General features: G+C 30.8%; 8 protein-coding genes across 8 annotated transcripts; 4 read left to right on the top strand and 4 right to left on the bottom strand.

The window, feature by feature from the left end:
* Nucleotides 1–4408: 4408 nt before the first annotated feature.
* LOC135961048 (larval cuticle protein LCP-17-like) lies at nucleotides 4409–9005 on the top strand. The gene is made up of 2 exons (XM_065512515.1): nucleotides 4409–4465; nucleotides 7978–9005. The coding sequence occupies exons 1-2, from the start codon at nucleotides 4454–4456 to the stop codon at nucleotides 8617–8619; spliced, it is 654 nt and encodes a 217-aa protein (XP_065368587.1). The 5' UTR covers nucleotides 4409–4453; the 3' UTR covers nucleotides 8620–9005.
* Nucleotides 9006–42476: 33471 nt separating this feature from the next.
* On the top strand, nucleotides 42477–51783 carry Cpr47Ea (Cuticular protein 47Ea). The gene is made up of 4 exons (XM_065512199.1): nucleotides 42477–42632; nucleotides 47939–48093; nucleotides 48655–48733; nucleotides 50800–51783. Exons 2-4 carry the CDS (start codon nucleotides 47942–47944, stop codon nucleotides 50956–50958), a joined length of 390 nt encoding a protein of 129 aa, XP_065368271.1. The 5' UTR covers nucleotides 42477–42632; nucleotides 47939–47941; the 3' UTR covers nucleotides 50959–51783.
* Nucleotides 51434–58042, bottom strand: LOC135960806 (uncharacterized). The gene is made up of 2 exons (XM_065512198.1): nucleotides 57896–58042; nucleotides 51434–52895 (listed from the first exon to the last, which is right to left on the bottom strand). Exons 1-2 carry the CDS (start codon nucleotides 57929–57931, stop codon nucleotides 51861–51863), a joined length of 1071 nt encoding a protein of 356 aa, XP_065368270.1. The 5' UTR covers nucleotides 57932–58042; the 3' UTR covers nucleotides 51434–51860.
* A 10220-nt stretch (nucleotides 58043–68262) lies between these two features.
* On the bottom strand, nucleotides 68263–68771 carry LOC135962127 (neuropeptide-like protein 32). The gene has a single exon (XM_065513879.1). It carries the CDS (start codon nucleotides 68681–68683, stop codon nucleotides 68354–68356), a length of 330 nt encoding a protein of 109 aa, XP_065369951.1. The 5' UTR covers nucleotides 68684–68771; the 3' UTR covers nucleotides 68263–68353.
* An 8167-nt stretch (nucleotides 68772–76938) lies between these two features.
* Nucleotides 76939–77775, bottom strand: LOC135961355 (uncharacterized). Its single transcript, XM_065512852.1, has one exon. The coding sequence runs from the start codon at nucleotides 77773–77775 to the stop codon at nucleotides 76939–76941; it is 837 nt and encodes a 278-aa protein (XP_065368924.1).
* A 28361-nt stretch (nucleotides 77776–106136) lies between these two features.
* On the bottom strand, nucleotides 106137–106484 carry LOC135961353 (uncharacterized). Its single transcript, XM_065512849.1, has one exon. The coding sequence runs from the start codon at nucleotides 106482–106484 to the stop codon at nucleotides 106137–106139; it is 348 nt and encodes a 115-aa protein (XP_065368921.1).
* A 20928-nt stretch (nucleotides 106485–127412) lies between these two features.
* On the top strand, nucleotides 127413–127973 carry LOC135962396 (uncharacterized). Its single transcript, XM_065514307.1, has one exon. It carries the CDS (start codon nucleotides 127480–127482, stop codon nucleotides 127882–127884), a length of 405 nt encoding a protein of 134 aa, XP_065370379.1. The 5' UTR covers nucleotides 127413–127479; the 3' UTR covers nucleotides 127885–127973.
* Nucleotides 127974–137777: 9804 nt separating this feature from the next.
* On the top strand, nucleotides 137778–138083 carry LOC135961352 (bacteriocin microcin B17-like). Its single transcript, XM_065512848.1, has one exon. The coding sequence runs from the start codon at nucleotides 137778–137780 to the stop codon at nucleotides 138081–138083; it is 306 nt and encodes a 101-aa protein (XP_065368920.1).
* The last annotated feature ends 6096 nt before the right edge of the window (nucleotides 138084–144179 follow it).

The raw sequence follows: 144179 nt of genomic DNA, 5'->3' as shown, positions 1-144179 counted from the left end.
ATGTTTAAATATAAATATTTTCTGAATTAATTCCTATTCAAAAATTTTACATTTACTTTAACAGCATGAACAAATTTCAACCCTCTAACTTTAAAAAGTTAAAAAAAAGTTGTGGAATAATTTGTTTAGGCCAATAAACCCAAAACAGCTATCAAAAACTAATTTGCAATTTAAGTTTAGGAACCAGGCGCAAAAAGGTTAAGAGTGCCTCAGGGCATTGTTGACGGTTTAGGTGTAAAAAACAATAATTATGATACGATTTTATTGAAAAACTAATGAAAAAGAAAATAGATCGAGCAACTAGAAGTTAGTAAAACACAGATTTAAAAAAAAAAAATCACACACAAAATTTCACGTGCTAAAATTATGAAATCACTCACAAAACAGCTGACAGAAAAAAAACTAAAAGTCAGAATGCATTTCGACCTTCGAGGGAAATGTTAACAAATTAGTAACTGAAGTCACAGTTAAGTTTAAAAAAAAATTATAATAATTCTTTTTGAGATAATTGATGTTTTAGAGGGTTAATGAAATTTCGTTGAAAAAATTGTTTGGGATATTCAGTCAAAACATTTTTATATTTTATATTATACTAGCTGAACCGACAGACGTAGTCCTGACCAAATTAAAAAAAATGCTTATGTTCGATTTGTGAATTTGTGAGAAGCAGTTTGAAATGGGTAAAAATAGATAAAAAGAAAAAAAAAACGTATTGTTGAATGATAATTTTTATTCATATAGGTTCGGGTTATGTCTGATGTACAATGAATCTTATGGTCATAGAATAACATATACATAGAAGCGTTACTGAGACAGAGTCTGTTGTCAAAACCTAAGTCTTGCAACAAGAGAATACATGTAAATCAATGTACATATTTTGGTCTGAAATATGAATAATCACAGATCGAGCTCCTTTTCTTGATTAAACACTTATTGGTCAAGTTATTAGCGAATTTAGATATTTTGAAATGTGTTGGCATCCTCTAAATTAATTTTTTTGTATGACAACGAATGAGTAATTTTATTTGCTATGTAATTTTATTTCAATGGATATTTTCTTGTGATCTCGTTTTCGAATTTTAATTAATAATTTTAGTTTTATATTTTAATAAAGCATTTAATAATAAAGGAATTTCACGTTCAAGCTTGTAAAACACAGGTTTATATTGTAAAATTTTATATTTTTCTTATGAAATATCGACAATCGCTAATAATTTTTCCTTCAGTAAAAACTTAAATTGGATAACTACGAACACTTGAACAAAAAAATTAGCTAAATAGTTGTAGCCGTTTTGCGATTTTAGATAAATCGAAAAAAGTGGGCGTATGATGGGCGTGGTAAATTTTTCATTCCGTAAAAACATATGTCCAACATTTAAAACGTTCTCAACTGATGCAATTACCGAACGACATTTAATTTTTATTTATATAGACTGGTATGTAGCAGGAAGATACGTAATTGACATAGCTAATAAAGGCCAATATTTGGAGTAAATTTAAATTCTAGAAATTTTTTAAAATAAAAGCTAAATTTTGAAAAAATCTCTTCATTATTTAATATTTAATTTAAACAAAATCGCCAAAAAAATAATGTCGCAAACTTGCGCAAACTTTTTTTTAAATTAACGAATTTTTCTATCATAAATATTTAAGATACGTTTTGTTCTTAAAATATTGAAAATAGCTGTGAATCACGTCTTTTAGCCAAAAAAATAAGCAATGTGAAAAAAAAATAATTCAAACCTCTTAAAACCGGAAAAATTAACAAAAGTGATACCTTTAATAAATGGCGCAAACATTTTTTCTTGTTTCTGAATATAGAGATTTCTAATTTTATTAAGATAACATTTTTTTAAGAAAAACTTCTTTAACCTTTAAAAACCTTTTTTTTAGTTTTTTTCTGTTTAATTTTTGAACGAATTGTTCCAACATAAATATTGAAGATATATTTATTAATTATTGATAATAGTAATCGATCATATCTCTCAAATAAAAAAATCGATGTAAAACCATTATTCCTTTAGCCGCAAAAATACCATATAAACTTCTTAAAATGAAAAAAATCAATTAAATGCGTGTTTAATTTTCTTCCCTTTCCTGAAATTATCAGCGTTTATTTTTTTCTTTAAATTAATTTTTTCCATATAAAATTCTTAAAATAAAAGAAACAATAAACACGCATTAATTTGTCTTCAATTTCCGGACTTTGACAGCGCACAGTGGTATGAGAATAAAAAAAGATGGAAATAAATCTGTAACTTCTAAACCCTTACGCCGATTTGAATGAAAGAGGAAGTGTAGTCCAGTTTAAGTTTTGAATTTGGACCTCATTAGCCCACCAGGAGCGGGACCAGGGGTTCCCAAATTAGGACACCTCGGGTATGTTAAATTTTTAAAATGATCCTATTTCTTCGTTTGTGTTCCACTTTAAAAAAAATACACATATAGAATCTCCTCATCGAGCACTACATAAAACCTCGTAATTCCCAAAAAAAATCTTGAAAAATCCCAAAAATGGGATTTTTTCGTTTTGAGGTTATAATATCCATACCAGGGGCGGGGTTATCGGAACCCTTTACAAAATAATTAAGAACTTATTGAGCCATCTAATATAGGTTACTATGTTTTGATATCGAGTATGCGATTTGAGAATTTTTGCCGTAAAGTTGAATTTTACATAAAAAAATTTTACGGTATCAAAAATTATAAATGTTTTTTTCATTTAAAATATTTGGGGTAAAGTTAGCTTTTCAAAAAGTACAAACTCATTATACATCCTCTTAGAAATTTTTTAAATAACTTAAAAGGATTAAAAGTACTTTTTTCCCAAAAAAATTGCGAAAAATCGCCTTTTTTTATTTTTTTAAATTCAAATGCATGTAACTTTGGAATCAGCCATGATTTTTAAACAATTCTTTCTTTATTTCATAAATAGATCTATTGTTAATCCTATAAAAGAAAAATGGATAATATCGGCGAATACTTGGAACCGCGGTCATCAAAAAACTGGAGTAGGGTGGGTAAAAATGTTGAAAATTAAATTTTCAAATGCGAATATCTCCTAAGCTATAAGAGATAATTGATAGCTATAGGATCAATTTAAAAATTTAACATACCCAAGGTGTCCTACTTTGGGAACCTCTGGTCCCGCTCCTGGTGGGTTCATGTGGTCCAAATTCAAAAGTTAAACTCGACTATACTTTCTCTTTGCGCATGCGAAATTTCATTTATTTCCATCTTTTTTTATTCTCATACCACTGTGCAGCGTCTCAAAACTACAAATTTCAACTTAAAGTCTTGAAAATATGATACGTTTTTTTTTCTTTAATTTTTTTTTTGCATTTCTGCTTAAATGCTCCTTAATGTGATGGAGAAAAATTTTAGCCCTTGTGAGCATCGAATGTACATATATATAGTTTTCAAAAACTCTTACATCCATCTATATACCATTGAGGTACTGAGAAATATTTTTGCAATAAAATTTCTTTTTGGCAATACACTGTTAATTATATAAACCAACAAATAAAACACTGACTTTTACATGCAGTTTATTGTATTATCGATCATGCTATCGCAAATAAAACTTTCAATTTATTTATTTTTCACGAAATTTCCGATACAAAAATAATTACGTCAGTTCATGGGAAAATAATTTTAAGAATAAATTTCTATTTAACTCAAAAATAAATTAAACACTAACAGTCACCACTTGAATTAATTGTGTGTAAAAAAAAACACAAATAAATAAATGAATGAATTATTTAAAATAGAAATTCAAATGAAAACCCTGCCTCATCTATTAGTAATAATTTGTTTATTGATAAAAACTAAAAAAAAATTATTAAAATGCAACAACTTAATTAACATAAAGATGATTTTGAAGCACAAAATTAAGAATATGATTTTGTTTAAGTTTCATCTCTTCGGAATAAAAAATTAAGACACACGCGCATGCGCAGCATATTTTGCGGTGTTTGGACGAGTGCTCATGAATAGCTGAGTGTTTTGGTATCAAAAAACACATGTTGTTGTGATAAGAAGCTGCCGTGAGTCACTTGTATGCAAATTAATTTCAAAAAATACTCATTAATAAACAAAGAAAAGATAAAGCAAAAACCATAAAAAACGTTAAACAATTTAAAGATAGCAACAAAATGTACAGAAGAAGAGTGTACGTTTTTTGTTAAGATATTTGAAAAAAAACTTATATATTGTATAATCTGAGGTGTTTGTTGTTGGATATTCTGCGTTTTTTGTTTAATCATACATTTTTATTAAGAATCTATTATTTATTTTGGTTTTTTTCTTTCTTAATTTATTTTAGTAAACGAAAATATTTTGATAATTTGTTGGGTATATTTTTGTCATTTGGTATAAAAATGCTGGAATTCTGGATGTTGATTTAAGTCTAGATACGAAGTTGGTACTGTAAAGAAGATCTAAGTTTGCAAACATGTTCAAATTCGTAAGTTTGGAATAAAATAGATTTAATTTTGTATAGAAATAAATAGTGTTAATAAATTAAACAAATGTTTAAGTGTGAAATTGTGAATAGTGTGTGTTTGGAAGAGTGTTATTGTTTGGCAACATATTTATGTTGCTAAGCTATGGTGTTTAGCAACATGTTGCTTAAGAAAACATACCAATTTATTACATATCTAAAAAATTGTTGGAAAATCAGTGTCAAAATTTTATAAAATAAAGTGGAAGTGGATTTTTTAGTTATTTATGGAAGCTGTGTTAAGATATCATTTAGCCGGACACATGTTGACGAAGTCAATAATTATAATTGAAATATAATTTACAAATCATACTAAACCAAGACGTTTGATTGAAAATAGAATGATCGTTGTCATTAATATTGAATATCTGTTTTTTTTCTCAAAATAAACCAAATTAAATCAAAAAGTTTTAAAATGTTGCCGCCCACTTTGAAAAATTTAACAAAATGTTGCACAGAAACAGAAAATAACACAAAAAATTAAAGGATCGTTCACATTTTTAAAAAATCTATGACGGAAAAGTGAAGACTTAACCCCATATTCACAAACAATTTTTAAATTTAATGTTCATATAAAATTTGATTAATAAACCTTTAAGAAATTTAAAATTGTTTATTAATATGGGGGCGTTATACATTATCCTTACAACAACAACATTGTCCTTACAACAAACGTGTATTTTTTTAATGAAATAATGGAAAGATCACAATAAGAGATTTTCAGTTTTGTGAATTGGCATTGTTTCCTCTCACAAAAGTCTCTTAAGATCTCAAATAAACATTTGCTGAATTTCCAAGTACTTTCAAACTTGCACAGTAGAGCTAGCTAATCGATATATATTATATATATATTGGTTTTATGACTTAGAAATGCTGGATTTCTTCAAATGTTTAGCTTTTATTTTGCAACATTTGTTCAAAATAAGTTTATTCAAAGTATTGGCCATTATTAGCTATGAACTTTTCCCATCTTTCTGGCAACATACGCAAACTTATGCGGCCAAGTGTATGAACTGCGAACCAAAAGAAACGGCTCGTCCTTTAAGAACAAGAACGAATCAAGCCAATTTCGGATACTCTATTCCAAAGTGAAGCGTATTCCAGAGAGAGCGTTCTGCTTCCATCAAATGAAATAGTAGTCGGACGGGCCATGTTCTGGTCTATACAGAGGTTGAGGAAACACTTTCCAATCACTTCATTCTAAATAGTTTTTAACAGTTATTGCAACATGTGCCCGAATGTTGTCATGATAGAATATTACGGCTTCATATCTGGCCTTCATTCTGGGCGCTTTTCGACCTATGCATGCTTCAAATTAATCTGTTGCATTCGGCACAGTTTCCGTGTGATTTTCTATCCAGATTTCAGCAGCTTATAATAGATAGAACCTTTTTGGTCCCACCAAATACAGAATATTACCTTAGCGCCATGGATATTTGACTTTGGTGTCGATTCCGGACTTCACGTACGATTTCTTCCACTTCGGGTTATCATAATGGATCCATTCGATGTAAAATGATATTCTTTTATAGTGGTCAAACATAATTTCGGTCATTCAAGATCTCTCGGCTTTAATTCGTATGGTACCCAATTGAATCCTGCTGCTCGCAAACGTTTTTAAATTGCTGCTCATAATAGATAAGGCCCTTCTGGTTCCACCTTATGCAGATTCGGTGCAAAATGATTTCGTTTTATAGCGTTCAAACATCATTTCGCATATGCAAAATCAAGGTTCCTCGATTTCAATTCGTATTGTGCCCAATTTCCCTGCTTTTGGATGAATTCTGGTGCTCGAAAATGTTTTGAAATTGCTGTTTGAGTAGCTCCCAATGATTTTACAAGCTCTTTTTGAGTTTGACAAAAATTTTAATGAAGTAATGCCTCCAATTTGTGGTCTTCAAACTTTTTTGCTTTTGACTTTTAAAAGCATTTGATAGATAACACGGTGCTACGATCGAAAAAAACTTGGAAAATTACCTAGCGTGGGTTATAGGGCTTGCTGAGTACATTAGAAATTTCAGAAACACCCTCAAATTCATGTTCGTCAACTTATCGATCTGTAACTCACTCAGTGTCTGTCCGACTTTAAATTTTTAAACGGGGTTGGAAAGAAAACTGAATGCGCTTTAAAATTACGTGCATTTTTTGATACATTTGTTAGTTATAAGTATTGTTTTTGATAAGAATATCTTAAAGAAAAACAAAATTTATCAACCTTTTTGCTTAAATTTTTAATTTACAAGGTAAATTTTGAAGAACTTGTTTTTTAATAACTTTTGCAAGTATAAACCGCTTTTAATAAGTAATGTCTCATTTTTGTCTATATAAAATTGACTTTAAACAACTTTGAAAATAAAAATATGTATAGAAAAAAATTAAAATAACTATTGTTGATAGGAATATAGATCTTATACATACATTTTATGAACTTAATTCTTTATCTTACTATAATTGTTTAAAATTTTGAAATCGGTGTAAAAATGTGTGAGTTAGAGGTACTAAAGTACTACGACCTACCCTAAAACCGTTTTTTTCAAAATAACTCAAAATCTTTGAAAACGGTTTTAGTATGTCCTCACCTAGGCCTACAAACTCCATTAGGTTGCTTTTCAAGTTTTGACAAAAAGTGTCATTTTGTAGCAGAGTGTAATTGATCAACCAATGAAATAAGTGATGAATTTTGTGGAAAAATCAATTTTATGAGAAATGTTTAATTTTTTATGTTTCTTTAAAGGCGTTTTTATGATTTAAAATTATGCCAAAAAAGATAAAATTTTTTTTAAATTTTCTTTTCAAGTTTTTTTTAAATTTCTTGTCAAATATTGCTCACAATCCGTAAAAGAAGACATATCGAATGGGTTTTCATGGTTATATGTCATAAATTGCCCAAAAATACATGCAACACATTTTTGGAACCATGTCTTTTTTCAAAATTTCACCGCTAGCAAGAAACGGGTCAAGGAAGGGCAGCTGGAAATTTTTTGCATATGATAAAGGAATAATCAAAGAACTTATTTTGAAAATATGGCAAATATAGAAATTTATTTTTTTTATATTCCATCAAAATAGAGAAATATTGAAAAAATGGATAGTTGGTAAATATCAATTTATTTGAATAAACACAAAGCCGTACAATTTCTGGTTATTCTTTTCTTAATAAATAGATCTATCACCTATTAAAACTTGTGAAATGATTTTAATGAATTTTGTTTAATAAATTTAAACTCACTCATTCCAATGAAACATAAATCTAGCAAATATGTTCTAATAGTTTTGTTTAACTTTCAATATTATTATAAAACTCTTCAATTTCCATTACAAAACACTTTGAGATTTAATTAAAATTAATTACAGTTATCTCCATCCCAAGACTGCATAAATTATTATTTATTTATGCTATATCATGTTCCTAGAAATCCCACAATATAGAACTTAAAATAAATTATTAATTAATTTTTCTCTTTTTTCATTTACAGATCTGTTTATTTGCCCTAATCTCTGCTGCTTTCGCCGCCAGCATTGGCAATGTTGAGAGCACCACAGAGAAACGTGTGGTTGTACCTCTACTCAATTTCGAACGTCAAAACAATCCCGATGGTTCTTTCTCATTCACTTACGAAGGTGGCGATCAATCATTCCGTCAGGAAACTGCCCATGTTGTAGATGCCGGCACTGAAGATGAAGCTTTGGAAGTATCTGGCTCTTACCGTTACATCGATGAAGAAGGTCAAACCGTTGAAGTCCACTATACAGCTGGTAAGAATGGTTTTGTGCCCGTTGGCACCAACATTCTCTCCGAAATTTCTGCCGCCGCTAAAGCTGCTGCTGATTTGCCCCAAAACAGTGAAGAGGAATTAAAACGTAAAGGTCGTTCTAATGCTGTCGAAGAAATTGAAGAGCACAAAGTAGAAGAACACCAGGTCGAAGAACAAAAAGTTGAGGAATCTAAAGTTGAGGAAACTAAAGTAGAGGAAGCTAAAGTAGAAGAAGCTAAAGTTGAAGAAGCTAAAGTTGAAGAAACTAAAGTTGAAGAAACTAAAGTTGAAGAACCTAAAGTTGAAGCCGTAGAAGTGGCCGCCACCGAAGTGCATGAAGAACCTAAACCCGTAACTGCCTAAGTTCTAAGGAAATACAAGACAAAAAGAAATTGTGATATGGCTAAATGATGAATTAACACGATTAGATGATAATTATTACTTATGTATATCTTTTATACGTATGTGCCCTTCCTCCTATCCCCTACCAAAACTATAATATTATTTGAGCATTTCATTATTATAATCTTAAGTCAAGGCAAACAAACTTTGTAAACTAGTTCTTCAAATAACTATCTTCCATTTTACTCAGGGAATGCAGTAGAAAACGAAGATAAATCTTCAACTGATTTTAGGTATTTTTTTTAGTTGTATGAATGTATATAAATTGAATATGTGTGCAATCACTGGTTGTTAATACAATTTAATGAATAAATTTAGTTTTAGTTGAAAAAACAAACATAAAAATATGTATGTACACAAGTTGGTTTTAATGTTTTTTATATGGACAATATTTGATATTGACATTGAAATTTGATTAGCACTTGAACAGTTAATTCAACAAATCATTTAAAGACAAACATTAACAAGATGGGACTTAACTATCGGTATAATGTTGATGGTGTTGAGGTTTTGCGACAAATGGAAAAATTCCGATATAAAACGGCATAAAACGGGTTAAATTTTTAAGGACCTATGAAGGACACATTTGACACATCTTCAATGTTGAAATAATCTCTGTAGTACGTTGTACGTTTGTAAACCTATTGTTGGACTCGTACATAATATTGATTTGGAATTTTTATCGTGTAATTGGAAGTCACTGGGTGTATGACTTAGGATAGGTTTCTAGACAGCCGCAAAGTGAAGGCAGGAAGGAGAGCAGCTCACGTGGGTCCATACAATAGGTCCCCAATTGGTGAAAATAGAAAGATAGAAAAGAGGGACAGATAGAAATGAAAAGAGAATGAGACAGTCAGATGCGATGAAGAGATTGAAAGGTGAAGAGGAAGAGGAAGAAGTTCACAAGAAGAGAAGAAAGAGATTATTAATTACGCACCAGTGAATCTCCGTGGAGACATATCATTCTGGTTATACTTAGTACAAGTGGGTTCACAACCTCATCTTGACTGAGCGAGCTCGGAGTAGAAGTTACTAATGTGAAGCTTGTTTGGATAACGGGATCCCACATAGGAATTTAGAGACTTGTTGCGTCATGTAAAGGTCCGTCCATTATTTCCGTGTTGTGCGGAATTTAGAAACATCAATATTATCCGGAAGATTACGAATCCTACCGTGACCGTATGCAACATGTTTCCACGCCCCAACCGCGTTTAGCCTAAAGGCCGAGGTGAATGCCATTAGTCTGGCCATTGGATTCACAGGGATACACTTCAATATAGTAAAGTGCGACTTTGTGCGGTCGTTCTTAGAGCTCCTGTTATCAGAATTGCCATTCTTCTTAAAAGCCTCTCGAATAGCATACAAATTGAGCCTTTGTCTTTTCCACCAAACAGAGACCCCATATCCTTCTTTCTGAGGAATTTCGGATTCTCAATCCCATCCAGTATGGAGCCTGCTGATGGTATCTACGTCGATAAAATGGTTGGGGTTGGGGTGGTTGGGGGTATATATATTCCTGAATTCGGAATAAGAATATCCTTTAGACTCCCAAATGGATACAGCATCCTTCAGGCCATAAGAAGAGCGGGAAACTGGCTCAGATATAACAGTGTATCTGGTAGAGATATCCGTATATATACTGACAGTAAATCCGCAATTAAATCCCTGGTAAGTGTTTATACAACATGGTCCTGGAATGCCGGACATCCCTTAATGAGATGGAGAGACATTCGACAGTTGTACTCACATGGGTACGTCGACACAGGGATAATAAGGGCAATTGTATTGCTGATTACTTGGCGGGAAGAGGAGCCTTGATGTCGGACGACGAAATAGACTTCCTCTGTGGAATCCCGCTGTCAACATGCAAGGAACTGATACATGCCACATATTTCGAACTTGTCCAAGCAAGGTGGGATAATGAATCCACCTGTGCCACCACGAGGATGATATGGGCTGCTTTGGACTGTAAACGCACATCGTATCTACTTCGGTTACAACGAATACGACTGAACAACATGGTGGCAATTTTCACTGGGCATTGCACTTTCGGTACCCATGCTGCAGGACTTGGGTTACCTTACCACGACTTCTGTAGAAGTTGTCAGAATAAGGAAGAGGAAGCGTCCAACCTACACATCTTCTGTAACTGCCCGGCACTAGGTGATCTAGATGCCAGGCTTTTAGGTGAGCGATTCTTTAGTACCCTCTCCGGGTTATCTGTGAAGGAACTAAGGTGTATAGACACCTTTATCAGGGAAAGCGGATGGTTGATAAGACCGGACATGCAAATTGTTCCTCTTAGGGACCCAGCAACCATCCCATGATGGTCTGCATTATTCGAATTCTATGAATTCTCTACCCCTCTCCTACTTCTTTTCTCTTTTTATCAACACTCTACTCTTGAAAATTTCACTATAACTTAATCTATAGATTTTCCTTTTCTTTAACTTCTATTTCCCTTTTACTTCTTTTTGTTTTAATATTTCTTCTTTAGGTATCACAAAGGGAACGATTGTTGGACCCAAGTGAGCTGTATGAGACGAAGGTTTTGGACGGCTGCCTGAATACTATCCCATACCAATGCCTTAAAAATGCGGAATTTAATAGACAGATTTTGAATGTCCGAAATGCTGTTTGAATGCTACAAAAGAAAACCAGAAACCAAATCATTACTTGCGATGAGCAGAAGAGTAAGACATCGTATGTGAAGTCCAGCCGAATCGACACCAAAGCCAAACGCTACAGTACTTTCTGTATTTGGTGGAATTATGAGGTGCTAAAATCTGACCAGACCATCACAGAGGAATCTGTACCGAATGCAACTGATTCGTTAGCATGGAGCATTGGCCGAAAAACGCCCAGAATATGCGACCAGACATGAAACCATAATAGTCCATCATGATAACGGTTGGCCACATGTTCCAATACCTGTTAAAAATTAATTGGAAGTGGAGCGGTTGGGAAGTTTGGCCTCTCTTTATAGTCCAGACGTGCCCGTCGTATTACTATTTGTTTAGATCGATACTGAACGCTCTCTCTGGGAAGCGCTTCACTTTGGAATAGATTATCTGATTCGTTCTTGGTCTCAAAAGATTAGCAGTTCTTTTGGCTCGGCATCCATATGTTTGAAAAAAAAAAATCGAGGTAGTCGCTACCTAAGCTGGACTATATTGATGCATCAATCATGCTTTTAAGTTATTTGGGTTCTTCGGAAAGTTGATTTGAATAGACAGCCACACTCTATATCGACTCCGCTATCTACAACGATCCTGAATTTATATACTTTATGGGGTCGCAAAAGAAAAATGCTAAAATTAAACCACTCATGGTGAAGTATGTAACAACTGATATTTTTCAAAGACAACCTTCAATTGATTTGACTTATGTTGTTAGCAAAAGTACTCAATTGGCCGTATAATAAATAATACTTGCATATTTATAATAAAACTACTTGTTAAATGCAATTAGGTGTATGAATCGCTTCTAATGGACCAAGGACGTTATTGTTATTGTTGTAACATAATTATAAACCTTGGTTAGTGTGTTGTTGCCTGCTAGTTTTTTGTTCTTACATCAATTAAATCAACTGATATCTCCTTAAAATCTGCCAAGTACAATTTTCCTATTGATATAGATGTTTTTTTATTGATTTCTTGTGCTGCATATATAGTATTTTTGTTGTTTGCTATTGTTGTCTGAATTGGCTAGAAAAAATGCAACATTTCACACTTGAATAGACACATGCATCAATTATTGTTTATGATCATGTTATTAGAATGTCATACAAGTCTCTTACTTGAGTTGCATTCCATCAATAGTTAATGTCATGATATGAACACGTAATTTGATTCCAAGAGTGTGTTCGACAGCAACCATTCATTCATACATCCATCCATCCAAGTAAACAACCATTTATACATCTATCGATCCAATGATCAAGCTTTTAATGCCAACTTCATTCAATCCAATAAAAATAATTCACGCTTTTATTACACAACCACACATAAACATAGTTACACATTAAAATCAATACATATACTTATGGAAATATGTATTAAATTGTTTATATACAATTTGCTTAGATCTTTCAGAATATTGTACATAGAAACACGTATCATCACTTCCATAATCTGTGTTGTTGTTACTAACTACACTCATAAATTGTGGCCATAATTGTATGTCAAATGTGAAAAATTCACTCCACTCTACTCTATTAAATCGTTTTAGACTTGAAATTATTGTAATGTTTACTTACGACAACAAAGCACAACGTCAACTGGAATGAATATTATATCCACCAACCACAATTGAAGAGTCAATAAGTTTAGTCATACTCGTACTTACATTGGCTTTTATTTAGACCCATAGTTCGAACGAACGTCTTTTATGTTAAAGCTCATGTTGGTAACAGCAAATTTTTAATATTGTAAGACATAAATCAAGTTAAAGTAGTTATTTAGATGGTTTTAAATGGTCCCATGGGACTGATTATTGCTGTCATGTTTTGCAGCTGTCAAGTAGTATTTAATTCTAGTTTATGATTCAATGGAGCTCAAATTATATCTAATCGAAGTTGTTGAAAGGTTTTGAAATGCTTGTGATTTTTAAAAAAAATCTAGATTTAGAAAAAATAAAATTTATAATTTTTACCGTAGCCACCCTAGTTTTATTTTAGTGCATAATGGGGTTTAAAATGCGTTTAACAAATAACTTTCTTCAAAAATGCCATAGAACTATATCGTATTCTAAACATCTAATAATTACATCTAACTCGAAATCTCATTCGAATGGGAGTCGTTATTATTCGGAATCTTGAAGGGTTCATATCTGTCATTTATTCTCACTTAGTTATTGAACATTATAGTGTAAAGAACAAAGTTTTTTTTTGCTTTGAAAATATCGAATCTTGTGCCAACAAAGCGTCATATGCGGAAAGTTTTGCTTTATTTCTTTAATTTGAAAAAAGTACCGCTGACGGACACCGATTTGGTGAATTTGTTTCATCGATTTCAATGTATGAGAGATGGTTTGTTCTGTTTAGAAGTGTTGGTTTTGGCATGGAAGATAAAGATCGTCCAGGCCAGCCAAAAGAGTTTGATGACTAAGAATTGGAGACATTACTCCATGAAGATTGTAGTAAAAATCAACAAGAGCTTGCAAAATTATTCGGAGCTACGCAAGCAGCAATTTTCAAAACCAGCAGCAGGATTCATGCAAAAGTAGGTAAATTGGATGCCATACGAATTGAAGAATTGAAAGACGATTTTGCTTGTCCGAAATGATGTTTGAACGCTATAAAAAAATCATGTTTGCACCGAATCATTAGTTAATTGCCATGAAAAAACGTAAGAGATTATACGTGATGCCCGGCCAACCAGCCGTATCGATAAATATACATGGCGCTAAGCATTGTATTATGAGCTGCCTGAAGATCACAGGAAACCTATACCGAATATAAGGGAAATCAATTAATTTCGGGTAGATGACACAATAGTATCAAAAAAAAGTGAAAGCATATGTGACATAAGATCTGAAATTCATGTTAAATAGTTCATTTGTGGAAGCTTGACTATCTATGATCTTTGTGATATCGCTCGCGAATGTTTTCCTGTTTCAGCCACTGCGAAGATTTCAGGCTGAAATAAGCTACATGCATCATTCAACTGGAGCTGTATCTAATACAATGTTTCACAGGTACAATGTTTCCATTCCCTTTATTGGAGCCATACATTATAACTTCCAAATTGCGATTACTGAACTCACAGTTGTCATATGGAGCTATGTTCGTTAAAATCTCCTTATCTCAACAAATTTTAGATGTTTTTATTAGTCAGTGCTAATTAACAATGAGTGTCCTTCTCCACGATTGTCCATTCTGGTAAAGCATAATTTGGGTTCTTAAATTAATATTCCTTTAACATAAAACATAAGCATTTCCAAATTCCTATACATTGCTTTGTACCCTTGATATTCACAATGCGACAACGCTATTCACTCCGTAAATAAGTGATACACTAGCATTCATTATAGGCCACCAAACAAGTGATCCATGTGGCAGGATTGGCCACACTATGACCTTATATAGCAAATAAATCAAGAATGGTTTAAATCCCCAGGTATTCCCGTAGTTTAGGTGCCCATGTTTTTCCGCCTATGCCGGTCCCAAGCCCGGATTAGAAAAAAGGAGTGAATGTGCATGCAATCAACATCATGCTAGTTTCTCCGAATGGTTCATCCTGGGGAAACTTAATTGAGAGAAGCCCTATCAACCAGGAATCTCTCACTACTCCAAATTAAAACAACAATTAAACAAAAAACGCAAAGAATAATAAATTACTATGGCCCGAAAAACACTGACCCGACCTGGCCAATAAATAGGTCTATCGATTACGAAACATGAAACATAAGAAGTATTAATGGTAAGGAAGCTGAGCTCGTCTACGAAATTAAGAAAACTAATGTTAAATCCCTTGCCATAACCGAAACAAAGAAAATTGGGACAAGGATGTGAGATTATTATGAATGGTTCGTCCTACTGTACTCAGGAGTAGCAATGAATGATAGAGTTAGGGATGGGGTTAGATTTTTAATCCATAATGAAATGGAATTAAAATTCAACCATTATGAACGAATTATGTTTTTTAAAATCAAGAGGGAAATAAGTTTCTGAGCATGGTTGTAGCAGATGCACCAACGGAAGATGAAAACTCGGAAGAAAAGGAAATATTCTTTAACACAATCCATAACGTAATAGGAGATATAACAACAGATATTATCTCAAGGGAAGAGTCGGCAACATATGTAAATTTTATAGGCAGATATGTATAAAATTAACTAAATAACAACTATACCTGACTGCCGCAACATTGCTGTATCTTAAAATGTTCCCACATAAAAATATCCACAGATATACAAGAGATGAACCCTCCAGAAACGAAAAGTCTGTAATAGACTCTATTGTCATAAACAGGAAACAACTATCGAGATGCCGGGATGCTAGAGTAAAAAGCGGATCAATAATAGGGCGGTCGTTACCTACAGGAACTACGTATAGTAGTTGAAAAAGTCTTCAAATAAAAAAGATTAAGATATCAAAAGTAAAATACGATGCAGTTCAAGAGCAGTAGCATAAGACAGTGTATGAAAAGAGTAGGGCCAGACCACATATAGTATCCGAAAACGTAGACACCATATGGAAAGAATTTATAAATATAATACTTGATTCTGCGAAAGAAGTATGCAGTGAAGCAAAATGTCAAAGCCACTAGATAGTGGAAATGAAATGAGATGGAAGAACTATTTAAGCGATAAAACTACTGAGAAATACGACTACTACAAAGAACAACGTAGAAAAGTTAAGGAATTATTCCGGTTGTCAAAGCATAGAAGCATAGGAAGAAAATCATAGTGAAAACCAGAAACTTTTCTACAGCACCCTTACAAACCTTAAGAGACCCAAAGACTGTTCGATCAAATTTATCCGAAGCAAAGCAGGAGAACTCTTAAGAGATGATACTAATATAATGGAACGATGCACAGTGGTTTAGAAACTTTTTTTTTGGAAATAATTCGGTATCTTGTGAATTATTGGATATATTGTTACGAAATTTCACTTGGTTTGGGCTGAGGTGTTTTCGAGTTGATTTACGTTTGTTCAGATTCCTAGAGATAATGGGGGCCAGTGCGTAGCCCCCCAAAGTTGGTCACCTCGGGTCTCAAATGTTTTAAAAAAATCGCAAAAAATCCATTTATGATCCGAATTTTAAATATAAATAGCTGAAATTTTTTCTACAAAAAATATGCTTACAAGTGTAGAGATAACTATTAGTTGAAGAGATATTCAGGTTTATTGATTTATTTTTTTTAATTTTGCTTAAGGAGGGTCGAAATTTATTTTTAAAATATCAGTTATATTGATATTCTAAATAAAATAAAACAAACTTGCTAACAGTTATCTGTTCCGTATAAAAAGTTATACGCATCCAAAGTTTTTTTTCCCAAAAACGCCCATATATTTTTTCTTTTGTAGAAAAAAATTTTCTTCCGGACTATATAGAATTTTTATATGATCTGGAAAGACAACTTAATGCAAAAGCGTGTAAAGGAAAATTTGGCTCCGTCAATCGGACATATCACCCCACATACCTATCCAAACATGACCAATTTTTAAAAAAAAATTTCGATTTGAGTAGAAAATTCTAAAAGGGCAAAGCACGGATCCACGAAGGAGCTCCATATTTGCATAACCCCATATGTTTCTTAAACACCTACTAAGTGTTTTTACTATCACACGGTAAATAACGTCACAGTATGCACTTTTCAGTAAAAACTCAGTTTTTGGAACACATTTTCCCCGTTTCAGGAATTTCGTTATTTGAAAATAAAAAAAATTGGTTCCAAATTTTGTTCTGATATCTTTAACTATTAAAATTTTATATTTTTATTCGTGGAAAATCACCATATTGTTTTTTTTTAAGGCAAATGACGTCACAAAATTTTATAAAATGAATTAAATTTTCTATAATATCAATCCTAAAGTCCTAAGGTTTTCAACAATATCAAATACTTGTATAAAAAGCCTTTATTTACTCCTCAGAAGTTCCACAAACCTTGCCCCCTTTGACAAATTTGTACGTTTTTTCATATAATGCGAACAAAATGTTATTAACATATCAAATGTAAATTTTGAATTCAAACGCATACTGACTTAACAGAAATTTTAGTGTAACAGATTTTATTTTTTTTTAGAATCTAACTGCAGCGGGAAAAATATACTCGAGAATACTCACTGACAGACTGAAGAGCAGGATAGCACATAAATTTGAAGTGGATTTAATAGATTTAACATTGAGACAAATTTCGGAAAAACCATTGAATTTAATAGGAAAACCAACTGCTGCTTTATAGACCTGGAGAAAGCTTTCGATACGGAAAAATGGCAACAAAAAAAGGAGGTGCTTTAGAAACGGAATATTGACAACATATTGATGAGACGAATCAAAAGCTTTAACGAAATTATGTAAGACCCAGGAACACCACATACTGGATCTTATGTAAATTTGATGATGATTTCAATCGCGACTTATTATCATGGTTTCTGTTGTCCTTGTATTTATACGGAGGCCTTATCTAGTCATTTTGTTCATAAAAATATTAAGGTTTTGTTGGAAAGATTCCTTGGATTCTGCAACAATGGTTAGGTCATCTGCATATCAATCTGCGTTCCAGCTGTAAATGAATCATTCTTTTTGAATTAATTCTTTCCACAACAAAAAAGAATTGAATGGAATTTGAATCAATTCAAACGAATTATTCAGAAATGAATTTCAATTAATTTCCAATTCAAATGAATTTGTAAAAATGAGTTGCAATTCGTTTTCAATTCAAATGAATCTGTAAAATTAATTGAATTCAAATGAATCTGTTTTCAATTCAAATGAATCTGTAAAATTAATTGCATTCAAATGAATCTGTTTTCAATTCAAATGAATCTGTAAAATTAATTGAATTCAACATAATTCAAATGAAATTGAAATGAATTGCAATTCACTTTGAAAAATTCATTTGAATTAGAAACGAATTGCAATTCATTCTACAAATTCATTTGAATTGGAAATGATTTGCAATTCATTTTTACCAAATTCATTTGAATTGGCTCAAATTTCATTCAATTAATTTTTTTATGTGAATGATTCGCGAGTTAATTCAAAAATTAATGATTCATTTACAGCTGGAACGCAGATTGATATGCAGATGACGTAACCATTGTTGCAGAATCCAAGGAATCTCTCCAACAAAACCCGTATAAATACAAGGACAACAGAAACCATGATAATAAGTCAACGGGTTCACAAATATTACTTCCAAAATCTTGTATCAATGGAGTTGTATCTCCATGCTGTTTTCTGTAAGTAAATACTGAGTCAACATGTAGTGGAGCATTATTTTTTTGGCATTAGATCAGGATACTCCCATACAATGAACATATGCATTCTAATAGGATTTCTAAGTCTGTCTGTCAAATCAAATTATGTATGCAAGTAAACGATTAATCATAGAGTGTAGAGTATTTTATCGTCAGCATTACTCATTGCAAATTTGTTGATTTATATATTTTTTACATGAAGGCCAATCAAATATGACGATGACGATGATGATGGTGGTGGTATGAAAATGATGTTACAAAATGCATTTATTGTGGGAGTACTATTGAGATTTACAACTCATAATAGCCAGTCTGTGTGAATGGTTTGGCAGAGAGAATTATTACATGAAACACACAAACCAAAATAGAAAAGAAGTAAAATATAGCGATCATCATACGGTTAAAAATAATGATCATGTTGTGGTAGTAAATAATAAATTTCAACTGACATTTCCTACATTTATTTAATTCGTTTCCATTTACTATTTCTCTCTCTCTAGGTTTCTGTTTAATTTTTGCAAACATTTCTATGAAGTTGGTCGGTCACCACCAAACACCATTAGACAACATTTTCGTTTTAACTGAAATTTAAAGCAGAAATATTTCAAAAAAAACAAAACCCCCTTACAAACTAGCAAAAGTTTAAAGTTGATATCAAACAAAAGAAGAAATAAAATATAAAAAAAGAATTCACAAATGTAATAAAACAAGACTATGAATCGTAAAGATTCATAAGCACTTTAAATGTAAACCGGCCGGTAAAAAAAATCGTGGTCTTTCTTTTGTATGTTAAATGCTTTAGCAACTTTATTTTGTGGCCAACCTTCTGTGAATTTTGTATTGAATTGAATAATTATTCGAACAATTAAAAACAACTATTAATTAGTAGCAGATCGGAAACTTTTTAGCTAATTAAACATGGAAATTAGTAGTACCTACAATGACATACTATGTATTTTAGTGTATCACAATTTCATTATTGTATTTTGAAAGAAGACGTATATTTAGCTGTTTGTTGAAAGTTAGTTTTTTAAAACATTAATATAAATCTAATTTTCAACTACAAATGCTTATCAAGATCATAAAAAATACTTTTAAAGAGTTACTAATCGGGAATTCCCGAAAATATTTTTTTTATTTTGTCTTAAAAATGCGCGATTTTATAAATTTGTTCAAAGTATTTGCCATTGCAATGGCATATTTTTGAATCTTATTAAGATATTGAATTTTTTTTGTAAGTCCAAAAATTTCAATCCTCTTAAAATTTTGATACAAATTTTAGTTTTAGAAACTCAATAAATATGTAATATGTAATAAAATCTTTATTTATTAAGAGAACTCGATGAAATGTTCAACGTTTTTTAAATTTGTCATTCTAAATAACAAGGTGTAACAAAACTTTTCAAAAGGTCAAATGGAATCCCGCAATTCCTATAAATTGGAGCGAAAAGCCCAAAAACGGTATTTGTTACAATTTCGCCCATAATGTACACATTTCTTCGGGATCAGCTTTCCGTTTTCTGATCCCACTTTTTGGGATTTTAGAACATGTAACCCAAAGTTGAAATTTTGATAAAAAATAGGTCAAATTCCGGAAGGTGTTTTTATACCAAAATTTTCTCTGAAAATATACCTGAAAGAAACACATAAAGTTTTTATATGTCCTTAAAGGAAGTTTATTTTAATAAAAATAAGTAAGAGAGCTATATTCGGCTGTGCCGAATCTTATACAACCTTCACCAAATTATACTTCAAAATACAAATTTTAAATATTTTAGGTAAACAAAATTTTTATTTTTTTTCCACAGTTTTTTATTCAATTTTTGTAAATTTTTTTTTTTTTAATTCTTATTTAAAATTTAAATTTTTTTTTTAAATTTAAAAAAAAAAATTAATTTTTTAATTTTTTTGGTGAAAAAAAATTGGGGTTAAAAAATATTTTTCCGATTTTGACCCATTCTAGGTCCAACTTACTATGGTCTTATATACGTCGCACAGTGGTATGAGAATAATAAAATTATCCTATTTCTTCTCCAGGGGTTCCCAAAGTAGGACACCTCGGGTATGTTCAATTTTTAAAATGATCCTATTTCTTCTGTGTTCCGATTTAAAAAAATTACACATATAGCCTCGTCGTAGACATCAATTATCTCTTATAGCTTAGGAGATATTCGCATTTGAAAATTTAATTTACAACATTTTTACCCACTCTACTGCAGTTTTTTGATGACCGCGGTTCCAAATATTCCCCGATTTTATCCATTTTTCTTTTATTGAATTAACAATAGATCTATATATCAAATAAAGAAAGAGGTGTTTAAAAATCGTGACTGAGTCCAAAGTTACATGCATTTGAATTTAAAAAAATTAAAAAATGTGATTTTTCGCAATTTTTTGGGGAAAAAAGTACTTTTATTCTTTTTAAGTTATCTAAAAATTTTGTAAGAGGATGTATAATAAATTTCTACATTTTGAAGAGCTAACTTTACGTCAAATATTTTAAATGAAAAGAAAGTGTATACTTGTTGATACCTAGGGAACCAGGTCCATTCAAAAAATGCCTATTATTTATGTAAAATTCAATATTAGGGCAAAAATTCTCAAACCGCATACTCGATATCACAATATAGTAACCTATTTTAGATGGCCCAATGAGTTCTTAATTATCTTGTAAAGGGTTCCCATAACCCCGCCCCTATCCTGGATATTATAGCCAAAAAACGAAAAAATCCATTTTTGGAATTTTTCAAGATTTTTTTGGGAATTGCGGGATACTTGATTACAAATTTCAAAATTTGTTTTTATTTTTCCATTTTAAATAGAAAAATCTACATAACTATGAAACTTCATTAAAAAATATTCATAAATAAAAATTTTATTTCAATTTAAAAAAATTGTATCTATGCAAAATTCAATAAAAAGCATTTTTTGTCATATTTTTCAAAAAAGTATTCCATGAATTTTTTAATTGTCAAAAGTTATATACATTTTTGAAAAGTAGACAAAATCCTCTATCTATAACACATCTACCTTATGTTTTTTACGAGGCAAATAAATTAGAGAAAAGTAAACAACTCGCTTAGAATTAACCCAGCACTGTTATTTACATTCATAAAAATGTTGTTATGTAGGCAACATACTTTTTTATGTTAGGTAAATTCTATGCGAGTTGTTTAGTTTTCCCTAATTTATTTGACACGTAAAAAACATAAGGTAGACATGTTATATATCAATGGATAGACGATTTTGTCTACTTTTCAAAAATGTATATAATTAATTTTGACAATTAAAAAATTCATGAAATACTTTTTTGAAAATTATGACAAAAAAATCAATAAAAAATGCTTTTTATTGAATTTTGCATAGATAAAAATTTTTCAAATTGAAATAAAATTTTTATTTATGAATATTTTTTAATGAAATTTCACAGTTATGTAGATTTTTCTATTTAAAATGGAAAAATAAAAACAAATTTTGAAATTTGTAATCAAGTATCCCGCAATTCCAAAAAAATTTTGAAAAATCCCAAAAATGGGATTTTTTCGTTTTTTAGCTATAATATCCATAATAGGGGCGGGGTATCGGAACTTTTTACAAAATAATTAAGAACTTATTGGGCCATCTAAAATAGGTTACTATATTTTGATATCGAGTATGCGATTTGAGAATTTTTGCCCTATTTGAATTTTTTTGAATGAACCTGATCCCGTCGATATCAAAAATTATAAATGTTTCTTTTTATTTAAAATATTTGGCGTAGAGTTCGCTTTTCAAAAAGTACAAATTTATTATACATCCTCTAAGAAAATTTTTAGATAACTTAAAATGAATAAAAGTACTTTTTTCCCAAAAAATTGCGAAAAATCGCCATTTTTAATTTTATTAAATTCAAATACATGTAACTTTGGACTCAGTCATGATTTTTAAACACTTGTTTCTTTATTTGATATATACATATATTGTTAATCCTATCGCCAAAAAACTGGAGTAGGATGGGTAAAAATGTTGAAAATGCGAATATCTCTTAAGCTATAAGAAATAATTGATAGCTACGACGAGGTTTTATGTTATGTAATTTTTTTAAAATCGGAACACAGACGAAGAAATAGGATCATTTTAAAAATTGAACATACCCGAGGTGTCCTACTTTGGGAACCCCTGGTCCCGCTACTGGTGGGGTCATGAGGTCCAAATTAAAAACATAAACTCGACTACACTTCCTCTTAGCGCATGTGAAATTTCATTTAAATCTGAGTAAGGGTTAAGAAGTTACAGGTTTATTTCCCTCTTTTTTTATTCTCATACCACTGTGCGTCGTTGCAAAGGTCTTTGAAATATCTATCATTTGATATCCATATTGTCTATATTAATGACTTAGTAATCCAGATATAGGTCAAAAATCGAGGTTGTCCTGGTTTATTCCTCATATCTTAGCCATTTGTGGATTTGCTGATTTTAAAAAGCAAACTTCTCGAAAACAAAAGCAAAAATTCTAAACAAATAGTAGTCGAACGGGGAAATATAGCGGGTCAGGCAAATCTTCCCAATGACTTCGCCATATAAAATTCATGCCTTCTGTAAGCAGGTTTCTAAGGAGAGTTAAGCTTCTCTCCGTTACAACATGTTAGCTCCAATTTTTGCTGGGATATACACATATTTGCATATGTATATCTTTTAGAAGATGTTTCAAATATACTCAATAGCTAAATTAGTTGTATAATTCCCAAAAATTATGTATAAATCCATGGGCTTACCTTCCATGTCCGTCCTCATGTTATAACGCCTTTTATCTGTAACTTTTCACTTTATAGCACAACAAAAAAGCAACAAAAGAAACCCAAATATAAAAAATGCCATCATCAAAATTAAACTCAGTCACTAAGTCAATAGGATTTTAGTGCTCGTATTATAGTTTATTTCAAAGATGTTTGAAAATCTAAACCAAAACCACGATTGTACAAGACAAAAGCTTTGGGAAATGCAAAGAAAAAAAAAAACAAAAATATAAAAAAAATTTTGTTTAAATGCTGCCGCTCTGCTAGCGGAGGTGTGTCTGGAATTTTGAACTTTACAAGTTGTACCACTTTTGCACTAAACTACGCTTCGCTCCACTGCACTGCATTGCATTGCAGTGCACTTCACTTGGAAGTCATTGTTGTACATATTGTGGTCGTTTCTTTACATTTCTGGCGATTTGCTACAAGTACTCACTCGTACAATAGATATTTTATAGTGTGGTTTTTCTGCCTGCTGTATTTTTAGTACAATTTAAAGATTTAAGATCATCATTTTATTATTTGTGTGTTTATTTTTAGTTTGCCCGACTGTATGAATTAGATATTTTAAAATGTTATATTTTTGTTCAGTAAATTTTAACAACAATAATTGACCAATTTGTAATTTAATAAACGAATAAAGCAGCAACAATTTCGACATTTAGCAGTTATGATCATGATGATGTTTTTCAGTTTTATTGAAATACAATGTTAAATGAAATAGCACTAAAATCTGTACAAATATTTAAAAGAGTAAAGGAGATAAGAAAAAAAAGTTCTCACGCCAATCACTTACACAAAAAGATGAATATGGTCGATAGGGAATCGACAGAGATCTAGACCAGTAAGGACATTGCTAATTTTCATAAATAGGCAATTACGTTCGTCCCCTTGTGATTATCACTGATCAAACATAATTTAAAATCTATCTATTGCTCATATTTATATTGAAATCAAATCATCAATTCGGCTTAAATGACGGACATATGTAGATAATTAGGTAATTAAGTATAAAACAGATCGGGGAAACGGAGTTGGAGCTCTGTAATGTCTACGTTCACACGTGTCAGCTCCGTTCAGAGCATCAACTCTGGTTACTTTAGCCTACAGCGATTGATCGTTTCGTTCCAGAAGGTCGATTATCCGAAGTGCGGCAGCACTTTATTGCAGAAGCGGTGGGAATCGAAGATTAGCATAATAACATCCACACAAGGATCGTCTAGCTGAATACCGAAATAAATGATAAATGAGGACAAGTGGAAATTATGATTAGCTCGTATAAACTTGAGGTGGTGAGTTACGGCCTACACATGCAAGTTCTCTCTAACCCGACAAAGAAGGGTGATGGAGCCGCGATTGAATTAACTATGACAGTAAATTCATTATGATGTAAGTTGAATAACTAAAAAGGGTTTTCTGGCAGTGTGGATACTCAAACCTTGGAAAGGTGCGACTGAGGTAGAACTTTAAAGGTCCACATCGCTCTTGTTACCAGTCGAGAATAAACTCGCAACTGTTCTCATAACTCAGATCTCACAGAGCTTAACCTATTAATGCCTGACCCCCGAATCCGTTGTCCGATTTTGATGAAATTTTATAAAGACAGTACTTAAGGCATTTATATTGCCGTGAATATTTTTAATTCTTTTTATCTGCCTCACCTGAGCCTGCAGGGTCTGGGTATTTTTCTACCCACTTCGGCATATATGAGTTCTAAAATGTAAGTTTTTTAATTAGCTACTTAGAAAAAAGAAGCCCTTAACGTATTTTTTTCGATGTTTTGATGATTAGGTTGTAGATTTATCAACACATTGCTACAGGCGAGGATCCAGAGGGGGAAATAGGAATTCCCCCTCCCCAAAACAAACATGTTTATATAAAGAAGGAAAAAAAAGAACAATTTTGAACAAATTTTAATTTCTTCCCCCCCAAATGGTTAACCAGAATCCGCGCCTGCCTAGTTATCATATAGATGGTGAAAAGTTGAAACAACATATCAAACTAGTTGTGTAATGTTAACCATTTACCATCAATCGATCTAGTCTGGCTTGATAAAAAATCTTGTGACTTCACCATTCAAATTGACAAAGTTCTAAGATTTATCGAAATTTCTTCAACATCATAAAGTTTTAAGAGTTGTTGCTAACAATTATAAATGGATGAGGAAAATAATGGTGCAAACCACACATATTGCCCATTAGATAAGGTGGATACTTTCAGAAAATATTATTCATAATGTCTGATGAAAGTCAAATAACTAAAAATACTAATACGTCAGAGATGGAGTGTATTTATAAGATCTAAAGTTGTATCTTGACATTGAAAATAATGGAAGTATTCCCAGGTATTGTATGGCGAAGGCAGTCGTCAGCTTACTGGTCCTAAGTAATCTAGAGATGGGGACATTTGAAACTTGTTTTTTTTGTATTGTATTACAGAAATCAATTATTTAACCTGTCATAATAAATCAAATGCAGAGTAAATTGTCCAAAGTATCAATTGACTTCCTCGTTGGACAAGCCTATGTCACCTAACTAATTATGTGGTAACCCGAAAGTAGATGACATTGCTAGTTTCGGACTGCCACCTCGAACTGTGGGGTCTAAAAATCCCTACACACACATAACTGCCATTTTTTTCAACATAAGATAATTTCGGCAATCACCATCAGTATAAAATAACAAGTTTGGCATCATAATTTCATGGTCGAAAAAACTTTCCCCCATCTAAATATTTTATATAATCATGTATTCTTATACCCTAAGATGTTTTTTATTATGATTTTCTAAAAAAAAAAAAAATTCTTACTTAAAAAATTAAATTCATATTTCATATGTTTTGGAACCCACATATGCCGAAGTGGGTATTTTTATACCTAATCCACAAAATCGTACTTGTAGCTTAGGAATATGGGTCTAATCACTTAGTTATTTTTTTTTTACTGATAGAGGACATTCAAGACTACTAGGCACAGGGAGGACATTGGGGACTTCCACTCCCCCGTTTTCTAGAGCAATTTATTTTCGAATTGTGTGATTTTGTAAAATTGATCAACTTTGGCCCTCTAGTTCCCCTACAAGGCATGACCTAATATTACCGAAAAAATAATTTTAAGTAGTTTGATTCTTACATTATAAAATTGCTCTATTTTTGGGTATTTTTCTACCCATTCGGCGTTAATGGGTTAAACCTGAAATTCGTTCTTCGTGGCACTGGACTTTTCGAAGGCCTTTGACACTGATTGTTGAGTAGGGAAATATTTAAAGATGCTTTCGAAAGAAGGTCATGTTGACAAAACTGATACTCCTAGGATGTCATTGTAAGAGTTATCCTTGCTACAACAACATACAAGTATCTGCATGATCAATTTAATCGGAGATCGCGTTTAGCAGCTTAATTTATGGAAGTTTGATTGGGGTTTGATCTCAGCAATTTTATTTATATTTTTGTTACACATAAATTTGTGTTTTTCTACTTTTAATAATAATATTTTACAACAAACAAAATTCAAAAGGAAAACATAAAATATCGCCTGAATTTATTGGGAGTATGACTTAAAAATGCGTGATTTTTTAAAATTTTAGCTTTTACTTTGAATCATTTGTACAATACAATTTATTCAAACTATTGGTCATTGTTAGCTTTCTGGCAATATATAGATTCCGAGCCAAAAGAACTGCACATCTTTTGGGGGCAAGAACGAATCAAGCCAATTTCAGATACCCAGAGAGAGCGTTCTACATCGATTGAAACAAGTAGTAGTCGGGCGGGGAAAGGTCTAGTTTATAAGACGAAACTTCCCAACCACTTCATAGTATTTTTTAACAGGTATTGGAACATGTACAGGTTCCATCAGGTACCAAATACAGTGCATTAGCGTCATGAATATTTGGCTTAGGTTTAGATTCGGCTGGTTGGCCGGGCTTCACGTAGGATCTCTTAAGCTTCCGGTTATCGTAATGGATTTATTTTTCATCGCAAAAATAGTTTTCTTTTATTTGGTTCAAACATAATTTCCGACATGAAAAAAATACTTTCAAGGTCACTCGGCTTCAATTCGTATGGTACCCTGTTTTTGTATGAATCCTGCTGCTCGCAAAGTTTTGAAATAGCTGCAAGCTTTTGTTGAGTTTGACAACAATCATCATGGAGTAATGTATCCAATTATTGGTCTTCAAACTTTTTTGGCTGGCCTGGCGGTCTTTGTCTTCCCTGTCAAAATCAAAACTTCTGAACCGCACAAACCATCTCTCGCATGTTGAAACCGATGGAACACATTCATCATAAGTTTTTATTAAAGAAGTAAAGCAAAACTTCCCGCATATGATGCTTTGTTGGCACAAAATTCGATATGCTCGAAGCAAAAAAAACTTTGTTGTTTACTCTATAATGTTCAATAACTAGGTGAGAATAACTGGCAGATATGTACCATTCAAAATGACATATAAGTTATTAAAAACTAAAACCGCGTTCAAGACATACACCCAATAATATTTTTATACTTTCTAGTTGTATTTTACGAATGTAGCTTCATATTTCAATTAAAATATTTGCCCTAATTATATGCTAACAATGTATCATTTGATTTGAAAATCATTCACCCACTTAAACATAAGTTTAATACTCTACCCATAACAATAATACAACTTTGAAATTAACAAAAAAACTTCCAAATACATCCATCAATTATTCTACACGTGTTTCTAGTTTTCAAAATAACAAAATCATTCCCTTAAGAAGTATCATTCATTAGTTCAAAAACCAATTTGTTTTTAATTGGTTTCAATGAAGTTTTCAAACAGTAATCACTCCCCGCACACTGAGCTCAACAAACTGCACATTAAATTTATTAAACCATAACAAAACAAAGTAAATCATAATTTTAATTGAGATAAAATTGCAAATTAAAAAAAAATACCAAACTGAAGATCTTAGAGTTGCGTGTTTTGGAACGAAGACAAAGAAAAGATTGCAAGAAATAAATTCAAATGATTGTTGCAATTAATTTGGCATCTTTGAGATGATGAGATGAATCTCATGATAGTAACCCAGAAACAAGTTCACATTCAGTGATTTGCGTTATGTTTGATACCAAGGGAAAAATTTTAAATATTAATAAATAAATTTGGAAAATACTAAAACGATTTTTTAGTATGTTTTTTAATGAATTGTGTAAACATAGATTTATAAACCAAAAGATGTCTAACTGAAACTTTAAAATTTATAAAGATCTATTCAAATTATGTTGAAATTTCAGTAAAAACCTCAATTTATTAACTCTTGTCCTCATTAATCAACTTTCCATCCATAAATAATGGAAAGCGGATGCTTCGGCTGAAATGTGAAATAATTAACATGAAGATAATTATAAAGGAGGTTCCAAAAGGGTATTTCTTCTTTTTCTGCTTGGACAAGCACTCACGTAATGACCCCTACTTAAGCAATGCATTGTGTTGGAACTAGGAAAATAGTTTATGGGAGGGAGGAATGAGAGAGTAGTGTTTGTGGACATTTGATTTGAATTTTCCTATATTGAAAGTTTTTTTTTACGTTTATTATAATATTATTCCTGCCTTTAATTACTAGGCCTTACAATATATAATTAAATCTTAAAACTAAACAATTATTATTCTCTCAGTGAAGAATCATATTTGGAAAATTAGATGAGTGGTAAATCAGCTCTACGCAGTCTTGAGCTGTCTTCATTTACTGTAAGTAGCCTTGTGAGCGGGTTCGGATGATGATGTAATTTTGATAAATAACCTTCACGAGTTTTTTTGAATTCATCTTTGACCAAGGGTACATCTAAGTCTCTATGGATGTTCTCTTCTCTGTTTCTTATGTACCATGGAGCTCCCGTCATAAGAATACGAATTTTGGATTGTGCCCTCTGTATAAGATCTATACTGGTATTGCTTGCTGTTCCCCATAATTGGATTCCGTATGTCCAAATTGCTTTTAAGATTGTCTTATACAGGATGACTTTGCAGTTAAGGCTTTATTTCGATTGGTGGTGGATTAGCCAGTGTAAATTTGAAGCCTTTAGTTTCTTGTGGAGCCGCTTGGCTTCTATGTACAGACGCCAACTAAGACGTCTATCTAAATGAATTCCAAGGTATGTAACGTGGTCAGATTGTGGGATGTTCACACTGTTTAGTGTCACTGGTGGACAATTTCCTCTCCTAAGTGAAAACGTTATGAGCTTGCTTTTGATTTCGTTCACTTGTATTCTCCAATTTTTTGACCACGTCTCCACGTGCCTGAGATAATTATCAAGGTTTCTAGATGCTACATGTCATCTGCAAAGGTGGAAATGGTTAATTCTTCGGACTCGGGCAAGTCTGAGGTGTATAATAAGTACAGGGTTGATCCTAGAACACTTCCCTGAGGTACATCAGCATTGATCGCATAGTCGCTTGTCACATAATCGCCGCATTTTATCTTAACAAGCGATCCGACAGGTAAAACTCTAGTATTTTGTGAGTACTAGAAGGCAGTAGGCATTTAATCTTGTGTATTATACCTTTATGTCATACCTTGTCAAAAGCCTGGGCAACATCTAGAAATATTGCCGAACTTTTTTAGTTCGAAAGATTTTCGTATCTCTCCAGTTAGGCGGTTATCTTGCTCAATTGTTCCGTGATGTTTACGGAATCCGAAGTGATGATCTGGGATAATGTTTTGACTATTTAAGAATGTTAAAATTTTCCCTTGGATTATTCTCTCAAATAGTTTAGACAAGGCAATAAGCTAATAGGCCTGTAGGATGATGCCAATGTCAAATCCTTTCGTGGCTTGGGTATCATTATAATTTGGGAGATTTTCCAATCATTCGGAAATACTCCTAGAGACAAGATCGCATTGAATAATACTGTGAGCACAATAATTGCCACATCTGGTAGGTTTCCAATCATGGAAGGTGTAATTAAATCATAACCTGGAGATTTTCTTAGTTTAAGATTGTCCTTTATGATCCTCTGAACATATTCTATACTAACACTGATTAGTTCGGAGTCTGTTCCTATCTGAACAGGTAAATCCCGCAATACTAAATTATTTGATGGGGGTGGTTGGAACACATTACTTAAGTGTTCAGCGAAAACTACGGCTTTATCCTTTTCACTACGTGCCCAGGAACCATCAGATTTTCTTATCGGACTTTGATCCTCTACAGGTGGCTTAATATTCTTAGCTTCCTTCCAAAGGGAGAAGTTTGTGTGCTTAGTAGGAAGACAGGAAAGACTTTTGCAGAAAGCTTATTAACGAATTTACACTGTCCAGTCTACCACAAATGGATGAGCCCTTGCCAAAGAACGTGTTTTTCGTAAAAAACTACGGTATTCGGGCACGAGTTCCTTAATTTCTGCAGAGCACATTCCATTATAGTATCGATATAACAGTGAAACACAACCCACATTGCGACGATGTTCCAGTGAGTCAATAGAGTTGGATACCCTACTGTCACCGATAAGCACCTTCGCCCTCTCCTCTACGTGGTCGAGTAACTCCAAAATAGACATTGAAGCATCGGCCCATACATGAGAGTTGTATTACATTTTGGTCGGATATAAGTGGTGTAAATAGTAAGGAGATCAGATGGAGTAAAGTATCTCCTACACCGTTTTAAAAAACCAAGGCAGTTGAATGCTTCTTTCGACACTTGAAAAATGTGTTTTGTCCATCGGACATCGCACAGAGTACTCATGCTCAGAACATAAAGAGCTTCTGATTCTTTAAAATTTACACCACCCGTAAAAACAGATGAAACAATATGATCTGTCGTGCTCATGTGTGTTAACATATAATATTGAGTCTTGCGTACATTAAAATCAACTCTGTTTGCTCAACCCCATACCGAGATTGTCACAAGGTCCCGATTAAGGCAATCATTCATGTTTTGCCTCATTGCCCCAATCTCCGACAGGCTTGGTCTATAACTGAATGAATATGAATGACAAATGTTGCTGTAATCTGCAAAAGAATAGATAGGTTTTGAAGTTTGGCGTAGAAGGTCGTTTAGAAAGATAAGAAATAGAGTAGGAGAAAGAACGGAGCCTTGTGGTATCCGTGAATTAATCTTGAGCACGTTTGATGATATCGCATCTACCATAACTCGTATAGTGCGACCTCTGAGAGAAGTTATTACCGACATCAAAAGCAATGAGGTTTGATAGAAGAGGAAATGTTTAGGGCCACCACTTTACGTTCGCCAAAACGGTGAATAAAACGACACCATTTTTCCGATAGGAAGGATAGCAAGTCTCCAGTCTGCCGTCCGCTGAGTAGATTGTTGGACTCTAAATTTTTCACAAGATGGTGGTTAACCATACTCTCCATATCTTTGGAAAGTGCTGAACAAATTGCCTCTCACTTTTTTGGAATATGCGTTACATTAGCAACCTTCCAACATATAGGAAATTCTCCGGCACTGTATAATATGACCAAAAGGTTTGCTAACGGACGGGCTAGCATCGAAGAACACTGCTTCAAGACCAGTGCTGGTAAACTATCAGGCCCAGGAGACTTGTTTATGTTTATCAGTTAGATCCTTTTTTTATGCGCGATTCGTTTTTTCGTTGATAAAAGTGCAGGAAAGCTAGTTTCACATAAATAAATATGTCGATGGCATATAGTGTGGCAACATGTTGCAACATCTGATAAAAAGAGTTTAGAATGAAGTGGTTGGGATGTTTTGCATCACCCACCTTATAGTCTAGACCTTGCCTCGTCCGACTACTAATTGTTTCGATTGATGCAGATACGCTCTCTCTGGGATACGCTTCACTTTGGAACAAAGTATAGAATGCTGGGGAAAAGGTCATAGCTAACAATGGAATTATCCATTAAACATTGTAAGGAAATCTTCCAAATTGAAAGGAAACCTGAATCAGGAAGAAAAAAGGTCTAGCAGATATTGATAAGGCAAAATAAGTCGAATAACTCTTTCGAAGAGCACCAAATACTTCTATCAGAAAAGCAACTCGTAAAGTTAAATGCTTTGATTCTTTTGTGCGCAGAGCCAAAGCTAATAGAAGAAACTTAAGTAGAAGCAAATGAACGAGCGAACAAATTGAGGTAACATTTTATAAAAAATACACTTGCTGTGTGATTGATGATGAAACTTAGTTACTAGTAGACTTTTCACAACTTCCGGGTCAAGATTTTTATGCGGCAGATGGACGAGGTAATGTTCCAGAACAGTAACGGACAATAAAACAAACAAAATTCCCCATGAATTATGTTGTGGGGCAAGCCATTTGCAGTTGTGGTAAAAGAAGCCAATCATTTGTGACAGAAATATATATATGTAAATATATACTCCACAAAGCATAGAGTGCGTTCATATTTTTGACCCGATTTGGCATCATGCCACTATGGAAAAAAGCCCCTTGAGTTTTATTTAAACAATGTCAATTTTGTACCGCAAAGGTAACGGAAGCCACTATAAAATCTTTCCGGAAATATGCCAATATTTTAATGTCTAATGAATTTGTACAATATTTGAATAAATTTATGTATTTTTGAGAATTTTTATATTGAACGGTTTCAGTTTTATATAACTTAATACAAGTATAAATTTTTTTGGCTTACTTGTTAGGGCCGCAGAGCCCCATTTGGAAATAGTTTTTCTAAGCATTATCAGATTTTCCAGGATTTGGTTTTTAAATTACGGCAAATAATTTATTCTTGGGAGCATCGACAATCGAAAAAGCAATAAGTGTCAATGGATTCCATAACCCTGAAAAATATCAAACCCTTTCCAAAGTTTAAAAATTAACTTCAATTAATGGACAATAATTAATCATGTTAGTAATTGGAAGAACTCCACAGTCGGCAAATATTCTCTACGATGGAAATATTTTCGAAATTAACTAACTAACATTTGCATTTATAATTAAGTAGCTAAAGAAACAATTTTTTATTTTTTTTTAATATTAGAGTTGAATAAATACATTTATTAGATCATGATAACGAAACAATTTATTGGCAATTTTTAGCAAACCACAGAAAAAAGGAGTGATAATACCAAACCAAAGAAGAAAAAAACTAATATTTATTTAATAAACTGTAAGTAAAACAATAAAATGATTTAACCACAGCCACGGTTACTCAATGACTCAATGCGTTTATAAAATTGTTTTGTAAAAAGTCAAAATGTCAAGTGCTGCTTGCCTCCTTTTAAAATATGTAACCGACTTATAAATTTCAAAATCCACCACAGATAAAACGTAAAATAATTCACGAATACTACTCTCAAGCAAGTATTTGGTATTTTTCGAATTAATTAAAATTGAAAGAAGTCTATTTCAAATACATAAAATTAATATTATTACTCATCATTGGCAGTCGGTTGTTTAGATACAATCGTACATGAGTACATACATATGTAAGTCCATATGTATCTATGAATGTAATTTTAACTTTGTGTATTTTGCGAGTATTTAATTTAAATTTGTTGAATTGTTTGATTGCTTTTGTGTTGTTGGTAGCACAATAACATCATCATTTACAGCATCTACAACATGATCGTCATCGTCATCATCATCATCTTCATGAATTTCAGTTGCATTGATGCATGTTTCAGTAGTTGCTGCAACTACCAACTTCTACTTGCAATTCGTAATGGTGAAGGCACTGTTGGTGGCGGTGGTGGCTGGCGGTACATGTTAGTTACCATGATGATGGTAGCTACAAATAATAATTCAAAATTAAATCAATGAATATGAGTACTGAACATTCTGTGTTCTCGTAGAAAAATTAATTTCAATTTTAAATACAAAAGAATATTTAAATACTCATGTGTTGTGTAGTAAATGAATATAGCGAAATATGAGCGTATGTGTGTTTGAAACTCATAAGTTGCTGGTAAATTTGTAGTGCAATAAAAATAATTCATATTGCCAATAAAAACATAAATTAAAAGATCTCAATCGCATTAAACAAAGTACAACAACTATGAACTGGTAAACATGATGATAAAGATGCTTCGGAACTTCAACCAAAAAAAAACTAAACATATACAGTTTGACTATCAGCAGTGAGGTCCAACGGTTTAAATTGGGTTGGACCTAAACTCAAAATTCTTGGGTCAAATCGACATTAGCCTATTTTGAGCTAATGCCACATTATATCGAATATTACACAAGTGATAAGAAACTAAGTTATTCCCAAGCATGCTTCAATTTAAGAAAAGTATTATTTTAATCTGTCAATATCTATCTAAAATAGTAAATTTTAGATTCCCTTCATTTATATACCCTTCAACAAATTATACTTCAAAATACAAATTTGAAAAATTTTTTTTTTTTTCTAAAGTTGCTTTTTTAATTTTTTGGAATTTTTTTCGAATTGTTATTTAAATTTTTTTTTAAATTGGTGAAAAGAATTCGGGTTAAAAAATATTTTAACCCGATATTTGACCCATTGTAGGTCCAACATACTATCTTTGAAATATCTATCATTAGGTATCCATATTGTCTATATTAATGACTTAGTAATCCAGATATAGGTCAAAAATCGAGGTTGGTCAAATTGGTTTTTTCCTCATATCTCAGCCATTTGTGGAACGAATTGATTTCAACAGACAGTTTTTCACACTATCATGTTCAATAACAAAGTGAGAATAAATAACAGATATGTATCCTTCAAAATTATTTTTTTTTGCATTATTTTTTATGAAAAATATTACTACTTTGGCCCAAAACTAAATACTTCCCATTATGCAAACATTTTTAGCATTTGGCTTTTAAATGGCTGAAAATAATTTTAGACCTTGAAAAATTCGAACATATAAAAAGTGCAAAATAATATACTTATTTTCCTTTGCTGTAAATAAAAATAAATTGATTTGCAATGAAACAAATTTACGAACATTTGCCAAGTATTTTAATAATCAATAAAAAATTATTGTACTCTAGGGTATTCAAATTATTTGTTTTATCTTTTTTCGCACTGAATGTTAGGTTGTGCATTAGGGTGGCCCTTAATAAACGAAAGTTGGATTTTGACCATTCTCACCCCCCAGTTTGGTGAACATTAGTAAAAAAATCATCCTGAACAAATTTTTGGTAAATCGGTTGGGGTTAAGACGTGCCGCAAGCCCTCTGAAGTTTTGAGATGCATTTACAAGGGGAAAAAATGCATTTTTTCAGTTTTTGTAAAAATTTTGCCATTAAAAAATTACTTTTGTAATTTAATTTAAAAGAATCGAATTGTGTACGTAATTTGCGTTCTAATGAGACATCAAAAACAGAAATTGGTCAAAAAATGTTAAAGTTATTAAAAATTCGCCTGGCCATTAACGTGTCTCAGGCCACTAGAACAAGAAATGTAGGAACAAAATTAACATATTTTGAGAAATATTAAAATAAAAGCTCATTTTTACTTAAAATATGTCCATATTTACTTGTATATGAGTTTTTGTCTTCGTAGGATACCGTTAACCTATTCTTAGGTATGAACAAAAAAATAAAATTTTTTAACGGCAGTTTCAAAACTCCATTTTCAAATTTTTAAAAGTTTTGTTAAACAAATTTCAGAATTATTTGATCATCTCATTGGGATTTATTAAGAATAAATAGGGAATAAAAATGTGAAAAAATTATGAAAATATCTCTTATAGTTTTTTCGTACCTGCGATTTAAATTTTGAAATTTTCGAGAAAAACCAATTATTTGGCAATTTTTAGGCCAATGAGCTCTATTTCCTTACTCTTATGAATTTTAAGTAAAACCTATTGAGAATATTATAGTTCAGATAATTCTAAATATACTTTGAAACTTCTACTAAAATCGGAAGACGCTAACCCTTAAATCGTGATGGTCAAATGTCAAATTTTTCAATATTTGGAATTTCTCTTTGAAAGATTTCGAAATGTTCGAAATGTTGTATATTTTTAGGCCGATTTTGATGAAATTTTACAAAAATATAACACAAAGCCTAGTATTTACAAAAACAGCAGAAAAATTAAAATTAACCCTAAATAGCACTTGGTATTAAAATGACCCCAAACTTCTAAAACCATAAAGAAAATTTTGATTTTAAAAGTTTGGGGTCATTTTAACCCGAAGTGCCATTAAACGTTAATTTCCATTCTTGTGCTGTTATTATAAACCCTTGAGTTTATGTTATATTTTTGTTAAATTTCATCTAAATCGGCCCAAAAATATACAACATTTCGAAATCATTCCAAGAGAAATTCCAAATATTGAAAAATTTTACCTTTGACCTTCGCGATTTAAGGGTTAACGTCTTCCGATTTTAATAGAAGTTTCAGAGTATATTTAGAATCATCTGTACTATAATATTCTGAATAAGTTTGACTCAAAATTCATAAGAGTAAGGAAATAGAGCTCATTGGCCTAAAAATTGCCAAATAATTGGTTTTTCTCGAAAATTTCAAAATTTAAATCGCAGGTACGGAAAAACTATAAGAGATATTTTCATAATTTTTTCACATTTTTATTTCCTATTATATTCTTAATAAATCTCAATGAGATGATCAAAAAATTCTGAAATTTGTTTAACAAAATTTTTAAAATTTTGAAAATGGAGTTTTGAAACTGTAGTTAAAAAAATTTATTTTTTTTGTTCATACCTAAGAATAGGTTAACGGTATCCTACGAAGACAAAAACTCATATGCAAGTATATATGGACATATTTTAAGTAAAAATGAGCTTTTATTTTAATATTTCTCAAAATATGTTAATTTTGTTCCTACATTTCTTGTACTAGTGACCTGAGACACGTTAATGGCCTGGCGAATTTTTAATAACTTTAACATTTTTTGACCGATTTCTGTTTTTGATGTCTCATTAGAACGACAATTACGTACACATGTCGATTTTTTTAAATTAAATTACAAAAGTAATTTTTTAATGGCAAAATTTTTACAAAAACTGAAAAAAATGAATTTTTTCCCCTTGTAAATGCATCTCAAAACTTCAGAGGGCTTGCGGCACGTCTTATCCGCAACCGATTTACCTAAAATTTTTTCAGGATGATTTTTTTTATTAATGTTCACCAAACTGGAGGGTGAGAAGGGCCAAAATCCAATTTTCGTTTATTAAGGGCCACCCTATTGTGCATGTGTACCGAGTTCTTGTAGCGTACAAAGGAATTAGGTCGCGAACAAATTAGTGAAACAATGTTAGGGACGGTCTATTAGATCTGGAATATTTTAGGGAGACTACCTTTCTGACACCATTATTCGAGTTGGTTATTTTAAGAAACTTGATCGCCACTAACAGATACTGGGAGAACAGAACGAAATAAAGTCCAGTCTGAGAACCTTTGCAGAGGTGATAACGAGTCACTGTTCGATAAGTGTTAAATCTCGTAAATTGTACAATGGCACTCCGTTTTGTATGATGTTAAGGATGTCAGAATATTATGTAGGTAAATCCAATAGAAAATTCATTAATATTCACCTCTATCGTGAAAAACATGTTGAATTTGTGTTTCCATGATATATCTATTTCCCTCGAAGGAAAATTTGATATCGTGATATTCCCATGAGCTTTTCATTCACAATAGTTGATTTTGTGCGTAACAGCCGTTTATGGTTTACAAAATTCCATGTCAAAATTTCACAACATGGGGAATTTTTTCACATGAACAAAGTCCATGAACGAAAAATGGGAAAAGCGAACATATTTCATGTGAAATATTGATATTCCAAACAAAATTCAAAAAAAGTGGTGATTGTGCGTATGTATATATAAGTTTATCATTACATGTGTAACATTGAGAAATATTCATTCAAGACCCAACAAAGTATATATTTTCTTGATCCTTATGAAATTCGAAGTTGATTGAGCTATGTCCGTCCGTCTGTGTAAAACATCATCATGCCCAAAACACACAAACAAACTTAGCAGGAATTTTACTATTATCCTAACCAGTTTTGTAATAAAAATCAGCAAAATCGTTACAACAGAACCAGAGTTATGGACCAAAGTGTGAGACAAGCTTTCAAAAATATATAAAATTTTAATTTTATTTTCTTCATATTTTTACCTATGAAACGAATTATTTCAATAATCAGCCAGGCGATTTTTCTGTTTTTCAATCAAACATTAATTTAATACAATGTGCTATTTTATATAAAGAATTTTATCGCATTCGTTAGTCGATCGATTAAATTAATTCAATGGATACCCTAAATAAGAATGTATTTAATTAATATTTACATATATCTTCACATTATAAACAGTTTGGACTGTAAAATACGACATCGAAATTAATTACATTTAATAGTTATGAGTATGACCCCTTGACTTTTGTTTGCATAGTAGCTAATAACTTTTTTTGTTAAAATGCATTAAATTTTTTTAAATACATTTAAGATGCTGATGATTTTCTAAATAAATTTTTAAATTATCTCAAATTGTTTCTTCAAGAAAAATGTTTAAATTAATTTTTGAAACTAGTCTAAAAATCGTTATTTTTATACCCTCCACCACCATGAGGGTATATATAAGTTTGTCATTCCGTAACATTGAAAAATATTCATCGGAGACCCAACAAGGTATTTATATTATTGATCCTTATGAAGTTCTAAGTCGATTGAGCTATGTCCGTCTGTCTGTCCGTCTGTCTATCTGTATAAAACACGCTCACGTCCAAAATAGACAAACAAAATTGGTAGATTTGCAAAAAAAATTTTACTATTGTCCTAAACAATTTGGTATTGAAAATCAGCAAAATCGTTCTTTTTATGATAAATTTTACGAATTGGTTCATGATTTCTCCTAGCCCCCATATAAATTTCTTCCCGAAATATGGTTCTATGGTCTATAAATGCCTACAGAATTGCAGTATCCATACAAAATTCATCAGAAATAAGGATCGGCCCATATTTAACCATAGCTCCCATATAAGGCCCACTTCCGAAAATCAGTTAAGTATTCATAAATTCCTTAATCATGCTAAAATTGGACACCAATAATACTCAAATATATAGAATTCAAGATACCGAATTTTATGAATTTTATAATTGGTCATAGACCATTTCACAAAAAGATATTAATTAAACTTAATAAATATCTAAAAAATATAGATATAAAAATAAAATTATACAGAGATCAGTAATTTGTATTGATCCATATTTGACCATAACTCTCATATAGGGTACACTTTCCCGAAAATCACTAAAATCCTAATAAATTTCTTACAAATATAGTTATCAAGTTGAAATTCCAAAAAAAAAGTTCAATATTGTTACGTTTTAACCTTTTCAAAACGCTGGTTTATTTCCTTTAAATAAACCGGATACTTTTGATTGCAAATAAAAGCCGTTTTGTAGTTTAAAAATTGTAACAACTTTATTTAAAATGTACAACAACAACAGAATTAAATAGTCACTCAGTGTTTTTATACCCTACACCACCATAGTGGTGAGGGTATTATGCGTTTGTGCAGATGTTTGAAACGCCCAAAAATATTAGTCTAACACCCACCTTAAAGTATACCGATCGACTTAGAATCACTTTCTGAGTCGATTAAACGATGTCAATCCGTCCGTCTGGTCGGCTGGCTGTCCATGTAAACCTTGTGCGCAGAGTACATGTCGCAATTTTGAAGATATTTCGATCAAATTTGGTAAATATTATTTTTTCGGCCCTGGTATGGATATAACGGACCGCATCAACAAAGCCAGAGTCGCATTTCACTCGCTAAACAAAGTCTGGCGAGCGAAAAATATATCTATTCCTACAAAAATTACACAGTACAACACATGATTTTGGGACTCAATTCTGACAATTGCACTTGAAAGTAGCCCCAAAAATAAGAACTTCTGCATCATTAGTTTTGTCAAGTTGGCTGCCGTAATAATTTAATGACCATACGAAAAAGGTGCACCCAGTGCCTTAAAAATCGCAAAAATGGCCATTTTTTTAAATTTTTTATAAATTTTTCACCTTTTTTGCTCAATAACTGGATTACAAATCCAATTATGGACCGATCACCATGAAATTAGGTCGTGTGATTTGTGACTATATGAAAGTTATTAATCATGAATTTTGTATGTATTCCATCATTTTTAACAGATTTATTCACTTTAAAGTGATTTTCGGAAGCGGGTCTTATATGGGAGCTATGAATAATTATGGACCGATCATAATACAATTTTTTGACATGAATTTTATATATATAAAACTTATTTTGAGCGAAATTTGTGTAGATACATATATAAATTAAACATTTATGGCCGATAAAGTCCAATTTCGGGAGGGCATTTGTATGGGGGCTAGGTGAAATAATGAACCGATTTCAGCCAATTCCAACAGGCACTGGGTGCACCTTTTTCGGGTAGGTATGTTCCGTACTTTTTTTCTACTATTCAATATCTACAACTTTGCTTCAGCCACAAAAGAGATATTCCGTACGGTATACGAGATATAACCGTGCTAAAATATAGAAAAAGTGATAAAAATCCACCTTGAGGAAAAAAAATTCGTATGGTCATTAAATTATTACGGCAGCCAACTTGACAAACTAATGATGTAGAAGTTCTTATTCTTGGGGCTACTTTCACGTGCAGTTGTCAGAATTGAGTCCCAAAGCAATGAACTGAAAAATGTTGTACTGTGTTAGGATATTTAATTGCAGTGTAAAATCCGTCTTACTCTACAGCTGCACTACATGGAGCACAACGCAAACCACACTCAAATAGTTGCAAACATTTGTGAATCGTTGCCTTAGACAAATTCTCCGCATATTCTGGCCACATTGGGTGACTAACCAATAACTTTTGTACATGACCAAATGTGTATCGATCGAGTTGAAAATTAAACGTCGAAAAAGGTATTGGATTGGCCATATTCTACGAAGACCATGTAACGAAATTAGCAGAGAGGCACTCGATTGGAATCCGCACGGTCACCGCCTGCCTGGTCGCCCGCGAAACACTTGGGTCAGGATGGTAACAAGAGAAGTCGAAAGCTGCAACAAGTCGTGGATCCAAGTCAAAGCTCTAGCCAATGATCGTTCCAAATGGAGAGAATTTATGGACGCCATATGTTCAGCATGAACTTTTATATATTTATTCGATATGTATGTATACTATTAATTCATTTATATGTATAAATAAAAGGAAATATATATATGAATATATATCATCCCAGAAGCGCTGTAATTCCATTTTTTATTGCTATTTTGAAACATCAACCACAGTTTGGACCAACCTGTTAGAAATATTTGCCATAAACTTTAAATTGAGCTTTAGAAACATTACAAGCATGTAAAAAAATCAGATCGCACAATTTTCTGAAAACAAAAAAAAAACCCAATTGAGCATGCGCAACGCCCAATTTTTAGAGATGTATATTTGTTAGTGCTGCTGCAGTTGTTGTTGCTATTAATTATTTGTTTGCCAAACACAAACAATCATACAACAGCATCAAACAACAACAACAACCAGAAAATCGTCAACACACTTGTTGTCTTCACTTGCAATGTTACGTATACGACACACGGTTCGTATTAAATACGAAAACAAACAAACAAACACTGCATTGAGCAGCAACAACAAAAACAACAATCAATATTAAGCATTAAGCTTTTTTTTGTTGGGTTTAGTTTAAATTCTAAAGTTATTTGTGTTTAATCAAAGCTTTTGTTCATTGCAAGTGCATTCGTTTCATTCATTTATTCTCTCAATAAGCCAGTTTTAAGTTTCAATAAACTCTCACTTTTTTTGTTGTTTAAAGATGTTGTTTTTTGAGTTGTTCTTGTGTGTGGTGTTTGTATGCGGATGTTTTTTGCTGCCAACAATCAGCAGCAAATCAGTTGCATCTTTTTTTTTGTTTTTGTAAATGTATCTGTGTGTTTGAGAGTTTATGAGTATTAGAATCGATGGTAGTTGTAGTAGGGCCTGCTGTGGTTGTGTTACATTAAATGCACTTGATGTGGCTGCTGTATGATGCCATGCGATTTAGCTTGGTGTGGTGTGGCGGTGGTGCTGCCAAGTTAAATCAAAGAAGAGTCTAACTAAATCTAACGGCTTTAGATTTGCAAAATTAAAAAAGCAAAAAAAAATGTTTGTTTTCATTTCGCTTGCAACGGTATAAAAACGTTTGCATTTTCTGAACAAACAACAAATAACACTTGACGAGCCTTCAAACGTAGACGTGTCTCGTTCTCAAAACGCGTGTGTTCTTTTAAAAACTATTTCTTAAATACTCCAACTAAGGACACCTTCCACACTTATAAATATAATTCTCGATTTTTTACGTGTTTTGTGGAACAATTACAAAAAATATATAAAGTGAGTTCTTTGAAAAGGATTTTTTTTAAAAATTAAAGGAATTATCTAGAAAAATATTAAAAACAATATTAAACAAAATATATATAAACCATTTTTGTAAACAAATGTGTTTAGAAAAATAAAAACAATATTTAAATTTTAAAAATAAAGTGGTTTTAGAAAAAAATAAACAATTTACATAAATATTTAAAATGTATTAAAAAAAACTAATAATAATACAAAAACTGGGGACGAATTACTACATTCGTGAACGTATGAGCTATAGTATCGAAAAAATATTTGGATATCGAATGCCATAATCTCGAATAAGAAAATTACGATCAGTTTTATTCGATATCGAATGCCTCTGAATTGTTAAATATTGTTAACATTTATTAAAAACCGAGTTTTCCAACTTTTTTTTAGCATTTTAATTCTCAAATAAACTCCTAAGACTGTTTCAACAAAGTCTTAGGAACATTTACATTCATTCATTGTTCAAATATTTGATGAACTAAGCAATTCCACTATTTTCTGCAAAAGCTTATTTGCTCTGACATGAATTTTGTAAGTGCAACCAACATATAACCATATAATAGTGAACTTGTTTTATTAAATAAATATTTATTTAAATGAAAGTGAATGGTTTAAAAATAATTATGACAAATCTTACATGCGAGTACATCATCCAACAATTTAACTTAGTTATTCAGATTTAGTTAAAAAAAGTCATTTCAGCATTTTCACTTTAAAATTTTGAAAAACACGCGATTTTATTCACCAATTTAAATTTTTGGTAAGTGCCAATTACGACAATGTTTGTAGGTTTATGTAAAAATATCTTGTAAAGCTGTGATCATTATCAAAAATTTGTTTAAATGTGCATTCTTAATGCATATGCAATTGTCTGATGCATTTTTGACGACTTTCTACATATTTGATTTTGTAGATTAAAATCAGAAATGTTTAGTATACAATGCAACAGAATTCGTTCTGGGACAAGAAGGTTTATACTTTAAAACATTTTTGTTACCAAATTCCACCAGTTTTTTGTCATACAAAAATTAATCTTTGATATTTTTACAAATAAAGCTTAGTGTCTGTAATTCTCATTTAATCTATAGTTTTATTTGTATAATATCTTTAGCTTTTCTAAAGCCTTTTGCGAAAAGGTTTCCTGTTGATCAGGCCTAAGCTAAGAGTGAAATGCACATAGGAACTAGCTTATCCCTCAACAAAATTCAGTGAATTTATCTATAATTAAATTGGGAATTTAGCATATGAAAACTAAATCTTACTAAAATAAATATATTTTAGTTTATTAAATTCGTCAAAACATATAAGTTTACATACTCATATCTTGTAAATCTGTGGACTGTTTTTGTTGTTTCATGTACTATATGAAAGGTTATTCTGTTCTCCTTAAATTAGACAACTGAAATGGAATATTTTAATATAAACGTGCATTCTTAATGCAAATGCAATTTTCTGCTTAATATATTAAAAAATAGTAAAAATCAAAAGGGTAGAAATTTGTAAAATTGCATTTGAATTATGAATGCATTTTTATATTCAAATATTCCTATGTATTAATATAATTTAAAGATGATTTAATAACCTTTCACTTCGAAAATCGTGAATTAATTCTATAAATAAAGTTTGTATAATCATGGTCAAAAAAATTATTTTTTGTTGTTCGTTGATATTTATAACTCACGATCAAGATGATGTACCGTAAATTCATTATTTTCGTATGGCGAGTTTCCTCTTTGGAAGCAGAAGAAGATTTCGAATCGAAAAAAATATTTAAATATCTAAGGCCGGGTAACTTATACAAATTTTAAACATAGTTAAGCTTAATCAATGTTTAAATATTTTTATTTGTATGAGAAAAATATATATAAACATTGATTATGTCGTAACTATGTTTTACATTTTGATAAGTTACCTGACCTAAGAGTCATTCAGTTATTAACAAGATGATTTAGATAATCTTCAAGCTGAACACATTTAAAGTACAGACAAAGTAAATGATTTGCTCGTACTGTGTTTAACAAGAGTTTTATAAATATTTCGAATGAAAAATGTATCACATACAATGCCTAGCCGAGACTAAGAGACTGTCCCGAACAAGTAATTTTACCTATCATTTAGGGTGACAACTAGTTATATAAGTAGCTACGTGACTAGTTACTTTCACACTTGCATGTTCTAAGCAGGGCCTTAATTGACCCTTTGTGATTGCAATGAGACTGTCTGATAGCTGGTCTTAAGTAGTCAACGCTTTGGATTCCCATAACGGTTACATAGAGTCTAGCTACCTAAGTAGTTACTTGATCAGCTACATAAGTAATTATTTTAACATGTACTGGTGGTTAAAATAACTACTTTATAAAGTACAGTACAAAATAAATGTTTAAAGTGAATAAACTCTAGGTTACTCAGAGACACTAAAGTAACAATTGGCTTCACGCTATTTTACATGGAATGTCAGTACATATTCTTAAGCAAAAATATATGAGAATTATATCAAGAGTAATTGTACTAATTACTCACAAAACGTTTAAAATGAATACAATCTAGATTATTTAGAGACACTTAAGCGACGACTGACTTCGCGCTAGATTACCAGGAATGTATAAAGTAACCAATTGTCTTCTTTAAGCACATATATGTTTAATGACCCAAAATATATAAATTGGAGTCAGCCAAGTGATAAGACATTACTGACTATATCGGATACATTGACTACTTGCCTAACTTACTGTTACTGTATTTCTTTTGTTCTGTTTAAATCATTGTTTTTGTTTTATCGATTATATTTGATCACTTATTCCCTTACACTATTACATCTAAGAAACGCCTTTTTCTAAGAGCACGAAAAATCGTTTTTTTCTACAAGTTAAATTTTTTTACTTTGTTACTAGATTTTAAAACATATAGACCCTTAATAAAACTATAGTGTAAAGGTAGGATCACACGATTGCCGCAATGCACCAATTATTGGTCTATTTTATACGTCAATCGTGTGATTTCACAACTTATTGGCTCATATGTCAAACCACAACAATATTGTGCTTATTTGGCCCAATCAAATGCAACCCTGGTACGGCAATCATGTGAATGCTTGATAGGCAACATGCACCAATAAAAAAGTTAAAAATACACCAATATTTATTGTGTTCTAGTGCGGCAATCAAAGAAGACAATTAGCGCCAATATTAATTTTTGTAAATGAAATATTGTTTTTGTCAGCCACTCTCTGACCCACATACATCTTTTAACATTTCTTTATTAATTTTTTTATATGAGAATTAAGGCCGACGCAATTTTCTTTTTTTATTTAACAAATATTTTTTTCAAAAATAGATTGTTTTTACATTTATGAAAACAAAACAAAATTTAAAATCTAGCACAACAGCTGTTTCTCTGAGTTGCCGTAAACTAGAACAATCGTGTGACTGAAATGCGACAATTATTGCCACTAAATCGCTTTGCGCCAATTTACGACAATCAAATTTATATAAAATGAAGCAATCATGTGACTGCAGAGAATTTGATTGGGACAATTTCTTTATTGGGCCCCAATTCAGCACAATAAAAATTGTATTAAATTGGTTCATTGCGGCAATCGTGTGATCCTACCTTAAAATTTGTTTGCCATTTCGAAATAATTGAGTTTAAAATTTTTGTGTTAGTAGACATCTAGAACAAAAATAAATTTAAAAAAACTCTAAATGAATTACCCTATACTAAATAGACTCAATCGGCCATTATATAAATACAAAGGTCCGATATTCCGAATTTTAAAAATATGTCAATACATATTAAAATATAATTAATAGTCAAATATTAATATCCAAAATTGAAAGCCATTGTATAGCCACAGGACTAACGTAGCTGATATCAAATAGACTACAATAAATCTTCTACTTGGGCATTCTGTAGAAGAATGTCTATTTGATGTTATCACATTCGTAAAAAGAGTTGCATGCATAATCCCTAAATTAAGCAGAGTTCAATCTGATCCAGAGAGCTCTAGCAAGATCCTAATTTTAGCCCTTAAATTTTTACACTAATTACACTGTGTGTAATTTTTTGAGTCAAGGAAATATAACCATATACGGACATCACTACGTGATAAAAGATAAAAAATAGACCAAAGTCATGCACTTTTTTTATGGGCCCCCAAAGATTTGGGGCCTCGGTGTCATTTTTGCAAAAAGCTGATCATTTTCTCAGGCTCATATCTTGCAAACTGTTCGTAATTTTGATTTACTCTCTGAGGCAAAGTTGTAGCCCTTGTCATAAGGAATAAAAATTGTAAACATATAAAATCAAAAAAACTTCACCTTCAAGATCAAAATCGCAAAAATCTTTGTTGCACTATGTTAGCAGAAAAAAAAATAAAAAAAAGTCAGCAGGACAAATTCAACTCCATATTTACAAGTCATTTAATTATACCACAAGTGTATGCTTTGTTAAAATGTATAGCTCGAAACAAATTAACAAATAAAATTATGTACCAAACAATATAATTATTACCACTTAAGAAATCAATATTTAACTAAGTAATTGAAACGTGACATTAAAATGATAACCTCTGTAACTTATAGTTCTAATGAAATATTACTTAATACGTACAAACCAAAAAAAAAAATACAAAGATTAAGAAAAATATTTAATAAAAAATTCCAATTTAATTATAAACATCAATCAATATATTATAAACCATAGAGAAATACACATAGAGCGGAAACTAGAAAAAAACTCAAACTGTAAAATTAATTCAAATCAATATATTTTACAAATGAGTTAGGTCCTTGACAGGAGATTTTCCAATCTATGCTTTTGACAACTGAGTTAGATCTTTGACAGGAGAGTTTCAGATCTATGTGTATTTATGTATGTTATATCATTTGTGAAAATAAATATTATTTTTGTTTTGTAATTATTTTTAAAACAGATAACTTATAGTTCTAATGAAATATTACTTAATACGTACAAACCAAATAAATACAAAGATTATGAATACATATTTAATAAAAAATTTCAATTTAATTATAAACCATAGAGAAACATAGAGCGGAAACTAGAAAAAAAACTCAAATATAAAAATTACTCAAAATAATAACACATACGAGTGTTGTTTTTGTTTTCACATAGTTTTTTCTACCACTTAGGTTTCTGACAACTGAGTTAGGTCTTTGATAGGAGAGTTTCCGCTCTATATCTATTCTCTATGTTATAAACATTAATCAAAATATTATAAACATTCATGTAAATAAATATTATTTTTGTTTTTTTTTTATTTTTTTCTAATGCAGATCATGAAATCCATCGTATTTGCTGCCCTTTGCTGTATGACTGTTGTATCGGCTCAACGTGGTATTCCACCACCACGTGGAAATTCTTTCGATGCCAATGCTGTGATACTCAAACAGGATTTCAATTTGAATCCAGATGGTTCATACAACTACAAGTGAGTAATAGTTAATTGTTTGAATGTTTACACAAAATAAATTGTTTTCAAAAACAAATAAAATGATGAAAATAACAAAAAAACGTTTAACTCTAATCAAATAAACGCCCATTTAAGTAAATTAAAGAAACCCAAAAACTAAAGAACACACCTTGCCATGAGTATTATTTGAATTTTATGCATAAAAATGAAAAATACAAAAAAAAACACTGTCAAGAAATTACAAAATATTTGGCCTTTTATGAAAATGATATTACGCCAAACAATATTGTTATTGTAACGTTGAACATATTCTCATAAATACATATTAGCATATGGTGTGTTTTAGTTTTATTTCACGCTTTTTGTTTCACTGTCTATACAATTTACATGAAATTACTGAGAGCGATCTTAATGTCACAAAACTAATTTAATGATGGTTAGTTTCTGAATGCAATTTCGTATGAAAAACTAAAAGTTCTCATAATATGTATGAATAATTTGCACATAACTTTTTTAAACGTATTAACATTTCGTTCGTAATATAGAAACATTAAAGCTAATATTTGGTTTATTTTACAGTTATGAAACCAGCAATGGAATACGTGCCGATGAAGCTGGTTATCTCAAAAATGCGGGCAATCCTCAATTAGAAGCTCAGGTAATTATTTTTTTATTTTATTATGTCTTCCCAACAGTTTGTAACAAATTTTAGCTGTTATTATTGAATCCATTAGAAATCTTTGTGCTTAAAGACTGAAATGTGACCCAAATATTGTATATGCCAAAGTGTTATTTGCATAATGTAGATGTAATCAGTTTGAAATTGACATGGGCGGTAACTTCTAAAAACAGTTTTTATTTTTTAACATACATAACCATATTAATTAGTAGAATTGTATTGCATACCTTTAGGCTGTCAAAAAGTATGCAAAAGCTTTGGCTGCTTTAAAAATTTACTGAAAAGATAAGGCATACTTTTAGGCAAACTGTTAATAAGGCAATTAAAAATTGTTGCCAGATTATTAGATGGAAATTCATTATTTAAAGGGAAACCAAATTAGTTTATACAAAAATATCAAACAATCGACTTATTTGATACTTTCATGAATTGTTGTTCGATATAAGAATGTCCGATCAAGTTGTATTATTTATCTTTTCTTTTAATTTTCTCATATTGCAATGAAGAGTCTTGCAAATTTAAGAGCGCACAAAGATGGAATTGTGTGACAATAGCAATCCTGTTTATTCTTGTGTATAACATTATTTTCTTAGAATAATTTGTGTATAACAGCTTTTTCTATTAGCTGTTGTGTAAAACAGAATTTTCTACAGAACATCTTGTGTATAACTGTGTTTTCTAGAGAAGATTGTGTGAATGACACTATTTTCTATAGAACATTTTATGTATAACAGTTTTTTCTATAGAAAATCGTGTCTATAAAACTTTTCACTATAGAAAATCTTGTGTATAACTATTTTTCTATAGAAAATCTTGTGTATCTTGTGTAAAATTGTGTATATAACAGTTTTCCTATAGAAAATCTTTTGCTTAACAGTTTTTTTTTTATAAAAAAACATTTGTTTAACAATATTTTCTATAGAAAATCTTGTGTATAACAGTATGTTGTATAAAAACAGTTTATTCTATAGAAAATCTTGTGTATAACAGTTTTTTCTATAAAAAATTTTGTGTATAACAGTTTTTTCTATATAAATTCTTGTGTATAACAGACTTTTCTCTCAAAAATCGTCTGTATAATAGTTTTCCCTACAGAAATTCGTGTGTATAATAGCTTTCCCTATAGAAGATATTTTGTATAACAGTTTTTCTCCAGAAAATCTTGTGTATAACAGTTTTTTTTATAGAAAATCTTGTTTATAATAGCTTTTCCTATAGATGATCTTGTGTATAACAGTATTTTCTATAAAAAAATGTTGTTTATAACAGTTTTCTCTATAGAAAATCCTGTGTGTTCTCCTTATAGAAAATTTAGTATATAACAGTTTTTTCTATAGAAAATATTGTGTGTAATAGTATTTTCTATAAAAAATGTTGTGCATAACAGTTTTTTACACAAAAAATGTTGTGTATAACAGTTTTCTCTATAAAAAATCTTATGTATAACAGTTTTCCTTTTAGAAAATCTTGTGTGTAACATTGTTTTTTATAAAAAAATGTTGTGTATAACAGTTTTCTCTATATAAAATCTTGTGTATAACAGTTCTCTTTATAAATCTTGTGTATAACAGTACATATTTTGTATAGAAAATATTGTGTATAACAGTTTTCCGTATAGAAAATCTTCTTCTATGTAATAGTTTTTTCTATAGAAAATCTTGTGTGTAACAGTATTTTCCACAGAAAATTGTATGTATAACAGTTTGCAATAACATTAATTTCATTGTCCGTTCCTGGTTCATGACAGACTACCAGTACTCTTGTCAGATTTGACGATTTATGGTCAATTTGTTCTATTTTTGATTTCGTTTTTTTAAAACAAAGAAAGGCATCTAGGAACCCGGGCTAACAACATTCATAAGTAGTGATTGGATAGTCTTTTATGTGATTAAATTTCCGTTCGATCTAGAAATATAAGATGATTAACTGTGGTTCAAGAGGTTGATGCTTTCGCATTGTAAGCATATTTCCAGTCCCTAAATTTAGTAAATCACTTCAGTTCGCCTTAAGAAGTGTACTAAACTATTTTATTTCAATATTTTCAGGTAATGCAAGGCTCGTACTCGTACACCGGACCCGATGGTGTTGTTTACACCATCACCTATATTGCTGATGAAAATGGTTTCCGCGCTGAAGGTGCTCACATTCCAACTCCACCCCCTGTAGCTGCTCCCGGTGGACCTAGAGGCAGATTCTTCAAATAAATACGTTAAATATTAATGTATTTGTGAAACATCATTAACAAATTATTAAACAAAAAAACAGTGTACTTCCAAGCAAAAAAAAGAGATTAATTAACACACATTAAATGGCAAATAGTTGGCAACTATTACAACATAAATCCATGTGGCAACGCAAATAATAAAACACATACATACCAAGCACACCGACACAAGAAACAAATTCCAAATACAACTAAACACACACACACCCATATATATATGTATACAGCAACACATTTACTCTAATATATATCACCGATTTGTATTATTCCATAAATTTGTAAAGTTATTAATAATTAAGCCCTTATTTCCGGGTGTTACCATGATTTTCTAATTCTTATTTTACACAAACTGCACTAGGTTTCCTTCCCACTCTCTCTCTCTCTTTCTCTTATCCCTTTTATCCTTTCCATGACAGTAATCCCTTTGTTGTATTTATATTTATAATTTCTATCACACTATCTCTCTCTCTCTTCAATGTTTATTGTGATCGTAATTATTTCTCTATTCACTTGTTTATGCCTTTTTACGTATGTTTTATTATTTTATTTAAGAGAAGCTAAATAAATTTAACAATTTATTATCAATTTTTTTATGTATAAATATTTCATTTTCTATTTTAGTTAATAAAAAAAACTCAATTTTTATGTAATTTGTTAAAGAATTTAAAAAGAAAAGTATTGTTTAAATTATTTGTATAAACAAAGAAAACCAGCAAATATTGAAATAAGATTTAATAAGAAATTTGTTTTACTAAGTATGGCAACTACGCAACAAATAAATTGCGCAAAAAAACTTACAAAAAAATTGTCTTTTTATTACAATTTATTTAACAAAATAACAGATAGTTCAATTCAGAAAGTAACAGCAGTTGTACGATTCCATTATTTTGAGTTCCTGTTAATGGGCGAACGTTTGGAAACATTGCGTGGTATGCTAGAATTGGCAACTCCACTAGAACGGGGAGTTGTTGCCAGTTTTCGGGGCGATCCGGAAATGTTTTCAATACCAGCTTTTTGTTTGAAATCTCCTACATCTAAACGATTAGAATTTAATGGTGACAAACTTTTTATTCTGGGGCTATTGCTTTTACGTTTGCTGTTCACCCCCATCTCCTCATCATAGGTCGCATCTTCCTCAAACATTAGCAAGACATGCAGTTTATTGCAATTATTATCCAAAAATTTCATTGCCTTTTTCAAAGGCTCAATTTTAAAATCTGTCTTTGTTTTATTATGCTGATCGTAAAGTCTGTGCAATTTTCCTTGCGAATACATATTACCCAAAACTACCGATTCCAAAAATTCATGTTTTCTTCCGACCTTAATGGCAAGAACTTCGGCTCCATCAGCAGGAAGAATATCTTCTACTTTTGCTGCCGGTCTCATATGTATATTTCTTATTTCCGCCTTTGCCAAACGTAAAGTACGTTTGGCAGTGGCCAGCATACGATTTTCTGGGCTAAAAACGTCATCTAGCATCTTAAGTTCCTGTTTTGTTTGCCCATATTTATTGTAAATACAAATAATGCCCACTAGCATGGAACCCAAGGCCATAATACCCATAACAGAGTATAGTATTTGCCAGAGCATAACATTTGTTACAGACTCTGCGGCATAACGTGGTGCTCTCTGAACATAGTCACTAACTAAGTCCAGAAATAATGCTTGACAATCTTGCTGAGATAAACGCTTCGGATTAATGTTTATAGGTATTTTTTGGGATATAAGTTCGGTAGTTCTATCGGGAAATATAAAATTCTTAACTGTTGTCCAAAAGTAAGTGGTTTGTGTTGTTGCATCATTCAGCAAATCGGTGCAATGTTTTATTGCCTGACGAAACCACGCCACACAAACTGTGCCCAATTCCAAGTCGGGGTGTAGGGCTTTGTAAAATTGTTCCATATACGTGTTGGGATACTGGAATGTGGGGTATAAATAAAGAGTTAAATTTTGGTTTTAGAAACACTATTTTAAAAACGTTTATAATGTATAGATATAGACGAAGTCAAAAACCTAAGTCTGTTTAGGGTATAATTATAATATATACCAATGGAGAAGACACTACCCCCATAAAATGGCACATAGTATTAATGATAGGGTAGAACAAAGACCTGTTTCATGATGTCTAAAGAAAGAGGATTCGAACAAATTTGTATGAAAATTATTCGAAAGAATTTTAAAGAGTGTTTTTCATGCAAATTTTTTCGACTCATTTTTCTTTCGACATCGTGAAACAGACCATAATTTTCAAAGATTTAAGTTGGATGTCAAAAACAGTATAACATTTTTTGAATAACAGTATTTTCTATAGAAAATATTGTGTATAGCAGTACTCTCTGTGGATAATCTTGTTCATACCAGTATTTTCAATAGATAATCTTGTATATAACAGTATTTTTAATAGAAAGTCTTGTGTTTAACAGTATTTACTAATGAAAACCTTCTGTATAACAGTATTTTCTAAAAAAAAATCTTGCGTATAACAGTATTTTCTACAAAAATTTGTGTATAACAGTATTTTCTATAGAAAATCAACCATATATACGGTATTTTCTATAGAAAATTTTGTGTATAATAGTATTATCTATAGTAAATCTTGAGTATAACAGTATTTTCTATAAAAATCTTGTGTATAACAGTATTTCCATAGAAAATCAAATGTATAACAGTCTTTTATATATAAATTCTTGTGTATAACAGTATTTTCTATAGAAAATTTTGTTTATAACAGTATTTTCTATAGAAAATTTTGTTTATAACAGTATTTTCTATAGAATCGCATGTGTACCAGTATTTTCTATAAGTATACAGTATTTTCTATAAAAAATCTTGTATATAACAGTGTTTTCTGTGAAAAATCTTAAGTATAACTGAATTTTCTACAGAAAATCTAATGTATAACAGTATTTGCTATAGTAAATCTTGTGTATACCAGTACTAATGAAAACTTTGTGTATAACAGTATTTTCTATACAAAATCTTGTGTATCAGAGTACTTTCTGAGGAAAATCTTGTGTATAATAGTATTTTCTATAGACAAGAAAGAGAGCTATATTCGGCTGTGCCGAATCTTATATACCCTTCACCAAATTATGCTTAAAAATATTTTAATTAAAACAAAATAATTTGTTTTTTAAATTGTTTTAAATTTGTTGCAAATTTTTTTTAAAAAAGTTTTTACCAAATTTTTTTTTTTAAATTTTATTTTTTTAATTTTTTGCAAAAAGAATTTATGACAAAAAAAAATTTTTTGATGAAAAAAAAATCGGGTTAAAAAATATTTTTCCCGATTTTTATCTAGTGTAGGTCCAACGTACTATACCTGATATACGTCGTTGCAATGGACTTTGAGATATCTATCTTTAGATATTAATATTGTCTATATTAATGACTTAGTAATCCAGATATAAATCAAAAATAGGGCAAAAATCGAGATTGTACCGGTTTTTCCTTATATCTCAGCCATTTGTTGGCCGATTTTGTCGATTTTAAATAGTAACTGAGCCGGAAGAATTCCCGATATATTGATGTATGAATCATGTATGTAAGTTATTTGGGGGCTCCGGAAAGTTGATTTCAACATACAGACGGACATGGATATATCTGCTTCGCAATCTATAATTATCTTGTGTATAATACTAAATTCTATAAAAAATCTTGTCTTTACCAGTATTTTCTGTATTTTCTATAGAAAATTTTAAGTAAACCAGTATTTTCAATAGAATACCTTGTGTATAACAGTATTTTCTATAGAATAGTATATGTACCATTATTTTCTATAGAAATACTTGTGTATAAAAGTATTACCTATAGAAAATCTTCTCTTTAATAGTATTTTCTATGTATAATGCTAGTTTCTATAGAAAAATTTGTGTGTAACATTTGCCCAATTCACAATTGGTGTCGTAGCGTTGTATCGTTGTATGTAGTAATTTTTATACCCTTCACCTTCGTGAGAAGGGTATATATAAGTTTGTCATTCCGTTTGTAATTTCTACATTTTTCATTTCCGACCCTATAAAGTATATATATTCTGGATCCTTATAGATAGCGGAGTCGATTAAGCCATGTCCGTCTGTCTGTCTGTTGAAATCAATTTTCTGAAGACCCCAGATATCTTCGGGATCCAAATCTTCAATAATCCTGTCAGACATGCTTTCGAGAATTTTGCTATTTAAAATCAGCAAAATCGGTCCACAATGGCTGAGATATGAGGAAAAAACCAAGACAACCTCGATTTTTGACCTATTTTTGACCTATATCTGGATTACTAAGACATTAATATAAACAATATACCTAATGATATATATTTCAAAGACCTTTGCAAGAACGTATATAAGACCATAGTAAGATGGACCTACAATGGGTCAAAATCGGAAAAAAAAATTTTAACCCGAATTTTTTTTTTCAAAAAAAATATTGAAAAAACAAAAAAAAAATTTTTAAATTTTAAAAAAAAAATTTAAATTTAAAATAACAATCGAAAAAAATTTTTTTCCAAAAAATGAAAAAACAACTGGAAAAAAAATTAAATTTTGTTTACCTAAAAATATTTAAAATTTTGAAGTATAATTTGGTGAAGGGTATATAAGATTCGGCACAGCCGAATATAGCACTCTTACTTGTTTTTATTAATGTTTTGTTTTTGTTTCGAAAAATTTGTTTGAAAAATATTTATGACATACAATGCTACAACACTACGACATAAATTGTGAATTGGGCAACTATTTTCTATAGAAAATCGTGTGTATTACTGTACTATTGGGATATTATTATTATATCGTTATATCAAAAATTGCATTTTCCATCTCAGGTTCGCATCCGGTATCTTATCATTTCATATTCGTGATTTTAAACATTAATGGTGACTAGCATAACCCGGTGCACTTCGCTACCCCTACCCTTACCGTAGTAAAATTAAAAAATATGAATGATTTCTGATACAACCTAACTACGTACAATGGTACGAAAATAACACATGCAAAATATAACTAACTAATTTGGTATGGGAGATACCACTCCACTGTTCTGATCCCACCCATTTTTAAATCTTTTATGTAAAAAATAACTCATATCAAGCTTTACTTTAACTTTCCTTTAGGGGTCATTCCTACTACGCCGATCACGCTTAGCTAAACTTCGTATAGGGATCAGGAATAAATTCGTTTTTAGCTAACCTCCGTAGAATGGTAATAAATTGATTGATACAGAGTTTATATATTATTTATTACTTTGTATGGAAGGTGACACACCTCCTTTCCCGACCCCTCCCATGTTGGTTCCCCAGATATTCGAAATCAATATTTACTCTGTATGGGAGGTGCTACGCCCTCTAATCTAATTCCGTCTATATTCAGCTAAACTCCGCACAGTAATAAGAAATGAATTCTTAAAAAGTTTAAACACTTTTACAATTATAGTTTTACATATATTCGAAATTAATTATTTACTTTGTATTGGGCACTATTCCAATCCCGAAAAATGTCAACGAAATTATGCAAAATTGTAAATGAGCCATTTAGACTAAGTTTGAAGAATCTTGCAATCATAGTTCACAAAATATTTAGAAATAACTATTTAATTTGTATGGGAGGTGACTCACCATTTGTTCCGTCCCGTCCTATTTTTTATTAAACTTCATGCCGTGATATGAAATTGATTCGTATTAAGTATTTACCCCCATTTGCATAAACTGTTTTTAAATTTGTCAAAGCTTTATAAAACAAATTTTGATTTATAAACCTTAAATAAATTTAAAAATTGTTTATGCATATGAGAGTTAGAAAACAAACAAAAAACACCTTCAAAATATAGTTTTTTAAGTGACTTTAAATTACTAAAGTCTTCTTCTCTGTTTTCTATAACAACTCTCACTTAAAACAGAGCGAAATCAATACTGTTTAATTGTTTCTCTTATTTATTTGCAACAACAAATTGGACAAACACACATTGCTTTGTTTACATTTCAGCTTAAGGTTCACATGTACACGTTTTTGCATATGTGTTAGTAACATCTTTAAACGCTTATAACTCCTAAAAAACTGAACAGATTTCAATAAAATATATATTCTGCACTTCTGTGAATAAATCCTTTTAAAATGGTATATTTCTTGCCCAAATTGAATGTATAATGTGAGCGTAAAAGGGGTCTAAAGAAATCAACTTGCCTATTAATATTATGATATGGGAAATTATGGGCAGATCCTCAAGAAATTATCTTGTGTGCCTTTTTGACAATTTCAATTTTGGACCTACATATCGATGGCTTAATATAAAAAAAGGCGTAACTCGATTTTTTGTTACTTTACAGGAGAAGGAAAAAAATTAATAAAATCACATCACATTTTATTTCTATTAATTTTTTTTATGAAGTTATTTAATATAATTCTTTTTTCATTGAAATTTTTTAAAATAAAAAATTATGCACCTATCGTCATACAATTTTCAACCATAATTATTTTTGTTAAATTATATATCATTACTTATTTTTGTTTGAGATTTATGCAAGTTAAGAAAATTGATTTTGTATATCACCAATTAGGGACCGATGGCCACAGTATTTCTAAGTTCATGAAACTAATTTGTGGGTGGTCGTTATATCCAATTATGGATCAATCATCATACAATTTTGCAGCATTATTTCCGAGTATACAGAACTTATATGAGTTAAATTTTTTCAGACAGACAGATACATATATCTTAGACTCACATATGGAACTCGAATTTGTATACTTTGCAGCTGCAACAGATTATTTATTTTCAGTACCATTTACCACATTATTGAATTAAATATTCCAGTAACAAAAACTCGTTTATAGCTTATACAGATATCATATAAAATATTCACCAAAAACCTTTATCTTTATTTAAATACTATATTTTTACATATTAAAATGTGATATACAATGTAAACTTACATGAGGTGATAGAAATGAAGTTGTTTTGAAGGACATTTTCTAATATTTTATCACTATTTAATATGAAATAGATTTATTGTAATATTTTGTTGACTTTTTATTTTTAATTTTGTCAATACATTTTAAAATTTCAAATATTATTTTCGGAGAAATTTTGACTATCATAGTAAGTCAATTGAATATTTCAACAAATCAGAAACGTTGCTTGAGTAAGAAAAGTGGGAGTAAGAAATGTTATATTGTGGGTAAATAAATAAATAGTTTATTATAATTCAAACATATTGTTACGAAATTGTACTTGAATTCAAATATAACGATTTTAACGACAGATTTAAAAGTTGCATAATGCTTTCAAATAGCAGTGCCTCTCAAACTGTAACATATCTGTGGGCATTATTAACATTGAATAAAAGCTTTCAGTTGACCATTGATCGTAAGTATGGCAAAGCTGTTTGCTGTGACCGTATATTCGAATTCGAATATTCAGTTAAAGAACATTGTAGAAAGTACACCACAGATGGCGTATGTATTAGAAAGCTGTAGAATATACGAGCTTTGACAGTTAAAGAGCAATCTAGAGTGCAGATGGTAGTGTTATAAATAGTGGCAGAGGTTGCAGTAGTGAGTGAGTTTATCAGAGACGCTTTTCGAATAAACATCAAGTGTGTTGTATTTTTCAAGTGAATTCGTGTACATTATAAAGTGTGTCTGTATTTCTGAGAATTTATAAACGTGTATAAAAAAAACATTGTGTGATTATTTAATTCTGTTGTTGTACATTTTAAATAAATAAAGAGTGGTTACAATTTTCAAACTACTAAACGGCTTTTATTTGCAATCAAAAGTATCCGGTTTATTTAAAGGAAATAAACAAACGTTTTGAAAAGGCTAAAACGTAACAATATTTAAAAGTCTCAAATAAACTTAACTATAATTCAAACATAACGAGGGCCTATCTATCTTGAAAAACACAACTTTTCAGGAGAGCCAAAAAACTGTTTTTTCGCGTATTACTTGAGTTATTTAAATTCGGTATCAGGGACCCGAAATAACTGTTATTTTTTTTTAAATAAGCAATTGGTTATAGAAAAAATAACAGCAAAAAAATAGGTCCCGTAATAACAATTATAAATAACTCAAACAAATTTTAGTCTATGATAACCATTATGAAAAATTTTAATTTTTTTAGGTCTTTGATAACCGTTATGAAAGATTTTTATTTTTTTTTGGTCTTCAATAATCATAATGAAAGATTTTTATTTATTTCGGTCTCTGATAACCATTATAAAAAAATTTTATTTTTTTGGTCTTCGATAGACTACAGCCATTACAGATATTTATACCCTACACCACCATAGTGATATAGCGTATAGCGCCCCAAGGACGAAGTCTATTGAATTTAGTTAGAATCGGTCTATTATTTCTCCTAGCCCCCATACGATTGTCCTATTTGAAAATAGATAAACCCTCATAAATAGCTTATATATATCATAGATATCAAAACCAAATTCAGCACAAATAAGTTTTATATAAGCCGAACTCTCACTATTAAATTTTGTGACGATTGGTCCATAATTAGTCATAGCTCCCATACAAGGCCCACTTCCGAAAAGCATTTTAACGAGTATAGATTTCTTATAAAAGTTGGTATTCAAATAAAATTTAGCACAAATAACTTTCATATATACATAACTTAATTTTATGCCGATTGGTCCATAATTAGTCATAGCTCCCATATATTGCACATTTTAAAAGAAAACTGTTTATAATCATATATATTCTTGATTCTTATGAAATTCTGAACCAATTTATCTTTCTCTGTCTATTTTAAAATACAAGAAAACCAGGTCCATGCGACCAAAAAAAACTTTGTTGGTACTCATAATGTTTACGGAAGGCCAAAAAAAATAAAAATCTTTAATAATAGTTATCAAAGACCTAAAAAAATAAAAATATTTTATAATGGTTATTGAAGACCAAATAAAATAAAAATCGTTTATAATGGTTACCAAAGGCCAAAATAATATTGGTTATTTTTAACTGTTATTCAGGGACCATTTTTAAAAAATTCTTGATAAACAATTATTTCAGGATTTTTTCCAATATTGGTTATAACAGTTATGTCCCTGTTCGGTATTCTACAATATTTTTTAAAATCACATACTGAATCTCACATATAATTGGTTTTTAAAATTTTGCATTATTGTGGACTATATGATAGATAGAGGGTTTTGCTTTTCAAAAATATTCAATGTGTATGTATGAAATGATCAGATAGAGGGTGTTGCACTTTAATAAAAATTAATTATTTTGATTTCATTTATGTCATCTGTCAGTTTTAACGTGATTTATTTAAGATAACTTGATATATTTAAGATAGTGTCTGATAATACAATATTAAGCAAAAAATTAAAGAAATTTTTTTTTTTATTTTGCTTTTGTAAATTTTTTTGAAGAAATTATTTAAAAAAATATTTGAAAATAATTTTTTTTAAAAAGCTGCCTTTGCATTCAGAAAAATTATTTGTGTAAGATAGAGAAATAACAAAAATGCAAATAAAACAGCAAAAAAAGACATATTTGTTATAAATTTCACACCATATATGAGGGCTGTTTTACTGAACATTTTACCATCAAAAAGTAATTTTCGTGAAAATCAAAGATAGAGGATTTTGAATATATGCCCTCGATAACATTGCAGTGTCACCAGGTCTAAGCATGAATGCCAAATTTCAGCCTATTCGGGCTGTTCAAAATTCTTATGACCTAAGAAAGAAACAAACAAACTTGCAAGATAAATAAAATATAATTGGGTAAACACACATATATTTTGAAAAAGCTGCAATATTTGAATCTACTTAGTTACCCACAATTATTATGAATACTGATAATACCCAAACGATATCAATTGGTTGTTATGATATTCAGGAGTGTAGAAATTCTGCTTAAGATACGCCAAACCCTGCTGTACAATATCTAAATATTAACTGATAAATAAAATGGATAAAATCTGTTTAATAACAAGTAAGAGAGCTATATTCGGTATATAATCTTATATAATCTTATATACCCTTCACCAAATTATACTTTAAAATAAAAATTTTAAATATTTTTAGGTAAACAAAATTTAAATTTGTTTCCAGTTGTTTTTTAAATTTTTTTAAATTTTTTTTTTTAATTTTAAAAAATTTTTTTTTTAGTTTTTAATTTTTTATACCCTACACCACCATAGTGGGGAGGGTATTATGCGTTTGTGCAGATGTTTGTAAGGCCCAAAAATATTAGTCTAACACCCACCTTAAAGTATACCGATCGACTTAGAATCATTTCTGAGTCGATTAAGCGATGTCCGTCCGTCCGTCTGGTCGGCTGGCTGGCTGGCTGGCTGGCTGTCCATGTAAACCTTGTGCGCAGAGTACAGATCAAATTTGGTACATATTATTTTTTCGGCTCAGGGACCAAGCCTATTGAAACTGGCTGAAATCGGTCCACTATTTCACCTAGCCCCCATACAAATGTCCTCCCTAAATTGGACTTTATCGGTCATAAATGTTCAATTTATATATGTATCTCCACAAATTGCGCTCCAAATATACACAAAATGCATGTCACCAAATTTTGTTACGATCGGTCCATAATTAGTCATAGCTCCCATATAGACCCGCTTCCGCTTGACCGACCATACTTTCTTACTTGTTATACCCTTCACCTTCGTGAGAAGGGTATATATAAGTTTGTCATTCCGTTTGTAATTTCTACATTTTTCATTTCCGACCCTATAAAGTATATATATTCTGGATCCTTATAGATAGCGGAGTCGATTAAGCCATGTCCGTCTGTCTGTCTGTCCGTCTGTCTGTCTGTTGAAATCAGTTTTCTGACGACCCCAGATATCTTCGGGATCCAAATCTTCAATAATTCTGTCAGACATGCTTTCGAGAATTTTGCTATTTAAAATCAGCAAAATCGGTCCACAAATGGCTGAGATATGAGGAAAAAACCAAGACAACCTAAATTTTTGACCAATTTTTTTACCTATATCTGCATTACTAAGACATTAATATAGACAATATGGATATCTAATGATAGATATTTCAAAGACATTTGCAACGACGTATATAAGACCATAGAAAGTTGGACCTACAATGGGTCAAAATCGGGAAAAAAATTTTGAACCAGATTTTTTTTTTTTAAAAAAAAAATTAAAAACAAAAAAAAAAATTTTTAAATTTAAAAAAAAAAATTTTAAATTAAAAAAAAAAAAAAAAAAATAAACTAACAATCGAAAAATTTTTTTTTCCAAAAAATTCAAAAAACAACTGGAAAAAAAATTAAATTTTGTTAACCTAAAAATATTTAAAATTTTGAAGTATAATTTGGTGAAGGGTATTTAAGATTCGGCACAGCCGAATATAGCACTCTTACTTGTTTTTTTTAATATTTAGTGAAAAAAATTTTGGTAAAAAAAAAATTCGGGTTACAAAATATTTTTTTTCGATTTTGACCCATTGTAGGTCCAACTTACTATGGTCTTATATACGTCGTTGCACTGGTCTTTGAAATATCTATCTTTAGATATCCATATTGTCTATATTAATTATTTAGTAATCCAGATATGGGTCAAAAATAGGTCAAAAATCGAGGTTGTCCTGGTTTTTTTCTTGTATCTCAGCCATTTGTGGACCGATTTTCTCGATTTTAAATAGCAACCGAGCCGGAAGAATTTGGGAGATATTGATGTATCATTCGTGTATGTAAATTATTTGGGGGCTTCAGAAAGTTGATTTCAACACACAGACGGACAGACGGACATGGCTATATCGACTCCGCTATCTATAACGATTCAGAATATATATACTTTGTGGGGTCGCAAATGAAAAATGTAGAAATTACAAACAGAATGACAAACTTATATATACCCTTGCCACTCATGGTGGAGGGTATAAAAAAAAAAATTACATACATATGAAGCAAAAAGTACAAAAATACAAATAATGTGTAATATTCATTAAAAATACATAATAATATAAATGTGCATATATTCAGTTTCTTGTGGGAATACCCTGCATTTACAGTCGCTGATCAGAATATAAAGTCTGTGTGATTAATAGACGAGGTGATTAGTTCATTATAATAACTGATAACATGAGGCACATATTATTTGCCATACTCTTAATTGTATTACTGAGTTATTTCAACAAGAATTTAGCAAAAGCTGAAAAACAAAACAATTCTACGAAATTGCTAAACAGCAGCAAAAATACATACAAAGTTCATAAAAACATAAAACTAGATTCAGGAAAAGATTCCCGCGAAACGAATCCTGCTGAACGAGGAATATTTACAAAACTAGACAAGATAAAAATGTGTGGTCCATTAAACAATCAAGGTGGCGGAATAATATGCGGTGGTGATAATGGACATGCAAGAGGTTAAATTACAAATATCTGGGAATAAAGCAAATTACAACACTGTTTTATATTATTACATTTCCAATTTATTTTAATAAAAATATAACATATAATTTACTTTAAACACTTAATGAATATGAGTATTATGTGTAAGATCGCCATTGCTGAAAGGAGTTTTCGATGGTATACGTTGTATTTTAATTTGAGGACAATCAAAATTTGTTCCTGCTACTCCAGCACCAAATCCACTATTGCAATTTAGTTGAGGTTTGCCTACAGCCAGTGATAGTAGACAAAATATAAAACAATAAAATAGAAAGCGCATTTTAATATTATTCTATAAACAGTAAAAGATTAACTGAAATTAATTTTTGAATTTGAATCTTTTATTATCTGGTATTGAAATTATTCGCGATGTAAGTATTTAACATTTTTTTTGAGCTTTTTTAATATATTCCCATGTCTCTATTTTGGTGCACTCTAAAGCAATATTTTTTATACTCGTGCTTTTTATTCATTTTGTAATCTCAAGGTACTTACATTTGTAAATTTTAAAATCAATTTTATTCGATATCGAAAGCGGTATTCGGCCAGACCCCATTATTGCTTTCCTGTGTTTCATTCAAAAAGTCCGTGTCTTTTTGAATGGAATATAGTCTCCTTTGAGCTCTATTCACTCTGACCAACGTTTCTACAAATTTTTTTATTCTTTCCCAAAAACATGATTTCTCTTAGTTATCAGAATAGGTTTTTTTTGATGATAATTTCATCGTTGAATTCAAATCTCTTTTCGCCGATACACAGTAGGGCAGAATCGAAGTTATTAAAATATGCCCTGCAATTGCTCCAGGGGCAGCGCTATGAGAGCTCAAATTAGGGTACCTTCGACATGTACAATTTTTAAACATGTGCCATTTTTTTGTTTCCCATCCGATTGCAAAGATTTTTATATTTTTGGAAAGCGCTCGGCATGAAAAACTTTTATGTGTGTGCTATTTATCTCTTATAATTTCCTAGTTATAGGCATTTCAAAATTTTAATTTTAAAATTTTGCGATACCTTGGTCGGCTTTTTTTAAAATATAGGGCGTACTTTTGGCCCGAATGGAGTCAAATTTTTGTTAGTTATACAACTAAATTACCAATAATATACAAAAGATTTCCGAGCAATATCAGTTATCAATCCAAAAATGAAAAAAATAGTAGATTTTTGCCCTTATTTTGGTCGAAAAGGTGACATAACTCTTTTTTTTATTAAAAAAACTTTCTTTGAGAACATATAACAGATTTATGTTTTTTTGTAAAGTATCTCTACGGAGAACATTTTGGTATAAAAAAAATATGTTCTATTTTTCGAATATGTCGGCTTTACGCCCTTCAGAAATTAACATATTTTTTTTTGACAATTTAAAAAAAAGTATTAAAAAATTCCAGGCGGGGTTATCGGAACCCTTTACAAAATAATTAAGAACATATTGGACCATCTAAAATAGGTTACTATATTTTGATATCGACTATTTGAGAATTTTTGCCCTAAAGTTGAATTTTACATAAAAAATTGGCTTTTTTGAATGAACCTGGTCCCCTCGGTATCAAAAATTATATTTTTTTTTTTTTTTTTTTTCATTTAGGATATTTAATGTAAAGTTAGGTTAGGTTAGGTTCCATGGGTAGCCACTCTTCAAGCAGCTCACAATGTAAAGTTAGCTTTTCAAAAAGTACAAATTCATTATACATCCTCTTAGAAATTTATTAGATAAGGCAAAAAGAATAAAAGTACTTTTTTAAGAAAAGAATAGCGAAAAATCGTCTTTTTTAATTTTTTTAAATTCAAATGCATGTAACTTTGGACTCAGTCATGATTTTTAAACAATTCTTTCTTTATTATGCGTTTGTGCAGATGTTTGTAACGCCAAAAAATATTAGTCTAACACCCACCTTAAAGTATACCGATCGACTTAGAATCACTTTCTGAGTCGATTAAACGATGTCCGTCCGTCCGTCCGTCCGTCTGGTTGGCTGGCTGGCTGGCTGGCTGTCCATGTAAACCTTGTGCGCAGAGTACAGGTCGCAATTTTGAAGATATTGCGATCAAATTTGGTACATATTACTTTTTCGGCCCAAGGACCAAGCCTATTGAAACTGGCTGAAATCGGTCCATTATTTCACCTAGCCCCCATACAAAGTCCCCTCGAAATTGGACTTTATCGGTCATAAATGTTTAATTTATCTATGTATCTACACAAATTTCGCTCCAAATAAGTTTTATATATACAAAACTCATGTCACCAAATTGTGTTACGATCGGTCCATAATTAGTCATAGCTCCCATATAGACCCGCTTCCGAAAATCACTTTAACGTGCATAAATCGCTTAAAAATGTTGGTATACACACAAAATTCAACATAGTTAAATTTAATATAGACATAAATCACACGACCGAATTTCATGGTGATCGGTCCATAATTGGTCATAGCCCCATATAAGGCCCACTTCCGAAAATCACTCATGAATATAAATTATTGATATTTTAAAAGAAAAATATTTTTACTCATTTACTTGGTGTAGGGTATTATATGGTCGGGCTTGACCGACCATACTTTCTTACTTGTTTGATATATACATCTGTTGTTAATCCTATAACAACCGGGGTCATCAAAAAACTATGGTAGGGTGGGTAAAAATGTTGAAAATTTAATTTTCAAATGCGAATATCTCCTAAGCTTTAAGAGATAATTGATAGCTACGAGGTTTTATGTTTGACGAGAAGATTCTATATATGTAAGTTTTTTGAAATCGGAACACAAACGAAGAAATAGGATCATTTTTAAAATTGAACATAACCGAGGTGTCCTAATTTGGGGATCCCGCTCCTGGTGGACTTATGATGTCCAAATACAAAACTTAAACTCGACTACATTTCCTCTTTATGAAATTTCATTCGGACTAAGGGTTTAGAAGTTACAGATTTATTTCCCTCTTTTTTTTCTAATACCACTGTGTACCGTTTATATGCTGTATTATTAAATTTTTTCTCATGTTCTATATTTTAGTCAAATTTTAATTTCAGTGGAAAGAAGTCCTTAGGGTCAAATGGGGTTAAAAAACTTTTACTACCATGGGAAAGCCAAGGTGTCCTCTTTAAGCCCATGTATACTTGTTGACCTGTTTTGACCAGTTTGTTGAACACTTTTTTTTTTCATTTGAATGAAATTACTCTCAAATTTTATTCTATTTTTATTTTACCTGGCAGAAAGTACAAGTCGCAATTATGAACATATTTGGTACATACATACATTTACCGGCCCGAATTGAAACTGGCTGAAATTAGCCCATTATTTCACCTAGCAGCCATAAAAATGTTCTACTGAAATATATCGGTCGTAAATGGTTAATTTTATCTCCACAAATTTTGCTCCAAATAAGTTTTATATATGGGTCATTTCATGTCAAGTGAACCAACTTTTGAAATCGATGTCTTCCGATCGGGATGAAATTTCCACCAAGGTTAGTTCTATTTTTTTTCCGAAATCAAAAACATTTTTGACTATTTTTTAAAATGGGCCCTTTTTTCTTAAAATAAAGCTTAGATATTTTCCTTGAACACCTATTTGGTCGCTTAGTGGGATGCGAGTGGGATATCTATCAAAATAAATATTTTGTAACTCAAAACATACAATTTTTTACTTTTTTGGCAAAATCAAAAACTTTGTGGACTTTTTTTCAAAATGGACCCATTTTTAATTTTTTTTGATAGATATCCCACTATGCGACAAAATAGGTCTTAAAGGTAAAGATCTAAGCTTTCTTTTGAGCAAAAAAAAAATTGCCCATATTGGAAAAAAAAACAATTTTGCAAAAAAAAGTCAAAAATTTTATGTTTTGAGTTACAAAATATTTATTTTGATAGATATCGCACTCGCATCCCATTAAGGGACCAAATTGGTGATCAAGAAAAATATCTAAGCTTTATTTTAAGAGAAAAAAGGGCCCATTTAAAAAAAAAATTCAAAAAAGGTTTTTGATTTCGGAAAAAAAATTAAAATTTTTTTACTTTTTTTAAATATTTTTTTCGAAAGATTGAATAAGGAGCTATCTAAACTATTTAGGACACATTTTGCTGAGAACAATAGGTAATAAGTTACATGGATTAGAAAAAACACCTGCTTGACCAAAATGTCAAACTTTGACCCCCTCTAACTCAAACAGTTCTCTACCGATCTTGTTGAAAAATTGTGTCTGAATTACTATCCAAAATTAATCGATGTCCGATCGGAGGACATCGATTTCAAAAGTTGGTTCACTTGACATGAAATGCCCCATATACCTAATTTATGTCAGCTAATTTTATGATGATCGGTCCATAATTAGTCATAGCTCCCATATAATGCCCGCTTCCAAAAAGGTATAAACATAAAATTCAACAGAAATAAACTTCATATAGACATAAATCACATGCCCTAATTTCATGGCGATAGGTCTATTATTAGTCATAGCTCCCATATAATGCCCTCTCCCGAAAATCATTCACAAAAAAATAAATTATAATGTAGGGTATTATATAATCGGGCTTGACCGAACATACTTTCTTACTTGTTCTTATCATCTTATAACATTTTTATAAGTAAAATGCTATAAAAAATTAAAAGTTCAAATTTAGCTTTAAATTTCTCAACAACTGCTGAACCGATTTTAATGAAATTAAAACTGTAGAAAACTTCAAGAAAATATCTGTCCACCAAAAAATATCTGGTTCAAAAATTACGGAGCTTTGGGCCACTGTGCGTTGACATTTTTGATATTTTTTTCAGCTTATTTTCAATTTTTTGTAAATATTTGAACTTACCCTTATTATAATATACTTCAATATTTGGAATCACTTTTTTTGAAACTTAACTTACATTTTATTAAGTGCTCTTATTCATTATCTGCCAAATAACTGATAACACATTCAAATCAGATTACAAATTTATAAAAATTGATTTTATTTTCAAATACGAGTATTATAATATATAAAACATTGTACAAAATAAAAATTTATAAGGTTTTAGCCCCAGCCACCCCATCCATGACCACCCCAACCACCACCACCCCATCCACGACCACCCCATCCACCACCACCCCAACCGTGTCCACCCCAGCCACCACCACCCCAACCGCGACCACCCCAACCGTGTCCACCCCAGCCACCTCCACCCCATCCACCACCTCCCCATCCACCATGTCGAGCTACACGTATATCATCATTGGAATGTAAGTCTCCAGCATCGGCGACATCTAATAAACTGTTTCGATGTTCCCTGTACTCGGGATAAGTTGGTATGGCCGTTATAACAACGACGAGGCCAAATAAGGCCAGAAGTAACAAAAGACGCATGTGTTTCTTTGCTACTCGTAGATTTCGGAAATATTTTTTGCACTTTCTGAGTCCACTTGATGTGTTTTTACTTTGAATATCAAACTTGTACTGCATTCTAAGGAGATGATTCTAGACTCTTTATATAGAAAAGTCTAAATGAAAACAAAATCATTGTAATTCACACTTCTGGATACGAATGTGATGACAACACTTGCACATACATATCTTGTTCTGCTTATATTTACACTTTTCAAATCCATAAATGCAACGTAATTTCTTGTTGAAAGGAGGTGTGTGTGAATGAGTAAATGTACATGTAAACTTTTTAGTACGAGTTTCTGTTTGTTCCCAACAGTTAAGCAGGTAGTCAATGTATCCCTTATAGATAGCAATTGTCACTAATGTCTGACCATTTCCCACCAGAAGTAATCTATGTTGGCAGTTTTTGGAGTTTTTTTGTATCTTTTAAGCTGACTATCAATGAGCACCCGTACAGGAACAAATAACTAGTTATGTAGCTGATCAAGTTACCAGATGGGTAGCTAATATCGTAACTGACTCTATATAATCAGTATGTGAATCCACTGCCTTTACTAATTTGGAACAGCTATTAGACAGTCTCGCTGTAATCCAAAATATACAATCGACCTACTGCTGTTAAAATAACTAGTGAAGTAGCTATTTGTCACCCAAAATGATAGGTACAATAACTAGTTCGGGACAGTCTCCTAGAACTGCTGGGTTATTATTGTTTCACTTTCAATGATGTGTTCTCAAATCAACAACAAAACTCGATATAATTATTTAATACTAATATGCGCGTGTAGTGCATTGTGAACTGAAGGAATATTTACTTATTATTTTTTTTTGCAAAAAAGTTATCACAATTTAATAAAATTAAAAATATGGACAGATCCTCACAATTTTTTCAGTTAGCCCTTGAACGGAATATTTGTTAAAGGCGATTATGGTAATATATGACTAGATTATGACTAGATTATGACTAGACTATGACTAGACTATGACTAGACTATGACTAGACTATGACTAGACTATGACTAGACTATGACTAGACTATGACTAGACTATGACTAGACTATGACTAGACTATGACTAGACTATGACTAGACTATGACTAGACTATGACTAGACTATGACTAGACTATGACTAGACTATGACTAGACTATGACTAGACTATGACTAGACTATGACTAGACTATGACTAGACTATGACTAGACTATGACTAGACTATGACTAGACTATGACTAGACTATGACTAGACTATGACTAGACTATGACTAGACTATGACTAGACTATGACTAGACTATGACTAGACTATGACTAGACTATGACTAGACTATGACTAGACTATGACTAGACTATGACTAGACTATGACTAGACTATGACTAGACTATGACTAGACTATGACTAGACTATGACTAGACTATGACTAGACTATGACTAGACTATGACTAGACTATGACTAGACTATGACTAGACTATGACTAGACTATGACTAGACTATGACTAGACTATGACTAGACTATGACTAGACTATGACTAGACTATGACTAGACTATGACTAGACTATGACTAGACTATGACTAGACTATGACTAGACTATGACTAGACTATGACTAGACTATGACTAGACTATGACTAGACTATGACTAGACTATGACTAGACTATGACTAGACTATGACTAGACTATGACTAGACTATGACTAGACTATGACTAGACTATGACTAGACTATGACTAGACTATGACTAGACTATGACTAGACTATGACTAGACTATGACTAGACTATGACTAGACTATGACTAGACTATGACTAGACTATGACTAGACTATGACTAGACTATGACTAGACTATGACTAGACTATGACTAGACTATGACTAGACTATGACTAGACTATGACTAGACTATGACTAGACTATGACTAGACTATGACTAGACTATGACTAGACTATGACTAGACTATGACTAGACTATGACTAGACTATGACTAGACTATGACTAGACTATGACTAGACTATGACTAGACTATGACTAGACTATGACTAGACTATGACTAGACTATGACTAGACTATGACTAGACTATGACTAGACTATGACTAGACTATGACTAGACTATGACTAGACTATGACTAGACTATGACTAGACTATGACTAGACTATGACTAGACTATGACTAGACTATGACTAGACTATGACTAGACTATGACTAGACTATGACTAGACTATGACTAGACTATGACTAGACTATGACTAGACTATGACTAGACTATGACTAGACTATGACTAGACTATGACTAGACTATGACTAGACTATGACTAGACTATGACTAGACTATGACTAGACTATGACTAGACTATGACTAGACTATGACTAGACTATGACTAGACTATGACTAGACTATGACTAGACTATGACTAGACTATGACTAGACTATGACTAGACTATGACTAGACTATGACTAGACTATGACTAGACTATGACTAGACTATGACTAGACTATGACTAGACTATGACTAGACTATGACTAGACTATGACTAGACTATGACTAGACTATGACTAGACTATGACTAGACTATGACTAGACTATGACTAGACTATGACTAGACTATGACTAGACTATGACTAGACTATGACTAGACTATGACTAGACTATGACTAGACTATGACTAGACTATGACTAGACTATGACTAGACTATGACTAGACTATGACTAGACTATGACTAGACTATGACTAGACTATGACTAGACTATGACTAGACTATGACTAGACTATGACTAGACTATGACTAGACTATGACTAGACTATGACTAGACTATGACTAGACTATGACTAGACTATGACTAGACTATGACTAGACTATGACTAGACTATGACTAGACTATGACTAGACTATGACTAGACTATGACTAGACTATGACTAGACTATGACTAGACTATGACTAGACTATGACTAGACTATGACTAGACTATGACTAGACTATGACTAGACTATGACTAGACTATGACTAGACTATGACTAGACTATGACTAGACTATGACTAGACTATGACTAGACTATGACTAGACTATGACTAGACTATGACTAGACTATGACTAGACTATGACTAGACTATGACTAGACTATGACTAGACTATGACTAGACTATGACTAGACTAGACTATGATTCTTCACGTCTGAATTTAGTTCTCTTACTTGTTCTCAATTTTTTTAACATTGATGACGGAGAACAATTTTCGGTCAACCGGTTTTTTCATATTTGTAAACTCCACCGGTTTCGGTTTTTTTTAACTTTTCGGTTTTTTGACAAACCGGTTTTTGTAAGACGATTAACCGGTTTTAATTAAATATATTTTCTAAAGCATATTCAAACATATTTATGAAAAACTTTGATACCTTAAGAATTCAAAAATGAAAAATTTGCGAAGATTTAGTACAGAATTCTTAACACATTTCCTACTAGCGTCCAGAAATAACAATAAATTTTAGGAGACCTTTTTTATATCAAATAAAAATTTAATATAAACCGCTTAACCGGTTTTTTTGAAGACAAAAACCGAAATCGTTCAACCGGTTTTTATAAAAACAATAATCAAAACCGGTTTTTTCAAAAACACACTTTTTCGGTTAAACCGGAAACCGGTGTTTTAAATTTGCCGGTTTTTTTGACACTCTAATATCAATGCCATTATTATAACGCAGACTAAAATTGTTGTTTAAACGATAAAATGATACAGTTTGACAAATATCAATACCAGCTCAGTACTATGGCCTAAAAATAAAACACCTTAAATAATTGAAAACACAGTAACATATGTATATAAAATCAATAACTTATAAAGTGTATTTATGTATATCTTTCAAAATATTCGCATAAGTTAAATATATTACAATATAAACACAAATCGTTATTTTTACTGAGGTTTTACCATCCACCCCAACCCCAACCATATCTACGAACACCCCATCCTCCCCATCCACCCCATCCTCCCCATCCGTAACCTGGTCCCCAACCCCAGCCCCATCCAAAGGTGCGAGTTTGGCGATCGGCATTATTGGAATGTAAGTCTCCAGCATCGGCGACATCTAACAAAGTGTTTTGTTTTTCCTTATACTCGGGAGAAGTTGGTATAGCGGTTATCACCACGACAAGGCCCAGCAAGGCGATTAGCAACAAAAGACGCATATTGTTTATTTGTGAGTTGGAAATATTAAATTTTTTCTGAATTTACTTGATGTGTTTTTACTTTGAATATCAGACTAGAACTGCATTCTGTAGAAAGGATAATATGCTTTTTATATGCTTCCAACTTTCTCAAAACTTAAATTCGAAATGTAAACAAAATTATTGTTATTTACAATTTTTTAATGTACACTAATTTGATGACGATAGTTGACCAGTTTTTATTTTATTCCCAAATGATTGCAACAATTTCATAGGTGCAACCAAATGTTAGCTTGTCTTATTACTTAATTACAATAAATTTGTTCAAGTGTTTTACAAATTTACGTTAGAAAGGGGGTGTCAATTTTTGAGTACAAAATTCTGTTTGCAGTTTGTTTTGTTTTCGATTATAAAGGTGTCATCTGGAATTAACATGTTGTTGTTATAAACAAAAAGCTTCTGTGTGATTTTTAAAATTATATCAAGTTCATTGCTTCTCAGATTTAACGCATCACAGTGAAGTTGTCATAATATTTAAAATTTTTATTAAACTAGTTTTTTATTTGCGATGTTTAACCTATTTATTTGAAAATTTTCCAGTCGGAATATTTCGTGCAAAAAAAGGCTGTTAAAAATCAAAAATTGTTTCATATCAAAACATGTTCCACTTCTTCACTTGCTGAAAACATGCAAAAAAATTGGAGCTGATTTTTTTCTGGTCCATATTTATTAACATACATATGTACATGCAGGTTGTTGTGCACATTGCACTAGTTTGACACTTGACAGTCCAACTCTGAAATCAAATCGGAAAAAAGTTAACCATGGATGAAATTTGTCTTCAACATTAGTTTTCTATTTTCTATTAGTGGAAAATATTAGTGGTAAATTTCACATTGTAAGATTCATGCATTTAAATTTAATTGGAATCAAAATATGTATAGTGATCAAAACAAAGTTTTTCATATATTTTGAGCCAACATTTTTGTATGGCTTGTGCCACGCCCATAAAATAAAATTTCGGGAGGACATTTCTATGGGGGCTAGGTGAAATAATAAAAAAAATTTTGCACCGAATCATTACTTGCAATGCAAAATGGATCCATTACAATAACACGAAGCGCATGATCGTATATGAAGCCCGGCCAACCAGCCAAATCGAAACCAAAACCAACTATACATTTCGTTAAAGTATTTGGTGGAAGCAAATTGTCTTTTATGATCTGCTGAAATCTGAAACTAGACCATTACAAAGACCCGTTTGAACATGCGAAACACATTTTTCCCAAATATTGTACGCTACGAAGGATATTGAATTTATTTGAATGTAAATCTATAATTGAGATTATATTATTTTGTATCGAACTTTTTTTTTCGAGAAATCGTAAATGCTTGAAATTAATCCAATCAAAAAAATTATTTTGGGCAAAACGAAGTTTTCCGGTTCATCTAGTTTTAATATATAAACCTAATATACCAAATTAACGTGACCGTTATATTTTATTGATGTTTGCCTATTTGGCAAATCATTGTGAGTCTTTTGGAGTTGATGAAATATATTTCAACTTTTTAATCTGTAAATATATTTATTTCTACGTTGTCATGACGTTTCAGAAAACTTAACAATTTCGCAAGATGATACAATTAATTGTCACCATATTGTTAACAAACGCTTTACGATAATTAAATTTGCAAATTAAAAATAGAATGTACTTTTTCCACAAATTATACATTAGTTACTTACAAATTACTGAAATGCAATGAAGCAATACATTTGAGTACAGTGTGTTGTCTGAATTGTTACTTATGTAATTACAAAGAAGAGAACAACCTACAAAGAATTGAGAAATGCACAATTCGGAAGTAGTAAAGAATTGCATCATCACTTATAATTTCTTTTATAAATCGTACTTACGGGTATCCAAATTATTCGAATTTTGTTTTGTTCGAATAAAAAGAATAATTCGAATAAGAGATTTTCACTTGTTCGAATAATTCGATAACATGCTTAAAATTAATCGAGTTATTCGAATAAGTAATTGAAATTTCTTAAATAATGTAACATATTAAGTTTTATATAATTTGAAAGTTAATTTTAATTTGGCTCAAGTTCATTTATTATATTTAATCTGTGTTTATGCCAAAAACAACACTTAGCAATTTTCCTCATTTTCCTGCAATTCCTATTTTTTCTCAATATATTAATGCAGAATGCTGTGTTGGAGTATACTACCACTTGTCGTTAAGTTCTAAATTAAATGTCAAGAGTCATAAATACTTCTTTTCGGCTCCTACTCCTCCTTATTGGTAAGACTCCATCTTCCAAATAATTAGAAAATTCCGAATCCTTTTGTTTAATTCATTCCTTATCTTTTTATTAAATTATTCTGACACCTATTAACACGAAGTCTGGTTAGGCCTTAACTAATAGTTATACAGTCGGTTAAAATTATTTTTGTATGAAAAATGTCAGTATAACTATTAATTAAAACATAACCAGACTTCGTGTTACCGGGGGTGAGTAACGAAATCTAAACGATTTTGTTTCGGCTCGGAGAGTTTGAACATTTCTTCCAATTTATCCAGGCTTTTCCCTCTTTACCCGGCTTTCAGCTAAATAATCTATAATAATTCAAAGAATTAATTTTAGACAATTGGCATTTTTAGATGCGGGTGAGTCAAAACTTCCCAAACTTTCGTTTGAAATAGTTTTTAACATATGGCAGCATATTTTAGGTATTTTTCGGCCAATGCTCGCTTCAAACAAATCAGTTGAGTTCGGTACAGGTTCTCCGTGATGGCCTGGACATCTTTCAGCAGCTCATAATAGATGACCATTTCAGAAACACGAAGTATTACCTTATCGCCATGGATATTTGGCTTTGGTGTCAATTCGGCTGGTTGGCCTGGCTTCATATAAATACGATCTCTTAAACTTCGGGTTATCGTAATATCAATTTTTCATTGCATTAATGATTCGTTCAAGCATCATTTCGAACTTGCAAAATCGTCTTTCAAGGTTTCTCGACTTCATTTCCCTGCTTTTGGATGAATCCTGCTGATTACAAACATTTTAAAATTTCAGCTTGAGTTGCTCCAAAGCTCTTGTTGAGTTTGACAACAATCTTCAAGGAGTAAAGCCTTCAATTCTTGGTCTTAAAATTTGTTATCTGGCTTGGGCGATCTTTGTGATCTCTCTCACGTTGAATTCGATGGAACACATTCACCATGAGCTTAGATGAGCAATCGGTGTGGTTTAGCACAATTTTTTCAAATTAAAGAAGTAAAGCAAAAATTTGTAATCAAGAAATATTCACTCGGCGATAAATCCAGAGAATGTAGCGGATGAGAGAGCAATTCGTAGCCTAATTCATGTTTTTAGCATTGAAACCGCACATGTGTGCATCCTTTTACCGTCCTGGTGAAAAGGACCTTTTTTCTTGTCCAAATGCCCACCTTGGCATTCTTTGGAGCCACTGTTTTGACTGCTGTTTGGTCTCTGGTATGTTGTTGAGGATTCAAGTTTCGTCCACTTTCAACTGATCATTCAAAATTTAAACCACTGAGCCATATGATATATCTATAGCTACAACCTTTCGCACTTTCAATGCCTGCTTCACGATGTCGAAAGAAAAATGTTTCGAACAAATTTGTATTAAAACTATTCGAAAGAATTTTAAAAACTGAGTGTTTTACATACAAAATTTTTCGACTCATTTTTCTTTCGACCTCGTGAAACAGGCAATATATAAAAAAATATCACTTGCACGAGGAGCCATTTGTGGCTGTTCAGAAACAATAATTCTGAACTTTCTTCTCGTACATAAAAAGGTCCTTTCTGACATTTCTCTAGAAGGATGACTTCATAATGCAGTTAGTAACGTTACTCTTTCGTATATATTGATTAAACAATGTCAATTCTGCATTTTTCATTAATTTTGAAATGAATTTAAACGAGATACATACATATTTACATTTTGGCAATTGTATAAAACAAAATTTAATACTTTTCTTTATAAAACTTAAAAATAGATTAACATTCGTTTTAAAATTAAACTTAATGTCTAAGATACAAATTTAACCATAATAATTGCGGCTTCTATAACTTTTGTCTTCCAAACTACTCGGTGCTACGCCAGGAACATCGTGAGCCGGGGATGCAGCGCCCTGATTTAAAAGTGGACGTAATTGCTGGCCCAAAAGTTGTCCCAATAAGTTGGCTACTTGGGCTGCTTGAGGATTTGCAGAGCCACTGCCAGCCGCTGGTGGGGTTGAAGAAGGATTAGATATGGCACTCAAACTATTAAGGCCTGGTTGTTGTTGTTGACCCACGTTAGGACGCTGAGCAATTGGGCTGGGTCGGGAGTTACTATAAAGAGGTCGTTGTTGACCACCATAGCCATTGTATTGGTTATAGCCGCCATAATTACTGGGATAGACTTGAGGTCTAGGTCTATAACCGCCATAGAAAGGTTGAGGATAACCACCATAATTTGGTCTGTATGCTGGATAACCACCAAACAAATTAAATCCACCATAATAGCTGGGTGTATAGCCACCGTAGCCGCCATAGCCACCGTATCCGCCATAGCCGCCGTATCCACCATAGTTGTCTGATTGTGCTCCTCCAGATGTTGAGGACGGTCTGTAGGGATCAGCTGCTGCAATGGGTGCATCAAACCCAAACGGTGAAAATGGCCTTGTAATGGTACTTAGACCAAGACCCAATAGAGGTCGTATAAGACCCAAAGTTCTGCCTTGCTCAACTGGTTCATTGTTGGCTCGATTACGGTTCGAGGATCTGTTACGATTTGATGAGGCACGCTGATTGCGGTAACGACTTTGAGATGATGTTAACGCCACTAGAGAACTGAATAACACTAGAAATACCAACAATTTCACATTCGTTTTCATTTTAATTCAAATTTAATTTCGTTTCTTATTCGAATTTTGTTCCGTTAGTTTATAATTTATTTAAATGATGTTGATCTACTTACAAATAAAACTTAACTAAATTTCAACCAGGTTTTAGTTTAAAGTTTTATTCAAATTTGCAATTCGTTAGTATTATTATTTTAGAGGTGTGTATGTATATAATAATGTTTCTTTTTTAAGAAACCGTCTACATGGAAATTTTGAAAAACAATCAAAATTTCCAAAAAAAAAATTAAATAAAATTTGTATCTTGTAGACCTTCATGCTGGCTGAGTCAATGTGTATTCTGCCGGCATTGTTTTGGCAGTTGAACGGAAATCTAAGTCAACAACAACTATTCACATGTTTGGTTCTCAGCCAACAATCAAATTAATAAATAAATAAAAAAGTACTTTTTACCTACTCCGTCATTAACTTGTTCTATGTTAAATAAAACTATTTTGTTATTTTGGATTTTGCAAATTTTGCAAACTTTTCTAATACCATATTAAATTTTTCTCATTTCTGTCAGACGCCCACGTTTTTTTTTTTTTTGGTTTAAGTTTTATTATTGTTAAATTTGTCATAAAGCGGTATAAATTTTTAAATCTCGTCACTGACATTGAAAATTTCATTATGGTTTTTGGTTTTGTTTGTTTTGTTTATTTATTTCGTTTTTGGCCAACAATTTTGGCCAAGAAGATATGATGAATTCTATGTTTCTGTGGCGTGCGAACTTTTAAATCACTTCCGTGTGCTCTTCTAATGGCGTTAAGATATTAAACATCTGTTTTGTTTTCATGAAATCTTTATTAGTTAAAATTTAATAAATTTGGAGCACCTACGAATGTATGTATGTGAGTGACAACACTCATAATGGGAGGGCACACCCATATTGGAAGGGCATTAAACTTTAAAAGAAATCGTATTTAATTATGTTTGATTTTTATAGTCACCAAAAAAAACATGGGGGTTTATTGATTTTGTCATTGCATTTGTAAGACATCAACTATTTATTGGCTATAGGTCCTGGTAGATCAGTAATGCCCGATCTAGCTATGTCCGTCCGCCTGTTGAAGGCACGATAGGGCCTTGAGGAAAAGAATTAGGGGGACGAAATTTTCAAAATGTTTTCTATTGATCAGAATCGTTTGTTATTGCAAATGGCTAAAATCGGTCAAGCGGAACTAGAGTTATGAACCAAAATGTGAGAAAACCTCCTAAAATGTAGATATTTTTATACCCTTCACCTTCGTGAAAAAGGTATATATAATTTGGTCATTCCGTTTGTAATTTCCACAATATAATTTTTCGACCCTATAAATTATATATATTCTGGATCCTTATAAATATAGTCGATTAAGCCATGTCCGTCAGTACATCTGTCTGTCATGGCTGAGATATAAGGAAACAAGTAAGAAATTATAGTCGGTCAAGCCCGACCATATGATACCCTGTGTTGAATTTTATTTGAATACCAACATATTTAAGAATTCTACACTCATTAAAATGATTTTCGGAAGTGGGCATTATATGGGAGCTATGATTAATTATGGACCGATCGTTATAAAATTTAGTGACATGACTTTTGTATATATATAAATTATTTGTGCTGAGTTTTATTAGGATACCAATATTTTTAAGAGATTTATGCTAGTTAAAGTGATTTTCGGTAGCTATGACTAATTGTGGACCGATCATCACAAAATTTGGTGAAGCGAGTTTAACTTATATAAAACTCATTTTTGCAGAATTTGGTTGGATATCTATATAACTAAGATATTTATGAGAGCTTAACTATTTTCAGATAGGACAATCGTATAGGGGTTAGTAGAAATAATGGACCGATTCTAACCACATTCAATAGGCTTCGTCCTTGAGGCATTAAATAAGCTTGTACCAAATTTTATCGAATTATCTTTGAAAATGCGACCTGTAGTTTGATTACAAGGTTTACATGGACGGACGGGGGGACGGACATCGCTAAATCGACTCAGAAAGTGATCCTGAGCAGATTGGTATACTTTAAGGTTGGTGTTGGGACAATATTTTGGTATGTTACAAACATCAGCACTAACCCAATATACCCTCTCCACTATGGTGGTGTAGGGTATAAAAACCAGGACAACCTCGATTTTTGACCTATATCTGGATTACTAAGTCATTAATATAGACAATATGATAGATATTTCAAAGACCTTTGCAATGATAAGACCATAGTAAGTTAGACCTACAATGGGTCAAAATCGGAAGAAATATTTTTTAACCCGAATTTGTTTTTACAAATTTTTTTTTTCCGCTAAATATTAAAAATAAAAATTTAAAAATCAAAAAAAAAATTTAATATATAAAAAAAAACAATTCGAAACCATTTTTTTTTTCCAAAAAATGAAAAAAAAACTACTACGGAAAAAAAATATTTATTTTGAAGTATGTATAATTTGGTGAAGGGTATATAAGATTCGGCACAGCCGAATATATCTTTCTTACTTGTTTAAAAATATTTTGCTATTTTCTCTAGTTATAAACTTTAGCATCCGTTATTCCTATGATAAAAACACAAAGTCTGCTGAAAATGGTACATGATTTCTATAAGTCTCCATACAAATTTCTTCACGGAATAGCAGTATCAATACAAAGTTCAACAAAACTAAGTTTCATGTCAAAAAAAATCACAAAAGTCCATTTTGTTTGAATCGCTTCATATTTGACCATAGCCCCCATATAAAGTCCTCTTTCTAAAATCACTTAAATACGCTTACATCTTCTATAAATATCGTTATCTCACAAATAATTGTAATATATGAGGCCATTAGTGCAAAAGTGGTGTAACCCACAATTTTTGTTGGTTTGCTGTTCTGGTGTTACTTACATTATCAACTATTAATAAAGTGCAGTAAGCCGCCTTTTGGTATTCAAAAGAAGATGGAGCTAAAAAAATATCGTTTTTGCACAGAGCGTACCCCTAAGTAAATAGTGTGGGGTTACACCACTTTTGCGATAATAGGCTCATATGTATGTATATAGAAATCGCCGTACAGAATTTTATGATGATCGACCCATAATTAATCATAGCTGCCATATAGGACATCTTCCGAAAATCACTTATTTCAGCTGTCAATATGGACAAAACACATTTTTCAATTTTCTAAAATGGTGTAGGAAATACTTCACAACATCTGATATCCTTACTATTTTCTGTACTTATATCCGACCCAAAATTAAATACAATTCTCATGTATGGGCCATGTATGGTAAATGTAACATGATGTAAGTCTATTTTGGAGATGCTCAACAGTGTACAGGAATGAGGCGAAGGTACTTATCGCTGACAGTAGGGTATCCAGCTCTTTCGACTACCTGGAACATCGTCGCAATATGGGTTGTGTTTCACTGTTCTACCGATACTACAATGAAATGGGCTCTGCAGGAAGAAAGGAACTTGTTCCGGAAACCCATAGTCTTTTACGCTAAACACGTTCTTCGGCAAGGGCTCATCAATTCATGGTAAACTAGACATTGGAACTCGCAACACATTACAGGAAAAATTCGTTATTTAGCCATACAGTCTGTATACATATCGTCACCTGAAATGCAAAAGGGCGTATTTTAGCTAAATTTTAATTGAAATTGTACTGAAATTCCAATTGTCTACCGTTGAAAAACACTGAAGATCTTTTTGTTTTCTGATTGTTTCCATATTTAAGTAAATTAGATGCTCGTACATACAAAACCTGTTAATCGGGACATCTGTAATGAAATTTGGAATACAGATTTCTTTATTTGCACAAAAGTTCAGTGGCAATTAGCAATTTACAATTTAACCGCATATTGTTACTCAAATTAGTGATCATGTTCATGTGAAATATTTGTTTTTTTATGTACATACATTAGAAAATTGTTTAAGTAATAAAGAAGTGGCCACTTAAAATCGGTACGCACTGTAGTAATCATAACAACGCCCCTATTATCAAAATGGAAAAATATTTACATATGTTTTAACAACAAATCTATCGTTATTCCACAATAAATTGCAAGTCATTATATTTAATTTTCAAAAGTGTAGACACAATGGAAAAATAAGCTATTGATGTGCACAAATATCTAGAGAATCCGATTTTGTCGGGTTTAAAAATAGCCAAACTCTGATTTTCGGCAGACATCAGATCAAAATTTTACGTCTCGGCAGCTCGAGGTTGTCTGGCCTTTAAATATGAATACGTAAAATTAAACAAAAATATTAATTTGGTAGGCAATCCGCAGCTGCGGTTTGAAGAGTCAAGCTTTTCAGACATGGTTTAAAGAATTTTCAGAATTATATATAAAAAGAGAGTTTGGAAAAGCGATTGCTGTCATTTATAAGACATCACTAGGGGGCGGATTTTCATGCATTTATTATTGGAAAATATGCGCCTAAAATATGCTTCAAAAAAATCAAAATATGACCTAAAAATTTAAAAAATATGCACTTATATTTTTGTGCAGAAACATAAAATAATTAAATATGGATTTCGAAATGTCTTAAAAATACACAACACTGTTGCCACCAGTTAGAACTCTTTAAATTATACCAGGTATTAAACAATTACAGTTCTAAAACTATTTTTAACATTACTTTTCTTCTAAAAAACGATGGATATTTATATTAATTTTTGGTATAAATACTTGTTTAAACTTTAAAGCCTTTAGAATCATCAATATTTTGATCGTGCTGTAAAGTAGCATCCAACCTTAATATTTATCTCGTCAATTGGTTAATTTATACATCCCATGTAATCTAGCATAAAGACAATTGTCACTTAAGTGTCTCAATGTAATCTATAGTGTAAGGACTTTAAACGTTAATTGTGTAATGTATTTGTCTCTAAGTTATCCAAAATCACTAGTTTACGACAGTCTCGTAGAACTGCTTGGAAATGACTGTCAGGAGCGGTTACTGTGTAGGTGAAGTTACAAAATCTTTCGATAACGAAATCTCTTATAAATCGAATGTGCAATGAAAACAAATATGAATGTTTTCGACACATTTAATGAATTTTTGATACTTAAAAAAACTAAACTTTTTTGAATAAAAGTGTTTTGAAATGATAATTTTCAATTACTGATAGAGAAATGAAAAACTTAATACCAGTTTCTCGATGTCGAAAGAAGTTAGTCGATAAAATTTACTGTTATTTCTATAACAAATTCGACAAAAAAATTTTTGTCGAAACAATGTATTGCCCATTAACGACAAAAAATTATATTTTTATTAAAAATTGGCATAATATGCATATAAATATGCATTTTGAAGTAAAATATAACAAAATATGCATTATCAATAAAATATGCAAAAATATGCACTAACAAATCGATGCCATTTTGCAGCAAAATATGCGATTCGGATAGATAATTAGTCTACATTGTATTTGGACGTTCGAGAAAAAACATGCATTTGCATATAAATCCGCCCCCTAGACATCACACATCTGATACAAAGTTTTTGCCATGTTGTCATTACTCAAATACAAATATGAAGTGGTATAATAAGAATAATATTGATGTTATACCAAAACAAATAAATTAAACAAATTGACCAAATCTTCGTCCAATCGAGATATATTGGACAATTATTAAACGTAAATTGAAAAAGAGTGCAGGTACAGTAAATAACTTGATTTGGATGGGAACAAAGTGGAATAAATATGCTGGAATAATGGTAGAAGTGGGAAGAAAAGCTTTGCAGCTATTAATGGGAAGCATAAAAAGAAAGTTTATTCGCAATAAATAAATAAAGCTTAATAAATTACCTTTAATTTCATGTATAAAATGTTAACATACGTTGTTTTATTTAAATGTTATGCTCGCTTTAATCCGTACCCATTTTAAGTGGCCACTTCTTTACACGAACAATTTTTTTTTTGTTATATTTTAAACTTATTACCCACATTTACAATAAAAACTTTACTTAAACTTTACATAACTCACAAAATTGTTTAATCCTCTGAAAATAAACTTTGGTTTGAAGGTAGTTTCAGAAGATTTCCTTTTTAATTGCAATTGAGACATTGAAAGGGTCCGAAACTAAAGTGATTTCAGTTAGTCAGACTAACTAAAGTGTGGCATCAGCTGTAGATAAAAATTACAGTTTTGCCACGAATATTCCTTTCGCTCAACATTTTACATGCTTCCCTAATCCAGAAATACACTAGCTTTATCTGGAAGTTATATAGAGAATATTAATCCTAGTTCATAACAGCAGGCACCAGATCTTTGAATCATTTGTGTATTTTCTTCTGAAAGGAATTATAATATTGTTACGCTTTAACCTTTTCAAAACGTTGGTTTATTTTATATTATTAAATAAACCGGATACTTTTGATTGCAAATAAAAGCCGTTTAGTAATTTGAAAATTGTAACAACTCTTTATTTATTTAAAACTAGTTGATCTAGTTGAACTAGTTGTTGATTTTGAATCCATAAATTTGACTAGCGGAAAAGAAAAGATATACATATTATATATCAGCGTGTAGGAAATTATGTCCTCTTTTCAAAAATGTACAAAATTTTTAATAATTAAAAAAATTATTGAAGACTTTTTTCAAAAATATGCGAATAAAAAATTATAGCTGATTTTTTTGGAAAATTTAAAATTTTAAAATGCAATAAAAGTTTTGTTTATGAATCGTTTTTAATGAAATTTTACACTTATATAGAAACGTTCGATGCAAATCCAAAAGTGAAAAAAGATATTTGTGAATTGTTAATGACAATCCCACAATTTTTGGATCTATTGAAGGTACCAAGCTCGGGGCTATGAAATCCCTTTGCATGATATTGAAGAACAGATTGGGACATACAAAACTGGTCTTCATTTTTTGAAAGCAGCTATGCGATTTTAGAATATGTTGTCTAAAGTTGAAATTTACATAAAAAATAGGTCTACTTCGGAAGGCTCTGGACCACGCAATAATACGAATTTTGATATTATTTTGCTATTATAATATTTCCCGAAATGTTATCTTTTAGAAAAATATAAACACATTATTTATTTTTTTCTCATTTTCTGTATAATTTAAAATTAATGTAGGTACTTTTTTCGAAAAAAAATGGCGAAAAAACGACTTTTTTATTTTTTTTAAGTTTGAATGCACATAACTTTTGACTCAGCAGATATTTTTTAACAATTCTCTCTTAAAATTATTAATAAATTTGTTGTTAATTCAAAAAAGATGCTCCAAGAAAATCGGGAAAGAATTGGATCCGTTATTAGCAAAATAGCAGACCAAGGTAGGCAAAAAAAATAAAATTTTACTTTTCAAATGCGAATAACTCGTAAACTATAAGAGATAATATATGGCTAAAGCAATGTTTTTTTGTAGATCTCGTCTAGTACATTCCATATATATAAAAATCTTTCAAATCGGATCGCAAACAAAAATTTGGCAACATTTTTAATTTTTGATATACCCGAGGTGCCCCACTTTGGGGCATTGTGGCTCGGCCCCCCTTGGTTGTTTAAGCCCAAATTCAAAACTTAAACTTATCGACACCTCCTCTATAGCCATGGAAAATTCTATTAAAATCGGGCTATTCGTTTAGAAGTTACAGATTTATTTCCACTTTTTTTTCAGATCCCTCACTGTTTGCCATCTGTTGTGTACTTTCTACAATGTTCTTTAACTGAATATTCGAATATACGGTCGCAGCAAACAGCGTTGCCAACTTACGATCAGTGGTCAACTGAAAGCTTTTATTTAATGTTAATAATGCCCACAGATATGTTAAAGTTTGGGCACTGCTATTTGAAAGCATTATGCAACTTTAAATAAGCCGTTAAAATCGTTATATTTGAATTCAAGTAAAATTTCGTAACAATATAGAACAAATTTTAAAAGTCCGTGATTCAGAGATTTGATGTAGTATTGAGGGAAGCAATTTCAATATCATTTCGTGCACGTTCTGGATTCCAGCATCCAGAGCACGATAGGTGTAAATTACCATTATGTGAAGATCAAATGGATTTAGGTGCAGTATAATGTTCAGAGCCTCAGTAGAACTCTTAATTATTTACAGTAGGCACCTCTTCACCTTGTGTTTTAAGTATAAAATATCGTATCTATAGATAATTCGTATTGTCTGAAGGTGGTCCAGTAGCCGTAGTAGTCTAAAGCTTGGTATCTTGACTTTAGTGTTTAACAGAACCAGCTGTGATTTGACTGGGTTGATTCCCAGTCCCATTTATGTGGTCGAATTTACATTTCGAGTCTAATAGCAATAATAACGAGTCACTGGGCGATCGGATTTGATCTCTGAAAGGGCCGTACTAACCTCAACCGTTTAGAAATAACTCATTTCATTAATATCACTAAAAACAGTTGCAAGTAATGACTTTACTATCTCACTGATAGTTATGTATGTCTCAGATGCTCATCAAAATTATTAGAAATACTTCTAAGTAATGCACGTATACATTGACAAAGTATATTCAGTAATTGTAAGTCATTACTTTTGTTTGTGATATTTTAAAGACGTAATACGCTCAAATATTTTGGTGAAACAATTAAATATCGCTATAATTTATCAGCTTGAACAGGTAGCCTTTCATCTACTTTTAATGTAATTAACAAATTAGTTATTGTTAATTTATGGCCACAATATGTGTTAATGTTCCAAAAATCCCACAGAACTGGCTTTGAGTGGTCATTATTTACAAATATTAAGAACATTTCATTATTTCAAATAAAAGTATTTAAATTAAATCAAAAAAATAATGATATACATATATTTTTTTTCGTTTTGTAAATGTATTACGATTTATTTTTGGAAACATCTTAAATTATAAACACAATATTTAATTATTTTAACAATTATTATATTTTTATATGGGGGTTATATTGATTTCGTCATTCCGTTTGTAACACTTCGAAATATTCATCATATATATTGTGGGACCTCATTAGATTCTAAAATGATCTTGCTGTGTCCGTCCGTCTGTCTGTCTGTTGAAACATGATAGGGCCAAATGGAAAGAACTAGCTGGCTGAAATTTTCTACAAATACTCTCTATTGATAAGACTACAAATCTCTTCCCGAAATTCCGTTTTAACAGTTAATTTAGCACAAATTAGTTTGTAAAATTATATTGTAAAGTATGGCAAAAATCGAGTAACAAGGTCCCCCTCAGAAAATGACTTGAACATTCAAAATTGTCTTATAATAATTAATATTGTGCAGAAATTTGACATAAACAAGTTTTATACATACACTCTAATAAATTTTCCTGTAAATTTACTCCATTTATAGTAGGTAACTTTTCTCCTTCTATAATTAGGGTAAAAATACATTTTGTGTGTAAATTCTAATATTTAAACATATTGTGTGTAAAAAAGTACGCAAATAATGAGTAAATTTACTTGTATATATGTCTAAAAAATGTTTAGAAACATGCCGAATTCATGTAAATTTACATTGTTTGTATCTAAAAAGTATATAAAGTTACAATAAAACTGTTTAAAATTACACGTCAAATATGTATGTATATATAGGTACATACAAATTGTTTTTTTATTAAACAAATGACATAATTCCATATAAAAACAATTCATTTTAAATGATGTGTTGTTAATATTTAACAATAACTAACAATTTAAGTATAGAACTACAGCAAGGATAGGGTAATTGATGTAATCACAATCGATGGCAGCCAGTCTCTTTCTCGCCGCTTTAAACAAGTTTGAATATCTTCTACATTTGCCATCGGAGTCTGCCAGTCTCTTTCACGCCTCTTTTAACAAGTTTGGCCATCTTCTACATTTTCCTTGCTCTTTAAAGGGATGTGATTCATATTCTCCATTATTATCACCAATTCTTCAAAAGAAGGTTTATATTTATAATAATATTGCAGGATAAATCACTCTTGTCAATTGCGTTTTCTGTAAAAATGATCATGCTTTAGACTACAATATGACAAAGATCTAATTTATTGTTAGATGACTTACATTCAGATGTATGATTTCCAGCAGTAATTTTTCGTAAATATTGTTAACTTTTGCCAATTTATTTTTTTTAATTATTAAGTTTGTAAAGAATTTCAAAGACTTTTCAAAAAATAAAATAAAAAATTTTGACAATTTATTCTTTTCAAATAAGTACGATTACACACTTTATGTTTAAAACTTAAGTTTTAAGCACAATATGTGTAATTATAAAGATAACATGTTTATTATATTATAAACATGTTGATCAATATTCAAAATACTTAATTTTGAATGTATTTTTGCATTCAAAAGTATGTAATAAATTTGTATAAGCATATTGTGCATAAATTTAATTAAATTTTCTGTAATTTTACATGAAAACTTACTCAATTCATTGTAGTAATTTTACATGTATTTTTTAGAGTGTACCTAAATCTTTCTATCAACTTTTGAGAGGATCGGTCTATAATTGACCCTATATAACCCCCACATTAGAAAAGTATTTTATTGTCAATACAATAAAAACAAACCAGTGGTGGGTATACAAGATTCGACTGAGCCGAATACAACACTCTTACTTGTTTATTATTAATTGTGTTTAGAAAAATGTCTCCTGTTTATTTTGAAAATAAATTCTAGTAGAGTTTTTAAAATTATTTACCACATTGTGACCATAAACAATGCGTAAAATCGAAAGAACTTCAATAAAATTAAACCTGTTTGAGATTGGTTTTTTTATTTTGTTTTATTAAAATAATTATTTTATTATAAATATTATCAGACCAGACAAAAATTATTATACTCTACACCACCATAGTGGGGAGGGTATAATGCGTTTGTGCAGATGTTTGTAACGCCCAAAAATATTAGTCCAACACCCACCTTAAAGTATACCGATCGACTCAGAATAACTTTCTGAGTCGATTAAACGATGTCCGTCCGTCCGTCATCCGTCTGGTCGGCTGGCTAGCTGGCTGTCCATGTAAACCTTGTGCGCAGAGTACAGGTCGCAATTTTGAAGATATTTCGATGAAATTTGGTACATATTATTTTTTCGGTTCAAGGACCAAGCCTATTGCAACTGGCTGAAATCGCTCCATTATTTCACCTAGCCCCCATACAAATGTCCTCTGGAAATTGGACTTTATGGGTCATAAATGTTTAATTTATATATGTATCTCCACAAATTCGCTCCAAATAAATTCTATATGCACAAAATTCATATCACCAAATTTTGTTACGATCGGTCCATAATTTGTCATAGCTCCCATTTAGACCCGCTTCCGAAAATCACTTTAACGTGCATAAATCGCTTAAAAATGTTGGTATACACACAAAATTCAACATAGTTAACTTTAATATAGACATAAATCACACGACCTTTCATGGTGATCGGTCCATAATTGGTCATAGCCCCCATATAAGGCCCACTACCGAAAATCACTCAAAAATATAAATTATTGAAATTTTAAAAGAAAAATGTTTTTGCTCTTTTACTTAGTGTAGGGTATTATATGGTAGGGCTTGACCGATCATACTTTCTTACTTATTTTTTTTTTGCATTTTTTACATATTTTGCATTTTATGGAATTTTTTTTAATAAAATTTTAATAACATTCTTTCTTTTTAAGTTTATTTGAATATTAAAATATTTCTACTTTTTTATACCCTTCACCATGAGTGGCAAGGGTATATATAAGTTTGTCATTCCGTTTGTAATTTCTACATTTTTCATTTGCGACCCCACAAAGTGTATATATTCTGAATCGTTATAGATAGCGGAGTCGATATAGCCATGTCCGTCTGTGTGTTGAAATCAACTTTCTGAAGCCCCTAAATAACTTACATACACGAATGATACATCAATATCTCCGAAATTCTTCCGGCTCGGTTGCTATTTAAATTCGAGAAAATCGGTCCACAAATCGCTGAGATATAAGGAAAAAACCAGGACAACCTCGATTTTTGACCTATTTTTGACCCATATCTGGATTACTAAATCATTAATATAGACAATATGGATATCTAATGATAGATATTTCAAAGACCTGTTCAACGACGTATATAAGACCATAGTAAGTTGGACCTACAATGGCCCAAAATCGGAAAAAATATTTTTTAACCCGAATTTTTTTTCACTATATATTAAAAAAAAAAAATTTTTTTAATTAAAAAAAAAATTATTAAATTTAAAAAAAAAAATTTTAAAATTTAAAGAAAAAATTAAAAAAAAATTTCAAAAAACAACTGGAAAAAAATTAAATTTTGTTTACCTAAAAATATTTAAAATTGTTATTTTAAAGTATATTTCGGTGAAGGGTATATAAAATTCGGCACAGCCGAATATAGCTCTCTTACTTGTTAATATTGAACTATGTGTTAAAATGTACATACTGTTGTTCAAATTTGTGTTAAAAAAACGAACTTTACATTTGAATTTTAAAAGTACAGAGTACCTAAGGAAAGTGCAAATATACGTTTAATGTTAAGAACCATAAATTGTTATCCTAGGGTTTTTAAAATTAAATTTGATAGAATAAGTTAGAACATATTTAACATAGATCAACATCTTAATTTAACAAACACAAACAGTTGATAAAAAAGTTCAAGTATTTGTCCCTAAATAGCTGGCCGCCACTGTAGATGATATTAAAAAAAAAAAAAATCGACCCTCCGTAGGCCCGATATTATTAAAAAAAGTAAAAAAAAGATTCAGCAAAATTAAAAAAATAAATAAACCTAAATAACTCTTGACCTAAAAGTGATAACTTACATATGTGGGCATTTTGTAGATCTTCATAAGAACTATTTATATTTTAAATTTCAGCACATTCTGATCATACTTGGATTTTTGGAGATACTATTTTTAAAAAATGTGAGACCCGATTTGGCGTTTAATTTCTAATTAAGCTATAGTTACAACTTTGGCATCTTTGGTGACCCCCACTGAAATTCTCCGTCAACAATTTTCGTAGAATATTGTAATCCTTAAATGTCTTTTTTGAAAGGACTTTTGTAGATTTTCTTAAAAAAAGAGTCAAAGAAAGGAATAGAGGTTTCCACAAAAATTATTCCCATAAAATTCCACGATATAACTCTGACAATAAGAATTCTCTCATAAATTAACTTACAACATTTTTTTCATTTAGTATAATGCTCCCATCGACCAAAAAATTAAAACTTTGACCCACTGTAAAAAAAAATTCAGACCAGCTGGACTATAAGTTTATTCTTCAAAAATAATCTACTTAACATGCCTTTTCAGAATTATAGGGCCGCTATTCTGTTCCAATCAAATAGTCTCAATTTGTTGGACAGTGTTATTTAATATTATTAAATGAATTTAGTTCAAAATTCACTGTCCGTTCATCACTTCATGCAAAGTAAGTATTAGTTTTCGAAAATATCAAAAAAGCGGGAATTATGATTCCTGAGCGAAAATCGTACTTTTAACAAACCCTGGTACGCATATAAATTTTACCAGAAAGCACGCGAACTCATTTCATGACGATCGGTCCATAATTGATCATATCTCCCATATAAGGCCAGCCGACTTCCGAAAATGACTCACGAAAATATATTATTGAAATTTTAAAACTGTAGGGTATTATATGGTCCGGCTTGACCTACTATACTTTCTTACTTGTTTGTAAACACCGAGTTTTGTTAATTTATTTGTCTTCTCTTATTTTAATGTATTTTGTAACAACAAGCAAATTAAATCATTAAATAATATTAATAAATAAAAGCAAGCAGCATACTTTTAGGTATTCATTTATTGTTATACAGTCAACGACAAACAAAAAGTTTCTAAACATAATTATTTAATATAATTGTTCTATCTAAATATTAAAATCAGTAAGAAAGTATAGTCGGCTAAGACCGAACGTATAATACCCTATACTGAGTAAAAATTTTTTTCTTTTAAAATTTTAATAATTTATTTCCGTTAGTGATTTTTGGATGTGAGCCTTAAATTTGTCATTCTAAATAAGAAACATGAAAGAAACTTGTCCAAAGGTCAATGGGAATTCCGCAATTCCTTAAAATTGGAGCGAATATTCCAACAACGGTCCACATTTCCTTCGGAGCTGGGAAAATACTTTGGGGATAAATAGGAACACATTAAGGTTTCCAAAGCTGCTCTCCGTTTTCTTATCCCAGCTTTGGGATTTTAGAAAGTTGAAATGTTGATAAAAAATAGGTCAAATTTTTTTATACCCACCAAATATTCTACTTAAAGATATCTTACAGAAAAATATAAAATTGTTATATGTAAAGAAAGTTAAAGTTAAAGAAAGTTTTTTCTTAATAAAAAAAAGAGTTAAGTCGCCTTTTCACCCAAAAATCAAAAATCTATTTTTTTAATTATTAAATTTAAAATCCTTTATTTTAGGATCCATAAGCTATATTGCTCTGAAATCTTTTGTATATTATAGGTAATTTAGTTGTCCAACTGACAATTTGAGTCAATTCGGTCCAAAGTTACTTTTAAAAAAGCGTACCAAGGTATGGCAAAATTTTAAAACTTAAATTTTGAAATGCCTATATCTCGGAAATTATAAGAGATGAATAGTTTTTTCTAAAAATATAAAAATCTGATGGGAAACAAAAAAAATGGCACGTTTTTAAAAATTTTACATGTCGAAGGTACCCTACTTTGAGCTCCCATACCTCCGACGATGTAGGTTCTTAAGGTAGGATCACACGATTGTCAATTCACCAATTATTGGTCTATTTTATACGTCAATCGTGTGTTTTCACAACTTATTGGCTCATATGTCAAACCACAACAATATTGTGCTTATTTGGCCCAATCGAATGCAAGCCTGGTGCGGCAATCATGTGAATGCTTGATAGTCAACAAGCACCAATAAAAAAGTTAAAAATACACCAATATTTACTGTGTTCTAGTGCGGCAATCAAAGAAGACAATTAGCGCCAATATTAATTTTTGTAAATGAAATATTCTTTTTGTAAGCCACTTCCTGACCCACATACATCTTTTAACATTTCTTTATTAATTTTTTTATACGATAATTAAGGCCGACCCAATTTTCTTTTTTTAGTTAAAAAATTATTTTTTCACAAACAGATTTTTTTTACATTTATGTATGTAAACAATACAAAATTTAACATCTAGCACAACAGCTGTTTCTTTAAGTTGCCGTAAACCAGAACAATCGTGTGACTGGAATTCGACAATTATTGCCACTAAATCGCTTTGCGCCAGTTTACGACAATCAAATTTATATAAAATGAGGCAATCATGTGACTGCAGAGAATTTGATTGGGACAATTTCTTTGGTACCGTGAAATAGCTCCCAAATGAAATAACACCCAATGAAATAACAGAATTTTAAAAATATTAGTCCCAAAAAAGCGAAATAACTCCCAATGAAATAAATCCCAATAGAAATGAAATAATTCCCAATCTGAAGCAATTTATTTATGTAATTTAAAATAAGGAACTTCAGAAGTGCAATTATTCTTCGCTTACCAAACACTTTTTGCATTGCGGGCATATGGCGTAGCGCAAAGTTTTACTCCTCTGGGATGTGTCAAAAACTGGCTTCACTCAGAAAAGTATTTTGCATTGACGGCCTTCGGCCGGGCGCTAAGGTTTTCTCCTCTGGGGTGTATCAAAACTAACTTCGCTCTGAAAATTTTTTTGCATTGCCGCCCTTCGGCCGGACGCTAAGGTTTTCTCCTCCGGGGTGTATCAAAATCTGGCTTCGCTCAGAAAAGATTTATTTCATTGCAGAAAGGTTTTATAATATTTCAGAAAGCCGATTTTCATTTCACACCAGATTAAGAAATCGTTGCAACCTGACAAAGGCCGACGATGTAAAAATAATCTTTTCTGAGCGAAGCCGGTTTTTGATACACCCCAGAGGAGAAAACCTTAGCGCCCGGCCGAAGGCCTGCAATGCAAAAAACTTTTCTGAGTGAAGCCAGTTTTTGATATTTATGGGTTCTGATTTTGCAAAGTTGTAATGGTATATTTTCGTAAATTTATGCGTAATGTTAAAGATGGAATATTTAAGGAATGTTGTGACTACACGTTCTTATTTAAGGCTATAACTCGCCGGATGGGGTAGGGTTCTTTGTCACAATCATATCCCACTTATACCAAAACAAAGTTGAACGTGCTTTACAATTCAATAAGAAAAAAAAAAATAGTTATAATTAGAAGTACCCTTAGTTTTCGGACGGACCTCGGACGTTTAAATTAACGGACTTTAATGATTAATGTATTATCAAATTGCACACTATATATGATCTTTAGATATATTAGATCGTTGCCCTCACCAACCATAGTTCTCAATATAGTCCATATTATCTGCCTGAGAACCCCTATACATTACCATCACTACATTAGTTTGGCTTTCTTAACTTCAAACAAATTAGTTAGAATTCATTTTAAATTTATTAATAAACAAAGAAATAATAATTACTTAAATACACATTTGAAATGGTAACAAAATTTAAAGTTATAATATGCAAAATTTAAATGTAATATACCTATATAAATTATTGTATATAATTGTACTTAACTCTTAAATTTATTTTGCTACTCACTGTAGTTTCATTTAACGTTGCTCAGGCCTGTGCAGTTGTTGTTGGTGAAACATCAGATGTTGTTGCCTTTTATCGAATTTCAATAATAATAATTACAAAAAAGAATACTTAAGAGATAATTTTTAAGAGAATCGCAATTGCAAAAAAAAAATTACAATAAAGCTCTTAATTAAAATATAAATTACAAAAACAACAAATTACTTTAAACCATTGATCACTTGAAGAGTGAAACAAATAATGAGGAAACATGAGGAAATGTATAAATTTAACAACAATAATAACAGGGAACAAATAGTTATGCAAATTTAGAAATTTTAACAATGATTAAAATTAATAATTTGAAAATTTAACAACAATAACAAATAAAACAAGACATTAATAACAATAGTAATATTTAAAACTTTTTTGATTTTAAATATAAAATTATTGGTTTAAATACATATATACAAATTTATAATTCAAATCAACTAAATAATTTTGATTTAATTATTTGGAATTTAATTTTAATTTTGTAAATTTTATTTTTTTTAATTCGACATGAAAAATTTAAATTATGTAATGAAGAGGTTTCATGTCGACTTTAGAAAGTGGAGTCTCGAACTTTCCAAATATAAATTGAAATTCGGCCACGTTGTCCACAGCACATGGGTCCAAATGGTCTCCGACAAATGTTATACCCAAAGTATTTAACAATAGTCGATCTAATCTTTTTTTTTTTTTTTTTTAATACAAATATTTTTCGTTAAAATATTTATTTTTGTTTGTTTTAATTTTAATTAATTTTTCCACTATTTTATAAGAAGATAGTTTTAAAATTTTTATATAATTAAATTACGACTATTCATCAACTTAATCTCGTCACGACCAATCTTCAATTGATTCGCCCCATTTCGTTCATCGTTTTATCAAGTCAAGAACAACTTAAAGAGAATCGGTATACATATATACCTATCTTGTTTTTTCCTTCATAAATTGAGAATATTAAATTCCATTGATAATCTTAAATTTCATTAATAATCTCAAAGAAAAAAAAATGTAACGGGATATTGTAAATTCATTGATGAGTTCAACTCATTCGTAATTAAAAGGGTATAAAATGGAATTGAAACAAATTGCGAATAATAAACGATAGAAAAAAACAATCAGTGATGGTAAAAGGGGTAATGAAACTAAAACAATAAATACTTAATCAAAATGTAGAAAGTCTCAATAATCATGAAACCGTCACAACACAGTTAAATTTTCATTAATATTTTAATCTAAAATTTTACTGGAAAACGGTGAAATAATTAAATTATCTAGGCCTTAAATCTTTAGCGTGGAATGTACCTATTTTCCTTCCTTGTAAATCTGAAATTTCATAGTAACAATTACCAATCCGTTTATCTACCCTGCACTTAAGAAATTTTGGTGCCAGCTTAGCACAAAAGTCATTAGGTTTGCTACTTAGAGCAAAATTCCTTCTATACACCTCATCGCCAACCTTATAACTTATCTCTTTAGCACGAAGATTATAAGTTTTCTTATATGAATTATATGCTCTTTCCAAATTTTCTTTCACCTTTTCACGTATAATTTGGAGTTTGTCGGAATGTTGAATATCTTCACCACTTCCCAATGAACTTATATTTCTTAGTAACTGATAAGCTTTAGCATGGGTGATCATAGGGTAACCAAATAAAACGTGAAACGGAGAATAACCAATTGAAGAATGAATAAGACTACGTAGTGCAACACATATATTACTGAGATGGGAATCCCACTCACGTTGATCCTGTTTGAGGTATGAACGTATAGCCGCCAAAATTGATCGATTTAGTCTTTCCGATGAGTTAGACTGCGGACTATATGAAGCTGTAAATATGTGTTTCACACCATATTTCTCCAAAAGAGTTTCAAATAGAACAGACTTAAACTGACTACCGTTGTCGGTGACCACAAACTCGGGTACTCCGAATAGATGGAAAACATCCGATTCAACGAAGTTACAAATTTCTGCAGACGCAAATCTTTTCACTAGTTTTAGAATTGGGAATTTTGTGAAATGATCCAATATAACTAAAATGCCTACATGGCCACATTTGGACCGGGGATATGGACCCAAAAAGTCCATATAAATTCTTTGAAATGGTCTTTCAGATTCAATCCTATCTCCCATTAATGGTCTTAAAATTGTGTTCGGAGCTTTCGATTGTTTACAAACATCACATTTTGAAATGAAATTTCTTACTTCGTGAGACATTTTCGGCCAATACATGTTTCGTCTTATTTTATCAAGGGTTTTTCCCACACCACAATGAGATGAATTTGGCAAAGAGTGTGCCCTATAAATGACCTCACTTGTCAAAGCGGAAGGCACCCATAGCTTCCATGAAGAAGATTCGTTAAAAGGATTACCATTTGAAAATTCCGTCCGTTTGTACACAAACTTATCTATGACCTTCAGGTCTGGAAAAACACTATTATTTATAATTGAATCTCGAAGTTTAACGTAGTCGGGGCTCTCAAAAGATGGAGATTGTATGTCAATATCCGGTTCGACTTCAATAGGAGAAATAGCTTCAAGTGAAAGACGTGATAAAGCATCAGGAACGGTTTGAAGACTCCCTTTCCGATGCTCTATGGAGAAATCAAAACCCTGAAGTCGAAGTGACCATCTCGCTAAACGTCCGTTCAGATCAGTCTGTCTCATGAGCCATTGCAGGCTCGCATGGTCTGTTACGACTTTAAATTTGTGCCCTTCAACGTACTCGCGAAATTTTTCAATGCATTTGACAGCCGCTAAGCATTCAAGCTCGGTAATGGAGTAGTTTTTCTGTGCTTGGTTTAGCTTATATGAATAAAAGGCAATCGGCCTCTCAACACCTTCTGTGTCATTTTGCGCTAAAACTCCTCCAATACCTAGTTTGGACGCATCGCACTGAATTATAAAAGGCTCATCAAAATTTGGTGTAATTAGAACAGGAGCAGTTGTTAAACATAATTTTAATTTCTCAAAGGCCAAGTTTGCGTTTTCATTCCAGGTGAATGTTTTAGACTTCTTAGTCAGGTCCGAAATTGGTGCAGTCAGTTCAGAAAAGTTGTCGATAAAACGCCTGTACCAGCTGGCAAGGCCAAGAAATTTTCTTACATCGCGGACAGACTTCGGAGGTGGTAAATCCCTAATGGCTAATATTTTGTCCGGGTCGGCTTTGATGACTCCATTTCCGATAATGTATCCTAGATACCTCACTTCCTTCAAACACCATTTACATTTTGTAATATTTAGTGTAAGGCCTGACTTTCTTAAAATATTGGCAACTTCGAGAAGCAAATCTAAGTGTTCTTGAAAATTCTGAGATACTAAAAGTAAATCATCCAAATAGATAAATACTCGATTTCTAAGCGTAGCCGGAATTATGATGTCCATGAGACGGCTCATCGTTTGGGGTGCGTTTGTAAGCCCAAATGGCATGACTTTAAACCTATACAAAGGTCTGTTAGGTATGGTAAAGGCAGTCATGTCACGGGAATTTTGAGCCAAACCGATCTGCCAAAAGGCATGTTTGAGATCCAAGGAAGTTATAAACTCAGCCTTAGGTAACCGGGAGAGAATGTTACTAATCTTCGGTTGGGGATATGCATCCCTGACCGTAACTGAATTTAACTTCCTTGAATCCAAACATAACCTTGACTTACCATTTTTTCTAACAAGCGTAACGGGGCTACTCCAGGGGCAGTTCGGTGGTGCTTCTTCTATAACGTTCATGGCCAGCATATTATCAATTTCCGCGTGAATCAACTTCTCAATGGCCGGTGACACAGAGAAATACCTCTGTTTGATAGGTTTTGTGTCCTTAAGTATTTCTATCGAATGTTCTATTAGAGGTGTTTTCCCTAAGCCGTCACGTTCATAAGAAGGAAATTGTTTTATTACGTTATCTAACTTTTCACGCATCAAAAGAGTAAGCTCATGGCAATTTTCTGAATCAGAAATGGATAAGCTATTAATTTCTAACAGGTTCAAATTCAACAAGTTAAATTTTCTTACAAAATCAATTCCTAAGTATAAGTCATTTCTCAAATCAGGTATTATATACACTCTTATTAAATTTCTCAGACCACGAAATTCAATTTCGGTGTCAATATGACCTAATACATTATATTTTCGTCCACCTGCAGTTGTTACACTTTCCTTTAGATGTCTATATTGAATATCCTTTTCTAGAAAATCTTTCGCTGCTAACCCAGATATGCATGTGACTGAGGCACCTGTGTCTATGAGGCCTACTAAATTCATTTCAAAAAGTGCAAGTCTGACAAAAAATCGAGTATCGTCTACAATTTGCTCAATTGCATTCAACGAATGTTTTATACATTTCCTATTAGTAATATTGTTCTTCCAAAATTGCCTTAATCTTTTAGTATTACGCTTCTGTTTTAGCCTATTGTTATTATTATTCTCCAAATTAAATTTCTCACAAAATATTCGTTCTCTAGCAATCTGATATCTTAAAAGTCTCTCATGGTAAGGTAGTAATTGGTTTAATTTAACTTGATTGTCAATGCTGATATTTGTTGAATTATTCAAATTCTGAGCTGTTAAGTCAAGTGAAGTCTGTGTTGAAATAGAATTGAAACATTTTACTTTCTCGAGCGGAAGCCGCTCGCTCTTCCGTTTCCCTGGTCCTGACAGTTTACGCAATTTGGTCTAAATACATTCTGTGTGCCGCAACCATAGCAGAATATGGATCTTTCCTCCAGACAATCGGTGAATCTATGTCCTTTCTGCCTACAGTTCCAACAAACTACATCTGATACTTTATCTATTTCGGAGATATCCTGCTTAAATTCTTCTTCTAATTCATCGAACTCAATTTCATTTACCTTTCTGTGTGTCGGTCTCAAGTTATTACATTCATTTCTCCTTTCCATTTCTTTACTTAAATGTTCTCGCCTAAGCATTAAAAATCTTAAATGTGCTACATTATTTATGTTGGTATAAAACAATTCCTTACGAAGTTGTGGTCGCAGATTTCGGCTAAGTAGTTCAACAAGTTCTACTTCAGAAAATTTATATTTTAGTCTGCTACAAAGTTTCATAATAGCGCAATAATATTCTTCAAAACTTTCACCTAACAATTGCTTCCGGTCTCGAATCATCTCCCTTATGTCATTGTCCGAGAAGTGATCCGCAAAATACGACTTGATTGCGTTACAAAGAGGTTGCCAAACTATTTTAGGAACTGAGCTTCTATATTCCCAATACCATTCCCTCGCTCTACCGGTAAGTAAAATATGAAAATGGTCACATAGTAACTGGAAATTCCCACCTAGGTTGTCATTAGTCAAAGCAGTGATCATATAAATAAATTTGTTTGCGGGAAAATTAGTCGAATTCCCATCAAACCTGACATTCCAACTGTTTATGAGACTCACTACTTTACTGCTGTTTGTCAACATGACAGAAGATACAGAACTTTGATTTCTATGATGACTATGTCCATCATTATCCGCGGTGTTAAAATTCGGAAAATCCGAAAGTCGTTCTTGGTTTCGTGGATTTCTATTTTCATGGTTTGGAGGATTTGAGGCTATAGAGGTACGATAAGTTGTTGGAGGAAATAATTCTCTGGGAAATTGTGGTTCAGAATTTACATTCATTTCAAGTCTTTCCAATTTCTGTGATAATTTTTCAATAATTTCATATAACTTTGTAAATTCATTCTGATTCAAGTTTTCTACAACTGTACGATTTTCTAAAAGTTGTTCTAGACTAGAAACATTTACATTTTCATTAACCTGAACATTTCTATTTGAGGGTCGAGTTTTTCGAGTAATTCTTTTAGGTATAGCACCTTGAGGGGTAGATGAACCCGATGGTAATGTAAATTGAATAAGTGAAGAATTGTTAACCGAGTTTTTACATGTTGGACAAAATGGTGTCGTTTCAATATATTTGGACATACAATTCTGATGAAAAGTATGATGACATTTAGTGGAAACTAATGGTTCAGAAGTATTCATAGGATTTGAACATATCATACACTTAACTGATTCCATTGTTAGTAATGATTATTTTCATAAAAGTTTAAAGTAGTATAAGAGAAGCCAAACATAAGTAGTGGTATAATTAAAATGTGCAACTTGAATAAAATTTTGAATGTTCCTAAATGGCAAATATTTTCGTTATTTTTCTGTTTAAAATTTCAATTACTGGATTACTAATCTGTCAAAGAACAGACAACGAAAAGTAATAATTCCAAGTGACCTACAATTCCTAACATCAAAATCATTCATAATATCTACCAGGTAGCTATTGATCCTACACAAATCTGGTTTGATAATTGAGAAAAGTTTTCAAATAAGAATCATTTACGGTCAAGTCTATATGCATATTGATCGCAATAGAGCTTGCATCTCCAGTAAACTAATCTTAAATAAAATATCATTTCCAATAAAAAAAAAGTTTCGCAGAGCAGAACAAATCTGTGTGTAACAAGATGATATCATAAGCGTTACTTAAAAGTTTCAGACTGTATCCCGGCCCCACGTTGGGCGCCATCTGTAATGGTATATTTTCGTAAATTTATGCGTAATGTTAAAGATGGAATATTTAAGGAATGTTGTGACTACACGTTCTTATTTAAGGCTATAACTCGCCGGATGGGGTAGGGTTCTTTGTCACAATCATATCCCACTTATACCAAAACAAAGTTGAACGTGCTTTACAATTCAATAAGAAAAAAAAAAATAGTTATAATTAGAAGTACCCTTAGTTTTCGGACGGACCTCGGACGTTTAAATTAACGGACTTTAATGATTAATGTATTATCAAATTGCACACTATATATGATCTTTAGATATATTAGATCGTTGCCCTCACCAACCATAGTTCTCAATATAGTCCATATTATCTGCCTGAGAACCCCTATACATTACCATCACTACATTAGTTTGGCTTTCTTAACTTCAAACAAATTAGTTAGAATTCATTTTAAATTTATTAATAAACAAAGAAATAATAATTACTTAAATACACATTTGAAATGGTAACAAAATTTAAAGTTATAATATGCAAAATTTAAATGTAATATACCTATATAAATTATTGTATATAATTGTACTTAACTCTTAAATTTATTTTGCTACTCACTGTAGTTTCATTTAACGTTGCTCAGGCCTGTGCAGTTGTTGTTGGTGAAACATCAGATGTTGTTGCCTTTTATCGAATTTCAATAATAATAATTACAAAAAAGAATACTTAAGAGATAATTTTTAAGAGAATCGCAATTGCAAAAAAAAAATTACAATAAAGCTCTTAATTAAAATATAAATTACAAAAACAACAAATTACTTTAAACCATTGATCACTTGAAGAGTGAAACAAATAATGAGGAAACATGAGGAAATGTATAAATTTAACAACAATAATAACAGGGAACAAATAGTTATGCAAATTTAGAAATTTTAACAATGATTAAAATTAATAATTTGAAAATTTAACAACAATAACAAATAAAACAAGACATTAATAACAATAGTAATATTTAAAACTTTTTTGATTTTAAATATAAAATTATTGGTTTAAATACATATATACAAATTTATAATTCAAATCAACTAAATAATTTTGATTTAATTATTTGGAATTTAATTTTAATTTTGTAAATTTTATTTTTTTTAATTCGACATGAAAAATTTAAATTATGTAATGAAGAGGTTTCATGTCGACTTTAGAAAGTGGAGTCTCGAACTTTCCAAATATAAATTGAAATTCGGCCACGTTGTCCACAGCACATGGGTCCAAATGGTCTCCGACAAATGTTATACCCAAAGTATTTAACAATAGTCGATCTAATCTTTTTTTTTTTTTTTTTTAATACAAATATTTTTCGTTAAAATATTTATTTTTGTTTGTTTTAATTTTAATTAATTTTTCCACTATTTTATAAGAAGATAGTTTTAAAATTTTTATATAATTAAATTACGACTATTCATCAACTTAATCTCGTCACGACCAATCTTCAATTGATTCGCCCCATTTCGTTCATCGTTTTATCAAGTCAAGAACAACTTAAAGAGAATCGGTATACATATATACCTATCTTGTTTTTTCCTTCATAAATTGAGAATATTAAATTCCATTGATAATCTTAAATTTCATTAATAATCTCAAAGAAAAAAAAAATGTAACGGGATATTGTAAATTCATTGATGAGTTCAACTCATTCGTAATTAAAAGGGTATAAAATGGAATTGAAACAAATTGCGAATAATAAACGATAGAAAAAAACAATCAGTGATGGTAAAAGGGGTAATGAAACTAAAACAATAAATACTTAATCAAAATGTAGAAAGTCTCAATAATCATGAAACCGTCACAAAGTAGAACCCAACAAAAATGAAATAACTCCCAAATCGGTGAAAAAACTCCAAATTCCCAAAATAAAATGAAATAAAACCCAACAAAAAATTCATTGGGAGTTGTTTCATTGGGAGTTATTGCATTATGAAATAACTCCCAACAAAAAATTATGAAATAACTTCCTATTCGTTAGGAGTTGTTTCATAATGAAATAAGTCCTAAGTTGTATGAAAAATTTGGTGTTATTTCATCTTTTCGTGTGGAGTTATTTCATTTGGGAGTTATTTCACGGTACCAATTTCTTTATTGGGCCCGAATTCAGCACAATAAAAATTGTATTAAATTGGTGCATTGCGGCAATCGTGTGATCCTACCTTTAGAACACTTCTGTATGTTACTACAACAGTAATCTGCCATAATATATTCATCCTAGCGACCTTATTGGAAATGTTCTCCTTAGGAAACTTGTCTAAATGACTGTGCTGATTGGTTTCTTTTATTCTCATATTATATCCAAGATTTTTAAAGCTAATTAAACTAATTATTTATAATTTCCAGACTTCTGATTTTCCAATTTCATCACGATATTAATTGTTATAAGACAATTATGAATCTTCAGGGATTCATATGTGGACTAGATATTGGCCAATTTTCGCCATAATTTGCATTATAATTTCAGAGTACTTAGAACTAATTTGTCCAAAATTTGATCAGGATTGGAGCATAATCAACATATTTATACCTATTCAAACAGTATTTCGAGGGAGCTAGAACCGATATTGCCCAAACAGAATTTTTGTTTGGAAAATGTTAGCCAGCTAGCTTCTTTAGTTCGGCCACTATCTTGTCATAGAATTTCATAACGACCCAGAATATATATGGGTGATTTCATGTCAAGTGAACCAACTTTTGAAATCGATGTCTTCCGATCGGAATGAAATTTGCACCAAGGTTAGTTGAATAGTAATTCAGACACAATTTTTCAACAAGATCGGTTAGGAACTCTCTGAGTTAGAGGGGGTCAAAATTTTACATTTACGCCAAACAGGTGTTTTTTCTCATCCATGTAACTTATTACCTATTGTTATTAGCAAAATGTGTCCCAAATAGTTTAGATATATATTTATTAAATTTTTGGAAAAAAAAATTATAAAAAATAAAAAACGTTTGACATTTTGTTTGGAAATCAAAAATCTTTTTGACTTTTTTTAAACTTTTTATTTTTTTTTGTTCAAAAGAAATCTAAGGTTCATTCCTTTAAGTGGGTTTTGATCGCTTAGTGGGAAATCTATCAATATAAATATTTTGTAACTCAAAACATACAATTTTTGATTTTTTTTTTTAAAAAATCAAATTTTTTTTTCAAAACAGGCCCTTTTTTGAAATTTTTTGTTTGCTCAAAATAAAGCTTAGGTCCTTTAAGGTATCGTCGCTTAGTGGGATTAGAGTGGATATCTACCAAAATAAATATTTTGTAACTCAAAACATAAAATCTCTGACTTTTTTTTTTTGTTGCAAAATGGGCCCATTTTTTAAAATTTTTTTTGCTTAAAAGAAATCATAGGTCTATTCGTTTAAGAGGGTTTTGGTCGCTTAGTTGGATGTCTATTAGTTATATCTATCAAAATAAAGGGCCAAATTGAAAAAAAAACTCCAAACATTTTTGAAAGATTGAAGAAGTAGCTATCTAAACTATTTGGGACACATCTTGCTAAAAACAATAGGTAATAAGTTACATGGATGAGAAAAAACACCTGTTTGGGCAAAATGTGTTTTGTTTATGTTTCCAATAGAACTAACCTTTACTATCCATTTGCACTTTGGTGCAAATTTCATCCCGATCGGAAGACATCGATTTCAAAAGTTGGTTCACTTGATATGAAATTCCCCATATACTTTTCGATTTGTTATTAATGTATATCAGGAGATCCATAATAGTGTGATTCTCAATACTTTTCATGTGTTATTTTGATACCATTGTACGTATTGCAAATGGGTGCTATCAGATCATACAAAGTAAATGGTTATTTTCAAATACCTAAAGAACTGTTATAAGTAGAGTCTTTTAACTTTGTATAAATTACTTTCCTATCATTGTTATCGAAACTTGCCCATTGTAATAACATACGAAATTATAGCAGAGCGAACGTATTAAGTAAAGTTCTTTAAAAACTCAGGAAATGCATGGTATACAGAGAGTGTCTTAGATTTACATGAGCACCTGCCGCATAGGCCATATCTCATGGTGGTCTAAACACCGGATAGAAACAATGCGTCTATCACCGCCATTGAACGCTTTGCCGAACAACGCTCAATTTGAAAATTCTCATACAAGATTCTATCTAATCCGTGCCATCCGTAGCTAGCTAATCAACTAACAAGCCCTGGACAATTATCAGAACAGCAACATCCGGCCTGGTAATCCAGTCCGATGTATGATCTCTGACTTCAAAAGTTCCCGACCGATAAAAGTCAGAGTGTGCCACTATAATACACACTTCAGACCTCGACCGAGAATCAAGCCCAACGATCAGTACATCACGGATGCTACTATCCCAATACATTTCCTGAGCACTCAGCAACAGCACCCAGAAGATTCAGTTGGTGTTCCGAAGTCTAACTAGCATAGTCATCAGTACTTTAACCAATGATCTTCTTCCCGCTATTTTGGGTTTAAACCACAACCAGCACGACGTCACCCGAAGTGACCAACCCAATGATCCTACAGGACCGAAGTCCTGGGGCCAAGGACCCCCGTGCTACTAGATAAGACTCTAGTCAGCTGCGAATTTAAAAGAATTAAATTCTCACCAGGAATGAGATCCGTGCATCTCGGAGCCCCGGTTTCGCTTCATGTTTGCCCTCGAAGCACAACATCAAGGTCTGGAGCTAACTAAGATGTATATCCGTGCCCCAAGGGGGGATGCATGATATACAATTGAAAACTAACAAAACTAAAAAAACTAATTACATTAATTTATTTTTAATAAAATAATTTATTTTAAAAAAAGCGCAACGGATTAAGCCAGTTCTTCTATAAACTTTTAATCCAAACCATTGCAAATTTCAAAATTTTAAGGAACATAAAATTTCGTATTAACACACAGATCAAGTGTCAAATTTATTTCAATAAATTTGGACGATACCTTGTACATTATATAGTAAAGAATTTTTACAGCATTAAGAGAGTTCAAAAGATTGCTTATAGATTTCAGGCAACTTTCGATTACAATTACGATTTCTTATATTTGTTATATTGCAATCGGAATTTTTGTAGTTGGTTAAATCCTATATCAATAGCTTCTTCAATACCTTTGTAATACAAATATTATTTGATCTATGTAAACTTTTATAATTTCTTTATTTTTCAAATAAAATTTTAATTAAAAACCAAACACACACACAAACACAATTTGAATCAATAATTTAATCCTTATTTAATTTGCAATCCTTAGAATAAAATGAATTGTATCTATTTGCCAAATCCAAAGCTACCACTAGAGGCTGATGCTCTAGCAGAGGAGTAACTACCACCAAAGCCGCCGCCACCTCCATAACCGCCACCACCATAAGGTCTACGTCCAAAACCACCGCCACCATATCCACCACCACCATAACCACCACCTCCACAGCAGCGACGACCACCACCAAAACTGCGAGTCCGACGTATTAATTCGGCATCAGCATTAACATTCGAATCGACTCCAGCATTGGCATCAACACCTTCTAAGGTCTCTTCACCATTTAGTACGTCCAAAGCGGGATGGCAGTTAACAAAGGCCACTACGGCCAAAATGCTTACACAAATTATTAGCTTCATAGTTGAAATCTTTGTTTTACGCTAGATTAACAAATGCAAACTGATTTCAAATCCTTTAATGCCATAGAATTTATAGTCAAGTCTAATGAGTAATTTTTTTGGTAAATCCCTACTATTCTATAACTAAAAATTAAGTGTTTTTTGCTAAAAATTCTAGTTATTTTCTTAATATTTTTAAAAAGTTTCGCATTTTTTGTTCAATCATTCTCTAATTGATCATTAGTTTAGTAAGAAAAAACAATAAAACAAGTAATATTTTATATTATTTAAAATAAAGTGTTAGAAATTTATTTTTCATATAAAAATAAAAAACATTATTAAATATTAAATTAAATTTAAGATAAATGATGTTAAAGAAGTGCTTTTTGGTAAAACAAAAAAAACTCCCGACTTTCGAGAGTTTAACAACCTGTTGATTTGTTTGCTTACTTAGTTACTTTCAAATTTAATCATTATTTAAGATTCATAGAATGAGTGTTTTCTATTGCAAATATACGAGTATACAAAATGAATCCTCTTTAATTAACGAATTTAACGTCAGTTATTTAAGAATACAATTATTAATCATGTTATAATGATAAATACGAAGTTTTAGCTGTAATTATAATTATTTAAGACAAAAAGTTTTTGCAGGCGAAATTTCCATTATATCGGCTAGACCAATAATTACACTGTCCAACAGCATTTTTGGAACAGAATAGCGACCCTTTAATTCTGAAATGGCATGTTAAGTGTATCATTCTTGTGAAATAAACTTAGTCCAGCTGGTCTGAATTTTTTTTTTACAGTGGGTCAATGTTTTAATTTTTTGGTCGAAGGGAGCATTATACAAGGTGGCGCAAAAGTAAACTTCCGATGTTTTTTGGCTGTAATTAAAAAAAAAAATGAAAAACTTTGATTCTTCTTGTGGCTTATTTTTATTTGGTCTTTTAATTTTTTTTCATCAAGTCGAGAATATGATGTCATGTAAATGGCCACAGTTGATTGTCATTTGAGCATTTTTATGGCATTTTCTATCACTTTGGCCAAAACTTCCGGCACATTCTTGACGGATATTGTCTTTAAGAGCTGCAAGAGTCTGAGGCTTGTTGACATAAAACCGCGACTTCAAAAAGCCCCACAAAAAGAAGTCTGGAGCTGTCAAATCAGGCGATCTTGCTGGCCAGTGCAAATCGCCAAAACGGGAGATTAGGCGCCCGGGAAATGCATCCTTCAGCATATCGGTTGTGGCACGTGCAGTGTGTGCCGTTGCACCGTCCTGTTGGAACCACATGTTTTCCAATCCCAATTCATCAAGTTGCGGCAAAAAGAACTCGTTGATCATTGCTCTGTAGCGGTCACCATTCACAGTAACCGTTTGGCCCGCGACGTCTTCGAAGAAAAAAGATCCGATGACTCCTCCAGCGAAAACAGCACACCATACAGTGACTTTGAGCGGGTGTAATGGCTCTTCGTGGGTTACACGCGGATTTTCAGTGCCCCAGAAGCGTAAATTTTGCTTATTTACGTACCCGTAAGATGGAAATGGGCCTCATCACTCATGATTATTTTTGATGAAAAATCATCTTCCTTATTGGTCAAATAAATAGTCAGCAATATTTCGCGTTCTGGAGCAGTGTAGCGTAACATTGTTTATTAACGTGTATTTCGCATGTGTTTACTACACAAATGTAAAAACAGAAGTGACATTAGGGGCCAATCGCAAAATTTATAGCATTTTCTGATAGGAGGATTACTTTTGCGCCACCTTGAAAATAACATTTGTAAGTTAATATCTGAGAAAATTCTTATTGTCAGAGTTACATTGTGGAATTTTATAGGAATCATTTTTGTGGGTCAATTTTACCCTTTTTTCGAGAAAATAAAAAAAATCCTTTCAAAAAGGACATTAAAGGATTAAAATGTTCTATGAACATTTTTGCTGGAAAATTTAGGTGGCGGTCACCAAAGATGCAAAAGTTGTTAATAAAGCGCTTTACGCTTAATTAGCAAAATTACACGCCATCTAGGGTCTCATATTTAAAAAAAAAACTCGCCAAAAATCCAAGTATTATTGGAATGAGCTGAAATTTAAAATATGTATAAATAATCCTTAAGGAGATTTAGATTTATTTATTTTTTTTTAATTCTGCTCGATATTTTTTTTGGTTTTTAGATGGTTTACGGAGGTTCGAAATTTGTGAATCAAAATCAAAAAGTCTCAATTTGTTTAATATTGAATTTTATGATATTCATAAACTATCTGTAGTGAGCATTTAAGCCAATTTATGGTACAAGATTGTAAACAAACAAAAGCAAAGCTTGATAAATACTATGGGAACTCTGCACCATCAATTCCAATGGTAAAAAAGTGTATTTAACTGAATTTCGTTGTGGCCATGCAAGCACGGACGATATTGAACGTTCTGGACGCCCAGTTGAGGTTTCTTCATCCGAAATAATTGAAACAAATCGGAGATTGAAAGTGCGAGAGATTGTGGAAGCTATATGCATCTCACATGGCTCAGTGGTTTCAATTTCGAATGATAACTTGGGTATGAGGAAGCTTTCCGAAGCTTTCCGGTATACAAATGCGCAGTTCCCATGAATTGGGCTAGGAGTTGCTCCCTCATCCGCTATATTTTCCGTATTTAGCCCTGAATGACTATTTATTGTTCCAAACCTGAAGTAATGTATCGGCGGAAAGAGATTTGACTCCCATTCGACTCGTAAACATACTAATTTAATTTTATTGTCATTCGGTGTAAAATTGCCCACGATATCTAAAAAATACAGTATGTTTAAACAAAAATTTTGAAATTGGAGAATACATAAATGCATAATATTCAGTAAGAGGATTGTACGTTAACACTTCATAATATTTTTTTTTACGTTGCTACTCGTATTGATACTAAAAGTAAAGGTGGAAACAAATATACGATTTTTGTAATTTAGCCCACAAAGTCCGCATTTGGTCCGGGGATAATAACAGAATGATTTGGAATACATCATAGTATTTGAAACTGTTATCCGTTTTGCAATACCAGCTATGGGATTTTAGAATACTTCAAAAATTTCATTAAAAAAATAGGTTAAATTCGGATGAGCCCCATTAGAATATTTTAGGCGTTTTCTATTTCAAAGCTTTCCTTGTTGAGAAACCTTTCAAAAAATTATAGAAGCTTTATAGGTTACATAAGAAACTTTTTTTCAAGAAAGCAAAGAGTACTAGGAGTTGTTCGGTTAAAAATTCAATATTTTCTCAATTTTTAAATCAAAAATCGATTATTTTTGGATTCGTAAAATATATTATTTTAAAACTTTTTTCAATAAATTGGGTCAGGGTATGTTGAAATTCTTTTATTTTATTTTTCAAATGCGTATAACACAATAACTAAAAGATATAAATAACACACGCCACTATGTTTTTCATAGGCCTAATCAAGGTCTTTAAGAATAAGTGTATTAAAATCGTTAATTATGGACGAACCATAAAAAATTCTATTATCCCTTAGCGCCGCTCCTGAGGGGTATTTGGGGTTCATCTTAAAAAAATAATCTTGAATGCTAGTCTGGTACGCCTATGTGAAACTTCATGCTAATCAGATCGGCCACAGAGGGATTCTGGTGTTAAAAACCCTATTTTGTTAAAAATCAATTTCAAAAATCAAATGATGCAGTTTTATAGAGAAATGTTTAAAGATGAAATGTGCACTTATATTTTTAAGAAAAATTGTATTTATTTTTAAAAAATTTAAGTAAAGTCCATGCAAGGATCTTAAGAAAAATTTACTTATATTCTGACGCAATTCAGAGGTTTATACAAGGTGGCGCAAAAGTAATCCTCCTATCAGAAAATGCTATAAATTTTGCGATTGGCCCCTAATGTCAGTTCTGTTTTGACATTTGTGTAGTAAACACATGCGAAATATACGTTAATAAACAATGTTACGCTACACTGCTCCAGAACGCGGAATATTGCTGACTATTTATTTGACCAATAATCGGTCGGTGACTTTGGCACAACGTGAATTTCGTCGCAGATGAGTGATGAGGCCCATTTCCATCTTAGCGGGTACGTAAATAAGCAAAATTTACGCTTCTGTGGCACTGAAAATCCGCGTGTAACCCACGAAGAGCCATTACACCCGCTCAAAGTCACTGTATGGTGTGCTGTTTTCGCTGGAGGAGTCATCGGATCTATTTTCTTCGAAGACGTCGCGGGCCAAACGGTTACTGTGAATGGTGAGCGCTACAAAGCAATGATCAACGAGTTCTTTTTGCCGCAACTTGATGAATTGGGATTGAAAAACATGTGGTTCCAACAGGACGGTGCAACGGCACACACTGCACGTGCCACAACCGATATGCTGAAGAATGCATTTCCCGGGCGTCTTATCTCCCGTTTTGGCGATTTGCACTGGCCATCAAGATCGCATGATTTGACCGCTCCAGACTTCTTTTTGTGGGGCTTTTTGAAGTCGCGGATTTATGTCAACAAGCCTCAGACTCTTGCAGCTCTTAAAGACAATATCCGTCAAGAATGTGCCGGAAATTTTGGCCAAAGTGATGGAAAATGCCATAAAAAGGGCTGAAATGACAATCAACTGTGGCGGCGGCCATTTACATGACATCATATTCTCGACTTGATGTAAAAAAATTAAAAGACCAAATAAAAATAATCCACAAGAAGAATCAAAGTTTTTAATTTTTTTTTAATTACAGCCAAAAAAATCGGAAGTTTACTTTTGCACCACCTTGTATTAAAATTATCAAATACCAATTAAAATAAATTATGATTGTCATTTTTGTCGCTTAATCGATGAAATAAAAGCACAAATAAAAAATCCAAAAATCCCAAGACGTCATAATCATGTGCCTTCATAAACGTTTAATAAACTCTTCTCTCATATGAACACTTTTAACGGTTAGTTCCCCTACAATTATTACACATATGAGTGTGAAATTACGTTCTTTAACTTTTGTTTGACGTTATAGGTTTATATTGCTGAATCTGTATGCTCATTCATACAAGTATTTATACCCAGCAAAAAAAAAATATTGTACAATTGAAATAAATTGCATTGATTCCAATAAATTTATTGTCTCAATTCACAATCTTGTGTAAATGGTCTTGCATCATTGTATATGCATTGTATTTTTACTTTACACTAACAAAATACACAGAAATACACCATTGCATAAATTTTCAATACAAATACACAATTGAATTGATCTATTGATCCTAAACACCACCTTACAATACTATGCATGCAGAAATTCATCTTACCGAAATCCAATCCAACCAGACGAAGAGATTGCTCTCATCCCTTCGATGACATTTGATGATTATATGGTCGATCAAGCCCTCCATATAATACTCTACACTGAGTAAATGAGCGAAAAGTTTTTTCTTTTACAATTTCAATAATTTAAATTTGTGAGTGATTTTCGGAAGTGGACCTTATATAGGAGCTATGAGCAATTTTGAGCCGATTGCCATGAAATTATGTCGTGTGATTTATTTCTAAATGAAACATATTTTTGTTAAATTATATTTGGATGCCAACATTTTTAAGAGATTTAAGCTCGTTAAAGAAATTTTAGGAAGTGATCATTATAAGGGATCTATGACCAATTATGAACCGATCGGAATGAAGTTAGTTCGTGTGTTTTTATGTCGATATGAAACTTATTTATGTTGAATTGTACGTGCATTCCAACTTTTTTATGCTATTTAATGTGTTTTTCGGAAGTGGGCCTTATATGGGAGCTGTGACGAATTATGGACCGATGAGGAACTGAGAAATTAGTTAGTCGTGTAAATAAAGCTAGTATTCATGGGAATATTGACATTGTCAATTAATCAATTTAGTGAGTAAAATCGGACACCCAGCGACCAGTATAATGAATAACTCTCCTGGTTTGTTTTTTTTAAATCGCTAGTTTTTGAATTTATTATAGAGTTTAGCGTCTCAGATTGTTCGGTAATTTTCCAATAACATGATTATTCAGATTTTCTAATCAATTTTTGTAACCCAAATTGAAAGTAACCAACTCTTTTGCTGGGTAGATACATATGTATGTATGTTGATAAGCAGGTGTGTGTCAAGTATTTTTCAAAATATTTTTCTGGTTTTGGGGAATCACCTTTAATTTCATTTATTTATTGTTGTTTTCTTTTTGTAATATTTTTGTTTGTTTATATGTGGTTTTTATTGTATTTTGCATTTAGCATTTGCTAAGTTGTTTTAACTGAATAAATCTTTTGTCTTCTTTTCTTTCTATTCGACGTTTATTTCACTGCTTTGTTTTGAATTTATCATTTTGTTGGTAAACAGTTTTGTTTTCATATTTTATTTACATATTTATTGAATTTCATTAAATATTTAGAGATTTATTTTGCATACGAATAGCGGGTTATTGAATATATTAAATTTGCATGTTTTATTTTATATCTATTTGGCGCTGTTTTAATAAAATATGTATAGAAGAGTTTAATTTATTAATGACATATATTAATATTGACACATTAGAAAAAAAGAAAGAACAAAACAATGCAATTAGTTTTTGAACTTTTTATTTTAGTTTTAACTTCGAATTCAAAAATTTTCCAAAATATGAACAGTTACATGTTTAAATGAAATCGTCTTCTCTGTTTGTGGCGTGTTTTTTATTGCAACAATTTTATACCCTTCATCATGAGTGGTAAGGCTAAATGTATATACTGTTTGTAATATCTACATTTTTCATTTGCGACCACATAAAGTACATATATATATTCTGGATCGTTGTAGATAGCGGAGTCGAAATTGTCATGTCTGTATGTCTATCATTCTTTAGGTTAAAATAACTTACATATATGATTCATACATCAATATATCCGTCCCGGTTCGATTGCTATTTAGAATCGAGCCCACAATTGTCTGAGATATATGCAACAAACCGCGACTACCTCAATTGTTTATATACATCTGAATAGTTATAAATATAAAAATTATGGATATCTTCTAAATCTAACAAAAAGTTTTTCCAACGTCACTCATGATCTTTTAATAAGATTATTTTAAGATGTCTAATATAGAAATTCCATTGTTTTTTAATATATGAGTTTCATATGCTTTAAGAAAATGATATTTTTGACCGCCATGTTAGAATGCTGGGTCACTTATATACAGCGACTCACAGCTTATTTGATGCAGGTAAAATTATTTTAGAAAATCGAAAATTAGTCGAATTCAATTTATCAAACAAATTTTATATAAAATGTAATGATATATGTCCTGTTATAATGCTGAGGAAGAATAAATAACAAATACCAATCTAATTGAAGAAATATTAATGAAAAAATTTATTTTCTCCATAAAATATGCTCACAGCTCAAATGATGCAGTGAATTTTTTTTATACTTTCTCTGATAATGAAATACCGGTGCAATGCAGTTTTTTCTGTTTAGGCACTAAGCTAAGGTAATTTTTAAAGAATTTTTATAAAAATACATAAGTTGAAAAGATATTAAATCTTAAAATGGGAAAACAAACTTCAGTTCAGAAAAGAAAATACGCTATTCGTCATTTGAAACAGTGCAAAATCCAACGATACATTTTTGAAATTGTTGCAATTAGTTCCTCAGCTGTCCAGCACATTATAGAATGGTTTCGCCACGAAAATAGAATAGACTATAAGTGTAGATCTTGTAGACCTTGGTGTAGATTTCATCCCAATCGGAAGAAATCGATTTTAAAAGTTGACATGAAATCCCCCATATATATATTTGGGCCTGTGATTAGTATTTCGATGTGTTACAAATGGAATGACAAAACCAATATTAAAATTTTGCAGAACAATATCAATCTACAAAAAAATTAAATATTTGTAATACTGTCGTGTACAGATTGCACAGATACGAAACAAATGACAGCTGATTCATATCTGTGTAATCTGTGCTATTGTGTAAACATGAAATGTATGTTTCGAAATGATTTCTTGACATACGAATGATTTTAATAATATTTAAATTTTAAAATGTATTGATACACAGTATTGTCATCTGTAAATAAGTATGTCTGCTACAAGTGTTGTGAAATTTGAAAAAAAAAAATTAACAAATTATCTGTGGTTTTTGCTTTCTTAAGTCTTTTGTTTATGATAGACATTTAACTAGGAATGATGTTTGCCTATATTTTGCACATTAAACATATATTTTGAAGTTTAAATATGCATAAAAAGCTAAAAAAAAATTACAAATATGCTGAAAAAACTAGTGTGTAAAGGGTGGGTGTTATTGTTGCAAGTTTCAGCAAAAAATGCATTATTTTCTAAAAACTTGTGAAATATGCAAAAGCATACTTTTTAAACAAAAAGCTTGAAAAAAATTACATGGCTATAACCCTTTCTGTCCCAAGCAATTTTCGGATTTCAGTGAACTTTTCGATCACATTTCTTGCACTCGTACACAAAATACTAAAGTAAATCCCACCAAAACATATTACAAATTATGTAAGAAATAACACATAATATTGTGTTATTTCTTACAAAAAACAGTAAGAAAAAACCGTACAAAATATATAAATGTCTCTACAAAATACTTTAAATTTACCAACACATTTGTGTAGGTGGGGACGGAAAGGGATAAGTGATTTTTATATGATCCTAATATAATCACTCCAATTGTATTATAATTTGAGCAATAACTCTACAATATTGAAGATAACCGCAGAAATAACCGCTGCACAGTGGTATGAGAAAAAAAAGAGGGAAATAAATCTGTAACTTCTAAACCCTTAGCCAGATTTGAATGAAATTGCACATGCGTAAAGGGGAAGTGTTTTTTAGTTTAAGTTTTAAATCTGGACCTCATGAGCCCCTCAGGAGCTAAGCCAGGGGTCCCAAAGTAGGACATCTCGGGTATGGTCAATTTTTAAAATGATCCTATTTCTTCGTTTGTGTTCCGATTTCATAAAAATTACATATATAGAATCTTCTCATCGAGCACTACATAAAACTAGAGTAACTTCGGGTATTGTGGACTATGCGTCTAATGTGGACCAGTGTCTTTTTTCAGAAACTATTGAAGGTATGATAAAACTGATTTGTCGTACATTTTACAATTTGTTTGAAACGACAATTGCACATTTGCTTTCATGAGTTATTGATATGTTGACTTTTTATTCTTGTATTGAAATTAATGCGCCTGCTCAACATTTTTTTCGGCTCAAGTAAGAAACAAAATTTGGTACAGTTACTTGGTAGAATTTAATGTTGGTTGTTTTATATAGTTAAAGTGGACACGTAGTTTTGCATATATTTGGTAAGAATTTAAGCACATTTAGATTATTAGGTAAAAATAACTTTTTACCACTGTAACCCAAGTTCGTGTAATGTGGACCACTTAAATTACTTGACTATGTACTACTGGTCCATATTACCCGACAATAACTATGTACTTTGTAAGCAATCTATCTAAGCCAAGAACGCGACTTTTTAGTTTGTATTAATAAAAATATATTGAAATTAAATTTTTTAATCATTCATGATTAGCTGGTTCATGAATTTTATGTATTAAATACTAGTCCACATTACCCTCATATAGTGGTCCATATTACCCTCCAATTTTTTTAATGCTGATTTTTGGGTTCCTTAAAATATTTTCACATAAATTTTTTATCCTTTAACGGAAAAAATTTTCAACTGCAAAAACCATTAGAGAATACATTAGCTAATTTATTGCTTCACAACTCTTTTAATATCCATATATATTGTGGCCAAAATTTAGAAAAAACAAAACGGTAGTCCACATTACCCGAAGTTACTCTATTAATTATCTCTTATATCAAAGGAGATATTTGCATTTGAAAATTAAATTTTCAACATTTTTACCCACCCTACACCAGTTTTTTGATGACCCCGGTTCCAAATATTTCCCATTTTTTTCTTCTCCATTTTTCTTTCATATGATTGACAACGGATGTAGATATCACAGAACGAAAGAATTGTTTAAAAATCATGACTCAGTCTAAGGTTACATGCATTTAATTTAAAAAAAAAATAAAAAAGTCGAATATTCGCTATTTTTTGATAAAAAAGTACTTTTTTTTTCTTTTTAAGTTATCTAAAAAATTTCTAAAAGGATGTAACATTAATTTATACTTTTTAAAAAGGTAGCTTTACACCAAATATTTCAAATGAAAAAAAAATTATAATTTTTGATACCGAGGGGAAAAGGTCCATCCAAAAGACGCCTACTTTTTTCTGTAAAATTAAAATTTAGGGCAAAAATTCTCAAATCGCATAGTCGATATCAAAATATAGTAACCTATTTTAGATGGCCCAATATGTTCTTAATTATTTTGTAAATGGTTCCGATAAACCCGCCACTGGTATGGATATTATAGCCAAAAAACTAAAATATCCCATTTTTGGAATTTTTCAATACTTTTTTGGGGATTCGTGATTACAAATTTCAAAATTTGTTTTTATTTTTTCATTTTCAATAAAAAAAATATATATATGTACATAAGTGTAAAATTTCATTACAAAATATTCATAAATATAAATTTTATTACAATTTGAAAAATTTGTATCTATGCAAAAACTTAATAAAAAGCATTTTTTGTCCAATTTTTCAAAAAAGTATTCCATGAATTTGTTAATTGTCAAAAGTAGAAAAGATCCTCTATCCATTGATATATAACATGTCTACCTTATGTTTTTTACGTGGCAAATTAATTAGGGAAAACTTAACAACTCGCAGAGAATATACAAAATTTTCAAATTGTAATTTTATTTTTATTCCCTCTTTTTTTTAAAAAAAAACCACTGTGGCGCTGTTTAACTGACATTATTTATACTGCATCCAAACCTTTTGACTGAGACTGCATGTTAAAGTGTTTCAAATAACTGCAAAAATATACAATACCAGCTTAATTAAAGTAGTATCACATACAAAATGCGCGGTAAATACCGCTCATTAATAATAATTTATAATTTTTCGATATAATTTTACGCAGCCATTTAGAGAAATCTTCAATAGTCATATTTGACACAAACAGGCGAGGATCCTGGTCACCCATTTGGGGGGAGGGCGGAAATCAAAATTAGTTCTACATTTTTCTTTTTTCTTCTTTTTTATATGAAAACCTTTCGGTATTGGGGGCGGGCAATATTCCTATTTCACCCCCTCTGGATCCGCGCCTGGACACAAAGCATTTTGATATTATTTGATAGTCGGTGAATGACATCTGTTTGGCGTCATTTAAAGCGTTATGAACATTAAACTTCTAGAATACGTTTATTAAAAGCTAGTGTTCCAGATAGAATTTCGCTTGAGGTGCATTGAATTAGTTTAGAATATTAACACTGACATACATATTACTTAATGACGTAGTAATTAATATGAGGAGCAATGAAATATAAAAAATACTTAAATGCTTGATTTATTAAAATGTTTGCATGAAGTAATAAATATTTAGTTGAGAAATGTTTGATCGTTAGTATATTAATATAAAATGGACTGCTTCCACAGATAAAAAAGTAGCAAAATTTATTAGTTGGTATTAATACAACACATTGATACAGTATCGAATAATAGGTTTTAAAATAATTAATCAATTCATTGCAATATATTTTTTTTGGATCAGCCTTTTGTTTTAAATAAATGTAGGACATTCAATAACTACCTAAATATTAAGATTTATACACTAAAATTAATCAATTATGCAAAACAATTAAACACCTAATTGACAAATAATCCAATGATCGCATTAACAGAGACAGATAAATACTAAACAGTCAAGATGACAGACAAAGAGAAAGTTGGAAGGTGTGTGTGTAGCTACATTCAACTTTCTATCGACGAATTAATATTTCAGCAAAATCATTTTGTCAAATAGCTTATAAAATGTATAATCATGTTTAATTATTTAATGGATTCAAAATTGCTTTACCGCAAATTAAATAAGTATCTTAATCATACGCTACACCATCACTGTGTCCGTATTTTGTGTTTAAGTAGATGCATGTAACTCCCAAGATTATTTACTTTGTATAGGAGGTGCCAACGCCCACTAAACCGACCCAACTCATGTTCATCCAAACTAAGTACAATGCTAACGAAATAACTCACGCAAAGTTTTGAGAATCTCAATATAATAGTGTAGTTGTTCAATTATAATTATTTATTTGGTATGGGAGGTGCCACGCCCACTCTTCAGATCCCCTACAGTTTTGGCTTAATAGCTGATAATAGCATCAAAATAATTTAAGCAAAGCTTGGAGACTCTCAGGAGTACACTTTTTCCGATATTCGAAAAAAAAAATATTTTTGTATGGTAGTAGGCGTGGCACCCACTGTTCTAATTCCCTTTGTATTCCATCAATGTAAAAATTTTTCTCCGTTATTTAGAAATCTATAACTGAATATTTGAGTAAAATCAAAAGACGCATAGATGTTAAATAAAATTTAAAGTTTCGAGTTTTGAGTCTAATGTGCTGTTTTTCTATAGCGAACGAGTACTTTGAGTGGAAATTTAACATGTGTTTTGTTATTGTAACAAAAACAAAATACATGTAAAACGTCCACTCAAAACGCTCATTCGCTATAGAAAAACAGCACATAAGTATCAGAATTAAAAACTAATTAAAAGTTGAAAAAAATCAATTAAAAATATTTCTTGTATTACATTTTCCTTTAAATATGGAACGTAGATATTTTCTAATATTAACATATTAGAAAATATCTAATATGTTAATTTAATGACTTATAGTAAAATTTCACGGTCAATATTTTTGCGGAACATTTTAACCCCTTAAATCCCTGTTTTAACAGAGTTTGTTGCTCTTTTTTAAAATAAGGACAAAAAAGACCCATGCCTTGACGAGTTTGAGGGTTAACATATTCTACAAAAATGTTCTCCGTAACATTTTAAATAAATTTGCTGAATACATTTTATACCTAAAATGTTCTTTAAAATAAAATTCTTAATAAATGCGAAATTAAACATCGGCTCTCTTTTGTTATGTCTTATTTCTGACTTTCTGGTTGAATTTCGCGTTTTGGTGTATTTAGGGACTTATAGTAAAATTTTATGGAGAATATTTTTGCGGAACATTTTAACCTCTTAAATCCCTGTTTTAATGGAGTTTGATGCTCTTTTTTAAAATAATAACAAAATAGACCCATGCCTTGACGAGTTAGAGGGTTAACATATTCTACAAAAATATTCTCCGTAATAGTTTACATAACTTTGCTCAACACATTTTATAAATAAAATGTAAGGATCACATGTAATTAGTCATAGCTCTTCCGAAAATAAATTATTGAAATTTTAAAATAAAAATAATTTTGCTCATTTACTTAGTGTAGGGTATTAAATGGTTAGGCTTGACCGACAATTTTTTCTTACTTATTTTAATATACATATGTCATTGAACAATTTGACAGAAAAAGTTAAACTGCACTTTTTATAGGGACTTAGAGCTTTTTCTTGCGATAAATTGTGATAAATTGGACTAAGCACTTTTGTTCATCACTACAAAACAACAACAAAAAGCGACCTAACTCCAATTTTTTTCTTTGTAATCAATGTATTTTTACTTATTGTACATTACTGCATTAAAATCTCAATTTCTAAAAAAGTGGACTTAGAGCCTTTGCATGTTAAGCCAGCGATATGTATTACGGAGTGTATACAAAAACGTCTTATTTTAGTCGTATGTCATCCAAAAAGGTAAAGGAAACTATAAAATCTTTAATGGGAGGATTTCATGAAATGTAAATACTGAATAATATGTCAATATTTTAATGTTTAATGAATTGGTACAATATTTGAATAAATTGACGTATTTTTAAGAATTTTTTTATTGAACGGTTTAAGTTTATTTAAATTAATACAAGTATGTATACTATTTATGGGTTTCGAGCTCAAAAGAACTGCTCATTTTTTGAGGCCAAGAATGAATGAAGCCAATATCGGATATTCTGTTCCAAAGTGATGCATATCCCAGAGAGGGCGTTCTGCGTCCGAAAACACCACAAATTGTTTGATTTTTTTTAAGATAATGAAAATCCTAAAGTCTATTTATCGATTAAAATATAAAAATTTCGGTTTATTGGAGATTGGGCTGAATAACAGATTCGGTTCTGAAAAAAAAAGATTTAAGTAGGACTATAATGAGTTTCAGGATATTAAAAAATCCAAAAAATCACATGTGATTATACACTTTTGAAGCTGTGTGTATATCTACAGATTAAATTCAACACAAATGTGTTTCATTATTGGCCATATATTCCAAATAAGGTCCATTTCCGAAAATCAATAAACCTTTATTTATTTTCCATGTGTGGTGAATAAGGAAAAATGTTGATCCAATCGATTAATGTAAAATAATTATTAATTATATTCAATTATAAATATCCAAATAAAACGTTATTCTTATAATAAAAGAACAAATTCTGTTGATAAATGGTAGTTGAATCAATTATTAATTAATAAATTAGATAATATTTTAAAACATTTTAAATAAATTTTATTTTGCGTTTCTAACAAGATATAAAATATGAATATTAAATAAAACAAAATGTCGTAAATACGTTGTTCCAACTCATATAATCAGAGCTAAGACCAAATAACAAACAATAAATATGGAAATTCCATTTCATTTCAGTTTATTTTCTGTAATTCCCATAATATTTTTGGTGGGGGGTATTTAATATTCGGCACAGCCGAATATAGCACTGTTCTAACTCGTTCTTTATTATTAAGTTGATCATTATAATTTTTGTTTTGTTATTTGTTATTGTTTACATTACAATTTATTTTAAAACCTGTTTGAAAGCCATTAACACAGAATAGCCGAAAAGCTACAAATCCAAACAATAGACGTTTTGTATTTTGTTAAATTTTTGGGGGTTTTTCCCTCCAACCAGCAGCATGCAGTGAATCATTTTAAAACACTTTAACGAATATGCGTGTTAGTTGATTTAATAATAATAATACATAATACTAATTTAAACGTATTATGACAATTATGAAATTATATAGCTTAATTAACTATTTAATCATATTTGTTAAAAATATTATTGCTAAACATTTAAATGACAATTTCTTTTTTGAATTATAAAGTTTATTTTATAGAATAAAATATATTTACATAGAAGCGCAAGTGAGAGGAAAACAATTTAAATCTAATATATAAAAACCTAATTCATTCAATAATAAAATATACACTAATCCTAACATATCATATTTATTTTTTAAAGTTTGTCTCTTACCTTCACCTCTAGTTCTTCTCTAGGTGCCATACCTTTAATGAAATACGTTTTAGGCCATTAATTAGCAAGAAACTGTAATAAATTAGCAAGGCAGGCCGCAGAAACCCACTCAGCAGGAAAAAAAATCACCAGTCAATGGGTTTTTTTGTGATTTTGTTTATGTAGTTTCATTTTGTTTATGTTTTTAATTCAAACATTTGTTATTAAAACATACAAACATTTTATGCAGATGATATTATGATGTTATATAATATTAGAGTATAAAATAATATTAACGAATTTTAAATACCTTACATGAAAAAATTACCATTTTATATGCTAATGGTCTGTTTGTCTTGTTAAATAATAAATTATACAACAGCCTCAAAAGTGAGTAAATATCAGTGAAGATCATGAAAATCATTATAGTCCGACTTATTTAGCCCAATCTCCAATAAACCGAAACTTTTAAATTTTAATCAATTTCTAGATTTTAGGATTTTCATTATCTTAAAAAAAATCAAATAATTTGTGGTGTTTACTCACTTTTTAGGCTGTGTGTTATTTTAAATATACAGGCCTGCCAAACATTCCGTTCGGCTTGGTTTCACTTCAGTAGTTATTATGAGCTTCGATTTTGTTTTAGCTTCTTCAGAATCAACTTTTTTTGTTATTAACCAAAAGTTTTAATAATTAGATTTTGTCAACTTTCCCCTCTGTATTCCATTACATTTTATGGTAATGATATCTAATTTATAATAGTTGCCATTAACAATTAAATTAACACTAATTAATTACATTGATATTTGATAATTACCTATTTTTCTATTGACATGACAGATTGCTTTAGAATAGACTTTGTCTTTCGCGATTTTTTGACTTTCTTCGATTTCTTAGTTCACATTTTGACGTTTTCTAATTTATGAAAAGTTGTAATTTTTATTCTCTTTTAATGTAAACAATGAAATTGAAACATTTATTGATGAAAAAAACTAACAGCCTAACCACAAAAGCCTTAAATTTTAAATTCTGTACCATAAAACAAATTTCGACTTTAACAAAAATTAACTTTAAAATTTCTTTCATAGTTAGGGTGTATGAGTAGGACAAATTTACGAAAAAAACAAAATTTCTATTTTAAAATAAAGTCGACTTTAACAAAAATTAACTTAAAAATGTATTTTATAGTTAGGCTGTATTTTTTTAAAATAAAAATAAACAGCCTAACTATTTAAGAAATTTGTTTGTTAAAGTCGACTTTATTTTAAAATAGAAAATTTGTTTTTTTCGTTCCATAAGAAATATTTTAAATAAAAAAGCTTTCAAATAAATGAAAATATTGTTCAATGAATGTAAATAAAAAAGAAATGGCAAAAAAATCAAAACACAAAAAAAAAAAATAACATTTTCAATTTGTTTTATGGTACGAAATTTATGTACTTAAAATCGACTTTAAAGGCCCAACTATAATATGCATAAGCTAGCTTAAGGTAATGTCAAAACCGAACGAAAAGTCTGTCAAATGCTTAAGGAAATTCAAAGAAACTTTTAGGTGGCTATAATGTACTTACGTGCATTCAAAACTATTTAGCCCCATTTGAAAATTTATGTGCAACTTGCAATTAAAAAAATACGTATTTCTTATTATTTTATCAAAATATATAAATTTTCTTCATCCTTTTCATTTATTTCTTTATTTTCTTTGTATAAAATAAATAAACAGCTGATTCCGTACGGAATGTGCGAACAGCTTCGCACTTTGCTTAAGCAAATAAAATTCGACGAAACTTGACGAAACTCTCTTAAGTACATTATAGTTTGTCACATACGTTTTATATGTATTCGCACATTTGCTTAAGCTGATTTAAGCTAGTGTATGCATATTATAGTTGGGCCTTAAGGCTTTTGTGGTTAGGGTGAAAATGTATCAAGGCTTTAAAACAATTAACTAAAAATCTTCTTTCAGCCAAAATACGATTGTCCCAATGACGATTTATATAACGCTACTTTACAAGTATGAAGTAAATATTCTTGCACGTCTCGGTAATTTAGATCACTTTACCTATTCCGTATCCTTTACGTTCTTCAAACATTTTAACGTTTTCCGGACACCTATTGGACGTTTACCTTTTTTTTATTGAATAGGCTCCTTTTATTTCAATTGAAATAAATCGTAATTAATCAATGGCATGGCGAAAATCATTGAGTACCTAATCATTCTAGAGATGAAAACATTAATTCCATTAATTAAGGGTCTGGCTCACTAAATGCGAACGAACATTTTCTTTCTTATTTTATATTGAAAACAACAAATAAATTTGAATTTTTTTTATTGTTTTCAATATAAAATAAGAAAGAAAATGTTCGTTCGCATTTATTGAGCCAGGCCCTAAATTATCGATTAAACCCAGACGTAGATCCTGATCCAGAGGGGAAACATGAAAAATATCAATGCCATGGCAAAAATCATTGAGTACATAATCATGCTAGGGATGAAAATATTCATTCCATTAAAGAAATCTTAGATTAGTCCCATACGAAGATATTGGGTAATCAGATTTGCAAAACTAAATTCCGATCCAGAAAGGAAACATAAAAAATTGGCGTAATAACAAAAACGTCTGAAAGTACTAAAGATCAGTAAAAGCTTTGGTCATACGTTAAATGAGTAAAGAATAATACTAGTTTCTCAATACCAAATTTTTATGAAAATGCATAATTTTTTCAAATTTTTAGCTTTTGTTTTTAAACATTTGTATATATGACCTTTTCCCACCTTTCTGGCAACATATGGATGTCGATCAAAAAGAACCGATCATCATTTGAGGCCAAGAACGAATTATGTTAATTTCCGATACTCTGTACCAAAGTGAAGCGTATACCTGAGATAGCGTTCTGCATCAATCGAAACAAATATTAGTAGTCCCCCCTACTAATATTTGTTTCGATTATCGTGTTTCGATATATCGTGTTTCCAGTATATTGGAAGGTTGTTTATGTAACGTGAATACCTAAATACCGTTAAGAATAATGGTCTAATATGGTGACTAATGAATACTGAATATTTGGATTCCAACAATTTATATAGTGGCCGTCCATAGGGTTTTCGGGACTCTTTATGGGAGACTTGCTATGTTGCTTCATCTTTAGTTATATGTGGTTTAAATATTATGGAATCAGAAAACATATTTTTTTAATCACCTATAGTCGACACAAAATGGAATGGAAACTTTAATGAAACTTTAGCTACGAAGCTACGACCCGAAGTCTATTTTGGTTGACATACAGGAGAGAGCAAAGGAGCTTATCGGTGACATAAGAGTATCCAACTCTATTGATTTACTGGATTATCGGCGCAATATAGGTTTGTATTTCTCACTGTTCTATCGATACACTTAAAAAACTTAAGTGAGTTTAGCATTAATTGGCACAATAATCTTTACTATTATTGTTAAAAATTAACGAATTTATTTATCCTTTAAATTTGTATGTCAGCCTAATTCAGATATATCATTAATGTATGTATATATTTAAGGATTATAAAGCTCTAAAAGCAGCTTAAAGCTAGAGCTAGGAAAGCAATAGCATAAAGTCGGGACCAAAGATGTGGGATATATTGATTTTTTCATTCCGTTTGTAACACATCGAAATATTAATCGTACACGCAGAGAAAAAATATAGTTGGGCATGGTTACTGTAACCATTTCAATATTGTTACAAGTTTTTTAACTATATTATAGTCACAGTAACCATCTACATGGTTGTGGTAACCATAATAGGGTTAATTTACGATTCACATGATTGTATCAACCATATATATGGTTACAGTAAACAAATATATGTTTGTGACAACCATTCATATGATGAAGGACTTATCATGTTATGTTGCTCTCGACTTAAAGCTTATCATAATCTGAGAACAACATATTATGATAAAATTATTCATCATAAATATGGTTGCCACAAACATATATTTGTTTACTGTAACCATATATATGGTTGATACAATCATGTGAATCGTAAATTAACCATATTATGGTTATCACAATCATGTAAATGCTTACTGTGACTATAATATTGTTAACAATCTTGTAACACTATTTAAATGGTTACAGTAACCATGCCCAATTATATTTTTTCTCTGCGTGTAGATCCACATAAGTATATATCGATGCCTAAATATAAAAGGGCCCTAACTCGTGTTTTTTTAAGTGAAATTTTTTTGCCTTATTATGATATGTGATCGGACCATTTATCGAAATAAACGAAAAGCTGGAATTACAAAAAAAAACACGAGCTAGGGCCTTTTTATATTAAGACATCGATATGTATATTTTTGGACCTTATACAAATTTAAGACGATCTAGCTATAGGACCTACATTTCTAGTCTGGTATTGAAAATGGGAAAAATCGGTCAAGACAACCTTTTAAAAATTTTCTTTAATAATAGCCCGATGTTTCAAATACCAGGAGACCTAGAAAAACGATATTTGACATATATATTGCTAATAACTTACTTATGTATCCCAAACTAGTTTGAATCGTTAAAAAATTTTTGGGTAAAAACATTGTTCGTACCACATTCGATCATTAAAATTTACCATTAATACTTTTTAGTAAAAGAAAATATAAAACTAACCAAATCGGGTGAACCAGATAAATATTTTATACAGCTGAATATAACTGTCTTACTTGTTATGAAACATTAAAAATTTAATCTTTATTATAAACCGAAAGAACAATATCTGGCTTTTACTTTCTAAAGATTATTTCATTCAAATAAATTTATTCTGTAGCTCCAATTTTCGATCCCAATTTTACCTCAATACCGATAGTTGGAAGACATTTACGTCATAAAGTGACTCTTAGGACTGGGTCTTCTGTAGTAGATAAGTCCAACCGAAGGGTATAATACGAAAGATATTGTTTTAAATTATTGATACCTGTATTTTTAAGATCTAGGCGTTAAAAGAACTAAAATTTTGTGGTGTTATTGCTTTACACTTGGAACGTATTTTTGAAGAATCTAAATGCCGGTATTTATAAGAGATAAATACTGGAATGCTGAAGATATAGGAACAGCTGCATGTTTCCTATATGATGGTTGAAATCTTATAATGAATTTAACCAATTTCAATAGGATTCTTCTTTTTGCCAGTTGGACGTACGGATAGCTGCTTAAGAAAGTACAATAATTCTGTATATATTCTCGAACTAATATTTTTGCGCGTTACAAACACCAGAGCAAACCAATAATAATAATTTATGTTTAACTTTGCGAACAAACAACATTGGTTGGTTAAATTCTTCGCTTCTATAACCTGCTAACGGTTTTGTTGAAAATTGCCGTCAACTTCTGCGTCAGAACCTGTCACTAATTTATTTGTTCACACTTTTTTTAACACTCTCCAGCAGTCAAACTGGAAGGGTCACTTTTGGCGAACCTAAAACGAAATTAAATATTTGAATAATAAATACAAAATAAACCAACAACTATTGATTACCTACAATCGATTTGTATGTAGTAATAGAAATAAAAGATGTTTTGTGTTTATATTAATGATTTTTGGGTTTTTTTCATTGTATTCATTACCAATTAGAGACTTTGTTGTAGTTTGCTTTTTGGCAAAATCCCAAAACATCTCCAGACCTATAAAATATTGTTAAATTCCAAAGAAGTTCACATAGTTTGTTTACGCTTCCTGACAAATAGATCGTTAGTTAGTACCTCTCGTTAACTAATAAAGAATATTCAATTATACACCATGAAATTGTTTGTAGCAGTTTTGGGAGTTTGCCTGTTGGCCATTTGCTCCAGTTTGCCAATTGAAAATGAACATGAAAATACTTTGGAATCGGTGGATGCTGCCGGGCATGATGATAGCAATGTTGAGCATGTGCGTTTAGCTCGCGGCTATGGTGGCTATGGTGGTTACGGTGGTTTAGGAGGATATGGTGGCGGTTATCATGGCGGCTATCATGGTGGCTATCATGGTGGTTATCATGGCGGTTATGGTGGTGGTTATCATGGTGGATATGGCGGTTACCCTGGTGGTTATGGTGGCTATGGTGGTTATCCATTAGGTGGTGGCTATGGCGGTGGTTTCGGTGGCGCTAGCGCCAGCGCCAGTGCATCCGCATCATCCTTTGGTGGTGGTTTCGGCAGATAAAATATTAAAATGTCATATTCTTCTTTATGTTAAGTATTTAAGTCAAGCCAAATTCATGAAAATAAAATTATTTATTATGTTTTAATAGAAATAAAGAGTTGCTTGCAATTATTGAAATAATAGGTATGGAAAATTGTAATCTCAATATATTCTTCAAAAATGTGCTTCAGAATCTAAAAATATTAGAATGAAAACAACAAAAATTAACATGTGTTGTTGCATGGTTGTAATCATAGAGAAACATAGAGCGGAAACTAGAAAAAACTCAAACAAATAATTACTCAAAATAATCAAACATACTAGTGAACCTCTCAGAAGTTAGTTGATTGATTTTGTTTGAAATTTATTTATGCCTAAATAGATTTCGATACTGATAGGTACAAATAATTTATGGGCGTAAAAATATACCCTATAAGAAACTATGATCAATTATACATATATCGATCCATAAAATATTTGAAGAGTGATTTGTGTTTATACAATGCTTATTTGTGTCAAAGTTCATCTCAATATAAACTCAATATAAATGTTCAGCAATGGGTTTTTATAGGTTTAGTTATAGATGAATATTTGCAAAATCTGCCAGCATAATTTTTGTTTATGTGAAACTCATTTATTTTACATATGATCTCGATGGTTCCTCTCCGAATTTGAAAAATTATTTATTTTTTTATAAAACTTATTCATGTTAAATTTCCCTTCATTTTGATAAAGTAATTTGCTGGAATTTTGTCTCGTTATTCTCTTCATTGAGGATATTAAGTGAAACAAATAACAAGTAAGGCCGTTATATTAGGTTGCACAATGGTTTAGAAGCGTTATTTTTAAGAAGATCTACAAAATATACGCTCACATGTGAAGGATATCTTTATTAGTTGAAGAGATATTTAGATTTATTTATTCTTTTTAATTTTACCCGATCCCAGAATATAAAAATTTATTTTTAAAATATCACCTATATTGGCGATAAAATCCTTAATTAAATAAAAGCGTGCTAACAGTTATCTTGTCACTATAAAAAGTTACACGCATCCAAATTGGACACAACACACCCCAGTCCTATCCAAACATGGTCAATTAAAAGAAAATTTAGGTTTGAGTAAAAAATTATAAAAAGGCAAAGCACAGCTCCTCGAAAAAGCTCTATATTTGCATAACCCTATGGTTTGTTAAATACTTACAAAGTGGTTTTCTATCACACGGTATATAATGTCACAGTAGGCACTGTTCTAAGAAAACTCAGGTTTTGGAAGTCATTTTCCCCGTTTTAAGAATTTCGGTATTTGAGAATAAAAAATATCAAAAGTTGTAATGCCAGTGATGAATGCATGTAACTTTAAATAGGGAGGAGATAACCAAGTTTTACCAAGTTTTTTTCATTTATTTAGAATGTTATCGGAAATATAGCCGGCTATATCTATAAAAGGAAAAAAGATCGGGCAAAATTAAAATAAATATAAACCTAAATATCTTTTGAACTAAAAGAGATAACCACCACATATAAGCACATTTTATGTAGACCTCCTCAAGAACTATTTATATTTTATTTCAGCTCATTCGGATCATAAACGGTATTTTGGAGGTTTTTTAAAGCGTGAGAATCGAAGGAGTAAAATTTTACTATAAGTCCCTAAATACACCAAAACGGAAAATTCAACCAGAAAGTCAGAAATAAGACATAACCAAAGAGAGAAGAGTGTTAATTTCGCATTTATTAAGAATTTTATTTTAAAGAACATTTTAGGTATAAAATGTATTCAGCAAATTTATGCAAAATGTTACAGAGAACATTTTTGTAGAATATGTTAACCCTCTAACTTCTCAAGGCATGGGTCTTTTTTGTCCTTCTTTTAAAAAAGAGCAACAAACTCCATTAAAACAGGGATTTAAGGGGTTAAAATGTTCCGCAAAAATATTGTTCGTGAATTTTTACTATAAGTCCCTGAATACACCAAAATGGAAAATTCAACCAGAAAGTCAGAAATAAGACACAACAAAAGAGAGCTTAGGGTTAATTCGCATTTATTAAGAATTTTATTTTAAAGTACCCAAAAAATTTAACGCGCACCCATTGAAGAACGCTTATAGCTGAAATATGCGTATGGTAATAAAGTGGAATTGCCTAGAGCTAAACAAATATAATTAATGAAGACTTCCTATCTAAATTCTTAATAAATACGAAATTAACCGTAAGCTCTCTTTTGTTGTGTCTTATTTCAGACTTTCTGGTTGAATTTTCCGTTTTGGTGTATTTAATGACTTAAGCCTAGTACTCTGTTCATATTTGCGAAAAATTATGGTTTTTTCATGCGAAAAATTTTATATGCTGTTTGACAGCTAGCTGTTAGTTTTAATTTCGTGCGAAAGAAGTGCTGCATATGTTATTTCGTGTGGAAAAATAAGGTTGCCAGATGTATTTCACATGTTTTCCACAATAAAAACAGAGTACTGCTTTTGCGCAATTATTTCGCATATATTTCATTCCAAATATTTTATATGTAGTTTGACAGCATTTCGCACGAAATTTTGAACAGAGTACCTAGCTTTATAGTAAAATTTCACGGCTAATATTTTTGCGGAACATTTTAACCCCTTAAATGGCTGTTCTAATGCTGTTTGTTGCTCTTTTTTAAAAGAAGGACAAAAAAGACCCATGCCTTGTGGATTTAGAAAGTTAACATATTATACAAAAATGTTCTTCGTAACATTTTACATAAATTTGCTGAATACATTTTATACCTAAAATGTTCTTTAAAATAAAATTCTTAATAAATGCGAAATTAACCCTATGCTCTCTTTTGTTATGTCTTTTTTCTGACTTTCTGGTTGAATTTTCCGTTTTGATGTATTCAGGGACTTATAGTAAAATTTTACGTATAATATTTTTGCGGAACATTTTAACCCCTTAAATCCCTGTTGTAATGGTGTTTTTTGCTCATTTTTAAAAGAAGGACAAAAAGACCCATGGTGGTTTTTGGACTTTTTTTAAAAGAAGGACAAAAAAGACCCATGCCTTGAGGATTTATAGGGTTAACATATTCCACAAAAATATTCTCCGTAACATTTTACATAACTTTGCGGAACACATTTTATACCTAAAATGTAAGGATCATATGGTTTCTTATGAAGATTAACAATAAGAATGTGCCAGAGTTGGGAAACTTTAACCCGTCCTCAAATGATATTCAGATGTAAACTTTCAAAACGCCGATACAAGTGTCTTTTTTTTAGTCTCCTCTATCAAAATTTATTGGTCGAACCTTTTTTTTTTTTGTTGTATAGTGTTATTTTTCATATTTTATGTTTTCATATACAATCTAGAAGGCTTGAAAAATATTATTTCAATTTCATTTACATATGTATGTATGTGTGTATATTTTTTTATTGTTTAAAAATGTTTGATATTTTCCTTGGAAAATTTTGATTTTAAGCTAGAAAATGAGAAAATATGCGCGAAATTGACTCAATTTTGTTAACAGGACGAAATGCTTTAAGTTTATGGAAGATTTATTATGGTTAATAATATTTTTTAAGTTTCAGATATTGTTAAATCCATAGTAGAAAAATAGAAGGTAGTTTCATTCTCTCTTTATTTTTTAAAATTCTACGTCTGACATGCTTAAGGATTTTGACGTTTTCGTTAAAATAGTAATGCCATATCAATTTAAAATTTTCCCTTTGGGAATACATAATTTTCATTAATTTGAAAATTATTAAAAAAATAGAAAAAATATTTACACAACAACAACAACAGTTTATGGATATATGTAAAGCTTGCGAAGAAGATTTGCCAAAACAGCCAATGGTGTGCTCCGACCATTTAGTTAAAAGTAATATTTCAGTTAAAACAAAGCGTGTGAGATTGGATATGAATGCTGTCCCAATGAACACAAGGTAACTTCAAAATACTATTTATTATGTAAACATATTTTGGGATATATATCACCGATTATTACCGATCATAATCCATTAACTATGCACGCTGGAGTAGAATCGAAATTATTTGAAAATAAATCTCGTATTTCTAAACGGCGTACCCAAGGAATATTCGAGTTTAAGATTTGAAAATGAACCCCGCAAATACTTCAATGGCGGCGCTATGGGACCCAAAGTAGGGCACCTTCGACATGTAAATTTGTTAAACGCGTGCCATTTTTTGTTTTCCATCCGATTTCAAAGACTTTTTATATTTTCTGAGAGTGCTCGGCTAGATCTTGATAATACATTCTTCCGTGTGCTACTTGTCTCTTATAATTAAACCTCCATTTAAAAGATATAAAATATTTACATAGTAATAAAAAAAATGAAGAAAATGCATACATATAAAAATAGTCAACGTGTTAATAAGTAATCGAACGTTAGGAATTGAATCAATAACTCCCAACACAACATAATACATTTTTATTTAAATAATAAATTAAATTACACATTTTTTGTAAAAAAAATTCTCGAAAATCATAATCATTTTTTGGAATGTGGCAACGCTTTTTATAATGCTCACAAAAAAAGGAAACTTCAAAAAACCTTATTTTAAAAAAAAATTTTGATTGAAACTACCTTCTATATTTTTATCATGGTTAAATCATCTTAAAATATTGGCCAATATATGGCTATTATGCAAGCATTTTTATGTAAATTCATTAGATAATACTATTATAATGCAATTAATTATAAAATATCATACAATTTACATACATATGTAAAAAAAAGCTAAAATTTCCGTCATGTACAATTTTATAATATTTATGAACATCTTCTTATTCTGAATGAAAAAAGTTTGGGAAAAAAGTCATGTTCGATTAATAATATTTATTACAAAATTCATTCCAGTTATGAATTTTTTTTTCTGTGTATATTTAAATGTTTAGATGTAGAAAATCTTTGTACAGTTATCGAAGGCAATTTTAGTACAGAATATTTTGGCCATGTGTACTGTAGTAACTTTTTCTGGACTAAGTAAACCAAATACTAATTAATGTTCTGTCATCGTATAATACTAAACAATGGTAAAACAAGACAAACCGCTTTTTGTTAATTCAACTTTTTTTTTTAGATTCAATTTAGTACTAGTACTAACTAAATATTAAATAAACACAATCGAAACTCATAATATCAAAAGTAAGCAAAACTGGATAAGTAATAAAATACATAATAAATTTCAGTACATTTAGAGTTTAAGCACCTCTGATTAAAGACACTACGCGAAATAGGTATATGGTACAAATTAAAATACTGCACAAGACAATATGCTGTAAAAAATTCTATACTCAAATAATGTAGTGCTCTGCTATGTTGTGACAGCTCGGGAAAGTTGGTGTACATCAGAGATTGTCATTTCATAGCACAATTGTGCAGACGAACAACACACATATTCTTATTCTCTTTAAAAGAGCATAACAATGTCTCATTTTTTTCAGAAATTCATTAAGCATTGTTGTTGGTTGGTTTTTGGACGAAGCATAGCAAACACACGCGTTTCAATTGCAATTGAACACAAAACAACAAAATCAATAAATAAATAAAATAAATAAAATTTTTTAGAGAATTTCGGCCGTATAATTTATATTCTTTTATTTCCTTAAAATTTAAATTACATTCATTTAATAAATTGGTTATATCTGGCAAAAATTCTAAATCTAAACATTCTTTATTTTGTTCTTATTTTAAGTGTTTGACATTATGTTTGCTGGGTAGCTCTCTCACCAATACAATGACAGTTTTAGTTTTGGCAATCCCTGGTGTACATTGTCATGTAATGCCATATTAATACTACCAAATTGTTGTCCTGTATCATCAACTTAGAGAGAAAAGAATTGACACAGAATTTGCGCCGAAATTTTAGAATTTTTTTTATTGGCATCACTTTTGTTTCGAGGCTGATAAAAGCTTGTATGATTTATTCAAAATATACTAGGGTATATAAAACTGTATTCGGCTGATTCCCTGATTTTAGAACAAATAAGTTAAATCCTATATTTTCACATAAAATGGCTTAAATTTGTAGGGATCTGTCAAGGACCCCTATTAAAAATTAGACACATTTTTAATGTAACATTTTTAAAGTCATCGAGAGAGTTGCTAGTTTTGACTGCTGTTTGGTTTTTACGGCCTCATGTATATTTTGGCTAAAATTTGATTTTTCCGAGGAACATGCAATTTTTCTCACGGCTATATCTCAGGAACCGATTGGAATTTTGTTTTCCTTTCTGCTGCACAATTATAGTTATAGACTAGAAGAAAAATATTGTGAAACAAATTAACCCCAAGAAACTGTCGAACAATTTAAATTTACTGAGAAATTCAGTAATCTTTAGAAAAAATATATATAATTCATAATTATTCAGATCATTGTCTAACATCACTAATTGTAGAATATCCAAAATTCTCTGGCCTTCTGTGATAAAAAAATGAATCATGACTATCTTGACTTTTCAAAAAAAGTCGATCAGGATTCTTATGAGGAGCCGCAGAACAAAAGGTACTTTTTCGAATTTGGGTTGAAATCTTCTAGAAAAAATTTCCCAAAATTTTTAAATTTTCAAAAAAGTACCTTTTGTTCTGCGGCTCCTCATATCACTGTGGTTCCAAATCAAACTCTAGATGGACAAAATTATAAAAATCGGTATCTTCAGAATTTGGAAAAACGAAGTTTTTTCGGAAGCTGACAATCTGCTCTCCTCCAATACAAATGGGTTTTTCAATATGACATTTCGTTTTCTCGACAGAAGCGCCAGAAGTTCAACAAATTTTGAATCATATTTTCGTTAATTTTTTTTAATCTTTTACTGCTTTACTAAATTAGATATATCTCAATGGTTTTACCATATAGAAATTCATACTTCAAAACATAGATGTAGGCTTTTATTAAATGTATATCTTATATTTATGGGCCTCTCCATTTTCCTGTTATAGTCCTTTAAACTTGGGTCTCAAATATACTGATATTTTTTTTCCTAAGAATTTTATATAGCTTGCCAAAAAAAAGGACCGTCGAAGCCCGTCCAATGACTTTATACATCATTTAAAGAAACTTCAGGGGAATGTCTTTGTAAAAAAATTGTAACCGCCAGCACCCGCCGAAATAATTTTTCTTTAATTTTTACGGAATGGAATTTTTAGAAATATTTCTTTATTTATTATTGATTTTTATATATGTATCTAGACCCTACTGTAACTTGAAATATAGTAAATACAGATCTTTTTAAAAATTTAGTTTCAGAAACACAAAACGTATTTTTTTATTGTTTTTTATTAATGGGTTTTATATATTTAGACTCTACTGTAACTTGAAAAAAGTTTATATTGATCTTTTAAACATTTTTGTTTTTGAATCGGAGACACAAATTCTATATAAAAAGAGCGTCAAATAATTTTGTCCACGTATATTTTGATTTGGAACTACAGTGCGTATATGAGAAGGTATGGGTTATCCATGTTATACCTATTGAAGAAGGAGGAATCCGTACAATACATTCTATCGATACAACACATTATATGTGACTGCTCCGCTTTATAAGATCCGATACTAGTACAGGTCACTTTCATGACCTGGACTGTTTCAGAGATGTCACTGACGAATCTAATACAATTTGTTAGAAGTATCGGTTGGTTCACAAAGTCGTTCGGTTTAGGAAGGGCGGATAAGCTTGCTTTTTTCTTTCCTTACTTCTTTTTTATTTCTTTATTTTCATGTATTATTCATTAGAAGCTGTGAATAATAAGGTTAAGGCCAAGGGAAACACATGTATAAATATTAGTATAATTTGGTCGTTTTTCGATTTTAAATCTATGCTTAATATAACAACATTATGAGTTTAATAAGAAACTTTTAGTCAAGATCAAAGAATTATAATAATTAAGATTTTTCAGCAAAAACATATGAAAATTCATACATATTTGTTATTTATAGTTTAAATCATGATGTAATAAGTAAGGTGAGAGCGTTTCGACAACAAATACAACAAACACAATATTTCTAGCTGACAAGAGCATAGAGTTATATGTTTATGAGCCTCACTAATATATAACTACATTATTTCACCTCCCTTTATATTTATTTCCCATCTTTATGTATTAATTTTCTTTATTTACTTTTTGTCCTAATTTGTTAATTATTCTTATTTTACTATATTATATTTTATCAACTATTTTCTTTACATTATTGTTATTATCTTTACTTTTAATTTAATCATTATCAACTATTTTCTTTTCATTGTTTAATTGTTATTTCTTGCATTATTTAAAACTAGTCTTACCGTTATTTTTTCTATGATATAAAAGAGCCAAATATTGTGTGTTGAAGTTAGATCATAAGTATCAATTGAAAAGAATAGTTGACTTTTTTAAAAAATAAATAAATTGTTCTTAAAATAAAACACTTTTGTTTTAATAAAATAATTATAGGTTTTGTCAAAATTGAATTTGTCAAATAAAAAATAAACAAATTTTATTTTTGCATATTAACTAAAAAACGGCCGTTAAATTTAAATTATTTTTCAAAAAGAACAATGGTTTAACAGTGCCTTATCCAAATTTCATTATATGAAATCTTTTCATTCACATTTTCATGCATGTTTTTTGATTTAAAATTTTTTTTCTTTGATAATAAAATTTATTATTTTTTCAAAATAAATTCAGTTTGACAAAACACAAGCACTTTCAAAATAGATAAATAAAAATCAGATGTGTTGTTGATTTCACCTTACTTAGTGCATCCTGGTTTAAATAATTGAAAAAAGTTGAATGAAATCAGTCATCGGTAAAATTTTGAAATTTTAATATTCAAAACATTTGTTTGTATAATTCAGAAAGAGCTGTTGAGTAGATAATTTTTGTAGAAAAAACATATAGTCCTGCTGGTTAAATTTTTAGTTCTCTGATCAAATGGAGCATTATACTAAATGAAAAAATTGTTGTTTGATAATGTCTGAGAGAATATTGTCAGAGTTGTATTGTGAAATTTTATGGGGATAATGGATCTTAACCCTCTAGCTACTGTCTTTAGAGGTCAATTTGAACTTTATTTGAGAAAATTAAAAAAAGTACTTTCTAAAATCAAAGATAATTTTTGTGGAAGATCTTAACCATAGAATAAACGCATAGAACGGAAGGAGAGAGTAAAAAATTACGCAATACATTCTAATGAATTAGGTTTTTGACAACAGGCTTAGGTTTTTGCCTCTCAGTTACCTATCTAGTTGTTGTCTATGATCTTAACCTTCTAGCTCCTCTTTAGGTGTCAATCGAGAAAATCAGAAACCACATTTAAAGATTAAAATATTCTACGAAAATGTTTCGGTGTAACCAACGATACCAAAGTTGCCAAAAATCCATTTATGATCCGAATGAGCTAAAATTTAAAATATAAATAGTTCTTGAGATCTACATTAAGTTATCAGTCCGGGTCATATAAAATTTGCTACTCAGCTGCAAAAGCTGTACCGTATAGTTCTAACTTAAAGATTTTTGTATAAACAACTTAACTGAAAAACGTGTTAAGTTAATTTAAAAGCAAACTCATACCATATTCTTATTTCAGGGAGTATAAGTATTTGAAATACAATTACCTAAAATATAATAATAAAATATAAAAATCAATATTTTTTCAATACTTGATCTTCTTTCAATTAATTGTCTCAAAATTTGTTTTTGTATCGATTATTGATTTTGTTGTAGTACCTACGTATTTGAATAATTCTCAAGCGTAATTGGCAATGTATTGTTTTTTTTCACTTTATTTAATTAAATTTTTAGAAAATCACAGACCTATAAAAAATCGTTATTTATCGAAGAAATTCACAGAACTCTACAAGTTTCCAAAACAAAAAGATCGCTGAGAATTTACTTAGATATTCCAAATTAAATTTAAAAAAATTTTAACAAATCTTCTCATCATGAAAATATTTTTAACTGTTTTGGTTGTTTGCCTGTTGGCCCTTTGCTCCTGTTTGCCGGTTGAACATGATTATAAAAATACTTTGGCCGCTGTTGATGCTGGTGCTCAATACGACGCCGACAATGTGGAACATTTGCGTTTAGTCCGACAGTTCTATGGCGGTTATGGTGGCTATCCTGGTGGTTATGGCGGTTATGGTGGCGGATATCCTGGCGGTTTTGGTGGTGGATTTGGTGGTTCTCAATCTTATGCATCATCATCATCTTCTGCTGGTGGTGGCGGTTTCGGCAATTACTACGGCTAATAATATCGCAGTTTATATTTAATATAATGTTTAAAATAAGTTTAGTTGAAAAATAATAAAAAATTATAAAATGACTAAAAAAGAAACTATTTGTGTTTTGCACTTTTTAATTTTGAGTGGTTTCTTATAAAATTTGGTTGTAAATCTACATATTTCAATATCGATTTATATAAGATAATAGCTGGACATTTTTTGTAGATGTATGCTATTGTCAAAGGTAGCGCAAAAAAATTTGGGGTATTCACACGGTCTTATTAGTGATATTGTCATAATGTCCTAATATATTATAATAGTTGTTGTTGTGTTTTAAACAAAAAAATAGTATTATTTTCTGACAAAACAATAAACATAGTTCAAATAGTGCTATTAGTTTAGAACTTTTTTGTTTGAAACACAACAAAAATTTGTTTAAACTAACTTAATATATTAGGACATTATGACCAAATAGTAGACCGTGTGAATACCCGAATTATCCTTTTATTTTAAAAAAGTATGTTTTCACATATATGAATAAATTACTTAGTTTAATACTTGTATTATAATAATTTTGCTCTTGTTTATACCACTATTACCTTTCAGATATTCTAGTTCGATTGTGATCTACGTAAGTAATTCATTATTAATTTTGAATTATATTTAGGATGGTTTCATATAATATTAAAAGTCATCTCAAATTTCAACTTGCAGGCTTTTTGATGGTTATTTCTAAATAATCGAAAATAACTATTTTAATATTTTATATTTTTTTTCAGCATTTGTATCCCATAGCTTCTAATTAGGTTGCATGAATTCTTTATATATGAAACTTATTTCTGTTGAATATGTTCATACCATAATTTTTAAGGGATTTATGCTTGTTAAAGTTGTTCTCGGAAGTAGTTTTTATATGGGAGTAGAGATGCCAAACGGGGAATCCCGTTCCCGAAATTCCCGGGGTTTTCGAGATTTCCTAAATCCCGAAGCCCGGAATTTTTTAATTTTAAATCCCGGTGTTTTCGGGATTTTCCAAATCCCGTTTTTCACAAATAAATAGGAGAAATTGTAATTTTTGTGTGCCTTTTTCATGGATTTTTACATTCTACATGCTTGAATATCGCAAAGTGATGTTCAGCAAAGTTGTCAAGCTCAACACCTTCTATAATATAGTTAATAAAGGATAACGGTATTTTTGGTTTTCCTCTAGAAATTCAATTGTTCACCCTTTTTCGTAAGTTACCTAATCAAACTCAATTTAAATCCTCTTCAAATGAAATTGATTTTATCTCAGATGAGGAGCTCGAACACATGTCGGAAACGTTCCAGAATGGCAAATGAAACAGTAGATGCAATAGTACTCTTAAGAAGCTATTTAAAATAAACACTATTTTTTATACCCTCCACCACCATAAGTGGTGAATGAGGGTATATATAAGTTTGTCATTCCGTGTGTAACATTGAGAAATATTCATCTGAGACCCAACAAAGTATATATATTATTGATCCTTATGAAATTCTAAGTCGATTGAGATATGTCCGTCTGTCTGTCCGTCTGTCTGTGTAAAACACGCTAACGACAAACAAAATTGGTAAACTTGCAAGAAAAATGTTTATTGTTCTCCTAAGCAGTTTGGTATTGAAAATCAGCAAAATCGGTACAGTGGAACCAAAGTTGTGAATTAAAATGTGGGACAACCTCAAAAAAATATTAATAGTTTTCACATATTTTTGGTCATTTTTGTAAATACATTGCAGCTAATAACATAAAATTTTGCACTCGTTACTTTTATGTTAAAAGGAGTAATTCTGGTGACAATCATAAGAATCGGTCCATGATTTCTCTTAGCCCCCATACAAATTACTTCCCGAAATATGGTTCTATGGTCTATAAATGCCTACAGAATAAGTTTCGTGGTAAAAAAAATTATATTACAAAATTTTTCGTGGATCGGCCCATATTTGACCATAGCCCCCATATAAAATACACTTTCGAAAATCTCTTAAATAAGCATAAATGTCTTATAAATGTCGCTATCAAGTTGAAATTCGACATAAATAATCCCCATATACACCTTTTCCTAATTCTATGAAGATCGGCCGATAATTGGTTATAGCTCCCATATAAGGACCACTTCCGAAAAACACAATAACCTTCATAAACATCTAAAAAATATCAATATCAAAACAAAATTTCACACAGATCCTTAACTTATATTTAGATATTATACTAGAGGATTTTGTAAATATCGGTCCATATTTGACCATAGCTCCCATATAAGGTCCACTTCCAAAAATCAGTTAAGTACTCATAAACCTCTTATAAATACCTTTATCATGCTAAAATTCCACAGAAATAAAACTCATATACATAGATATCACTGAACCAAATTTTATGCAGATTGGCCGATAATTGGTTATAGCTCCCCTATAAGGCCCATTTCCGAAAAAGATATTAACCTTAAAAAATATTAAAAACATATCGATATCAAAATGAAATTACGCACAGATCAGTAATTTGTATCCAGTTATCATACTTCTGGATTTTGTGAATATTGGTCCATATTTAACCATAGCTCCCATATAAGGTCCACTCCCGAAAATCACTAAAATATAGTTATCAGGTTGAAATTCGAAACAAATTTATTCAATATATACAAAAATCGATGTACCAAATGTTACAATGATAAGCCCATAATTAGTCATAGAATCCATATTAGAACCACTTCTGGAAAATACATTAACCTGCACAAATATCCAAAATAATCTGCACTGAACCAACATTTTACACCAATCAGTAATTTGTATCCAAGAATCGTACTACAAGATTTTTTAAATATATGTCCATAATTCGACATAGCTCCCATATAAGGGCACTCTTATTAATATCGTTGTTTATATGAAATTCTACAAAAATAGCCCTCAAATACTTAGGCCCATAATAGGTCATAGCTTCCATATATTGAACCAATATAGTACACAGATCAGTAATGTGTATTCTAAAATCATACTACTGAATTTTGTGAATATCGGTCCATAATTGGCCACAGCTCTCATATAAATACATAAAAATCACATTAAAATATTTTATGACAATCGAATCATAATAGGACATACTCCCACATAAGTCTCACAACCAAATATTTTGAAATTTGTCTACCCTTTTTTATACTCTGTTTCTTCACTTGAGGTTAAAAGGGAAAAATGTTGATCCAAACGTATTAACTAATTATTAATGTGCTGTTTTTCTATAGCGAATGAGCGTTTTGAGTGGACGTTTTTTTTTGTTACAATAACAAAACACATGTTAAATTTCTACTCAAAGTACTCGTTCGCTATAGAAAAAGAGCACATAAGTATATAAATTGTTAAATTTCATACGTTCTAATAGGAATTTCAGTTATAATTTGCTGAATTAGATACAATTTTTTGTACATTTGAAATAAAATATCTCCAGCGTAAACTAATCTTTCTAACAATTGTTATATTATTTCAGTTGTTATACCATCATATTTAGGTGGAGGGTATTTAAGATTCGGCACGGCCGAATATAGTACTCTTACTTGTTTACTAAGGTACGGTTTTTTTTTACCAGTATGTATATTAGGCTGGGTCGATTTGTATGGACGATCAAAAAGTAAAAAATCGTATAGCAGAAACGCAATATATGGAAAATTCTAAGAAAGTTTCCTCAAGAAACCATAGGTCTAAAATCAAATCCTATCTTGCGAATTTCGTCTTTTATCCAATGATATTTCAGTAATATTTATTTTAATAATTTTTTTATTGGATAAAACACAAGATAGGATTTGATTTTGGACCTATGTTTTCTTAGGGAAGATTTCTTAGAATTTTTTTCGTGAAAAAAATCGACCCACCGTAATGTACATACTTTATTGTTATTTCTTCTTATATAATGTACTTATGCAAGTATTTTATGCTTCTTAGTGTCTAATAAAAATTAGTTGCTAAATAAAAAATTGTCTTTCAATTGTAAAGACATAAATATGTACGCTTCTTTCTTATAATTTTCGGGATTTCGGGATTCTTTACCAAATCCCGATCCGCGGGATTTTCAAAAATCAGTCCCGATTAGCATCTCTATATGTGAGCTATAATGAATTATGGATTGATTCGCAAAAAAAAATTAAATGGATTGCCTTTTATATATACCATATTTGTGGAGAAATATATAAAAATAAACATTTATGACCGCAATGTCCTATTTCGGGGGGACATTTGTGTGGGAGTTTGGTGAAATCTATCTACATTAGGGTGGTCTATCTGAAAAAAATTTGGTAAATCGATTTGGCTTAAGATGTGCCTCAAGCACGTTTCGCTATCTTTCCATTAGAAATTCCAAATATTGAAAAATTTTAGATTTGACCTTCACGATTTAAAGTTTAACGTTTTCCAATATTAGTAAAACTTTCAGAGTATATTTAGCATTATCTGGCCTATAATATTCTGAATAGGTTTTACTTAAAATTTGAAAAAGTAAGGAAATTCGGCTCATTCGCCAATATATGGCCAAATTATTAGTTTTTCTCGAAAATCGCAAAATTTAAATCGCAGGTTCGGAAAAATTATAGGAGGTATTGTCACACTTTTTCTCAATAAATAACAATGTAATGATCATGGCAGAACAAGCAAGGTACAATTATTAAAAAGTACGTTCTCAATTATACATTCCCTATAACGTCAAACAAAAGAAAATTAGAAAAAAAAAAACAAAACGAAATGTCTAAGACAAAAATAAATTAATTAAACAAATTTTTGTGTATTTACTTTTTTTTTGTGAAATATTCAATTCAAATTAAATTTTTTCCAAATAAATATGTGTTAGTTTTAATATAACGTGCAAAACATTGCGAAAACAAAATAAAAAGTGATGAGAGTAAATTCGTTATTTGACGCTGTAGGGGTAAATATTGAAAACTCTCCCTAATAATTGTACCTGGTTGGTTCCATGGTAATGATAAAAAAATTCGTTTAACAATGTTTTTAATAATTTGAAATAAGAGTTTTGAAAATGCCGTTAAAAAAATATTTTTTTTGGTTATACCTGCGTATAGGTTAACTGTATCCTATGAAGATAAAAACTCATATACAAGTAAATATGGATATATTTTAAGTAAGAATAAACTTTTATTTTAATATTTCTCAAAATATGTTAATTTTTTTCATACATTTCTTGTTCTAGTAGCCTGAGACACGTTAATGGCCTGGGAAATTTTTAATATCTTTAAAATTTGTTAACCAATTTTTTTTTATATTATATTTCATTAGAACGACAATTACGTACACATTTCTATTCTTTTAAATTAAATTGCAAAATTTTTTAATGGAAAATTTTTTACAAAAACTGAAAAAATTTTATATTTTTGCCCTTCTTAGAACATTTAAAAGAAATTTTGGTAATATTTTAGGTCATTGCGAAAGTATTAAGCGGGTACCATTTCAACATTTCAAACATTTAATTCTAAGGGACACTCTAATATGGTAAATACAAAATTAAAGGTCCAAAAATTGGTACTTTTTTTGGTTCATTTTTTAACTTTGTTCTAAATAGATCAAAATTGTGTTGTAGCAAAGAAGAGTCACGCAAAAAGTACATTTTCCACAAGACGATACTTATGCGTTAATTGCAGGTAAAAAGGGTAACTTTGTTTTAAAGTAATGAAATACTGATTAAAAATTTTAAATATAGACATTTTTAAGTACAAAAATTCACAAACAATTCTCATTTGAAGGCGAAAGGTTAGACATTCATAGTTTGGTACTTTTTTTTTACATACATTTCACACGGATATTGTTGGGTAATTGATAAGTTATTTTTTATACAGGGTAAGAACCATGTTCCGCATGGCTAATTCCCTTCTCGTATGGAATTTCTCGAAGTACTTATCGAAACTAACAAAACCCCATTTAGGTTTAGTTTAGCTGTTCTTCGGATTTTATGGCGTTATGTATATTTTGGCTAAAACTTTATTTTTCTAAAGAGCATGCCAAAACATTTGGTGATGTAGGGTATAAGATTTCTGCTTCAGTTTTGACGGTTTTGTAAATTTGGTCTAAATAACTATTGTATTATCAAAAATTAATTATTATCCCACTTCCCCA

The sequence above is a fragment of the Calliphora vicina genome, chromosome 5 (assembly GCF_958450345.1).
Source record: "Calliphora vicina chromosome 5, idCalVici1.1, whole genome shotgun sequence".
NCBI lineage: Eukaryota > Metazoa > Arthropoda > Insecta > Diptera > Calliphoridae > Calliphora > Calliphora vicina.
The sequence above is the reverse complement of the archived record's forward strand: the minus strand, read 5'-3'. Positions and strand labels throughout refer to the sequence as shown.

Excerpts from the sequence above, each read along its gene's own strand:
- LOC135960806 (XM_065512198.1), bottom strand. The coding sequence starts at position 57,931 with ATGTCCTTCAAAACAACTTCATTTCTATCACCTCAT. Across the intron at positions 52,896-57,895 it reads CTTCATTTCTATCACCTCAT|TATCCCAACACGTATATGGA; the intron begins GTAAGTTTACAT and ends CCCACATTCCAG.
- LOC135961352 (XM_065512848.1), top strand. The coding sequence starts at position 137,778 with ATGAAAATATTTTTAACTGTTTTGGTTGTTTGCCTGTTGGCCCTTTGC.
- Cpr47Ea (XM_065512199.1), top strand. The coding sequence starts at position 47,942 with ATGAAATCCATCGTATTTGCTGCCCTTTGCTGTATGACTGTTGTATCG. Across the intron at positions 48,094-48,654 it reads GATGGTTCATACAACTACAA|TTATGAAACCAGCAATGGAA; the intron begins GTGAGTAATAGT and ends TTTATTTTACAG. Across the intron at positions 48,734-50,799 it reads ATCCTCAATTAGAAGCTCAG|GTAATGCAAGGCTCGTACTC; the intron begins GTAATTATTTTT and ends CAATATTTTCAG.
- LOC135961355 (XM_065512852.1), bottom strand. The coding sequence starts at position 77,775 with ATGAAAACGAATGTGAAATTGTTGGTATTTCTAGTGTTATTCAGTTCT.
- LOC135961353 (XM_065512849.1), bottom strand. The coding sequence starts at position 106,484 with ATGAAGCTAATAATTTGTGTAAGCATTTTGGCCGTAGTGGCCTTTGTT.
- LOC135962396 (XM_065514307.1), top strand. The coding sequence starts at position 127,480 with ATGAAATTGTTTGTAGCAGTTTTGGGAGTTTGCCTGTTGGCCATTTGC.
- LOC135962127 (XM_065513879.1), bottom strand. The coding sequence starts at position 68,683 with ATGCGTCTTTTGTTACTTCTGGCCTTATTTGGCCTCGTCGTTGTTATA.